The 121,896-nt window shown below is 38.9% G+C and overlaps 1 protein-coding gene across 4 annotated transcripts; it reads right to left on the reverse strand.

The window, feature by feature from the left end:
- Positions 1-22,872: 22,872 nt before the first annotated feature.
- On the reverse strand, positions 22,873-116,772 carry DTWD2 (DTW domain containing 2). 4 transcript variants are annotated; one of them, XR_010069144.1, is made up of 7 exons: positions 116,641-116,772; positions 87,458-87,548; positions 81,877-81,971; positions 62,107-62,293; positions 60,629-60,707; positions 55,228-55,452; positions 54,940-54,980 (listed from the first exon to the last, which is right to left on the reverse strand). XR_010069144.1 is itself a non-coding variant. In XM_063320868.1 (6 exons), the coding sequence occupies exons 1-6, from the start codon at positions 116,754-116,756 to the stop codon at positions 24,060-24,062; spliced, it is 789 nt and encodes a 262-aa protein (XP_063176938.1). In that variant the 5' UTR covers positions 116,757-116,772; the 3' UTR covers positions 22,899-24,059. The 4 variants fall into 4 exon arrangements, 3 of the variants coding, with proteins under 3 accessions (XP_063176939.1, XP_063176938.1, XP_063176940.1); XM_063320868.1 differs by lacking the exons at positions 54,940-54,980; positions 55,228-55,452; positions 60,629-60,707 and adding exons at positions 22,899-24,230; positions 27,781-27,909; XM_063320870.1 differs by lacking the exon at positions 54,940-54,980 and having other exon boundaries at positions 54,999-55,452.
- Between the last annotated feature and the right edge of the window lie 5,124 nt (positions 116,773-121,896).

A 121,896-nucleotide genomic window follows, 5' to 3' on the forward strand; every position in this document is an offset into this window, starting at 1 on the left:
AAGTGCAGATTCTACTTCAGACAGCAGGACTTGGGTTTGATTTGTTTTGGTTTTTGCGTTTGGATCTTTTTTGGGTTTTGGGGTTTGTTGGGGTTTTTTTTGTTTGTTGGTTTGGTTTGGGGTTTTTTTTGTAAGTTTGAATTTAATAAGGAATACAAATGTATTTTCACTTGCTGCCCGAGGGAGAAAAATCAACACCTGTCATTTTGGAAATTGTACAATTGAAGGGCTGGCTGATCCAAACATTTAATCAAAAGCTAGGAATCCCTAGCTAGCTGTTCCAGCTTATTAAGGGTGAAAATGTTCTAAACACCTATGATTCCGGCTGTCTGTGTAATTTGTTTTCATAAAAAGATGTCAGGCCAACTGTAGCTTGTTGTTTTCTAACCACTTAACGCAAGTGGCTGAAAGAGCCACCTTCTCCGTAATATTAGTAGCCCAGTCCACAATGCCCTCTACTATACGCTTCTGGTCAGTAAGTGGTAGCATAGTGAGGGGCTACCCATGGAGCCGTGCTTTGATTTCTCCTTACTCATCTTACTTTGTAGACCTGATAGGCATTTTGGGTCTATTTATTTATGTATAGACTAGATTGTTAGTCAGGTGGAAGCTGTGTTGACTGCACTTAAACTCAACTGGCAGCATTAAAATCATTGCCATGATGAAAATGATATTCTGACTGCCTACAGCACTGCAAGTGCAATAAGTTCGGACATGAGCCTCTGGAAAGAACACTCAAAAAAAAGGAACCACAGCAATCAAAAACATGCCTCCCCTGCCGCCCCCCGCCCCCCCAAGAAAAAAAAAAAGCCCAGAATTTATCTAGCAATTTTCAAGTCAGTCAAAAAAGAAAAGGCACAGGCATAAAATGGCAAACAAGCACTTTTTTCCAAGCTTTGAATTAATTCTGAGTACCACTGCACAATAACACCCAGAATTAATTCAAAGGCTGGGATGGATGCTTGAGGTGGTAGGATAAAAGCACACATCCATTACGACTTTGCTTTTTAGCACAGTGTTAACAAAGTATAGCCTTTTCCTTTGCAAGGAGGCAGAATCTGTGTTAGTTAGTTACAGGCTGATTTTTGCTCTTACTGCAATGGAATAATTCAGCTGCCATCTTCTGGATAATCAACCCTACTGCACTGCACAGGGCTTGTTTCCCATCTGCCTTCCTAAATCTTGCAAATACAGACGAAACAGGTTCTCCTTTAAGTGTATTCTTATCCTAGTCCAAACAGGGGCTTTAGTAACTGTATTTTTCACCAGTAGTAAAACGTGACAAACAACACTATTTTCAGCCTTGATCCCAAGTCTGCACACAGCAGACCAGACAAAAATAGGAATTTGGATGCAACACAGAAGTGACAGGTCCAGTGAAGGATGGGACACGTGCCACGGATCCACCTACCCAATAGATGTCAGTACCGAACCAGGGGGGGTCTCTGTTCTGCCCAGATCTGCCAAGTCCTGTCAGGTCTAGTTCTAATATTCATGGGGAAGATCAAGAAGCTAAAAGGAGAAATCCTTGATGATCTATAGCAGTACATCAGAGATTTTGCCAACATGATGGGGTAAAATTGGTCATTAAATAACAAAAAATACAGGTTTGTGGTGAGGAAGGGAAAGATATTTACCCACTTATTTCTTCATTTGATTACTATCATGACATCAGCTACTACGTAAGCCAAGGTAGCTTGGTCATGGGTGATATCTGAGCAGTGGTAAGAATGAAGTCAATGTCTCTGTGTGACCAGTCTGTTACAGCCCAGGAGCTGCAGCCCTTGAAATTCTGCATCTTGTTCAAATGGGGCTATGACCCTAAAGCACATATAAAAGAAGAGGATTTGGGGCCTCTTTGAACAGGAATTTTTAGGCTCACTGCATCTACTGATCTTTTTGCTGCAATGCCCAAATTGAACTACAGAGAAAATAATTATGATAAATAGAGCTATTTCACACTGGGGACTCAGGCTAAAACGAATAATTTTAAGTTTCTACTCAGTAAACTGAAATAAAGAGAAAAAAAACATCCTGGACCTCTTAGACATTATGTCTCAGGGCACCCTTGTACTACAAGTCAACAGAAACTGTGAGAACAAGACAACAGACCTCCCTACTCATCAACCCCATTTGACTCTGTTGGACAAGGCATGGGTCATAGTTGAACATTTGACTTGAACAAAGCATCACAGTTGGTTAAAAACAGGCCTATAGAGAGTGGAAAGTCACGGGTACAACTAACCCTATAACCACAGCCATCTGCAGCGTCCAGTTTCTCTCATCACAGGCTAACTCGCTTCCAGTGGTGTTCCACAGCCCCTGTTGGCTTTATCTTCTTAGTACGAGTCTTCAGCAGCTCAGGGTCTTTGGACACTATGAAACAAGTATATCACACTCCCAGGAAATGTGAGTTCTTCAGGAAAGGCCATAGCTGGATGCTCTATTCAAAACCTCTGGTCATGGATGAGAAGGTCAGAGAAGCAGAGCAGTAGACTTAATCCCCAGGTTTTTAAAGCAGCAGCACTATTTCATTGTACCATAACACATCATATTTACTTCCAGCCAAGCAAGACAACACCTACATAAAAAAAACGTCCACTACAACAAAAACTGCTTGTATATTTGAAGTTTGCCTTTTACTCTTATGATCTCCGTGCACATTTTCTGTTGTTGGGCTTTTTCCTTTTCCGAAGTATGGTATTGACTCATCCAGTGCTCTGCGTCAGTGTTTGTCCCCATGTAAAAGAGCGGGGATCTCTGACCTAAAAGCATAAAGATTATTAAAATACTAATTCTCTCCTGAAATTCCTAATATCCTAGACAACGAGAAAAGATGGGGAAATCAGCAAATCAACACAATGAGGGTCAAAAAAGTGGTCTTAGGAGGTTTATCAGTTTTGTGATTCCTCTCTAATGGAATCTAGCAGCCTAATTATCAGGTACTTTGAATAAGCCAGTTTTTGCCCTTTTACCTCTAAATCTCAGAGGGATTCTCCATTAACCTGCTAACACAGTTTCCCACTTCTTTTTCATCCCATAATGCAGGACAGTGACTTCTCTTCTAGTATTTAACAGCCCTGTTCACATGAGAGGAGCTCAGTCACTTACATTAACATCACATCCTCTGAGGTTTTTATCATTAAATATCAGCCGTTTGTTCCTGATCAGTATTTCTTACCCACTAGTCTGCACTCACAGACTTCTTCCTCCTAGTCCCGATGCCAGTCTCTCAAGAACCTCCTGATTCCCAATTTCCAGCTGAGCTTTTCCCCCGTCCACTGCCACCTTTGCCCCACGATCTAATAAAGGCAATTTTGCTTATCAGCAATTTCAAAGTAATTTTCTAAGGTAGGCATTACACTCTTCTGGCCTCTGCCGTCCACTGCACAAGTTCATATATAAGCCATAGTCCTTTGCAAAGCATTTTGAAATTATACTGCACAAATAATGTATTATTTATTTACCATCTGTATCTATGTTGTACCCAGAAATACTGTACACAGTATTTCACAAGTTTAGGGGGCTGTGACAATTTTTTTACAAGCTGTAATTAAGCTTTTTTTAAAAATTAAACAAAGCAGAACAAAACAGCAAACCAAGTCCCCTCAAATTATTTAGTCAGTCTGATCAAATCTTGGAAATATAGGCCAAATTGAATTAACCCAATTACCCCTCTCTCTCTGCTTCTCTCTGTGTTTCAGTCACTTGTGACTAAGATGAAGCATGGTTTAAAGGAAAAAAGCTTTCCCTTCTGTCTGGGAATAAAGGGCTTGTTGAAACAGAATGCTTTTTCATTTTGGAGCTGACCCTGCCTTCATTTCCTTTCACTCTTCATCTGCATGTCGCTACAGCAGTGTAACTAAGGCAGGGAGATAGATGTCAGCATGGCTGTTGCAGGAAAATAACATCCAAGGAAGTACATGCAATCTATATGCAATTGTCAGGGCACAAAATTTTGAGGATTTTCCTTTTTCCCACTAGCTGTATAAGGAATTTACAACATCCTTCACGGCTGATCTTACCCCCATCTCCTCAGCTCACAGAGAACTGTGAGATGTTTGCTTTCTTTTAGAACTCTTATAATGTGCAAATTTGGCACAGGATTCTATTTTACAGCAGTTTCCCAAGGGCATCAATTAGTTTCCTTTCTTTCATCTACACTTTCCTAGTAGGCAGGAGTGACGCTTCATCACTCTGAAGAAGAGATAACCACCATTAGGGCTCTCAAATACACAAACAGCTCTGTTCTTCTCAAGAAAGCAATATAAGGAATAAAAATGAGCTTTAGCTCAAGGAAATGCAGTGTAACACAGCTGCGGGGTTAAATATGTACACAGGATATTTTTCTGCTTCGTCATCCAGATCTGCAAGTAAACCAGCTCAGAACTGATGTTGCGTCACCTTGAGGAATTCACAGCTACACAACATCAGTCAGAGCCAGATCAAAGATCCACTGCTCGAGGCAATAACTTTTTGGTCTCATCTTGCTGTGCTTCAGAAATGTGTTTTCTCTGCAAAAGCCAGACTACTGAACTAGAAAATTCATCAAGCTGTTTCTTTCAATTAGTCATCATGACGTGCAGAATGAGTTGTAGCACTTCTCAGCATTCTGTACAGGTTAGCACTGGTTTCTGAAGATCATTTTGAAGTAGCAAGGCTGGAGGGAGGATGAGGTAGGTCACTGTCATTAAAAACACTTTCATTGACTTCTGCCAAAGTGAAACTGATGATCGTCCATTAATGCACTCACCATCTTTCCACACATTCAAGACTGCTTTAAAACCAGACCTTGAAGCACCTATTCCCAGTGTTTTTGTACTTCTTACTCAAACTGGAGTAAGAGAAAACACACTTATTTAGTATTCCCATTCACAAACTTCAGTAGGAAGAACAGTTCTCAATTTTATTCCTGATTGATACCATGTCAATAGGGGTTATGAACGTATACATGTATTGTTTCGAAAACAAGAAAGCTTTGGAATACAAACAAAATACATTGCAAATCAACCTGAAAAAAGTCAAACTAGAACCTCTGCATGCAAAACAGTACACAATACTGATACTTAAATGAAGCTGATTATTAATTGGGAGAGCTCATTAGGATATAAAGCAGGGAAGTAAAAACTTGTGTTTGGGTCCTCCATGTCATTACAGGACTGAGAAGAAGCAGCCATTTGCTAGCAAAGTGATAGCACCAAGACTTCGCGGTATTCTAGACAACTTAAGGAAAAGCTTCAGGCTAAGCAATATCAGCATAAGAGTCTAGAGGACAATTTTGGAAAAACTCTTAAAAGACTATCATGTATGCCAGTTTAGCCAATGTAAAGTAAGAGGGAAATAAAGTAAGTGAATGCAAATATCCGAAGGGAAGAAACATCAAAGGAAGAAGAATCATTTGCTGAAATAGAAAGCTTGCTACATTGAACAAAGAGATGAAATTAAAATAAGAGCATTTAATTTGGTTATTGCCAAAAATAGTTTGTGCTAAAACACACCAGGCTATGGGAAATATCACAAACAGAATTGAAACTTAAGTACTAAAAAAAGAAAAAAAAAGCAATATTTTTATATACAATCATTCTGCAACAGAAATGAGATGATACAGAAACTACCAAACAACAGGGATCCTACAGCGTTTTTGTCACAATGTTTCTAACTGATAGGACTGCCAATGTGTTCAAAACCCAGAGATGTTTAAATGCTGCATTGGTAATAACACTAAATAACCGTTGTCTTAAAAAGCTGGAATCTTGACAGGTCCTTGTAAACATTGCCACATTTTTCCACTTCATGTAGACATACCCAAAACATTGAGAAGTACAACTCCAGGGTATTTATGCAACCTCTCGGAGTAGAAGTTTCGGGCAGTTTTCTCTCGGTTTCAGCCTCCGCACTGATAAGCCAAAGGGAGAGAGTCCCACAGCAACCACAGTAACAGGACGTATGCCCTTTGTGATACACCACCATACCCCATATGCATACCCCACACATTGAAACTGAGCCGCTTCCCAGGCGATGCCGCCCCACTGCAGCTCTGTGGCAGCACGGGGACTGTACCAGAAGAAACTCTGGAGGTTTTTAAATGATCCATAGCTACTTTCATTATTCATTTCATTATTATTAAAACAGTGACAGTGTGACAAAGACTGCAGATTTTCAGATAGATCTGCGGAACCAAATGACAGAAAGCCTGCAGCCTGGCTGTATGCACAATTAAAATGAACAGGCTACAGAGACAGATGCAGTCCCCCCTGACCTTAACGATGTTGGTGTTTACATATGAACCTCCCCACTCGGCTGCAGATAAGGAATGACAGACAATACTACAAATTAGTGAAGGTCAATAGAGCAGGAGGCAGCAGTTAGTCAATTACAAAAGCAAACTCTCTGCTAAAGCACCAAGTCCTGTGTTTTCTCAGTATAATCAACTGCCTGAGTCATGGAGTCTAATAAAATTGACCTGTTTTTCCTTTGTCTAATTGACTGATGCCTGGAATTGCATGAACTTTAGGTGTGCTAGAATTTAAGTCTTAATATCATGTAGCAAAAGGCAGACATCTAATTAGTCTGTCTTCAGGTCTAATGGCTGCTACTGCGATGTGCAATTCCATCCAACCATGACAAAATCTTTGCCTCGAAAGTGTTTACAAAGACGAAAAAAAATTGTTTACAAGCTATGTTGAACTCTACCGGGTGCTAGTAAAGTTGCTATAGCAAACTGTTCTTGTGTGAAGAAAAAGGATTGGATTATAAACAAAAGCAAAGGAAAAAAAAAAAACCAAACCACTTTCCTCAGATGAGATGTGTTCTTTCTGGCAGAGAGATGAAGAAAATCATGAAGTTAGTTTTCTTGAAATAGCAAGGTGTAAAAATTTTCCTGATTCGTTCCCCAGAACAAGAAGTCACTCAAAATCCCAAATAGCCGTACAGATCTGTTTTTTTTCCTTAGCTCTGTGGGTCATCTACATAACTATTCAAGCCTTTTAAGAAGCTTTATATAGCTTCAAGATTTTCAAGGGTTTTTTTCCACATGACTCCTACATATGTATTGAACTTAACTTAAAATGGTCTTCATATTCGAAGTCTCAAAGCTTGTTCCCTCGTGATAAATAGTGGCAACTGTTGTTGCTGCCTCACGGCTCCTCCTTTAGCCAAGACATTTTTGTGGGTACTTGAGCTTAAACACCATTGCTGAGCTTTAACAGAAATAAAGTTGGACACCCGTCTCAAGTAGTATTTGACCCTTAGATTTTCAAAGAAATCCAAGGACATCTAAATCTCATGGCAAGACTTGGTGTCTAACAAAATCTCAACACAAACCAGAAGATACCTTACTGTTTTTTGGCCATGTCTCTGAGCAAAAAAGTAGTTGGACATGGAAAGCCCACTGGATTTACTTTTACTCAAGGCTCTATGACCCTGTTCCCCTCAAACTATACTCATTGAAGTTAGAAATTAGAAAGTAGCTGTAAAACTACACTACTAAATCACTAGCAGTATGAGAAGGCAGGTATCATTAAAAATAATAACTAAAGATAATAAAAATTGAGACAAACTCCACAAATGTACTTTCTCTATGCATTCCCTATGCATTCACAACAATATCATGTAGTTTCTGCTCTGGACAAAGTAATTGCCTAGGGTTATCACCAATAAATTCTGCTTGAAAATACATTATAAATAAAGTTCCTCCAACGGTGCACCGCAGAGCACAGCGCCTGCAAAGGGAGTGTTCTGATATCAGAAACTATAGACTGAGAGGTCGAAAAGAACGTTCTCGAAAACTCAAAGCAAAATTACAGCCTTCATTTACGCAAAGTATACATACTCCATCTAATCACACAAATATTTTATATGTATGTTTACACATTTTTACATATATAAATAAAACATACAATTTGGAAAATCAACTTCCAAAGCCATTCAGTTTCCCATTGTTACATCAGTACTTTCTCTGCTCTACTAAACCTCTAACCACATTTTTAAACAGTCCTCTTTTGACTGGGAAATTTCCTAGTTGTATTCCTTCTCTCCCAGCTACACAGTTACTGATGCCTCAGTAACACATTTCCTGTGAACTGATATTGCTTGTCAACCATCTCTGTCTTACCCAGTGTCATACTGCTATTTCTGTACTAAACAATGTGTTCTATCACACACGAGAGTCATTCCCTAAGAGGCAAATCAATTTATTTGCTATTGCTTATTTCTTTTACCAAGGGGCTACTTAGTTGAAAAATCAAAACTCGTTTTCAACATTCTTAAAAACAGCACACTTAAAATGCACACTGTGACACTCAAGTTTTTTAAACAACATCTTCAGTGCTCACATACGTTCAGAAGTGAGCATCCAATGCTTACAAAAAGTATTAAAACAATACTTCATGTTGCCACATAAGGCTATCTAGATCTGCAATAAAAGGCCAGGGAAAATGGAATCCCCTTAGTCACTGACATGAGCCTATTGCATTCATGAACTGTCATAGATAGAAACATTTTAGAAGCAGATAGAGAAAAAAGGAAAAAAAAAGTAGGCTTTACATCTCCTGTTGGTCAGATTTAGTGCATTGTACAGGTTCATTTCATTCCAGCCAGTTCCGTTGAGAGGTCTTAGAAACCTTTAACAAACTCAAAAGGTTCTCTTGAACTAACTCACACGTAGTTTAAGGGAGTTCACAACAGCCACTGGTCTGACAATATTAGCATTGTCACATGTAGTCAACTTTTACACGAATATTTCCATCCCACTGAAAAATTGCTTATATGATAACATCACCAAAAACTGAGTAAACATCAGAAACCTACACACCTACTACCCACAGCCACAAGTTAAAACACATGACTAGTATTAATGACTTTTAGCAGGATTAGTGCTCAAAAGTATGAGATTCCCTTGTGATCTTTGAGAAATCAGAGCCCAAAGTTTTGTTTTAATGAAAGATAATACTTTTGTACTAGACAGAATGTTAACAAACACTAAGGCAAAATTTGTAAAGGTTAAAAAAAAAATCCAGCTTCATTCATTACTAAATATTATCTGTGTTTAAACTCCTTCCCAAGGAAGGAATAACATCGGTTTTGTGACACTTTGGTCACTTCTGATGCAGCAAAATTTTGTGTCAAATAAAATTATGTTTGAGAGAATGCCTTAACTTCGGCCATCACAGTCTTTGTCTCACTGTCTAAGGAGGCATGGCAAAGATACAGGGGGAGACTTAGTGGAAGAGCAGAAACAAATGTTCTCACACATCAATCATGCCTCGAGGCACCTGGGTCCTGTTGCACATGTCAGCAGGATCAAGTATCTCCTACTCTAGCGGGTACCGGCTGCATGCAGAGCCGACTGAGTCCAGAGAGGCAACACCAGGAGGGCTTTCATTGACTGCACTAAACAGACACAAAAAACTACCTCTGAAAGACAATATCTACACCTCTGTGCCTAAATTGACTAAACACTGTGCATACTAATTGCATCTCTATCACAGTAGACTTGAGCCCCTTTAAAGCGCACTGGTTATGTCCATACTGGAAAAGGGAAGGCTTGTTTCCATTTTGTCTTGAGCTTGTGTCCAGCACTAGAGCGTCTTCACAAAGGGAAGTAGCCACAAACCAAAGACAAGGCCTGATGTGCACCAATATACATATGAACGAGGGACAGGGTTTAAGTGAGAAGACAAAAGAGCACCAATGTGACCTTACAAACTCAACCACATACATCTCCTATAATACAGTTAACAAATCTTGAGCTGGCTCCTGTATTTTATAGCACAATAAGTGCTCTATAGAAAGTTATGATCTGATAAAATGTCGGTTAACACACATGAAGGCCAAAGAGGTCCCAAATGGGAAAATTAGTGAGATCTTCCTGAAGAGCAAATTTAAAACATAACAGCTTATAGAAAACAGATGCCATGGCAGCACACAATTGGATGTTGAAGTTTTAGTTTAAGATACAGCCTTATGAACCATAAAACATTCTAATCTTATATTGAGATATGAGATCTTTGGAGCAAAGAAAATGGATTTTTGAAAGCAACGTTAATAGAAAGTGGTTAGCACAGGAACGCAAATAAAAGAACTAATTTACATGCAATTAAACTCCAGAGACTCAGAGAAGTAATTCTCAAGTCTGTCCAATCAAAAACTAGGCATAGGAAAATAAGAGAAAGGATCTGATAATTTATTCGTTGGGAAAACTGGTACTCTTGTTTTTAGCAACTTGTCAGACAAAAGCCAAAGGAAAGATATTTAAACACGGCCTTCCAGAGAGGTGGGTCAGCATATGCTCTAGTTTGAGAAGAGGGCACGTCAAGGGAGACACCAAGGAGGTTAGAATGTAGTTCCTAGAATAAAGAAGATGTTGAAAATTAAGGAAAAGACAAAGGAATTTGAAAGGCTCAGGAAACCCAAGCAGTACTGAAGGGGTATCTGCAGTATCTCATGCTTTTGTAAAGTGCAAACTCTGTTTGCAATTCATGAGAATTAAAATTTTGCTGTGGATAAATTATGGCGTGAGTGAGAAACCTCTAGCAAGACTACAGACCTGATTTTTGTTTCACAGAGAGACAGAAGTCTGCGGAGAAAACAAGAAAAGGCACCAGTAAAAGTTACATTTTTTTAAGGCTCAAATTATTTTGTTGGGTTTTTTTTCTTCCCTGAGTATTTTTGCAGGGACAAGCTTAATGTCTGGTATGACCTACACTGCTCCACTGAGCACTTGTGGCTAACAGGATAGCTCACCAACTTAAAAAACATGATCACAAGATGCTAACATCATAACCGTGTTTAAAATTAACTACTCTACATTGCAGCTTGTCTGAGGGATGCACAAGCCCAGTTACCACGTCTCACCCATCACGAAACAGTTAGTCTACAACACTACCCGAACTGTTTTTGCTCATATCATTAACTAAAAATCATGCTCAACCATGTACAGTTTGAGACTTAAAGACTAAAATATATTGACACATTTTGGTTTAGCCCATATTTCCTAGGTTTTATTTGCTGAAGTTGAACCTGACCTGTTATCTGGAATTAGTATTTTTAAAGTTAATTTCCTGAAAGGAAATCAAAAGCTATTGGGAGCCTGAATTACTGTTACCCTTGCTAAAACTGTGATTACATTTCACAGAATCACAGAACCACAGAACCACAGAACGGTAGGGTTGGAAGGGACCTCTGGAGATCATCTAGTCCAACCCCCTGCCAGAGCAGGCTCACCCAGAGCAGGTTGCACAGGAACGCGTCCAGGGGGGTTTGGAATGTCTCCTGAGACAGACTCCACCACCCCTCCGGGCAGCCTGTTCCAGTGTGTTTCAATGTGTGCTTCTATGGGATCACATCTACTTTCCTGAAATCATGCCATATGGTTCCCTGCAGCCTTAAGAATCAATGACCTATGTATCACAGCATCATAAATACTGTATCATTTTTTATTAAAACAGACCTTTGTTTCAAGGAACATTGAAATATAAACATGTCATAACAGTTCCATGTGTCAATGTGCTCTAAGTGCTATTAAATGTAAAATCTCTGGCATTACAGAGCATTGTTAAAATATTTCTTGTCAAATTGAGCAGGTTTAGTTAAAACCTATTATATCCTGGAAGGTACACTACAAAAGACAAGGATAGTATGCAAGAGCTATACACAATTATTTCTGTTCGTAACAAAAGTTGCCAAGCAGAAGTTATCAGCTTGTTTAAAAATAGAAAGCTATTAATACTCCCAGTAATAGGGAAAGAGTGTACAGTGGTATTTCAACCAGTTACCTTAGATGTGTAGCAGAATCATAGAATATCTCAAGTTGGAAGGAACCCGTAAGGATCATCAAGTCCAGCTCCCTGCTCCTTGCAGGACTACCTAAAACTAAACCATATGACTAAGAGCGTCATCCAGATGCTCCTTGACAAATCACCCCCTCAATGAAGAATCTTTTCCTAATTTCCAATCTGAACTTCCTTCAGTGCAGCTTCATTCCATTTTCTGGTGTCCTTTCACTGGTTACCAGAGAGGAGATCAGCACCTCCCCCTCCACTGCTCCCTTTGAGGAAGTTGTAGACTGCAATGGGGTCACCCCTCAGCCTTGTCTTCTCCCAGCAAGATGTCACCTGTGCCCTGGGTCTGGGGTCAGGGATGCATGCATTAAAAGCTGCCTCCAGCACCTGGTGCTCTACAGGCCTCCACGTTTCTTCCCATCCAGGTCTGCTTAGGCACTTGTGTGATGCACCAAGCTGGGTGCACAAAGCCCTGCTTCACATCATGTACCTGCCCCACTTTCTCCTCCACACTCCCAGCTCTGCCCTGAGATGCTCCCCCGCTGTGCCACTTGCAGCTTACAGAGGTGTAGAGAGCGAAACAAGAAGGAGGCCTCCCCATGACTTCTCCATCTTGGAGCACTCCAGATGGTGTTTGTGCAGTGGGGACAAGGGAAAGCCCCAATGAAAATGAGCCTGACACCATCTTTGCAGCTCAGCACAAGATGGGAGCTGGCAAAGGGGCTAGCCTGCCTTCTCAGGCTGGCTTTTCTTCTCAAGGACCAAGGTGTCACCTGTGTCCACAACCTGAAGTTCAGTGCAGGGGCACATGCCACGGTCTGTGACTTGAAGCGTTGCACTGAAGTCTAGCAGCCCTCCACATGCTGCCCTCTCCCGCAGAAGCCCAGACCATGGCCATTCCTTGGGAAGGTGCCTCTGCAGACGTGCGAGGCAGGACAGCGTGTTTCCCACACTCCCAGCCACTGAGCTTTCTGAATAGGACAAGCAGAGCAGGAGATGACTGCAAGGACTTCATGTCACAGCAAGACTTTGGATGATGTCCTGTGGTCACACAAAGAGCTCTCAGCCCTGGGGAGGGTGTGTGGCTTGCAGAAGGACCGCACGAGACCTGTGCTGAACAGGGGTCTCCTGAGGTCCTAGGGGGGAAGGGCTCTGCTGGAATCCTCCAGGCTTGGAGCACAGGCAACGTTGCCTTCAGCTAACGAGCTACCTGGCTGCTTGTGGCACAGCAGGAGAAGCCCCTGGCCAGAGCCAGACTGTGACCAGAATGTTGGCCCTGCCATGGTGACACCGAGAGCTGCTGCACGGGGAGGGAGCCCAGGAGGCTGTCGTGGCTGTGCCCACCCCCATGTCACAGTGCCACAAGACAGCAATGCAAGGTCACTGTGCCCAGGCAGGATTAAAAGGGGATCCCCCCAAGCCGCACCGCCAGCCTGCGAGGCCGTGCCATCAGGACAGACCTGGCTGGAGGCTGCCCCGTGGCATGGGAGAGGATGTCTTTGAGGGGCCAGGAGGATTAATCGGAGGGACTGAGGGGAGAAGGCTCAAGGGTGGACAAGGCTGCTGGAGGTTCTCTGCTGTAATCCCAGCTCCTAGTAGGGCCATGTTCAAAGCTGTGTCTACTGGATGGAAATCCTCCTTCATCCTTCCTTCAGGGAATGCAGACAAGCTCCTGGGGAGACAAGAAGCACCACAAACACCTGGAGGTGTCCACGGCTGTCAGGCCTTTTCAGCTGGATGTCAGTGGCAAAGATTGACTTGGGAGCCTGCCATGACCATGGGAATGCGTTCTTGGTGCTTGAGGAAGAACTGCAGAGCTCGTAGTCCTCATCCCCTGCAGAGCCAGTGGCAGCAGCACTAAGGAATGGGCTCCAAAGATGTTGCAAGGGGTATCAGAGCCAGCAGCTTTCCCCAGTGGTTTGGGGCACCCACTGGTGTCCTGACAGGCATGGGAAGGATTCTCGCCCCAAGGTCAATCTTTCTCAGGGCTTTTTACTACTCTCAGAAACTCCTGAGACGGATCTGGGCTGCAGGAGGGAAGGGGTCGGGCAGTGGTGGCCTCCCTGGTAGATGTGACCAACCTGTGGGGCCGGGAGGTAGGTCTTGCTCACACGCTCAGGGAACGGCCGATCGCCAGGTCTGGGGTCAGGAAGGAATTTTTCTCCCCAGGGCGGACTGGCACTGGTCCCCGGGGGTTTTTCACCTTCCCTGCAGCATTGAGCACGGCCCCTTCACAGGGCTCCTCTGGGCCACTTTGGGTGAGTGACTGTGGCTGCTCTTGCAGCACCAAGACACCACTGGTGGCCTGGGTCTGCGGTCAGGAAGGAATTATTTCCCCCCGGGGCAGACTGGTACTGGTCCCCAGGAGGGATTTTGCTTTATTTGGCCACATTGAGCACAGCCCCTAGCCAGGGCTTCTCCGGGCCATTTTGGCTAATTAACTACATGTTGCTCTTGCAGTATGAAGGTGCCACTTATGCCCTGGGTCTAGGGTCAGAAAGGACGTTTTTTCCTGTGGGTTTTACACCTTCCTTGGCCATGCTGAGCAGAGCTCCTTGCCAGGGCTCCTCTGGGCCATGTTGGATAAGTTCCTGTCTGATGCTCTTGCAGTAAATAGACACTCATCTTGCAGTGTGAAGATGCCACTGGTGCCCTGGTCTGGGGTTAGGAAGAAATTTCCCCTCCCAGGGAGATTGGCACTGGTCCCCAGGAGTTTTTCGTCTTGCTTGGCCACACTGAGCACAGCCCCTTGCTTAGGCTTCTCTGGGTCATTTTGGCTAAGTGCCTGCCTGCTGTTCTTGCAGCATGAAGATACCATGGGTGCCCTGGATCCCACAGGATCTGCCTCTTTTCAGCTGTCCCAGCATTCAATAGAAGTGCTGTTTTGTCCTTGATTTGCTGTTGTCATGTGTGTGCTGGATTTGGCCTGGGAACCTTGTCCTGCAGCTGTGCTGTCAGCGATGCATGCATGCTGTACTGGGTTTACGTGGCAAATTTTGGGAGTAGGAGGGGGGCAAGGCTGCAGGGGTAGCTTCTGCGAGAAGATGCCAGAAGCTTCCCCCATGGAAGCCATGGAAGCTCTATGGCTACCCCCATAGAGCCAAGTTCAGACGGCTCCAAGACGGACCTGACATCGGCCAAAGCTTAGCCCCCCAGCAACAGTGGTAAAGCCTCTGGGATAACGTGTAAGAAGGGGAAAAAACTCCTGCAGTAGCTATCCAGCTATTGCATGGAGCTTTTAAATGCCACTGCCCATTAGAACACATTTTCAGCTCTGGGATGTTGAAACAAACTTTACATGCTGCTGTGAAGTCCTTATGCCAGCGCACAAACCCATGAGATGATGGTAAGGGAGACGCAAAAGGAGCAGTATCCAGCCGTACTTAATAGAGGGCTTCAATAGCCACAATCACCGCAGGATGAATTCTAGCCTTACCAAACAGCACTAATGAAACAGATAAATAGGAATGGCACAATTGACCCATTAACTTTTCAAAAACTCAGTTCACACTTAAACCAAGCATGTTAGCAGGTTTTGGCACCACAACGAAAATACAGAAATTAAGCAACCTCTTTAAACTCCTCAAAGATTCTCAGATAACAGTCATTATCCTTTGTATAACTCAAGCATCTACAGGCTGCATTCACGACTGCGGTATATTTGTAAAACAAATACATTTGTTTAATAAATATGGAAATTAAAATACAACAGTTGGTATTTACTATGCATTTCTTACATGAGCTACCATAGTTCATTTTTAAAAGCTATTGGATTTCTATTAAAGCTTGTTTGTGTTCCTGCTTAGGTTATTTACACAAAGAAGTTTAACTCTTCAGGAAGCAGAGCAACATAGAGTGGAGTGCGTGCTTTTTCCCTATAGTTACTTTTTCCCTATAGTTATTCCATACCCATCTGCAAAATTTTGTCACTATGGACTCTTTTAAAAGCCAGATCAGCTTGCCTCAGAACTGGGGCCTGGTGCTACTTCAGGCAACAGTGACCATCCACTTTGTTCCATTTTAAAACAGAGCATTTGTGACAGCTTTAGAAGTGATATACACAGATCCTGTTTGGGGTTCAACCCTACTGCAGCTCTGGCTATCCTACAGGAAAAAACTTATTAATACTTAAACGTCAGCATTAAGATTATCATGCATTTTACATAGGATGCTTTGGTTCCAACATGATTTCTTCATTGAGTCATTGGCCAGCCAGGCACTTGCTTCCATCTCACCCGAATTATTCATGAGGCATTCCCCTGCAGAAATCATCAACTTAACTGGAAGAATCATTCAACAGAACACTCCTGTCATATTTGATTTTTTCCCCTTTATTAAGTTCCAATGTTAATCAAATGCATTGCATTTTTTTTGCCCAAAAAATAAATACTGTGTGAAGCATTTACTCATGAATGTCTATTACCTGCCACACATCAGAAACAGCACCTTGGACTAAAAGGTGGGAAAGCTGTTGTGCAGATGACAAAGTTCCTAAAAATTACTGAATAAATACAAATAGGTAGATATGGATAACATTTTGATATAAATACAATTTGATATAAATAACTACTTGTCAAACATCTACTTCTAGAAACTAATAATTTTCTCAAAATAAAGGAACTAGTATGATTGTAACTTTAGACGTACTTATAAAGGGGATGAAAATCAGCTGTTGCCATTGAATAGACACAACATACAATTATTTCAGGAGGACGATGTTGCATCATGAAAGCTTAAGATATACACAAGGTGCAACTAGGTTTCCATCTTCTATGGTTGCTTCAGAAATTTTAAAGGTGGAATTTTACAGGCAAAAAAATCAAAGCTAACCATAAAACTTGAAGCGAATTCGATCCAAATCAGCAAAATTTAATCCAAAGGTTGTCAAAGGCAAACTTCATACCTCTGCAAACAGCAGCACAGGACCTTTTTTTATTATTTCAACAGAATATAAAGATGTAGACTGAGTTAGTTCTCTGAAAGCTTATAGCATTCAGATTATGATTTTTCTCACTTGCAAATTACAGGGTCTAAACTCTCCAATTTGATAACTCATACTTCTCTCCACATCCAGTACAGTTCCTCCAACAATTTCTCCCACACTCCTGGATTTTAGAGTTACCTTAAAAAACCAAATGAAACCAGAAGCACCCAATTCCCTGTCCCCAAACTTTGTTATCACTATGAATTGGGTATCACTTTCTCATATACACACTGTGAAAACAACAACAGTAATTCAGATCAGTTTATGTCTGAGGTGAACAATACTGCCACGTAAGTTAATGTTTCTCGTTTGATTTTTAAAGATGCTTAACTTCCTCTTGATGTAAAGCCCTTAAAAACTTACAAGAGGACACAACCTAAAGAAGAGGTTGCATCCATCCACAGATTCCCTTTTATTGAGGTAAGGTACAGTGTTACAACAGTTCTGAGCTACACAATAGTCATGCCCCTTTCCCTCTGTCTTTGAAGTAATACATGCCTCTAGAAATAGAAAGAAGGAACTGTTCTATTCCCTTGAACAGAAGAGTTGTGATTTTCCTTGCATCTCGCGAAGGGCACTTAAGTGAGGACCTCCTGCTACCTAGGCAAGGTGTAAAATCTGGTCCTTAAAAGTTCGCTTCCATATTTTGGCCTTTATCATTGGACAAATATTGACTTTTCATTTTTTCCATTTCAGATAAATCCCTAGTAAACAGTAGCTGCAACAGAAACTGACGTTCACACAGTGTTCTCCTTCCTCATATCAAAAGAACGTAATGCCCCAGCAGTGCCAGAACAGCTCTGCAAAATATCCGTGACTCCACAGTGACGATGGGGTGGAAAAGGAGACATGACTGCTGTCTAAACAGAGAGAAGGGATGAATTAGTTTTGCAGGCAGAGGTGTAAGTTCAGCCTGCGCGGCTGAAGAACATGAAACCCTCACTGATCACAAGGAGACCAGCAGCAGGAATCCCTGAGAGGAGCACTGATGTCTGTCCGGGGGGAGACAGGTGAACAAAGCCAAGCAGAACACGAATCTCAAAACTGTTTCAAGATCAGCTGAAGCACATATTTTGTCTACTACAAAGGCCTGCTCAAAGAAAAAGAGAAAGAGAATGTCTTTGAATAAGGCAAGGTCACAAATTGTAAGTGTCCAATCTTTTTTGGCTAATGCCCGACTACCAGCACTTTCCATTAACAAATCCATTATTGATACAATCCAGAATGAAACAAAATGACCAGTAAGATTCCAGTTCTGTGTAACTCTATTACACTCAAATGGAAAAAAATACAGACACTGTTCCATAGACAGTCTCAGTGAAAAATAAAATCCACACAGCCTTTCTAGGGGAAATTATATACACTAACTTTTCATCTAAACTTAGTATTCCTCACAATACTGATTCCACATTTGGCATCAACCAGCACATCTAACGCTGACTCAAGAAATCCTACCTAATCCCTGAAAAGAATTGGGAACTTCATTTTGTATAAAGTTAAAATCCCTTAGAGGACTACTTCAAGTATAATAAAGTACTGTAAGTTGATAAATTAATATTCTACAGTATCACTTTTTCCTCATTACCTTCTGCTAGTAATTATGGAAAAGATTCAAATGTAACGTAAATGACCTCAATTCTGCAAAAGCTTAATCACAATCAGTACATGACCCATTTCTCAACACATCCATTTAAAAATTTATAAAAAAAGTACATAAAAAAAAACCACTAGAAATTTACTATTACTTATATCTACACATCTGCTCTCTATACATATGACCCCTTCAGCAACAAAAGGAAAACAAGGAACTAGAACCACTGACTTTTTTTCCAACAGAAATTGACTTTTACTTTTAAAACCTATCTAATAATTACTTATGTATTTTGTAAACACATGATCTATATTTACGTGCATGTATATATGCAAATGGCTTATATATTATTGATTTGCCAAATATTCTATGTCGCGCTGTTTCACTAATACAGAGTAGATATGTCTTAACGTGCTTTAAATCTTTTGTATATACTCTTTGATACACCTCTTTATTGAGAAAATCCTAGTATTCAAGCTGAAAAGAATCTTTCATATGCCAGATAAAGTCCCAGCTTCAGTTCAGCTATAAAAGCTAAAATATGCTACCTGTCCTTACAGACACAGCAGGCCACAGCATAGCATATGGTCTGTTACAGCTACTGAGGTTTTTAATTATTACTTAGATGGGCAAAGCTACTTCCAACTGAGCATCTGCTGCCTCTTACCTCCATGACAGAAGATGGGCAGTATGTGCGGTCCAACCAGATCAAGTTAAGCTGTAAGTGTGTGGCAAGCATTGCTGCCTCCTAGGTATAGCAATTTTTCTGTTGCTTAATGATAAAAGTACCGTTGCACACAGAAAACTAGTTATCATCTTTTAGGAAATACAAAGGGATCCAAAGAAACATTTAGTGAATCTTAAATCAGTAAAATAAAGGAGCTGCCCCAGGATATACTCCACAAACAAGCCAAACTGTTAGGACAGTCCTGGTAAGCGAACACCAAGCCACTGTCATGACTATCAAGCTTTACAGCAGCCATACCCTAGCAACAGAAGCAACTGTTATCTAAGCCTTTTATTCATCTCCTTAAAACACAGACCTTTCTCTCCCTCTCCACTCTTTACTCCCCTCTGTCATCTGCCCCCCACCACAAAAGCAGCAGCTCTCAGGACTTGAAGTGTTGGGGATTTGGAGGCACTGTGAAAAGCGACAGAGCGAACAAACCTGTATGGAAGTCCCTAAAGCACAAGTTTCATAGCAGGGAGATGAGGAATGGCTGCATCAGAACAGACCAGCTTTTTTTTTTTTTAACTTGAGTACAACAATTTGGGGAATTTAAAAATGTGGGTGAGATACAGGATGTTCAGATCACTACTCCTTGTAGGGCATGGAGCTCGAGATGCAGCTCGTGGGGGATGCTAGAGTGTGGGAAGATGTGCGTTTGGGGAGTAGCAAAGAGGAGTCAGCCACTACTGCAGCAAGCAAGGAGAGAGCTCTGAAACTGAAATGCTGGAGGAATTGCCACAGCAATTTAGTCTTTGTGCAGGTTTCAATGGATAACAAAGGAACCTTTCTCTTCAAATGGCACAGGAAAAGTCGCATCTCTTCACTGACTGACTGAATGGTGTTAAAAAGGCACAAAAAAAGGACCTCTTTGTAATACCAGCACATGTGAACACATCCAGTTCCGTAGAGACGAAGTGGCACATGATCACAGCGAATTAGATCTTTTATTGCTTCGAAGCAGAAACAAATATATAATTTATGTGCATTCACATATGCAGGCATAATAAATACAAACCTCAGGAGGAAAGGGGTAACGGGCACAAGCTGGAACATAGGAAGTTCCCATCAAATATCAGAAAAAACTTCTTTCCAGTGAGGGTGACAGAGCACTGGAAGAGGCTGCCCAGGGAGGTTGTGGAGTCCCCTTCTGTGGAGACTTTCAAGACCCGTCTGGATGCAGCCCTGAGTAATGTGCTCTGGGCAATCCTGCTTTAGCAGGGGAGCTGGACTAGATGATGTCTAGAGGTCCCTTCCAACTCTGAAATTCCATGATTCTGTGAAAGCATGAACCACTATCCCTTTTAAAAAGTTAGTATTTTTTTATTCAATTTCAAAGCAAGCAGGGAAGTTGTAGAAAATAATGCAGCATAACCAATTTTTTATCCAGTGTAACAGTTGAGAAGAAAACACTTGGTCTTAAAAAAAATTTTGCCCCTTTTGAAGTCAGTTGAAAAGTTTTCATTTAAAGAAAAACTAATCAAAAAGTAATTTCTTGGTAGTATGGCAACACCATCTTCCAGCTGTAATTCCAATGGGGTTATGAGGCAATGAAAACAAAATCTTGAAGAAAAATAAATTTATGTTTTTCCTGAGGGAGGAGGGGGTTAGATTAGATATTAGGAAAAATTTCTTCACTGAGAGGGTTGTGAAGCACTGGAACAGGCTGCCCAGGGAAGTGGTTGAGTCACCATCCCTGGAGGTATTTAAAAGACATGTAGACGTGGAGCTTAGGGACATGGTTTAGTGCTAACTTGGGAGTGTGAGGTTTACAGTTGGACTTGATGATCTTAAAGATCTCTTCCAACCAAAACGATTCTATGATTCTACTTTTAATTTGAAAGTTTCTAAACAAATGTATGTGGGGGTTGTATTCTTACTTTGAAAAATTTCTAGCTTTGTCTTTTTTGTTAAACTTTGTCTTACAGATTATGAAAATATGGAGACTTAACAATGTCCACCTTTGTAAAATTGTTACATGTGTTCATGTGTTCAAAACCATGCTATCCATGTCACCAGTTCCCCAAAGCATGACATAGTGGCACACAGAAGGCAGATTTCATTTTGACAGCAATATTTGGAAGTACAAAGTGGACAAGGACAAAGGACCAAACATTAGAAGCAAACACATTCCTTTCTATTTAATCAATACCTTGTTAGAGTGGTGGGTTTCACTCATTAATCTTTTGGTAAGTGAAAAATGAAACAGATTAACCATTACAACAAAAAATAAAATTGCAAATTAAACTAATTCTAATGAAATTGCTTGCAAAGAAGGCTACTTCATCACGCATAACTTCCATCAAAAGACTTTGGACTTTGCAGTACCCATTTCTTTGAGGCAATGTATTTAGAGGTAAATTCTGAATCCAAAAGACCTGAAAACAAACTTTCTAAACTCTTCCTCTTACATTGCGTATATTTTTAAAGCCATGCAACTTCCACCAAAAAAAGGTTAAAAAAAAGTATGTGTTTTGTGTTTAATAGCTTCAAACAAATCTGAAATTGAACTTCATGTGACTGCTATATTGCATCTAAATGATCACTATATTATAGCTGGGATGGGACATACAAAAAAGCTCAAAACCCAAAATGCTCAGATGTTTGCAATGAATTGTTTTTCATTTCTTCAGCAACTGTTGTATAGTGATTGATCTAGTATTGTACAACAAGGGAAATTAGCAATGAAAGGCTTTCATTCATCCAGCATTAGATCCCACAAATCCTGTTAACCACAAGAAGTAAAATCAGAAGAACACGAGGAATGAACAAAACTAAAAAGTGCTTATTGTAAGCTGTGTGGAATTTGTCCTTTGCTGAAAAACATGAAAACTCAGCACAGATTGCATGCACAAGAGTATTTAATGTAGGATTATAACTCAATTAAGACAACTATTTCTCTGATCCTGTAATTCTAAGGCATTTTGCAGATGTCTGTGAATCCCAGGCTGTAATACAAATTTCCTTCTGTTCTCCATAATATAAACTCATATTTTATGAAAAGACACATTTAGTCTTCTGTTTAGGAAAATAATCTTCACAACCTAGGTCAAAAGATACACTACTGTTCTGGATTAATCTAAAATAAGGTAAACTAAATTAACATACGCAACATTAAATGTGAACATCATCCATATATGTAAACAGGGCATTAATATTAAAGCCTAATTGATGCCCTTGTTTCCTTAAGGAATGCTTGGACCATGTCCCAGAGCACAGGGGAAACAGACTCCCAGCCCAGCACAAGCCATGCCAACCCCAGAACCGGAGGCGGCGTCACACACAAGGCTGCGCACACAAGTTGCACAAGACTCCAGCTTCAGACTCCAAGCTGGCCTGGAGATTGCTGCGCTGTGCTTCGCTACAGGAATAAACATGCCCTTTCTCTGTTCCAACACGAACAAAAGTGCATCTACACTATCATTAATCATATGAGACTGTTTCGCTTCAGATTTGTCAAAACTAATTCAGGTTTGCTGAATTTAGTGACAGATACAGGATTTATCTAGACCAGGGGAAGAGAAAAGGGTTATGCAAACTTTGCTAATATAGCCAGACAATTAAATTGTTAATCCATGCCTAAACAAAAGGCCACTATTAGCTTGGGGTTAACTAAAACTTCTTAGCTAATCTCTGACCTAATTTTGACCTCTCTTGTCAAGTGTAGAAATGCTCTCAGTTAATATATTGGTTAGCTGAGTTTACACCCACCACTTCTGTAGTTTCTTGCCTTGCAGGTCATAAATTAAAGACAAAGTATCTTTTTCTAAGACTAATTAGTACCCAATTAGCTCCATGTTGTTACCTAGAGTAGAACCTATAATAAAAACAAACGTTAAGCATTTTAATCTGTTTCATGAAGGAGGCAATTATGAACACGAAGAAAGGAACATCAAAACCTTTATTTCTTTTTTTTTTCCCCTCCAGATCATAAAACATTACTTCACAAAGCTTGTAAAAATATCCAATTCTTCTGCTTCTAGTGATTTCCATTAGAAAGAGGTACAGTTATAACACTGCTAGAAGAGAAGAACTCATTAAAGAACACCAGTAGATGTAAAAAATCTGCAATCACGTTAGTAGGTTGTATCCAGACATAGTAATTTGTCATTGCATCATACTTCTTACAGAGCTGTTTACATTGGGCTCGTTTAATTTCTGTTTTATCATAACCATTGTATCTCAGGGTATAGGTATGACGTATCCATATCCATAAAATGTTCCCTTCTGCGGAAGAGTAGTTTTCGCTTAAGTAAAAGAAAAGCACCTGAGTTATAATTCCAAAAATCATTTCTCTACATTCACTTTTTTTTTTAAGTCAGAGTGTTCTGGTTCTGGTAAAAACATATGCGGGCTTAGTTTAAAAATTAAGTCTGAGAGACAAACTAAACCTGACTGCATTGTAAAATGTATATAAATTTATGAAAAGGAATTCTAATAATGTAAGAAATAAAAATCTCAAAGTTAAAAAGAACTATACAAATAGCATGCCTTATGTTCATCTGAGCTAAGTAATATAGGAATTACAGTTTGAAAACCTACTGTAATTAGATACTAAAGTCAAAATGCTCAGCAGAAATTCAATATACTTCTAAATGGTGAAGTCTTACCGTTCCATCACATTCATATTCTTTTTTTTCATACTGATAAAAGCTTCTCCGAAGTAAATTTATCCAGTCATATTGAGGATCATAGTTGCCACTGAAGAGATAACATAACTCTAAATTATGCTCAGAATTTTCTTCTTTTCTATAGGAAATGAGAATGGTCTTCTGTCATCTGAACAAAGGCACCTGGCCTACTGCAAAAATGAAAAAGCTTGTCCATTACTGTTTGTAACATTGGTAGATAAACTCTTGCCTATGAAGGGCCTAAAAGTTGTTTTATTACAGTACAGTCAGCTGTTTGGATCAAATCCAGATTCATATTCATTTGCTAGCTGCAAATAAATCCCACTGTACTGTCAGTACAGTTTTCTTATATTTTAACATTATTAACCAAAAGCTCCATTCTTCTGAGTTTGCGCTTATTCTTTGGCATTGGCTTGTCATATAAGCCATTTTTGAGAAGATGCTCCTTGCTGTGATGGATCTGGGCACCATGCTGAAGCTGGAAAGAGCACAAAGCTTGAAGTGGACGGAGTATAGTCTGCAGAGAGATGAAGGGGTGGGGGGAGACAAAAACGCAACCTTTTAGTAAGCTATGTTAGACACATAAATTATTCCAGGGTTTGTATTCAAGGTCTACTTAAAAATGCTGATAAACTATAATTTGGATGATAAATGCTGATAAAATACAACCTTTGGAGACACAGAGGGCACAGATGAATAAGAAATATACTAAAAAGAAGCCACATAGCAGACATAACCTCATAGCACATAGCCACACATACACCCACCTGCCTGCTGTTGTCTCTTACTCCGTCCTTGGACCTACTCAATCCTGACTTCACCCCCAGCTACATTACTGTAAGTTACAGCTTTAACTTGACCTTAGCAATGGAGTACAATTAGTTACTGTGGCTCAGTCAACAAGCTATAATAAAATAAGTAAAAATAGCTAAACTATTTGCGCTTGCATGAAAATACCTCGAGGCAGGATTTTAGAAAGAGAGGAAGGACTCATGATCACGGCAGCTGGACTGCTATCCTGGAGACTGGACTGTATCCCTATTTCTGCCCAGTGATATTATGTAGGACTAATAAAGCCACACAAACCAAATTTATCTCAAATGGCTCCTAATTGTAGGTTCTTCATTTTCTGGCTGCCTGACTCAGTATCACAGGCCTTACGTGCAGATGTGTAAAGCAATCACGGATGTAACTGCAGTCAGCAGGAGATGAGTTTCTACCAAGTGAAATGTGACTCTTCTGAGCACACAGGAAAATCAAGTGACTTCTACTGGACATCAAACTAAGTGCCCATTTTTAATTTCCATGACTCTCAACTTCTATTCACCATTTTATACGCTGGACATAGCACTCACTTAATTCAGAGATGGTATAAAAAAATGCACAAATGTTTATGAAGCTCTTGGCTATTGCAACGTTTGAGAAACTGGTAATTTTTTTCTTTGTAAAGTAGGCTGGGCCAATTCTGAGTGGTAGAGATGAAACAGAATACAGGTCTGGGAATTGTAGATGCTAACAAAACACTTACCCTGGACTTGAATAAGACAGAAATCCTAAAGAAAGAAAAATACACTAATGTTCTCCTAGCACACCAAAGGTAAAAGTAAATATACAAACCCCACTTTAATTTCAGTTTTTCTAATTTTTCATGGGATTAACTTCTATAATAAATAAGTACCTTCTTTTAACATAAAAGTGTATGACAGCTGCACTGTCATAAAAGATACACAAGTTTCTAGAAAAGTTTCTTTACGCAGAGTTCCTTTCTGAGCCATGTTTTCATGTTTGGCCACACACTTTGTCCCATTCTGGTTCAAAATGCAATTGATTTCATGTCTAGTGTCACAGAAGCAGACACAGGGGTGACTCTACACTACGCCAACTGCAGAAGGAATTTTTAACCTGGGAACTGTTTTTAGTAGGTGGAGGTCAGACGCCAAAATATTCATTATCTGATGGAGAGGGATATGAGCACCCCAGGGTAGACACTAGAATGTAGTGAATACATGGATGAGCTTTAAATCTCTTTTCACAAACCCTTCTGTACTACATTCTGGGCACCCAACCAGATTGCAGACCTGGGTCTATGGTGCAAAGCTACTCCTAGGTCTTTTTCGAAAGGCTTATTAAATTGGTATCACTAATGTCAGCAACAAAAGATTAAGAACGACATTATCTTAATAACCTCTTCCATCACAGACTACTGGGATCACAACTTGCAAGGAAAAGGCTAATGCCCAATTAGTATTCTTTGACCTGGGATAAACTTAAATTCAAGAACTCTTAAGTCCCAAATTCCTCCAATGACACGTAAGAGTTGTGAGCTGGCTGGCAGGAAGACATAACCCAGAGGGTCGCATTCCACGGCTGCACGAGTGCGGGAGGTCAGTGGGACAGGCTTACAAAAGCATTTTATCTTCAAGCTAGCTGTAAGGAGGTATTCAGATAATCTCTGCCATCTACTTTTTGCAGAAAGCAACTCGCTACTTTCCATCCAGTAGTATATGCAATTGCTTGTCTCAAACTGGATCAACTTTGGAGTTTTTGAGAGTCAAGGTGACCTTGCTGTGCTTTCACTTCAGAGGAACATTTAAAAATGCTGATCTATTAATGGTTATTTGACTCTAGTAAACATTCCAAGATCAATACATGCTAAAAAGGAAATTAATTCTACCTAACTGCTAACTAAATGAAAGTTTTTAGAGTCTAGGACCAGTTATTTTCAATGACATTTTCAGGACCAGTTATTTTAAATACAGATTTTAACTGAAGAAGTTAACCATAAATTTAAAGGTAGTTAGAAACACTTTGTACAATTTAGTATAATTCATGTCCCTGGTACACAGACTATGTTTTGAAGATTTGCAATAAGAAATGTCAAGTGAACTTAGAATAACATCACAGGAAGAGATAACTACAACAGTGCAACTCTGCACTATTTGCCCAGCAATATACACAGTTGTACTTCTATTTATTTTGGGCTAAATCCACAACTGTCATCTCTACAGATTTTTATTCCACGTTGTGGCAAGCACAGCATGTATTTGGTGCCTTATGAACCAACTTTTAAAAAAAAAAATTAATGTACAGGTGAAGAGAATCTGAGTCACTCATATTTAGAATTACAGAGAGAAGCGTACAAGAAAGTAGTACAGGATGAAAGAATGTGATGGGAAAGAAGAATGAGGTAGGATGAAAGAAGAAACTGGAAGACACTAGGACTGCTGAGTTAAAATGCATAAAAAGTACAAGAGAGAAATAGTGAACAGAAAAGACAAATGGAAAAAAGAGGGAAGAAAAGCTAGATTGAGTACAGCAAAAATCTCAAATCCTGAGGCAAATGAACCTGAAGACTGTACAGTGAAAAATTGTAAAAGTGCAAGAAAACACTACAGAACTAAAGAAAAGGAAGAGGGAAAAAAAAAAAAAAGAAAAATTGAGGACATGGGTTAGGAAGGTAGCAGTTGGCTTCAATAACCAATCTATTACCTCATACACAAATGGGCTACCACAGTAAAACACTCTGTAAGATAAGTAGTCTGTATTCAGCCTTGACAGACATTGCAGCACCAAAAGTACTAACTGATACTTTAAACGTCATCAAAGCAAGATTTTTGACCCTGAATTTTACCCAGGTTTATCCTCAGACAAGTCTTTGTGGCAAAAGAGCCAATCTAATTCCATTATGGGGTAGAACAAAAAATACCATACTAGAATTTAACACACTGAAAAGAGGACAGCAAAACAATTATTCAAGATCTTTGTAATGTAACAAGTACCTTCAGCAATCTGACAGCAATGTTGAATAAAGAATAGGAAAACTATAGAGACTTTGGGAACATGACAAGAAAGAGTCACAGTAGTTTGGACATACTAGAGATAATAAATACCTGAAGAAAAAGAGTTTCTATTGGTACATTCCTGTTTTAGCTTGCTATGCAGCAAAACCAGTACAATGTCATTAAGATTTTGACTGTCAAATGTGACGTTAATAGCTAAGTACCTTTGCTGCACCTCTACTATTCACTATTCCTAAAAGAAAAACTCAGGTGTTTAAAGTTACGTACCTCTTGTATACTCTTATTTTTTTCCATGATAGTAAGAGCAACAGCTGCACATTCAAGTGTAGACAGACAGGTGTTTGTTGGCTGTGTACGAATTACATATTGACTTGAAATGTTGGTTTTTAACTGCACCTGAAAAATAGCACACTCTACTAAAATAAACAATAGCAAACAAGATACTTCTTTCCTACACTAACCAAAACACAGCCCCTTCCCCTCTGTGGTCAGTTGCCTTTTAACCTTTCTGGTGTTTTGTCTCCCAGTAGCCAAAGACTTTATGCTACTGTTAAGCATAATACTATCATACTCCTTGAGTCACCATCAGAGGTAAGAACCGCACATTAGTTACTGTACAAACACATAAAGAAAATACAATTGTTTGTAAGAGAAAGACTGAGTGAAATTTTAGCAAGCAATTTCAGTTGCCGTAGACATCCTACAACAAAAATAAAATTATTCACCTATGCTTGTTTTATTGCACACTCTAAACACACTCATGATCGTATACAATGTAAAATGACTGTATAATCACTGACATTATTCATCTTGGTTAAATATTATTTGTTAAATTCTGAATGAAAGGCTTAGAAACTACATTTATTCACATAATGTATTAGGTCACTGATTAGAAATATTTGCTTACCTAAATCATGTTTGAAAATGATTTATTGCCTCTGTATCAAGTGATAACCACTCTATACTATCTCACAAATTAAAGGTTTTTAAGAAAAATAAATTTGATTCAACCACTACACCGCCTGTTTTACCAGCTCCAGAAGTTTTTACTGAGTTTATAAAAAGCAGTTGAAACATCACAGAATTTACATTAGACTTTGTGTGAAAATTCAGATTTTATTCCTTTATTCCTAAAATTTTCATCTCTACATATGTTTAAAATACAATTTGCCAAACAAGTTAATGTTTTAGCAACATTGTCATTATCCTTAACCAAAAATTGTCAGTTCCTTTTCCAAAAAATTGTAGTACAGTACAGTAAACCCTAAGGAATTATTATAAAAGAGCAAGTCAATTTCCTTTTTTTTTTTTAATCTCATCCCAACAATTGTCTTTTGTTTTTTCTTCTTCTCAAAAAAATAAGTGATTGTTCCCCATGGCCATCATAATATTGCTCCCATTCTGCTTGCCAGTGGTTTTTCAGTATTCCTCACTTCAGTATTTTCCTTCTTCACTTTTCCCATTTTTGCTTTTATTTGTAATGCTTCATTTTCCTTCATCTCTTTTACATGTAATCACCCACTCTTAAATGTTCCAGAGACCTCATAAAAGGGAAGCTGCAAGCTGCTGAAGAAATGTGAATGAATAAGGTCAGATTCCAATGCTTTCTCTGACCCCAATGTAATGGGAATTAAAAATAAACAAATAAAAAGAAGAAGCACAAAAGATGAAGAAAGCCACTCTGGAAAGGACAAAGAAGTTAGCTATAAAAGCTCAATATACTCAAATAAAGAAAAGGAAAGAAAAGTGTACCTTTGTGACAGAAGGTCCTAGCTTGTTTATCAAAGGAAACCTTTTTTTTTTTTAAATGCTGGTTTTGTTATTGGGTAGGTTTGAAGGACCAAAACATGCACATTTCAGAATGTTTTAAAAGTTTCCAGGAAGGATTGTTTAGATAGTTTGGAGAGATCACTTTGAACAGCCAAAGAATACATCCTTGGGTTAAGAAATTGAGAAGATGAATGCATGTTAGTTATGTAAAGAATACAGCATACTAGCATTATCATTTTTTCATTATACAAAAGTACATTTGTATTCTTTCCACAACTGTAATACTGGAGGTGTCATTTTAATTAAATCATTTTAAAATCACATCTTCCAAAATCCATTTTGCCCCCTTCAGTGAAGATCAATGCTTTTGTTATTTTAAGGCTGCTTACCATAATAACTACCTGGAATGCAATGTATTTTTAAACAGGTTATAAAATTACCAACTGTTAATTAAACTGAAAACACACTAGTGGTCTCAAAGCCCATATATATGTGTCTTTCCTAAACATACTTACTATTCTTAGATATTTGAAAGTAATGGTTACAGGTGATGGTAACAGAGTTATTTCCTGCAACTTCAATGGTCATCTCCACTTCAAACTCATTTTCCTTTTCTGTGGCTATTCAGCATATTTCTGTAAATTAATTGGCACAATGTATGACAAATTACTCAATGAATGCCTTTTACTTACTATTACTATAAAGTTGAACCTGATATTTTATATTTAAAGCCAAAATAGTTGAAGTAGTTGGTTACTCCAAGTCTGCAAACTGAGGGTCCTTAGTCTCTAGCTCTGTACTCTGACTGTCAAAAGAAAAGAATTTATACCTCACACCTCATTAGCAGATTATGCTTGCTATTACACTATACTGGAAGCCTATCATACAATCTTGAATTTTTAGTCATACTGTAGAATTTTTTATCTACTGAAGGATGTTAACAGTTACTCGGATACTCAACAGCAAATTCAGTCCACGTGCTGGGGAACAGATCCAGGGCAGATTCAAGAATGAAGCTAGCAGATACATACTAGCCTTTATCAACTACCTTTTTCAATTTGGTATTGAAAAATCAAAAAAGAATAAATTGATTTAGGAGAGAAAATGTAGAATTTGGACATCAGTGTATGTAATGAACTGCAAAAGAAAACTAAAAGGAAATTAGCATTTTCATTTGTTGTTCCTCAAGGTTTGCTCTGGTTTTACGCTCCCTTTACTGGGACCATGTATAGATCTCCATCACGACACAGTAGGAAGGCTAGAGCTTTTAGTTCCTACTTAGAAATTCCTAGATAGGTATTCAAAAACAGGGTAAACTCAGTCCACTGTTTCTGCAGCATGTACCCTGAGCAGCAGAGCAGGCACATACCCACACCCCTCAACAGCTGACAGCCACATTCTTCACAGAATCTCCCTACAGAGGCTGGAAGAAACCACCTCATGGACTACCTGCACTGCACTTGGCTTCCCCTTCCTTGGACATAGACACCAGCGCCTTAAGGCTTTATTTTTTTTTTTGGTAGGAGTTGGGAATAATTCTATCTGCTGGTTTCTATACTTCAATTCTTGGGGCTCATGCGGATAAGCTTTTAAGATCATCAGCATTCCAGAGCAAAGAAAATTATTCATGATTGCAAGACAACTCCTATGGAAGAAAAGCTGCCTGCACTATGTCTTACACTAGAGGCAAAGAGACTGTAAGTGCAGCTCTCAAACAGCTGACAATGTATAAAAGGGAAACTTTCTAACAGCTACAACAGCAGCAACCAAATGTCTTCTTCCCCGGGAAGAGTTAGAGAGGATGGAAACAAGTGGTCCCTATCCATTTTTCTGGCACAATGACACATTTACTGGGATAAGATGAAAACACTACAGACAGACAGTGCAGTGGTGGAGATCAGAGGAAGAATACCTGACCAGCACAACTCCCTGCCACAGTTTGTCTCTCAGGCTCCTTTCAACAAACATGCATTTCACCCTACTCTTTACTCCAGAGTGGCACAGTATCTAAATAAGCGATCCTTAGTCACCTGAAATACCGTCAGGGTAGCCTTCGTCTAGCACAAATTGGGTAGACTCACCAAATGACTGATCAGAAAATAGGTATGCTCACTGAATGAATAAAACACAAAATGAGGAGCTCCACCACCTTAGAGCATAAACTGAATAGTAAAACAAAGCCAAAACAATATAGAAACCAAAACAAATTAATATAGTTAATACATATTTCAGACATGCGAAGAACACCTTGAAAAGAAATTGCCTAGATATATGAAATATTTACTGTTCTCAAACATGATTGGGCAGAAGGACAACTTCTTTCATTTTCAGCCAACAGGTCTAAAACTTGCCTTGACTTTTGTGGAGTTAATAGTTTCAGGTAGGGTATTGCACCAGTCTCATCAAAGCTTCTGCACTACCTAAATGGATTAATTCTTCTGTCATCTGCATATCTCAAATCCAGCTGAACAAGCTTAATTCAAAATTAAGGAAATGTTCCTCCACAGTTAATGTAAACAAAATCAGATCACACAACCCTTACATTACACTTCAAAAACTCAGAACAAGTATATATAAATATCCTATTTAAGTACATTTCAAAACAACAATCATGGTATTTTATAAACACTTCTCCATAAAATGGTAAAGATACCATGTTACAACTACTTACTTTTTTAGCTGTCAATTTGCAAATCATATGCACACTTCAGAATAATTTCAGTTACTAACAAAACACAGCAATGTCAAGCTGAAAAACAGCAGCCTATTTAACACCACTCACCAAAATAAACAATAGCATAAGACAGAAGACGGAAACTACCTCAACCAATTCAAACTAGAGAGGAACTTAGATAAGCTGAATGCAATTACTCCCTGGAATTTAGCCAAGAGACTGAAACTAGCGTATCTATTCTCTTTATAAGTGCAAGGGAGTTTGGGGGCTTAGTTTCCAAGCCATCAGAAGCATGAAGCAACACATACAACCAAGTTTCATTTCCATGTGTAACTCAAGACACAGGGTTTCCAAAAACCTGAATGCCAGCAATTCTATAAAACAGTTACATTAACAAATAAACGCCGACTTCTCTGTCAGCGCACCACCCTTTGAGCCTTTAGCATTTACAAATTATTTGAACCACAGTGAAAATAGTGAGCATTCTTCAGTATTTCTCAGGGCTGAGTTCTTTGGAGATGCCCCAGGTAAGTGATGACCTGACCTCGCGGATCCTGTTCAGCTGCTCAGAACTAATGGAAGCAAAAGTGTTGCCTTGATGGGGTCAAAGACCTGCTGTTTGAAATTTTAAAAATTTAAGTCAGTAAAGACAGGCAAGTATATTCTGCTCTTATTTTAAATAATAGGGCTGGAGCTCTTGCAGGAAGCTCTAAGTGCCATCCTCAGTCCTCTCCTTAATGTCAATATCCTCGTCATTTCACCTTTTCTTTGCCGATTTCTTGAACATTACTTTTACTAGCTTTACTCTCCAAATAGAATCCACAATTCAGAAAACAGTGCATCCCCCAGAACACAGAAAGCCTATAAAGTTAGTACACCAGTCTCTCAGGGCACACTCAACAATGCTTGGTTTTGACTGTCCTGTTTTTTGCAGTTAGACTACAGGCACCTCAAAACAGGCAGAGAAACAACATATCCTTCAGTGGCTTTTATGAAAAACCTAGTATTTATTTTAAGATCCCCTTCTCTTTTACTTACGTTGATAGTGTCCTTATAAAATCTGAATTTCTGTTTGGGAATTAATTTGCTCAACTCTGGGAGAATGAAGTAAGCAGGTATCATCCATCATCCTGCTTAACACAGGCAGTTGTTATTGTTCATACATACTGCTACTTTAATAAATATCTTCCAGAAAAAATACCATACGCCATTTTTTTAGAGGAACTCAAAAAGCAGAAGAAAACCCAGAAACAGTACAACCACATCCTGCCACCTTATCCATCATTCTAGAAACTAAGAGGCAATTGCTTTTAAAGTGCTGAAGAGGAAGAGCATTCCGTCTGCTACTGTACAAACAATCTCAGACAGAAAAGGGTGTAAGCATGGGAAAGCTCTTTCACTCAGTACCAGTTGGCACAAGCACCTTTTACCTGTAAGCCAAAACAAACTATTTTCCATCTCTTATAGAAATTTCATGCCATTAAATAAAATCACCGTTGTGACAGAGAAGATAGTGTGAGTAAATTAGTCTCAGCATGCTACTGAAATTTAAATCAAGAATATAAATAAGTTATTTTGTTCAAAATCTTCGCTTTAATTTAAAGTGACATCTTAAGAGCACTCTGTTTCTAAATACTGGAGGGAATAACTGCCATGCAACTGTCACAAATGGATTGCCTGAAAAAGTACATAGATGTCAAAACAACCCCTGTCCAGTTTGCATGGCTTTTGACTGAATATTTAAGCATATCCATGACATTCCTGTGTATGTTCCATGTAAAATGGTGAAACAAATCACAGATTTTATTGTGATTTTCAGGTAGAATTCAAGAAATTTGTTCAATTTCTACAAAATGACAGGGCAGTTTGCACATTGTCTTTGACAATTTCCAATGAACCCAAAGAGAAAGTCTTTGGGTATCCCACAAACCCTTCCACTCAGGCAATTCATGGCATCAGGTGAGACTCCAGTCTTATCCCTACAACAATCCTCAGGGTATCTCATTGCTGCTGCGATGGTTACTGTGGTAAACATGTAATGCTCTGTCTTTGCAAGAGAAGCACAATTACTTCTGCTGAACAGCGGCTGTGTGCAGGTCCTCCCCACTCACACTCCTTTCAGACTGTGCAGAAGAACCTGTATTTGGAGCTGCAACTCAGATTAGCCCTTTCACAGGTCAAAACCAGAATCCTTCTTACACCCTTATAAAATGCAACTGTGTAAGAGCAGTACCCAAAATTTCTTTCATCAAATACAGCCTTAATGTATGAAAATACATTAAACTTCTATGCACTTTCAAGAATGCCTTTTCTTTGCTTCTGGAACCAAAACAATTTAAGAACCAGAATTTATTGCTGTGGGGTATTACATGCTAAAGATAAATGGTCCAGAAGAAATCAGTAGAGCTACTCGCTGAACAACTTAATGCTCATCATCTGAATATAATCCTACGCAATGTCTCTTTGTTCCATGACTATGTCAAATGACACCTCTTTTCATTACGCCACCTCTGTATTTCATAACGTCTCTTTCCTGCTACAGTATAAACAAGTTTGAAAGAAAATAAATATCCTGTAATTTGATATATAGAAAAATATTTGAGAATGCTACAAGTACATTCTGGGAAAAAAATATTGTTTAGTGTTTCACAATATTCTGACCTTTCTTTTAAAATATCTTTTTAATAAGGATGATTCAGATTGTACAGAGTATTTCTCTACTGTGACTGTGTTCCTTGCTTTTATTTTTAGACGTAGTTGATTGACAAAAAGAGAAATTAAATTGCAAAAGGAATGTGACCTTCACAGACAGAGATTCTTACATCACATTCCTACAGAAATATTTTTTGGGGGGAAAAAAAGAAAAGAAAAAAAGAAGAAATTTGGTAAAAAACACCCACAAGTATATGCAGCACTTTCTCCATCCTAGATGTTACAAACGTAGGTTTTAGAGTGCTCCTACAGTGCTTCACCCGAATTTTTCAATAGACATTCCTTCCCAAGAGCTGGGCAAAGAAGCGATAAACATAAAATGAAATACTGCATTTAAAGAGTAAATCAGAATAAACACAAAGCTCTTACGATCATACAAGATACCTTTACATTTTCACATGTAAAGAACCGTGGTAAATGAATCAGGGCAGAAAAAACACTGTAAACAAAAAACATTTCCGACAGCATCATTTATCTGCGGAAGGCAAGTTTCTCACACAGCAGCCTTCCCACATTGTAATTGTAGATTGTGTAAAGACTGAATAATTTCATACTTAAACATGAAACTTCCATTTAAGAAACAGTCAAAAAAATTGCAAGCTAAATACCTACTAAAATTAAAAAATAGCAACCAAAATAGATACTTCACTTTTCTAAATATATCTGTAATCTAATCTATACGTCTGTATTGATCACCTTTACATTATACTGTATGAAGTTAAGGCAAAATTCAGGTTCCAAAACACAATTTTTCTTGCAGGAGAACCTGTTAATTCAAAATACTTAGTAAGAGTATGCAGATTCTTTTGAGAAAGTCCAACAACTACATAATAATTCCTTAGGCTATGCATTTCTCTCTTTAATGTACTATGAAATCAAAGATCCACACAAAAAACATGGAATAGTTTGCAGTGGCCTCCCTAGCACTTCATTTGTTTTATAAAACTATTTACAACAGGTCCTTCTTCTGCCTATGCAATCATTTCTGAAGTGTTACCAGGAACCTATTGTCAAAATTTTTGTAAGAACTCAAATTTCTAGCATCTTCTCAAAGATGCTAAGAGAATTCAACAGTTTAGCACTTGTCACAACTTCCAAAGTCAAATAAAATTGTCTCCTCTTTAGATTGTCAGATAAGGTAACAGAAACACCTGCAAACTTTAGTAGTTTAGAAGTATCACCAAAGTAAACGCTGTTTTTGAAAGTTTCAGATGCTTATGCACATCTGCATATTTTGAATCCTTAATGTTACATTCAATACGGAAGGTGCAAAATTACAGAATCACAATATTTCAAACCACTTCCTATGACCTTTGTCATCACTTACACCACACACAGAAAATGTACAGTATGAAATAAGTGTACACCCCAAAAGAAGTTTGGAAAATAAATCTATGCCTACCTTAGAACCTCTTTTTCAAAGAAGAAAACAGGATATTCTTAAACAAATGAGGTGTAAACAGAAGTAAATATTAAAAAAGTAAGTAATCTCTTCAGTATTGCTGAAGATTATTTCTGCAGAAAGTATCTAACTTACTAGCTAAGTAACATGAGCTTTTACATTAATGAAAATCTTCATCAGTAGAAATTATCTAAAACTGCACTTTATCGGGTGTGGAGACCAGGCTGCTGACAGTGACAGATAAGTATCAGCCTCCAGTGCTGGAAGGAGATTGAAGGAAGTTTGTATGCACACCTGCTGCTTCCCTGGAAGACAAGACATTGGACTTGATGTCAGGAAATAACCTGAGCTCACTAAATCACAGTGCAACTTTAGGCAAGCCACCTTCCTTCTCTGAGCTCCAAGGTCTCTATCTGTAAGATAGTACTTACCCAAGGCTGTAAAGCACTTTGAAGGCTGAGAGAATGGATAATAGAGAAGTCAGAGACAAACCAGAAACAGTAAGTGCTGTTACTGGAGATAAGAAGAAGAGCACCTTCCTTCTGATATTTCTGTGAGATAGATTTCGTAAAAAAAAAGCTACGGCTATGGCCAAGAAGAAAAAAAACAAACAAGAATTATGCCAATCTTCCTTACATATAGGGATAAAAGAAAATCAAGGTTCCCTTCACTATGTCCCCTGTGTTTCTTGTATGACTATTTACAAGCATGAGAAGCACTACAAAAAAAAACCCCAGAAGACCTTGCTATCCTTAAAGAAAAATAGTATAGGCTTCAGTTAAAACAGATAACTGAAATAAAGTCCAAGTGCAGGCAAGCTGCAGTTCTAATCTAAAAATAATAGTTCAAATTCCTGTAAAAGAAGGCAGCCTGAGGCTGACCCAAATAGCTTACATAAAATTAAGAGCTAACAGACAGTGACACTGTAAAGAAAGGCAAGTCCTCACAGCTGAGGCAAAACAGAAGACAGGACTGACCTAGTAATACTTGGACTACATATTTTGCACAAATAATTGGAATACCATCTGGTTATGGTCTCAGGTTCTGAAACTGCAGGTTTTTACCAATAAACAAGGAATAAAATAATTTAATACTGCCATTATGTTATGTAAAAATAATTATATTTAAGTACAAAGCATACAGGGCATGCCTGGCACTTCAGAAAATGACAAAGCATTTTTAGTTAATTTCCATGCACTGCAATTTCTTGTTTTTAGAGAAAGAAAGATCCAGAAATTATTTCTGTTAATATCTCTCTTTTTCTGCTTATACTTAAAAAATTAATGTCAGGCAACAGATCAATATTTTATGCAGCACTATTCTTTTAATAATTAATACAACAGGAAAGTGCTGCAAGTAAATTCAGTCAGTGAGCAGAGTACGGATGTAGAGAATGGGGTCATGAAACGAAGGAAGAAAATGTAATTACGTGTATTGTCACAGCCATTTAACTTTAATTACCTGCAAATATCAGAAAACTGAAAAGAAAGATTAACTACCTCAGTGTCGAAAAGTTGCATCAACACAATGACACTGTTCTTTGGAATGTACCGATTACTTTTACTTTCTCCGATTTCTTTTTTTCTTATTATATGTGAATAGTAGTAAGCATTTCCTTGTATAGGGAAAAAGCAACGAATGGAGATCCTAAGAACAACTTTGGAAAGGGCACAAGGAAACACGTAAAGAAAGACTAAAAGAGGGAAAAAAAGCCTTCAATTAATCTAGTTATTTGAAAGCAAGCTCAATCAAAACAAAAAAATATTTCTAGTTTCCTTTTCACAAAGTGTTTGTATCCCATGAGTACTTCAGCGTGGGTACAATGGTACAAAATCTGCGATTGCTCCTGAATTGTTCTAGCAGCAGGATATTCAGATATTCGGTTAAGAGTTTGAAAATAATTGTGAAAGAAATGGCAAAGAAATAAATTAAAAGCAAAGTTTCTAACCAAGAGTGAAAATAGCATACAGTTCTGACACCTGGAAAATTACCTGAGACCTTTCAGTCACAAAGAAAATGTCACTGTATTGAGAGGTAATAAATACATACTTATGACCAGAAAAATGTCAAAGTGGACGAATGTCATTCAAATTAACGTAAATGTCAGAAGGACAGACTCCTGTTGATTGCTCAACATCGTATCTGAACTGTGCATGAAGTCTTGACCCAAAGTAATTCCCAATTCCCTCCTTCTGATCTCAGGTCTTCTCAAACAACAAGCTTCTCTTCTGCCAGTCCAAGCATAAAACATTTTGTTCTTTAAGGTCCAAAATATTTTTCTGAATGTTTCAATTGTAATGAGACAGCAGCTAAAACCTGAACACATCAAACATTTCAGAATATGTAAAAGATTTTAATGATTATCTTTTATCTTTGAAGACATCATCCAGCAGAAGATACAAGCTACTTACTTTACGAAAACAAGTTTTCTTGCTACATCAAAAATTGCAGAATTTAAAAACACCAACATAACTCACAAACAAAACTTTACTATCAGAGCTCGCAAAGACTTCTACAGTCCACAGATAACTGAGCTCTACCGTGGGATTATTAGTAAAATCACAGTGTCACACAAATATATATATAAAAAATGTTTATAAGACAAGTCAGTGAAAACAAGGTATTTTTCTTCCATTAGTATGAGGATGCAGAGTTGAACACATACCACTTTCTGGGACCGACATTACTACAGTTTTCCCCACTGCAACCATTGTTGGCTGGCCTTTGTTGCCTTGGGTTCTATCTGCCTCCTGCACCTGCATCCTTTATTCATCACCGCACCTCTTTCCCTTGCAGAATTAAATTGGGCATTGTCCCTTTACTTACGCTCTATGGCAAAATCTGGTATTCAATATCTCTGTCTTGTGCAAATTGGAAAGTGTCACAAATGAAAACAGAGATAGGAAAATGGAAAAATAAAATGGAGGATAAAGGGGGACTATAATAAAATTTATTTACTACCTGGCACTATTTATTTTTTGGTCCTCATATATTCACCTAACTGTGTAGGTGACTATGTATTCACCCCTAACTGTGTAGGATGAAAGAACATATTTTTCTCTGCATCTCCTCAGCTCACTGAATAGGAGATGTTATAAAAATATTTCAGAGAGCAAACATCATAAAAGGAAAAAACTAAGACACAGCCAGATGACAACAGTTATTCTTGCTATTTTGCTTGCTCTTTTGAGTGTTTTGTGTGCACAGAGGAATTGATGTTCTTATATTTCTATTTTTACATTAAATGTAATCCTCTCTCAAGGTTCCTATACATCTTAAACTGTATTACACTCGTGGCTGTGAGCACTAGCTATATTAGACAGAATTTTTTAACACCCTCTACAAAGAATTTACCTAAATCACAGATTACATTTTAGAATAGCTGCTTGAGCCAAAGACAAATTCTTCTGATTTTTGGACATGCTTTCTGAAACAAACTGTTAGTCCTTCTTTAATTCTCTAGGCTTGAATATAGCAAATCCCCAAATAAAGTTTTATTATCTAAACATACCAGAGGACTAGACCACAAAATCCACTTTCTGTTAAAAAGCGTCTCAATATACCTGTTCACACACTTTTAATCATTACGCTTTGTCTATCAACTCATTCGTGACTTTACCCATCATTACTGGAAAAATCACAGAATTAATTTCAGCTTTTGCTCAACCGTGCATACTGCCAATTTTGATAATTCTGGCACTGCTGCAAGTGGAACTGCTGGCAGAAGACTCTACCGCCAACTACAATTCAATGTCCTACACCTGTTGACACTTCTGCATTTTATTCTATCTGCCATACACTTTGCCTTAAACCAGATGGCATTTTATCACTTCCTGTCCAGCAGTCCAGCATTTGATTCTCATTTTTCCGCATGGGCTTCTGCTATCTAGTAACTTCAGTGGCACCACTAGAATTGAAAAGCAGGTGGATCCCTAAAGGAAAAGCTTTTTTAACTTTTTCTTTTCTTTTAAACAAAAAGAGCATCAAGAGTGTTTTGAGACAGCTTATTTGAACAAAGATCCCTTACCTTGCTTTCCAAGTTCCAAGACACTTTCCATACTCCAAGTGTCTTCATTTCTTACTGCTGATACAGTGCTCAGTGAGGTCCTGCCTCACTTTGAGCATCCCTTCACTGACTCCTACAGAAGAGGGATGAGAATGCTTTTCTGAAGAGTCCCTAGGATGAGAGTATTTCAAGCAAGCTGCTTGGTAAGACTTACTCTCAGGCACCCCTAAGCACCTGTGAACCCATGCTCACGCAGCAGAGGCAGGAACCATTAAGTCAATCCATTACGTGCTATTCACTTTCCGCAGCATGAAGTTTTGATGTGACCAACAGGTAAACTGGCAAAGACTTCATAAAGCAGATGTTGATGTGACTGACTTTGGTGAAAGACCAAAACCCTGGCACCTCAGGCAGCAGGCATATCACAAGATGGTCAGTGAACAGGGAAGAAGCAGAAATGCACAAGTGTTTAATAAATATTTCATCACATTATCTTCCAAATTGTAACATACTGATGTAGGCCGCGTTTCTCAGAAGCCAAGAATAAGGAAAAGTTCCCTTTACCTGATACATTACCAAAATTGTCCTTCATTGACCAGAGTTCAAGACAGCATATAACCTCGATGCTGCAAATTTCTAGGGCATTTTTAGAAGAGAGCGCATCAACTATGAACTGGTAGCAACACTTTTAATTAACCAGTTTATGAGGTCAAAGACCATAGCTTCCTGCCATCAGTAACACCTTTGGTAAACCCTTCCTTCCTATTGAAGACAGTGAAGTATTTTGAGGTTTTTTTTAGAGTACTATAGTATTTTAAATTACCAATAACCATTCTTAACAACCTGATTATATTGTTTGCAAATTGAAGGATGTTTAGCGGACTGTGCCCATCTTATGCAAAGAGTGAGAATATTACACAAAGATGGACAGAAGGCAGTAAATAAACGCAGTACTGACTAAGAATATTTGTGTGGCACCTTGAAAATTTGCAACTTCTTGGCAAAAACAAGTTCCTAAACAAATCGCCCTGAAGGTCTTAGCTCAAAACCATTATGTTTACCTGCAAATGTGCAACCTATTTTAATAGCTTGATGATGATGCATTTTACCACAGGATTCCTAAGATCTCATATGAGTAACTGGCTGTAAAAAAAAAAAAAGGTGTAAAAAACAAAGCATATGGTAGCATTTACTTCACCTTCTAGTAGGCCACTTTTTTTTCCAGTTCATTTAACAGTTCATTTCAAGCCCATAAAGCTATGTAACAAAGAACACTTAATTCAATTGGAAAAATGGAGGAAATTGAATTAAAGAGAATGTTTAATTACTCTGGGAAGAATTTGGCTAGAATGCCTGAGCTAACAGCCCATCACTCATGGGAAGACATCATAAAATCTGCAGAGTTTTTTTTTGTTTTGTTTAAATGAGTTGAAAGCACTTCAGCAAAACAGCATTTTCAGCAACAAGGGCTCCCTAAACTCGTCTTCCCTTGTACAGAAGTAAGAATATGTGCCTGGAACTAAAAACCTGGATTATTTGACAGCAACCTGCTGACTGTTCTGTGCAGTCAGCACTGGCCGTTTGGAACAACCTGTCCCAAAGGGAAAACCTTATGCCCCACAGCTTGCCACCTATCACATGCATCTCCTCAGTCATTCCCACCTTGGTTGTCTGGAGCAGTCAATGGAGTCACACTTTGCCCAGGGGACAGGACACCCTTGCACTGCTCCCTGGGCCTTTCTGAGCTTGTCTGGGAGTCATTACAAGGTGAGGTCCCAGCATGGAGATGAAGACTTGTGAAGACTCGTGAAGAACTTGTGCATTGTGCATTAATTGCCAGGGTTTTGGCAGCAGGGGACAGCAGGGCAGACCTCGGTGGAAGGAGGTGCCCTGGTGCCACAGACAATTCCACACAGCTGCACAATGGACTGGTCCTGCTCCAAGCCCATATCCTGGTGGTGGCCTGAAGTCTGGACCACCACTATGGGAAAGCAGGCCCATTTAGCAGGCCTGGGGAGTCCAACCACCAGTCTATGTTAGAATAGCAGGGCACTAGCAGTGCTCAGCTCAGAAGGGAAGCAGCAGCCAGACAGTGCTGAGGTGCCCACGTGGGAAGGTGCTGCCCAGGCTGCAGAGGGAGGGAGGGAGGGAGAGCGCTGCCAGAGTGGGGAGTGACTGTCCCAGACGGGCACCTCCACATCTGGGACAGGAAACCAGCGGAGCCTGATGGTGAGTTAACAACACAGACTGTTCAGACCATTCCAGTTACAGTTCTTCCCTCAGAAGCATGGAATTATCTAAATGAGGGAGGACCGCAGTCACTGCCCCAGGGAGATGCCTCTGCAATGGTGTATTGGGTTTATGAGGCAAAGGCTTTTTTGGGGGAGGAGAGGGCTGCAGGGGAGGCTTCTCTGAGAAGATACCAGGAGTTGCCCCATGTTGGACGGAGCCAGTTTCAGCCAGCTTCAAGACGCATTCACTGCCGGCCAAAGCTGAGCCTGCCAGTGATGTTGGCAGCACCTGTGGGATAATGTATTTAAGAAGGGGTAAAAAAACCTGCGCAACAGCAGCTGGGAGAGTGCAGTGAGAATATGTGAGAGAAACAGCCCTGCAGACACCAAGGTCAGTGAAGAAGGAGGGGGAGGAGACACTCCAAGTGCAGGAGAAGGGATTCCCCTGCAGCCTGTGCTGAAGACCATGGTGATGTAGGCTGTCACCATGCAGCCCACGGAGAACCACGGTGGAGCAGATCTCCACCCTGCAGTCTATGGAGGACATGGTGTATGTGCCCTGAAGGAAGCTGTGACCCTGTGGAGAACCCACACAGGAGCAGGTTCCTGGCAGGAACGGAAACCCGTGGAGAAGAACCCACGCAAGATTAGGTCTTCTGGCAGGACCTGTGGCCCCATGGGGGACCGACGCTTGAGCAGTCTGTTCCTGAAGGACTGTGCCCTGTGGAAAGAATGCATGCTGGAGCAGTTGGTGAAGAAATGCAGCTTGTGGGAAGGACCCATATTGGAGCTGCACCCCTTGGGTAGGACCCCACACTGGAGCAGGGGAACAGTGTGAGGAGGACAGGGCGGCAGGGATAAAGTGTTAGGAACTGACCACAACCCCCATTCCCCATCACCCTGCACCACTCAGGGGGAGGAGGTAGAAGAATTGAGAAGTGAAGTTGGGCCTGGGAAGGAGGCATGGGGGCAAGGTGTTTTTTAGTTTTGTCCTTATTTCTCTTTATCCTGGTCTGTTTGACTGGCAGTAAATTAAATTAACATCCCCAGGTCAAGTCTGTTTACCATGAAGGTAATTGCTAAGTGACCTCCATGTCCTTATTTTGACCCACAAGCTTTTCATTGTATTTTCTTCCTCTGTCCTGTTTTGGGGGGGGGGGGGGCACAGTGGCAGAACAGCTTGGTGGGTACCTGGCAGATAGCAAAGGTCAACCCACCACAAAAGGCTACAGCAATGTGGGGAAACTGGAGCTGGGGAGACGCCACTGATGGTTCCAGGGAGAAGAGTCCTTGGATGTCTGGTCCTATGTCACTTGTAAATTATGTCCTCTGTAGGGGAAAAAGCCTTTGGGACGTGCTGATGGAGGGATATGTGGAACAATAGGTCAATACTGTTGTTTCCCAAAAGGAGATGACCCCCAAAGGAATAAAGTTTGGTAGCCACAACAGATGAATATTCAAACAGCTATGATGGCAGGGACGCATGTTTTGTAGAGACAAGGGGTGGAAGTTGTTGAAATGTTGAACCTGGACCAGGACCTATATCCTGGCGGACACAGGGGTGGAGACTGCAATGCATAGAGATGTTGAAACCATTGTAATGCTCTTGATTTTGGGGCTTTGCAGGAGCGAGGAGTGGAGTTTCACTGAGCACACGTAGACATTGCTACCACGTTAATTCCTTTTGACTGGTAGGAAAGGCAGAGTTTGTAAGACTTATCTACTAAGGTTATGGTGACACTAAAAGCAGAGCTTGTAACAAATGCAAAATTTTGCTAAGGAGAAGGATGGAATGTAATGGGCATAACTGTCACCATTTTGGTAGGGGAAGGGCAGCAGGAGAGACCACTGCAAGCAGAGGCCAAGGGCTCCCTACTCCTCAACAGACCCACCACAAGTCACATCTGAGCCCATCAGCCAAGTGCGGTGTCTCTGACACAACCAGAAGAGTTTGCAATACAAAAACATTCAAGAAAGAATGGGGGGAAAAAAAGAAAAAAAAAAAAAAAACAAAACTAAAAAAAAAACCACCAAAAAGAAAAAAGAAACAAGGCCAGAGCAAGAGAAGAGAGGAGGCAGACAAAAAGAAAAAGACCACACCAGACCAGGACGGGGAGAAGGCAGACAGAAGCCAAACTAGCAGGAAACTGAGCAGAGGCCGCAGCTGAAGCAGCAGCCGCACACGCAGTGGTTGAGCATTGGGATGCTGAGGGGACTGCCACCTGCACTGTCCCCAGCCGCCTGGGCCACTTCTCCCCTCAAGGGAGACCAAGTGTACTGTGCAGCAAAGAACCTGGAGAATAAATAGGGGGTGAAGAGGTTTCACAGAGACAAGGGAAACCTTCCCTAAGTGTGTGTGTTTTTTTCTTTCTATTACCAGAACCAGTAATTAGAAGTTTGTTTACTGACAATCAATTAAATTTATTGAAACTACACCAAAATCAGTAGAACAGTTTTGCCCACAACAAACCTGGCAATAAAATCATACTGTAAGCAAACGAGAAGTGACAAAAGAAAAGGAAGTAATGCAAACGGGCTGAAATGCTGTGATATGAGCATTTCAATGAGAAAGAGGGAAACCAGACCTGTGGAATTCTGGCAGGATAGTATTCAAACCTGAAAAACTAACAAAGTAATGCTACAAATAAGGTAAGCCCACCCGTGTATTCCCAGCTGTAACGAAACGGCACAGCAGGGTTCTGCTTCCTGCAGCTGTGTTTTTCTCAAAACTTGTTTAATGGCATTAGCTAACAGTGCGGCTCCAGCTCACTCTTAATGACTATTTTAAAGGAAATTTGTCTCCCCTCCTTAATTTAGCCACAAACCGCAGCACCAAAAGAATGAGAGCGATTCTGCTGTGAACAGATCATCAAGCATTGCACAAAAGATCCAACCTTGCATTAGAAAGTAAGACTACACCGTATTCCCTATAATACTTGTAATAACCACTGCCTCCCACCTAATCCCCAGTTTAACAATTTTGCAAAAGCTAAAGCACGCATGGCTCTGTATTACTAGAACCTGTGATGAGGAGGATTTTATTCCTCTTCAGCCTCGTAAGAAAATCCAATTAATTGGATTTTACCAGTTATTTACATGGCATAATTTAAAAAAAAAATATAGATATTAATACAAAAAAACTTCTATGTAGATGTAGAACAATTATCTAAAAATAAATCCATGGCAATCCACCTGCAGTTCATATCAGGGTCATTGAAATTAAGTTGGAAACTATTTTAAAATCCATTGTATTTTTTCTGAGATTAAATTATCAGAAATTCCTTTTGTTAGTTGGATGGTTCTGTATTTAGTGAATCTGTATTAAGAAAAGTTGAAATTACTTTTCTGAGACAACAAAACCTAGACAACCCCAGACCATAGAATAAAGAGTGTTTTGCTTTTACTCCCATATGCACCTGTCTATTAGGACTTGTGAAAATCTGCTGTAATAAAAATAAAATTCCCCATACATAATTTTGTGTATAAAGAAAGAAGATACCAGTGAGTCACCTATGCCCTTTTTGACAACCATAAGCACTTCTTGTCCAATGGACTTCAGCATTTCAACTCCCAATTTATTTTTCACTCACAGTTATGCGTATATCTAACCATAATAATTGCTGCTATAAAAATACAAATGCTTAACTAATTGCAAACCATGAAACGGAGAGATGTATGAATTGACAGATGGATAAAGCATGAGATTTACAAGGTTCTTCAGAACTCTTTTTATTAACTCTTCTCCCTTCTTCTAACTTTGCTGAAGTCCCTTATGTTCCATATAATTCTTTCTCCCATTCTACGAAGTGACGCTGTCTGCCTCCCACTTTGAAACAAAGAGCTGTTTGGACAGAAAGCAATCTCTGGAAGCTCACAGGCGATGTAGGAACTGATCCTCTGTTTTTAGGTAACAAGAATTTTGTCTTACGGTTCAGCAGTTAATCACATCTTCTCCCACTGCCTTTGGCACAACAAACTAGGGGCTGTTGCTGCCTCCGAACTCATGCCTCATCACAAAAAAAAAAAAAAAATCATATTTCAGGATTTGCAAGACAAATTTTTGTATACATTGTAGAAGACCTGGAACTAGTCGCCAAGTCTGTAAAATACAAACAGGTAAGATTCATAGCTGAGCAGGATAAAGAGATCACTCAGCTGGAATAGAGTCAAGTACAAATTAATGCTGGATGGGGTATTACATTACGTGTCATGGTAGTAGGTCTACAAAGACTGCATGTTGATAGTCTTGCATAAAGTTCACCTATCATCGCATTTAATTGCTACTACTTAACAAAATGTCAACTAATTGAAATACCACTTCTAATTAACTTCAAAAAGTGTAAAATCTAGGATTTTGCACTGGACCTATTTTATTATATTTTTTTAAAATTTGTAGTAAAGCAGTGTTCCATGTGTCTTTGGTGGAGATTTCAAAGCAGAAAGTACCTCATTCACAATGGTATCGTCTAGGGACATGCACATTTAACAATTCCAGATCTGGTCCTGAATTTGAAATATTGTCTTGGCGTGTATGTAAAGTCCAAAACATACTCAGATAATGTACTTAGATACTTGGGTTCTGCCCTTAAAAGAAAATATATTTTTAAGTAAATGCAAAGACTACTATCAAATGCCCAAGTTCACAGGCTTAAGGAATGCAAGAAAGCCACAACTTACACTATTGAGCAGTTTCTTACATGAATATTTACTAATCGTTCAGTGGTATGAGAAAGACTGTGGAATGAAATTTTAAAACTAAGGACCAAATTCTGCTATCCTTTACCTGCACAATAAAATACTAAGTATACTCAAATAAATGTAACTGATTTATCATATGAATAAGAGAAGCAAACACTGCTCCTAATTTTTTTTCTTAAATACTAAAATTTTTTAAAAATTCACTTTTAAAATAAAGCACATCTAGTTTTCCCCTCGATTTATAATTAACCCTGCAGAACCACCACTCCTTCAGAATGGCTGCAAAATGTCTTTATCAATAGCAGTAACTTTCATGAAAAAATCTGAAACAAAAAAATTTCTGTGAAAGATTCTGGCTTTAGGAATTTTCATGTGGTGAGGTCAAAAAAAGTTTGCTTCAGCTTTCTCATGAGCTGAAGATAAACGACTGTAATAAAAGTTACTAAAAATAAAGTGATGTGGGGAGAGCTGGTGAATCATAGCTTGCACTGGAGTGAAAATCTGAAATAAAAAGAGGAATGTGATCACGTACGAAATTTGGAAAATCACAGAAGTGACTTTTAAAGTCAAATAGTCTAGCACCCAAAACAAAAAAAAATAATCCAGGGGATCAAGTAAGACAAAAGACCATTGAGAAGGCTAAACAAAAAGAAAGCCTGATTAAGAAAAGTCAGAAGCAGCTGTACAGATAGGAAACAAGAGAGAGCAAAATATAGGCTGTTTCCTGTCTTCTTAGAAATAGTTTATACCAAACGTATAAAGACAACAATAATACGGAAAGATGACAGTAGCTGCAAGTAAATTAGTGAATCTACACAAGAGAAGTGAGCATTACTCTGCAGAAAATACCTCAAGAAAACAAACAAAAAAAGACAACATACTGTCAATTCTAACAACTTTTAATAGTGAAGGAGTCATTGTATCACCATGACAAAATGATGTGATTGAAGGCTCTTGGAAAAATTACTTATTTTCTCTCTTCTCTCTTGAGGCTTGGGCTGTACTGTTCTCACCATCAGTTGCTGCTTCTTATTTACATAGCCACCACTCACTTAAGGCCTTATCAAGTTTCAGGGCCTTGGTGTCAGTCTCCTCCTGGCTTATTGTCCCTGGCATTATTTCATCTTTTTACCAAATTTATTTTTTCTACTTTCTCTTTTGGGGGAGGGATGGGGCAACAGAATATTTAATTTGCCAAGTATGGGTTTACATCTGTCCCTAATGGGAAAAGAACAACACAAACAGCAGAAGCCTATAATAAAGTACACATAGAAATACTTCCTCTGAATGTTTTTCTAGCCTCCCACAACTCAGCGAGCTCACAGGCTGGAAGTGATGCCTTGGCATTTAATAACAATTTAAACCTTAATGGATTTTTCTTCTGTGGTTTTGTCCGGTTACTTTCTGAACTTCAAAAATATACAAATTCCAACTGTACAGAATTCCACTGCTTTGACACGTGTGAAGAACTACCATTTTTTCATCCGAATTTATCACTCTTATTTCTTTTGATGCCTTTTATTTCATATATTGGCAAGAATAGTCAACAATTAGTCCATATTTACCCTTTGTGTGCAACTTATGCATTTAGAAATCTTTATCATGCCGGACCAGTTGTCTTTCCAGCTAAAGAATAGCCCACTTTGCTGTTTCTTATATGCAACCCATCTCACATTTTATCACTTGTTAGCATTTTTTTGAACAACTTCTAGGTGTTTGTGAATTTTTAAATATGAGGGCTGTGGGCCTGGAAGAGACAGAATGCTGAAAGCAAGCAGACGTGCATGTAACACTAAACTTAATTTTTAAATGCTCTTGGGCACTGAACTGAGGTTTTCATGGAAGTTGTTGTTATAATCCCAAAATGTCACTGCTGATGAGTAAAGCACCCAGTTAAGAACTTTTTTTTTTTTAAAGTAAAAATAGGATAATTTTTGGTGTACGTTTTCACTAGCATTTATCTATAGTGTATTTCCTGTGCTATGTTAATGTCCACTTACTGAGCTTCATAGTCTTTCTACAACTCTTCACAGCTGGCCTTTCTCATTACCACTCTAAAGTTAATATCATGATGAAATTTTATCAATTAACTAGTAAACTCTCCTTTGTATTACTTCAGAATATGCTGTATAACATGGATTCACTGGGGGTCCACCGATGACATCTCTACAAACCATAAAACAAAAGAACAATCACCAGGAAAACAGGCCCGTTACTGCTAACCCTGTTTAATATTTTTTACGTGAGACAGTTTTTTTTCTTATGACACACAGTTTTATTGAGGGTATTTGGTGAGGGCACCTGCCAAAAGTGACCTCCATACGCTGCCTCAGTCATATTGCTTCTGAAGGAGCCATGAAGTAGGTGGGTAAAGAGCTCCAGTAACTTGTGAGATATGTCATCCGTTTTCAACAGCTGCATTGGGCTAGCCCAATACTGCATATTTATCCATGGATCTTCTAATTCTATTCTTTATCAACTCTTCCATTAATTTATTTGGTACAGATATTACTGCAGCCTCCCTAGATATGTGGAAGGATAAGCAGAAACACAGCCAATAACAAGCAGTAATAGAGGGATAATCAGGGACTGTAATAACTTTAGACTATGGAGACGTTCAGACCTCCTGATGCCCACACTCTCCAAGTCTTCACTGTCAACTGGGTGCGATGGTAATGAGGCACGACTGTACTCAGAAAATTAATGATTGCAGAGCTGAACATAAATTTTGTGGCCAAAAGATCGTTCTGGGATACTCTATCCTTCTTTTGAGAACTTCCTTTGCACTAGAAGTCTCCTGGAAATTTAAAGCATCAGCTGGAATAACTTTGACTCCTTAGAAGTGTCTGCATGTCCTTCTATCCCACAGGGGAGATTAGCACCTTTTCTGACACAGACATTTTATTTGTGTGCCAAATATTGATACGTGTATAGATCAATGAAATTGTAATCAGGATTTTAAGTTACATTGGCCCTCAACAAAAACGCTCATATAGAGAGTCTGTTTTGTGTCAGTGGAAATAACTTCTCACTATTAAGTGTTGTTCTTCTCCAAGCGTTACTGCAGATACTCTCACGGCTGACCAAAAACTCTATCCTCCAAAATCTCTATAAATATTCACTAAAATTACTGTAAACAGTGTTTGCCAAAACCTCTGAATAACAATCAAAGTCCATATACATACACTCATCATTTCTGGGCGATCCTGACATATATTCTCAAACTGGTGTTTGGTACTCTCACTCCTCTTGCAGGAGAATACATACATAAATCATTTTCAACTGCTAAAATACTAGTTACAATAAGTCAGATTTACCGATGATTCCCTGACCTCAAAGCAATCTCTCATTTCTCAAAAGCTCAAGCAAGACTGCCTGCAGATCTGTTAAAAGTCTTTAAAAGTCACATCCTGGGCTCCGACGAAGCTGGTTGGGAAAATAAATTCCATCTCAGGGATGGAAGGGTGAGGAGGGGGAGAGAGGAACAGCAAGAGAGATGACAAGCATAATCTTAACTCAGATGTCATAACATAAACTCACTTGAGGACTAGCACTCGGATCAAAAAGCATATGCTCACAAATGCTAGTCAAGCAGATTTAAGCATACAGTGCAAACTGTATTGAACAGTAAACCTCAAGGGTTAAAAATCTGCTGTAAGAAACCAGATTTTAGCTGATGATAAACAATTTTCATATAACAAAGGAAGCATAAGGAAAACAAAATGGATGTGTCAGAAATTGTGAAGGCATGATAGGAAAAGAAAATGAGGTGTTGAATATCTGAATAACAGCAATGCTATGATGAATGTATAAAAAGACAGGATGATTTGTTGGCATTATGCAGCTGACATTATTATGCCCATTAAGTAGCAGAGGAGTGCATCAACAAAGAATTATAGAGTCAAAGTGAGGATGAAACTACCCCCAGCCTCAAACTGTGCCCATTCATGCACAAGCAGGCACACCATTCAGATTTACAGTGTTTTAAGCTAGAAACAAAAAGTTACACAACCTGTGCAAATGGGAATGTTACAAGTGGAATACTCTAACTTCAAGAAAACACACTGTGCTCTTCTGAGATGTTTAGAAGTATTATGTGACTATAAAATGTCAAGGAATTACAGATTATTAAGCATAAATGTTACGCATAACACCACAGTAAGAAAAAGCAAAATAATTAAAAGTGAACTACACTTCACACCCCTTTCCTGACTATCTGAAATCGTTATTTCTCTTGACTGTTGGCTAGATTGATGTCTTAAAACTACAGGGAAACTTTCACAGTTTTTGTACATCGTTGTACATTCAGTTTAAATTATTTTTTGATACCTGAAAACCAGTATATGAATTCCTCCCCCACCCCAATCCTCAAAATCAAGTCTGTAGCACTTTTCAACATTTTTAACACATGTGTATTTATTTTTTTTTTCTACAACTATACAACATAAGTATAACAGTCCCAAAGAGATTTTCACTGGATGTTTAAAAAAGGAAAACAAGATATCAGGTGACAGAAATAATCCATTCAGGTTCTGTATAGCAGATGCTTGGATTTACAACAGTGGCCTAGAAACACTTAGACATAAATAAAACTGATTCACGTTTTACCTACAAGACAGTAAGTACTTGGGATAGCCTGCCTACATTTTTATATGTATGCTTGTCACTAGGTTAATTTTTCAACCTTTTTTTGGTGCTGGAGAAGAAGAAGGTCAAGTGTATTTCTAGCCATCTGTTCCCACTATGCTATGCTTATCTCCTCATAAACAGAAGCAGCCTCACCCACAGTGCTCTGTGATTGCTTTGTACAATATACCACCAGCCTAACTGTGCCAAGCATGCCTGCTGTGCAAACCAGCTCGTTCGTCCCTCTGAACTAATTGCATCCACTGCTCCAAGTTAACAGAATATTTTTTCTGTACCACCTTTGCAAACCACAACAGCTGTTGCAAGAAAGCCTGCAGTGCGTATTCTAATGCTTGTGGCCTCTTCCTCAGCTGTGGCTATGCAAAACATCCTGGGATAATGTGCTTCTCTAGAGGGTGCCAGCTCACGGAGTACAAGACTAAACAATGTAATCATATTAAAACTATAAAAGTCACCTTAAGCCATGCATCTTGTAAGTTCCTGATACAAAGTTTGTCCAAGCTCATGCTTTCTCATTTGTAAAAATTCCAGACAATACGAATGATTCTGAATCAAGACATAAATTTAAATTTTTCTGATGAAGTTAAATATGTTAGATTCATAAATATATTTCCTCTGGGACTTTCTGGAAGAGCTCAATTGAAATTTATTCACAGATTCTTTTCAAAAAAAAAAAAAAAGTTCTGCTGACTGAGCTGTTGATTAGAAGAGCTTGTTATTGAAGATCTTAAGATTTTAGTACTGATTTAAAACAACAAAAAAGTTTATTAAAATATCCTACAGTAGCTTTAAAATCATTTAATATAGCAATTCGTATTACCCAAAATCAGTGAAGCTGTGAAGGCACACAATTAAATGTAATCTTCTAATGTCTCCAATACATTGTGAGACATTACAAAATCAGTGAAGCTGTGAAGGAACACAATTAAATGTAATCTTCTAATGTCTCCAATATATTGTTGTTGTAGCATAACTTGCCATTAAGAATGGCTAATCTCTTCCATTACCAAAATATATCTTTCCCACCTACAGAACATTGATTAAAAGCTTAAATCACCATTTGTTGAAGAATTTTCGTTGTAACAGTTTCTTTCTTTATTTGCAGATGATGCCTGCAGGAATCATAACCTCTTTAATAACCCCTTTCTTTAGATATTGTCATATCTACCTCATTCTGGGACAAAAACCTGCCTTCCAAATATAATGATATTCTACTCATTTTAATCTTGCAAAACTGCATTATAAACCCCAGGTTCCAAAACATAAAACAAAACCTCCTTATTCAGATAGAGAACCATTTACAGAGCATATAAATATCATAGAATGGTTAGAGTTGGAAGGGACTTTGAATATCACCTAGTTCCAACCCTACTGCCACAGCCAGGGACACCTCCCACTAGACCAGATTACTAAAAGCCCCATCCAGCCTGGCCTTGAACACTTCCAGGGATGGGGCATCCACAACTTCTCTGGGTAGCCTGTGTCAGTGCCCCACCACCCCCACAGTAATGAATTTCTTCCTAATATCCAATCTAAATCTCCCCTCTTTCAGCTTAAAACTGTTACACCCCTCATCCTATCACTACACTTTCTCATAAAGAGCCCCTCCCCATCTTTCCTGTAGGCCCCCTTTAGGTACTGGAAGGCGCTATAAGGTCTCCTTGGAGCCTTCTCTTTTTCAGGCTGAATAACCCCAACTCTCTCACTCTGCTCTCATAGAAGAGGTGCTCCAGCCCTCTGATCGTCTTCGTGGCCCTCCGCTGGACTCACTCCAACAGGTCCACGTCCTTCTTATGTTGGGGGCCCCAGAGCTGGACACAGTGCTCCAGGTGGGGTCTCACCAGAGCGGAGTAGAAGGCGAGAATCGCCTCCCTCGACCTCCTGGTCACGCTTGTTTTGATGCAGCCCAGGATGCGGTTGGCTTTCTGGGCTGTGAGCGCCCATTGCCGGCTCATGTTGAGCTTCTCATCCACCAACACCCCCAAGTCCTTCTCGGCAGGCCTGCTCTCAAGCCATTCTCCGCCCAGCCTGCATTTGTGCTGGGAATTGCCCCAACCCATGTGCAGGACCTTTTACTTGGCCTGGCTGAATTTCATGAAGCTTTCCCAGGCCCACCTCTCAAGCCTGTCCAGGTCCCTCGGGATGGAATCCCTTCCCTCCAGCACATCAATGGCACCACACAGCTTGGTGTCGTTGGCAAACTTACTGAAGGTGTACTCAGTCCTGCTGTCTGTGTCACCAACAAAGATGTTAAACAGCACTGGTCCCAGTATTGACTCCTGAGGAGCTCCACTCGTAACTGGTCACCACTTGGCCATCGATCCACTGAACGCAATTCTCTGGGTGCGGCCATCCAGCCAATTCCTTATCCACTGAGTGGTCCATCCCTCAAATCCACGTTTCTCTGATTTATAGACAAGAATGTTGTGAGGGATAGTGTCAAACGGTTTGCACAAGTTCAGGTTGATGACATCAGTGGCTCTTCCCCTACTTTTCCATAATGTAGGAAAACAGGCAATAATTTATAAATACGAAAAAGCCAGAAAAACCCTACAGGGTTGTCCATGGTGTCTAGCTCAATGAGAAAGACAAAACAGAACACAGCCACAGGGTGAACAAAATTTAATCTATAAGAGTGCTGGTGTTTGCTTACAGACAGTTTTATTATAATATTTTACCACCTCACTGTTAATTTTAGCTATTTAGAAGTTATAGCGGATTGCACAAGTACCTCTAGTTCACTCTAGCACAAAATGCCCAAACTTAGTTTAACACACACTTGTATACACAATGCTTAAATGTAGCCTTTCCACTGCTCCATGCTCAACTGTTGTCTTCACTGAGCACCACCTGTGTTAAAGATGACTGCTTGCAGTTAGAGCACAAGTTCTGACTTAGCACTAGGAGTAGTACCAGGACAGCACAAGCAAAGCTGAAATAACACTCAAACCACTGAATATAACCTTTAAACCTGACCTAAGAGACTAAAGCCATTTAGGTCACATTTCAACATGGGAAAACTTTTTTTTTTCCCCTGCAGGAAGCTACTTCTGCAGTTGAGAACCCCAATAATGCCACTGAAACAGTTCCACATGATTTGAATACTAGCAAGTATCAACTAGAATATAAAATAAAAATCAGCCCAAATATTGATTTTATCTCTGGTATATTTAATAACAACCAAACTATCCATCATAGTTCAAAAAAAAAATATTTTAATACACTTTGTAACTTACTACTTCAAGAGCTCTGTATTTTTCATTTTCACTAAGAATTTAATTGCAATTCCAATGAGAGGCAGCGTAGGGACAGCAGAATACTCTTTTCCTTTAAAAAAAGATCAGATATAAAGTACAGAGTGTTAATTTAGACAGTCTGTAACTGCAACTGTTAAAGGCTGTAATCCATGCAATTTAGAATTGAAGCATGCACAAAGAAGCAAATCTGCTAGGAACATTTTTGATATTCCTGCTATTTGCTCATATTTTTTCCCAAGAGCTTAAGCATGACCATTTGCATCACTGCTTCATAACTCAATGACTCAGAACTTTCTCAGAAAGAAAGTCTGACTCACCCCAGTGACAGAACATATCCAACAGTTTACTTCTGCAAAGTCTTAAACCTTCTATATAGGTGCACACTGTAAGGGAGTGAAGGTACACAGTACCCTGTTAACAATTAGCATCTGGAAGACTGATTTGTGAACTTTCAGGGCTATCATGTGGTTACATGTTTTTATCCATGTTCAGGTACAGAGGGCTCCAGATTAGCATAGCCACACTCGCCTTTGCTCCTACATCTGTAAGATTTTGTAAAAAAATAAAACATATTAAAATTCAGAAAACTGTTATGGCCAAATTAAGTTTCTACAAAGTCACACGTAGATGTGATTTATACCTAGTCTTTCTGGTGTAATAACCTCCTACAGTAAGAGCAGATTTGTTTGTAAACAGCCAATGCTTTTTCATTTAATGTAGTCCACAAATACATTTTAATATCTTGGTGAAATCTAAAGTAATAGTAAAGTAAATCTAAAGCAAAGTAATAAACTGGTTTTTACTGGATTTTTTTTTAATACTTATTAAATATCAGTCATTCTTATGAAATTATGAATGTTTTGGAAAAACACATTTCAATCAAAATCACAGAATCAAAGAAGAAAGCTTAAGAAGAATATCAATTCTAACTGGACTTTTTCAGAATATCAATTCTAAGCATGTAAAACACTAACAGTCTCTCTCTTGCCTGCCATTTTATCATTAGTATCATTCCACCCTTAAAAAGCTTAAAAAGTTAGTAGTATTTAACGAAGAAATACTATTACGTTCGATCATTCTTTTAGAAAAAAATATGTATCCAGACAGATTTATAGGGACAAGTATAAGTATCAATCGCAGTGGAAATAATCAGAATATCCAGCAAATGTTTAATATTTCAGGTTTGCATACTGAACCTCATCTCTATCACCATTTAGTGGCACCATCTCAAAAAAGAAAAAAACGTTTTGTGCAGCATAGTCAATACTACTGCTCACTTTTCCAAGAGTTTCTTGGCATAGCATCTTACTTTACTTTCATTACGTTATTTTTACTTGTCCTACCACTTCAAAGTCTTTTTCAGTTCCATTTTACGTTAGGCAGGACTTCAGAATTTTAAAATAATCATTTCTATCTTAAGTAATCTATAATTTTTCTGTCCATTATTTTCATAAAGCAAACACTTTAACAGCCTCAGGAATACTAATTACATTTTACTCACCACTACAGAAAAATTTAGGCCAGTAAAAAGCCAAAATACAGCTGTATTTAGCCCACATCCTTTTGACTTTCTGTAAATTCTCAGACCGTATGAGTATTCATATAGCTAGGTTCAATTCAGTTAGTACTTAACAGCATTGGCTTCAGCCACTGTTTACCAGGATCATAACCACGCTTATATAGCACACACTGTGACCACATACTGCTGTGGTGAGATTGCTACTGAGATTTATATAAAACAGACTAGTTTAAACCAATCGCTTCAAAGCTATCTCAAGGACATAGGCACAACCAGGAAAACAACCCTCTCAAGTGTAATGCAGACATAATTTTGAGACTCAAAGTGTCAACACTTGAAAATGGAATTTAAACACTGGAGTCTCTTCAGACTTGAAGGGTGCATCATCTTCAATACTTGACAATTATCTCATCCAGTGCTGCAATACTTCTCTTTTCTCCCTGGAGAAGAGGAGGCTCAGGGGGACCTCATCACAGTATTCCAGTACTTAAAGGGCAGCTACAAAGAGGACAGAGGCCCTCTCTTCACAAGGAGACACACGGAAAAGACAAGGAGCAACAGGTACAAGTTGCACTGGGAGGGTTTTCATCTCGATATAAGAAAATTTTTTACAGTGAGAACAATCAGTCACTGGAACAACCTCCCCAGGGACATGGTGAAGTCCCCATCATTAGAGGTTTTCAAGATGTGACCTGACTAGGTGCTGGATAATCTCATCCAGGCTTCCTTTCCCACAAAGGGTAGACCAGATGACCTTTGGAGATTCCTTCCAACCCCGGCTGTTCTGTGATTCTGGTCCAGTAGACTTCTGCAGGGGGTCTCGTGTGAAAGAGCAAAAGCCATAGCATGAAAGTTGTTCCACAAGGAGAACTGAAGTTAATTATAAAACATAAGAGAAAGTCTGAAAGGAACACAGTAAGTTCTCAAATGTATGGCAAGGCCTGGGTACTAGAGACCTAGTAGTTTTCAGAGTCTCTGTGGACCTCTACTCTGAATAATTATCTTTCATGACCCCTAAAATTTCACCCATAGATTCTTTCATTCTTGCCATAAGATCAAATCACTCAGATAACCCAAAAGGCCTAATAGAACACTATGTACTTCTAACAAAACCCAAAAAAGTTGAAACCACTTGGATTTTGAAAATAAAAGAATTTTAAGGAATCCATTTTTCACATTGAGTTCTTCCATAATGATAATATACACACCAGATAAACAGCTTCACTTCTGTCCTCTCAGACACTTGCTGCAATCAGACATAGATGAGGCAGAATCTGGATGACTACTAAGCCAGCGGCGTGTATTTTTTCCACAGATATGTTTCTTCTCAGGTGTTTCTGACAGGCACCTCAGATGATGTTCTAGTTACATCAGTGTGACCAAATTAATTTATTTGTAATACAGAAGGTTAAGTAAAAGGAGAACTTATCCTGAGGTATTATTAATTTTCTGCACCTTATTTACTCAATGATATGCTTGGCAGGTTAAAACAAATATTTTAGTTCTACACAGATTCTATACAGATTATTTTTATGCCCTTGCATTTATATTATGAATACATAAAATTCTGCTCTTTGGAACAGTGCAGTTTTGACCTTAAAGAACCTTTCAACTATTGGACAAAACTGGATCTCACTTTTCGTTTTTTTACTACTCAATGAATTCTGCTGGCTTATGCATAACTATCTTTTTTACACTCATTTAAATAAGAGTATGGTTCACAGGCAAAAAACTAACACAGGGAAAAAAATTTCAGCATGAAGTTGGAAGTCAAAGAAGGTATCTAGAAAATACTTTATATCCAGTATCGTTCCCATATGGAGACAGGACTTCACCCCACGTTACTTAATTCCCTTGGTTATTCTCAAGAGTTATCTGCTCTAATCAACCATTGTTTCACTAGCTGATTAACGCCTGATTAATTTTTCTCAGCAATAATGCGCAAGAGTGAAGCAGAAAGAAATGTGTTAATGAGGAATACAGAGAAATGAGACAAACACCATTACCAAAAAGATCCAGGTACCATAGTAAAATTATATGCAAAATACTAGCTTTTTTCTAAACAAAGAAATACTGTCAATTCCTTTCAGGTTCAGGTATTTTTATTTTAACAGGTCATTAGAATCTAAATTTAGCTTACATGTTAACAACTGATTAGAGAAAAAGCAAATTTTATAGTTTACAATACAGGATAAAAAATAGGTTCTACCCACAGCAATTACTATTAGGAAACAGCGGTAATCTAAGATGAGTAAATAGCAGCCCAGAAGCTACTCTCAACATCACAATGAAAGAAATCGAAGATGATGCTATCTAGAAGAGACAGATAACAAAATGCATTATCTACACACAGTCCTCTCTCATATCATAATACTCCTACTGATTTGATCTGCCAAAAACACTGGCTATGGGCAGAGAGAGGTAGTAGTTAAGTACCATAAAGCAGCAATCACCTAGAATATGCTCAAATAACTGATCTTCCAAAAATCAAAATCCACTACCCATGACAGCCTGCAGAACTGTCAGCAGAAAGTAAACCCAACCTAAAGCAATGATCAGGTTTTAGCTTTATAGAGGAAGATGTCATGAACTTCAAACAAAGTTGAACTACACTCAACAGAAATAAATAACTTAAGTCAGTTTTAAATTGACTGGACAAAAAAAACACCTTTAGAAAACATGCAATACACTTCTGTTTGTTCCAGGTTTTGCAGAGACTACCTGTCTTACATGTGCCCACATAGAGGAATTTCTATTGGCAGCAAGTACGTAAGAGAAGGGAAGAAAAAAGGAAGGCCATCTAAAACACTTAAGCTACTTCCCAAGCTAATTTTAAAGAAAGGGACACTAATTACAGTATAAATTAATAGAAAAGGGTTGCTGTGGAATCGTAGGCTGGAGTTTAGCTGCAACCACTGGATCTTATCTTTTAAGATATTAAACTGTTTCTTCCCGCCAAAAAACCAAACCAAAACAAAACAAAAACATAAAAAGGAAGTTGCAAAAGAACAGGAATAATTAGTGACTTTGGCTAACAAAGCTAAAACTGTTTTTGCAAGTTTTAGAAGGAACAGGAATGACAACCAATTTTTTTCCTTTATCTACCCCTCCCTCCAAGTATAGTAGATTAGGAAAAAGTGTTTTCTTCTTCTTTTTCTATCTCGGGAATACACTCTACAATTGAGAATAGCCAGTTCACAGAATTTGTGATTTTTTACTTTTGCTGGCAAATTTGGTAGGGCCCAACTAAAGAGATTACGAATGGAAACACTTTTTCACTTAAAGGCAAGTAATGTATCTGTGGTCACATGTCTCAGCATATGACAAGTGTTCTGCAGAATTTGAAATGGATTGCAGTGAAATAAATTCCATAAAATCTATTCAGAAAGTTGCAGTTAAATTGAAATACACTGAAATGAATCCCATAAGTTCCTAGATGTAAATTCCATCTGTTTCACTCTCTTCCTCTGAAGGCCAAAATAATTTGACTAAAACCTAAAATCTACTCTTCCATTTCACTTACACCAATATAACCTAATTGCTATACTACAGTAAGTGCCTAGAAGCAGCTCCCAGATTTGATATAAAACAGATTTCATCCCCTAAAGTAAATTACTTACAAGACTTACAGTAGCTCTTTTTTTGAGCTAGCAGCATGTCGCTTAACAGTACTCCATTTAAACTATTCTAACATCATAGTCATAAGGCTTTGGTTTTTAACTTTGCAAATCACCACCTCCTCTCCCCTCCTGAAGGGACAGTCATCTTTCACTGATTAAAAGGTGATCCAATGATGAAAAGAATTTTTTTCTGTTAGTAAAACTGTTGGTACTAATGCTTTCCCTGCCATATACTTTCAATAATGCCCCTGAATGAAAATGTCAGCTTTGACAACAAATTACGCATGAACAAATAATCCTAGTCTTATGGAAATACTTAAGGAATAGAAATAAAATCCTTGTTTATACTACCCAGCACGCAGTATTTTGTAAAACATGCTGAAAAACATCCCTCTAAGACACACTATTGTAACACTATCTGGACAGAAATATCTTACAGGCATCATGCCATCTACAAGAACGCAAGTGATCAGGACAAAATTGTATCCCATTTTGGTCTGTAGCAAAACTGCTCCTGTATGTGATTTTGGACATCAAAATTGACCTAGTTGATAAAACCAAATATTTCAGAACACTTACATATTTGTGATTTCACACCAAAGCGCCTGCAGTCCTCAGAAGTTTCAAAAAAGCGCAATAGAGGAGAACTAGTCATAAACTAGAACAAAGACTGCAGTTAGGACAGCTACTTACACAAGAGCCACGTTCATTGCATTTGATATTTCAAGGAGGTGTGCACAAGAGCCAGAGGCCCTTCACCTCTCCAGGAGCTGTGTGCTCTGCCACACAGCAGCTCCCTACCAGTATGACCATAGGGGAAACTGGTCAGGAGCAAAATCAAGAACCTCCTTGTAAAAATCAACACAACAAACCTAAAGCAATGGCTGTGCCAAACTTTAGACAGCAATTTGACTTTCAAGCATACGACAAAACTACAAAAACAAAAAGTTTGTTTCCACTGAAGACTTATAAAGAACCCATCTGGCAACATTTTCCAGCTTCAGGATTTAGGAAGAGTGGGTTATGAATCATGAATAATTAAGATACAGAACTGCAGTGTGCGAAATTAGAGCCTTTCCTAGAAAATCTGTAATTTGAGCATTTAACTCAGACACACCATTGTAGTACATAAAGAAATACCACTTGGTGTGTTTATATGACAAATATAAATGAGTTCAATCTAATAACAGGAGAAAAACTTACTTAATAACAGCAACTGAGTCACACAAGATTAAGTTTTACCTGCCAAACTTACATTCAAGACTCCTGTGCCAAAGCAACATTCAATTATCCACTAACAAATTCCTTGAAAAGTAGTAGTGTACCATTCACAATCCAGCAACAGGAACTTAAGTCCACTAACATTATTAACATTGTATTACAATCTAGGGTATTTTCATTAGGCAGGGACAACTGTAGTAATTGTATAACCACAGCTTAAGCCTTACTGGCAGCTGATGTTCCTAAGGAAAACAAAACCAAACAAAAACACACACACACACACACAACACGCCCAAATCACACATGGCCAGTATTTGTTCTGCTTAAATTCTACGGAGCAATTGTTAAAAGTCAAAAAGTTTTTAATATGCTGGAGACCAATATGCAGGAAAGAGTGTGACACTTTCACAAGAGGCTGCAAAATTCTACTTGCAGCCTGCCTATTACTGCAATACAAAATACTTATGTAGGGGGAAAAAAAAGCTAATTTCATTGTACATGTTCTAACATATGCAAAAATTTTCTATGCAAACGAGTTTTCAGTTTTGGGAAACAATGATTCTCTGTGAAGTCAGATGCATTAATTCAAAACAAACAAAAACAAATTTCAAGTGACAAAATGAACCCCCCAATGTTTACAGTCATATTTCTCACAATCTTATAGGTCATTTTATTTAATTGTTCAAGTTTTCCTTATCTTGTCAGCTGGTTACAACTGAGAAGGAAAAAAGATTTTCACGACTTTCATCCTCACAAAAACACTCCATTCTGGCTGGTCAGAAAGTAAGCGTCTATTAGACACACTTAAGATTTTTCTTTTACTTATTATAACTCACCTGCTTGGGAAGCCGGAAAAGAGAATTTTTGTAAAATATATCTTTAGCTTGACTCCATGTTCCATCAATGATGATCATGACAGATGGACTAGCAGACACAGCAACTTCTTCCAAATTGGTTGCTTCAGCTCCAGGATACAAAATTAGAGTATTGGGACTTCTGCACATGGTTGCTAATTCAGGGTACCTTCAATGCACAGACACACAAAATTAAAATAATCATTACAAGTTTTCATGACAAATACATACTTCCAGATATTCCAAATTACTGCCTCCCACTCATCTTCCCCAAATTTTACTTCAGCTTCAAAAAAAGTCTATCGCTTAGCTACCACTTTTTCTTTCCAGCACCTCTAAATTTGTTCTCCCTCACCTCCTAAAGGGGGAGGAAAAAGCTACCCACAAAAGTAATCAATGAAAGCTTGATACAGCAATATATTAAGAATATTTTATGATGCTTTAATCATTAAGTCTCTAATACCTATTTGAACCAAACATGTTTTGAATTGTTTACCAAAATTTAAAAAACGTATTCTAGCAAAATTTGTTCAAGCATTTGGCACAAAAATACTACAATCATCCCATTTTGAACCTTGTCTATATAAAGAACATCAGCAATTCATGGTCCACATCTACAAGACATTTTTGAAATATTTTACCACCTCCATTAATCTTTTTTTTGTTTTTTAGTTACTACTTTTACAGTTAGAGTTCCCCAATTTGTACATTCTCCTCTTCCTTCCTGTTGGCTTCTACATTTGATAATGGTACCAGAGGAATAACCACTGCCTATTATGTGTTCGCTTAATGTACACAGAAATTCCTAAAGTTTTTGCAGGACACCACTGTAAGTTAGTTAAAATAAAGATAAAAGACAAAAAAAATCTCTGAAAGGCATTGCCATTTAAGTAGTATTAGAAGCCTCAAAAACCACCTGGTCAAGTAGGCTGGTAAGCGAGAACCTGAGAAAAAACTGGCCTTGTAACAAAGACTGCATTATTTGTCTTGAATCAGTTTCAGCAGTCTCCCCATGTAGTCTTTAGAACTGCCTCAATCAGAAAGCAGGAAGAAATAAAAAGGAAAGGCTGTCTGAAGCATGTGACAAAGAATAAGAGATTAATTCTGCATTGTACCTCACAGGTTATAAAGAGTAACTGATGTGGTAGGAGGAGAAAAGCAATATGTAGTTGAAATAGCACATGACTATTGATGGCCTGAAGTGTAAAGGGAAGCCAGTACAGCTTATCAGAGAAAATAAGGTGTATCAGAACATGGTTAACCATAGCCAGCACACATAGTGGGCTCTCCATGCTACCTATCAAGAACCACTAGGTGCTAGAGCATGGATACCAACACAGGCAGGATGTAGATACAGAAGTTCACACAAGGAAATTCCTAGTGACACTGTGACCTCACAGCTTTTTAGCCCCTGGATTTGGGCACCTGCACTACTCCTCCAAAAATCAAGCAAGAACCTCCTTTCTTAAAGTGGGGGAGGGAGGGAAAGGGGTGGGGGGAGAAGATTAGGAAAGACAATGGTTAATACTGGCGTTTGAGCTGATATATGCTAGGCGTTCTTCAAATCTGTGCACTCCGTTATCTCTCTCCGGGGATATATGTGAAAACACAACTTTATCAGTGTTAGGTTCAAGCAGAACAGCAGTGCCCAAGACATTGAGATCCTGAGCTTAAGGCTCATACAGGACCATATGGGAACCATTTGAAATGAAAAAGGAACTTAATTCAGTGTACCAATAAGCCCAGAGCTAGTACTCCAATATTTGAGCATCCTCACCCCCCCAAGCAAACAGTCCAGACGGATTTAACACTATGTGGTTCATTACTCTCAAAATAATTTACTAAAAAAAGAGTCATGATCTTTCCTTCCAAAAGGAACAGTAAAAGACGTGTAAATACAGACAGGAAATCTGTAAGATAAGTACGTAGCACAGAGAAGTACATGGAAACTTCTCTGCCCACTATTTTTTTAAACCTTACTTACGTTATGGTAATTTGGTATCACTTTATTTTAAGGAAGAATCATCCAAAACAAAAGCAAGGAGGTATCTCACTACAGGCTACCTGGCACTCAAGGTTTAAATCTAGAAAATTGGTCATTATTTTCAGATTTTTGTCTTAAGAACCTAGTTCCTCAAGGAGCAAAGTATCTGAGTTGTGGGTAGCAGAGCTTTCATATCATTAACATCTCTTAGATGATTAAAAAAAAGAATTCTTAAAACTAAGCCAAAACCATAATGATTATGAAGCACTACAAATTCATATTACAACCACTACAACTGAAGTCTTAGCCTTCGAAATATGATTCAGCTGAAAACAATGGTTTTCAATGCATACTCATCCAAGAATTCCAGTCATTTCAGTTTACAACAATTTATATGCAAAAGCAAAGGCAGGGGGTGGTTCAAACAAATTTTGTAAGTTTGTCCCACAAATTTAGCCTAGGATTTGAGGGCCGATTATGCATATACTGCCCTAAGAACTCTTTACAAACTAGTAGGAGTTGGTGCTATCTTCAAAAAGTTTACTATCCACACACTTAATCCTAGAGCAACACTAAGCACATCCGGAGAGATATTTAGTACTCCCTATTTTCCCTTCATAGGAACAGGTTCTCGGAAATATATGCTGCACAACTTCTTCTAGGTTGTTGTTCACACTGACAGTCACAGTCTATGTCAGTAGATTTATTAAAACATGTGTCTTCCATTCATAAAACATGCATGTTCTTGCTTCCTTAGAACAGCACAGGAGGAATCAGCTAAACATAAATATCTAAGGATTTGCTTAGAAAGGGATATAGTTTATACAAAACAAGTTCAAAAAATTTTTGGTACGTTTTTCTATATGAGAACATCCTGTTAATTCCACTACAGGTTTTGTATTTGCTGGGTTTCCTCCTGTTAGTTTGTTGCTAATACATAGTACAATTGGACTTTTTCTACTCACATAGTACCACCATTAAGATTTTGTCCCTCAAAACAGTTTTTATGTACATCCTTCATCTGCATTTAATTAGATCTGAGAAAGAAATGAAAAGTCTCAGTCAAAGACTAAATTTCTATTTAGTAAATAAAAATCAATTTGCTAACTGAACAAACTGATAGGGAATTCCAAAGGCAAGTACATAACAACAATATCACTCTTCACAGCCACTTTGCAAGAATATGCTTCTGACATGGTTGCTCTGGGTAAATACTGTAATACGGTGCATTTAACCACAATCTACTTCTGAGATACTGCTATAGGGCAGGATTTTCTCTACAAGTGTCAGACGTTTTTAAAGGAAATTTATAGGAAACAATTGTGAAAAATTAGCCATTTCACTATAATGGTGAGACGGCGCTGTTGCCAGCTAAGCTCCTTTGACACACCGTACGGTACAACCTTTTTTTTTTTCCCATACAAGCTTTCACTTTGATGCTTAAGCTTACTACAGCACGTAAGTAAAAGGACTAGAAACCAGATGTCATCTTCACAGAGCTTGACTTCTAAAAGTAAGTGCATACAATCCTACTATAAAAACACATTCAAACAATGGAAATATTTTTTTTAACACCAATAATTTATTCCATTGTTTAAGTACAAGAGTGATTTGAGACAAATAGTACAGCTTATTAAAAAATACAGAAGACAATTTCATTAAGGCTGGTATTTATATTTATGATGACTTATGCATTATTAAGGGATAAACACCAGTTTTGAAACTCTCCTCGGAGCCACAGCAGAAGCTCCTTGCTTAGCCATGCGCTCCCCAGGAAAATGTATTTTTGCTTTTTGTCCCTGCCTAAATTTCCTCTGCAAAACAATGGGTGGAGTCAAAAACTCAGTATCAGGTCAGTTGGCAGTCCAGACTGCCTTGTTTAGATTGACTAGCCAGAAATAGCAGTCCACACATTAGATCACTGCACTGGGAGGTAGAAAAGCAACTTCTTAGAAAGACAAATGTCTAATCCCAAGTCCTCCAACTGCTAAAAGCTGAAAAGGGACTTGGCTAGCCAAGTCTCACCAGTCTTGCAGCCACTCTTCTGTAAGCTCTTTATCCTTTGGGCATTGTTTTTGTTTGCTTGTTTCTTAAATTTAAAAGACTTACAGTACCATGGGATAAAGCCCTGGAGGGAAGAGGGGCCTAATATAGCTGGCTAGTATTCAATGATCACCTCCTCCAAGCTCAGGAGTGATGCATACCAACAAAGAGGAAGGTGGGCGAAAACGCCAGAGGCCTGCATGCATGAGAAAGGAGCTCCTGGACAAACCCAAACACAAAAAGGAAGCCTACAGAGGGTGGAAGCAATGACAGGTAGCTTGGGACAAATATGGAGAAATTGCCTGAGCAGCCAGGGATCAGGTCAGGTAAAAGCCTAGATAAGAGTAAAATCTGGCCAGGGACATCAAAGGCAAGAAGAAAAGCTTCTATAGGTATGTCAGTGATAAAAGGAAGACTAGGGAAAATGTGGGCCCTCTCTGGAAGGAAAAAGGAGATCTGGTCACCCGGGATATGGAGAAGGCTGAGATACTCAACGACTTTTTTGCCTCAGCCTTCACCGGCAAGGGCTCTAGCCACACAGCAGAAGTAGCGGAAGGCAAAGACAGGGACTGGGAATATGAGCCCACTGTAGGAGAAGACCAGGTTCAAGACCATCTAAGGAACCTGAAGGTGTACAAGTCGATGGGACCTGATGAGATGCATCTGCTGGTTCCGAGAGAACTGGTGGATGAAGGTGCTAGGCCACTATCCATCATATTTGATAAGTCAAGGCAGTGCAGTGAACTTCCCACTGACTGGAAAAGGGGAAACGTAGCCCCCCATTTTTAAAAAGGCAAAAAAGGAAGATTCAAGGAACTACAGGCTGATCAGTCTCACCTCTGTGCCTGGCAAGATCATGGAACAGATCCTCCTGGAAACTATGCTAAGGCACGTGGAAAATAAAGAGGTGACTGGTGACGGGCAACATGGCTTCAGTAAGAATAAATTGTGCCTGACAAATCTGGTGGCCTTCTACAACAGCACTACAGCATTGATAGATAGGGGAAGAGCAACTGATGTCATCAACCTGAACTTGTGCAAACCGTTTGACGCTATCCCTCACAACATTCTTGTCTATAAATCAGAGAAACGTGGATTTGAGGGATGGACCACTCAGTGGATAAGGAATTGGCTGGATGGCCGCACCCAGAGAATTGCGTTCAGTGGATCGATGGCCAAGTGGTGACCAGTTACGAGTGGAGCTCCTCAGGAGTCAATACTGGGACCAGTGCTGTTTAACATCTTTGTTGGTGACAGACAGCAGGACTGAGTACACCTTCAGTAAGTTTGCCAATGACACCAAGCTGTGTGGTGCCATTGATGTGCTGGAGGGAAGGGATTCCATCCCGAGGGACCTGGACAGGCTTGAGAGGTGGGCCTGGGAAAGCTTCATGAAATTCAGCCAGGCCAAGTAAAAGGTCCTGCACATGGGTTGGGGCAATTCCCAGCACAAATGCAGGCTGGGCGGAGAATGGCTTGAGAGCAGGCCTGCCGAGAAGGACTTGGGGGTGTTGGTGGATGAGAAGCTCAACATGAGCCGGCAATGGGCGCTCACAGCCCAGAAAGCCAACCGCATCCTGGGCTGCATCAAAACAAGCGTGACCAGGAGGTCGAGGGAGGCGATTCTCGCCTTCTACTCCGCTCTGGTGAGACCCCACCTGGAGCACTGTGTCCAGCTCTGGGGCCCCCAACATAAGAAGGACGTGGACCTGTTGGAGTGAGTCCAGCGGAGGGCCACGAAGACAATCAGAGGGCTGGAGCACCTCTTCTATGAGAGCAGAGTGAGAGAGTTGGGGTTATTCAGCCTGAAAAAAAGAAGGCTCCAAGGAGACCTTATAGCGCCTTCCAGTACCTAAAGGGGGCCTACAGGAAAGATGGGGAGGGGCTCTGGTCTAGTGGGAGGTGTCCCTGGCTGTGGCAGTAGGGTTGGAACTAGGTGATGTTCAAGGTCCCTTCCGACTCTAACCATTCTATGATTCTAACATTCTATGAAATTCAAGCTGCTTTTATTTAAATTTAGTAACACAATATTGTAGTCCAGCTAAACTTTTTTATGTGGGGAAATTAAACCAAACTGAAACATAGAGGTAACTTAGGAGCAGAAGGCTGAGTTAAGATAAGCACAAAGATGAGCTAGGAGCATAAGCACAAGCAGTCACACCAGAATAAGCTAGTCCAAGCTACAGAAGAGTTGATTATTATGATGGATGAATTACACACAGTAGCTGCCCACAGTCAGAAATATGGTCTTCTTGCTTTTCTTGCCATCTTTTGACATACCGTTGTACACATTTTCGCAACATTTGTGACTTCTAACATGGCAAAATACAACATGCCTGTCATCAACACATGTAGCTTTGGTAGCACAGATGCAGAATGAGGGGGAATGTTTGTGCTGGGGGCAGCAGTTGCTCCAGAGACGATAGCTGGGCCACATGCCTCACAACAAAGTTCTGTTTATGAAATATCTCCACAACTGAATCTGCCCACGATTTTATGACAACTTGGACTCAGGAACAATTCAGTGAAAGAAGCTCCTCCTTTAATTGTATCTCCTCTCACCAGTGTTCAGAACATCAAGATTTCTTGCTGTCTTCAAAACCTCAGCCTCATCTGCAAATGCTTGAACGTGACTGTGGCCCACTACCACCAGACATGTCAAAGACAATGTCAAGGCTGGGCATGGTAAAGGGGCACAGCAGTAGGCCCAAGAGGCTCAACTGTGAGGGGAAGACAGTGTAGAGCAGGGTGGTTGCTGGTCAGTGTTAGAGACTACTTTAAGTTACAACTTATTCCACATCATAGTTCTAGATTTTTACAAAGTGCTTTTAGAATCATAGAACTGTCTAGGTTGGAAGCACTTTGTAAAGATCTAGAACTATGATGAAGTGCTTTTAGAATCATAGATCATTGAGTTTGAACATTAACCTAACACTGCCAAAACCACCACTAAACCATGTCCCTAAGCACCAGATCTACAAGTCTTTCAAATACCTCCAGGGATGGGGATTCAACCACTTCCCTGGGCAGCCTGTTGCAATATTTGATAACCCCTTCTGTGAAGAAATTTTTCCTAATATCCATCCTAAACTTCCTCTGGTGCAACTTGAGGCCATTTCCTCTTGTTCTTTTTGTAGAAGCCTTTCTTTGTGTGAAGCGTGACTAACTTCAGAGCATGAATGGGGAATTTAATTTTACCTTCCCTTTCAGTCAGAAGAGACACACTGATGGCAGACTCTTTGAAGCTATAAATTTCAAGAGGAGACTGAGCAGCTGAATTTGAAAACAAGAAGCACTTTTCTTCCTACGGATCAGAGGTTGACTTCTAAAGAACTCAAAACACTGTCAGTGAGAGCAAAAAAGAAAGGTAACAAAGCTACATATGAAAAAAATCTCTGATTCTATGATTTTCCTATGAACATTCATTCCTGGTGCTGCACCTGCTGTATTTGTATATATTACTAGCTTTGAGTTTCCATTAGCAGTTTGTGGACTTTAAAAAATGCTGTATTATTTACAATTGCAGTATTCCATTTCAATCCACGTAACATTTTATTGCAATAATTAAAAATAAGATCAATCTGAAGATAAACACTTTCTCTTTCTATAAATGAACCAATACAAAATTTCTTATCTGTTACCCATCTTTCCATGACCAACAGCTAATGTAAAACTCAAAAAGATGATGAGACTTAAAAGATCTATTTTAAGGTGCAACTATGGCCTTGAACTCTGTAAAAGAAATACTTGCACTACTTGTTTCTCATACAAACCACTGTTCAGCCTTAGTTTTGGTACGCAGCAGGCATTACAGGGCTATATAATCTATTTAGTCTGACAACAATCTCCGCTAAGCAGAACTACTCAGATGTTTCATTCAAGCCTGAACTGTATCCAACCACTTCGTCATAGCAGATTTATGCATCCTCATGATCATACTTAAAACAAGTAGCATTTCATTATTTCTGGGATGCATGCTCTTGAGATGTGTAATTTAAACACTATCTTATCTCATTATAATCCAGTTTTTGTATCATAAACATTTTTATTACCTATCTATATCCATGTTCTCTCAAACTCTCTAAGTGGTTTTAATTCAACAGGGATGTATTGAACTTTGTCAGTGCGAAAGGCAAGTGTTAAAATTTTAAAAATCCAACATTGCCATTTAATAGCAAACAGTATTAATATTGTAGAACAGATGCTAATTTATTATCTGTGGAAACCCATCAGATTAATGGGGACTTCTCAGTTTTTCTCATAATTTTTACTATTTCACCTTGGTCATAACCAGGTGCCTTTGCCTCTTCGAATACTCCCACGCTTGGAAGATTGTAGGAATACTGATCCCCATAATTCCCAGAAGGTAATAAAATGAATTTTTAAAAAAAGGCAACAAACCTCTGTCATCTCCACACTCAGAAATAGTCCCTTAGGGTCAGGACTGAAGCATAAGAGATACCCAGAAAGAGAACAAACTAAGTTTTCATATTAGATAACTCTACTTTTTTGTAGATAAATGACATTTAATCTCTAATACAATATGGATTTTTTTTCTTCCCTTTTAAACAGATTTGTGTAAACAAATTATCTTCTCAAATAACGAGAAATACTTTAAGGTTTGTAAAATTACAGGTTTCCAATGAAATACTTTACTATTCACTAGGGAAAAAGGTCATAAATACAGCTTGTTAAATAACCCTTTTTAATCTATGAAAACCTGTACATAAAATACTTTGTTAACAAAAACTCTGCAAAGTTCCACAGTGAAAAAACATCATTACCAATGCTCCAAGTAACACTAGCTTTTACAGCATAGACAAGCAAATAAAACAAAGGTTTGTTTGTCTGTACTGGGACCCTAGTACGTGATACCAAGTTTCTTATTACTGTCCTAAGTGGAGCTGGACTGCAACATTTAATAAACTAGAATAAAAAAGGAATAACGGGTAATAATGGGTTGTTTTTATTTTGTCTTCTATTATTTCAATTTTAATTTACTTCTCTTTTCTCATGTACTGTGCTTAAAATAAAAACACATGCTAATAATTAAACATGAACACATGCTAGTAATAAAAGGAAAATTACTTCCTGTCTCTGCTATTAGAGTACTAACAGTTTTTTCTAGTAAAATGGTTTTCAACAAATCTCAACATTTAAAAACATTACTAACTAATATGCCAACAGTAATATTTGGTAACATACGCAGATTAGTTTTGAAAATTAATGCAATGGCCGCCAGAAGTACAGTCCTATCAAGAAATGAAATGCAGAGACATTATTTTGGCAAGTTTTTGCTTTGTTAGTGGACCTCAATACCAATTCCCTCAAATATTTAATGAGTCCCTTGATGACAAGACTTTATGGTAAACCTCTCCACCCCACTGCCAAAAATAAATTTAAAAAAAAAACCAACAAAAAACCAAAACAAAACCAACCCAACCCAACAACAACGGATTCTTCTGCATCAAAACCCAATTCTGCACATTCTACTGAAGGAGCCTTTTTCCCTTTACACTACATTCGGTAGCCTCTTCCTGTCTACCGCTCATACAATGCAAAACTTACTTAAAACATTTTATGGCTTACCTAGCATCATGCAAAAAAGTAAGAAAACCAACACACATTTTTCTTATGAAGAAAATGAATATTCTTTCTACAGAAGAGCAGCAGCAATCATTTGATTAAGGTATAACCAGTTTCTTTAAGCAACTGACTGCAGAGAAACTCAGAGAAACTTAGCAACACCCAGAATCCATAATCATAGGCTAAACCACTTCTCCACTACAGAACAAAAACACCCCGACTAACTAGTCTAATCCTCTCTCAAGCTGCATGTAGGAGTTGTACAGAAAGGCAGCCAGAGAACCTGCAGTAATTCTAACAGACTTTTATAGATGTTATTACTGAGGTTTAAGATGCCTTTTATGTAACAAAAGCTAGCCACTCATTAACATCTCTAAACATCTTAAAACCTTACTTTCAATAACAAGATTCCTTTTGCCCCCCTGCAAAGCCTGTAAAACTTCAATTAAACATTTGTTTTCTGTATCGCAGAATATCTGTATTGCATTATACTTGTTTGCTATCATTTAAGATGTTAACCACATACCTTCTAAAAGCCAGAACTTCTTCAAAGTGCTTGTTTTGGAGAGAAGGGGGACAAAATTGAAATTGAAACCAGGAAACTGATGGAGAATTCTTGAAGTGTCACCACCAGAGACAAAAATAATCTTTCTACTAGAGGAAAAAATTCTCCAAACATACCCTAAACCCAACCAGGAAGGGTGGAGGGGAAAGAATTTCTAAAGCTACAGTCCCAGAATAGTAGGAAAAGGTCATATCATACTTCAAGGTATAACAAGAAAACAAAGCACAGAATTGTACAGAGAAAAGACTTCAGAAGAAAATTTCTAAACACGGTAAAAATATCCAAGCAAATTAGAAACTGAAGCCCAGGAAATAAAGCACATATTTGAAATGGTAGCAGCAATTAGTACACCTAGAAACGCCACATTCCTTTAAAATAAATTACATCCATTACTGTTTCTTTAAAAAAGTTGCAAGTTTTGCTTCAAGAAAGTAATGCACCTGTTTCTGACGTGTAACTTGGGCTAATGCAATTAATTGCACTACTAACATGAAGTATTCACAACAAACGATTTCCAAGTGAAAGAAAGAGAATAAATTACCAATGCCAGATAACTTCTACTTTTTACTTGATGTAAAAAATGATGAAAGTTCAGTGCAAGTTTGGCCACTCATTCACAAAGCTGTTGCTGGAGATGGGCCCAGAAGTGGCATCCTGCTAAGGCAAATCCAGACCACTGCATTATTCTTACCAGCTGGTGAACCGTGGTTGCTGCTGACTAAATTCACTTGCGCAGTTCCTTCCCTGCATGAAGCAACAGTACGCCTTTGCAGGTTAAAAAAAAAAAAACAAGAAGACCCCAAACCATAATATCAAATCTTTCTCATTTGCTACCATGAAGCATAATCTTTAAGAACAGAAACATTAGTAGAAGGATCATATGCTGTGTTGGGTTCACGTGGTAAGATTTCAGCAGAGAGGGAGCTGCAGGTGTGTTTTCTGTGCAGACGCCCTGAAGGAGCATGGAGAGGAGCCCGTGGAGAGAAGCCTCACTGGAGCAGGGCAAAAGAGTGAGGAGGAAGGAGTGGCAGAGAGGAACCACTACAGACTGACCACAAAGGTGAAGGCTGCAATATTTGAATCAAAAATAACCAGAAAAAGTGTTATCCAATTTATCCTGAGGAATCTGAAATTTGGTCTGGTAAAGTACAGTTTCAGCTGTAAATGAAAGCATGTTCAGTTAGTCACCATTAATTACTTTCATACACAGAACCAACAAAAGCTGTGACAGGCTGATCTCTGGCTGCATCTACTCCTGGTTGATTGAGATAAGGAGTAAAAAGGTGCAAATTTAGTTTAATAAACTTAATGACACTGAAGCACATGAAAAAAAAAAAAAGGCAACTTAAAGAAAGTTACCTGAATAAACAACCATACCTTGTAAACAGTTTTAAATAATTTGGTAAGTAGCAGGACTCGATCAGTTGCTATTTGATACAGTAAGTATATTTTTTTTTTTTGAGAACAAGCCCTAGAAAAGTGCCATACATACAGAATGTAATTAATGGCTTTATAAAATTAACAGAAGTAAGTTGCTTCAAAACAGGTTGAAGTTACAAATTTTCCCAAGTGCCCCAATTAATTTCTGATCTAAACTACTGAACTGTAGCTCACAACTATACTGTACAGAATGTAATTGAGATTTGTGTAGCTTGATTTCAGAGAGCAATGCAAATAAACTTGTAATTGCCTCCTCACTGTCCTAATAACAGATGCAGAGATATTTGCATTTGTTTTCCTGTTAGTGAACATTCATTAGAGTATATAATCAGTATATCGAGTGCACAGAATTAGCAAACTACGGAAGTGAGAATATTTGTAAAGAGGGAAGGTTTCAGAATAAGATTACCTTTTCAGAAAAAAAAAAAAAAAGGGGCAAAATCATTCCTCCCAAACTGTCACAAAGTATAAAATGAAACTTAAAAGCAATAGTTACAAGGCTGTTTATGTAACTATGATATCAAATTAAAATAATTCAAATTTTTGACACGTTGACATTTGCTATGTCTGTTCAATATATGCCAGAAATTCCTGTTGAGCAGAACAAACAGTACTATTCAAAAATAATTGCCTGCAAAAAGTTTACTAGCAGCCTAAAAAGAACATGAACCTCACAAATTATATTTTATTATTAATATGAGACTATAGTTGTATTTCCTCTATTTCCATAGTGAATAGCAAACCTACTGCTCAAAGAATGTACTGCAATTGTTAGATACAGTCCTATCAACAATGCTAGGAAAAGACATTAGCATACTTTCCCCCTCCTCTCCAATCCCCTTTTTTGAAGTATCATCTCTTTATAAAGAGTATCTTAATAGACATCCTCCAATTTTAAATGCTTCTGTAACTGCAGTTTCAGAAAACCATACCGCACACTGTCTGTCCAGCTATATAAACTACACATTAACTCCATATTCAGGAAAGAATAATTACTTAGAAAAATTGAGACAACAGATGCCCTAGCTATCCTTCTGTCCTCCCCCATGCTTTCCAGTTTTTTAATTGCCCTTGCTCACTGTGTCTTGTGTACTAACAATAACATTTAATTTTTAGTGCAGGGCTTAAATTCTAGATCATATAAAGCAAACTTCTTGTTGAATATGTTTCACCGGGCAGACTTTTGGATTTGATCTTTCTTTCAAATGTGACACTATTTTGACCAAATAGGGATCTTGGTTCCCCTTTATCGCTTTAATCATTGCTACCTGCAACCTTCACAATCCACTGGGTGTTCAGTAAACTTTCTTGCCTGGAGTACTCAGTGCAAACGTAACACACAAGAAACAGGCTCTGTCAAAAAGGGTTGCATACACTTAAACTTACTGCTGGCAATGCCTAAAGTCAGAACTTTGGGATCTAGTTGAAATGCGTAAGTTAACCTTCTCTCATAGGGTATTTAACAAAAAGTTCAGTGAAATATTTTCCAAGTGTCATAGTTTGAATACACTTCATTATTAAATAGTTCAATTTAAAAGCACAAATTTTGCTGGTGGAGTAGGAGGAGGAAGAAAAGGATAGGCATTCAGTGTTCCCATGCCAATGTGATCATGAGCATATTTGATTCAGGCTATGTCTGTTCCTGCAACGTAATCACACACTAATGTGCTCAGAAAGCCTCAAACGTATGATATACTAAAAATACTACCCGCTACATTAGCATAAGAAATACCTACATAATACTACAGCTGCACACGTAAGCTGCCAGTACAAGTTCTAATGCATTAGTTTGTATTATTCAGGCACTGAAGACTCTCACTTTTTGAGACCTGGTATCAGTTCACTAAGGAATTATAAAATGAAACAGAAGTAACTAGTCCCTATCAAGTAATTAACAAACTAGATATAAAACAGATTAAGTAAAGGAATAAGAAACCTATAATAAGAATAATGGGGAGCACAAATCTCAAGTATTTTCTGTATATCGGGTGCCTGACTTATGATTCTGTATACATATATGAAAATTCATGGCAAACTGAGTTTTTCAGATAGATAAAACAGAGCTTAATTACCTCTACAAGCGTTTCCAGGACAATCAACCACGCCTAAACAGCCACATGGAAAAAACCCAACCAATAATCAAAAAGAAACAGGCATCTTTGAGTAACAGGAGGTAAAAGTACACATTTCAAGAGTGAGTGGGATGACAGGACAGCAGGTAAAGAAAAGCTCCAAAACCGACAAACTTATTTTCAGTCTGACAAAAAGAAATAGCGTTCTGACTTGTCAAACAATCAGGACAAAGCAGTTCAAAAGGCTGAGAAAACAATTGTTCAGCAGGATTTTGGATGGACGTTCATAGGACAAAGAGCGTTATGCTTATCAAGGCCAAAGAAAAGCACACTATAATATCTGAAACACATGAACATCAAGGTAAGAACTGTACACTTAAGCTTAACGTTCACCAGAACACATCAGAGTTATTCCAAAAGAGCACAGATTTACAAGTTTTTACCATTTGGGCAAGATAGGACCACGTGTCTGTATACAATCAGTAAAAATCAAATGGAGAGAAAAGTGGACCTCTATGAAACCAATACTCTGAACCAGAGAACAGCAGCATTCTTAAGCCAAAGGGATACAAACTAAATAGTACGAGAATATCAAAATGTAGAAGATATGCCAAGGTTAAAAAAAAGTTTTGAAAAATGGGTAATAGAGGAGATGAGAAATCAGAAGATATAGATGAAATTAGATGAAATTAGATGAAACTAGATGAAATAATTAAGCTAGAAGAAAGAAAGGGATGAGAATAGTATCTTCCCTTTGCCAGTGCAGAGCAGAATAAAGGAAAACCAACAAGGCAAGAACAAAACTCACACTACTACCTTCTGTCAATATTATCCTAGAAAAATCATCAGTATTGAGGAAAGACAGCAATAGAGTTGGAGAAAGATCTGCATGTTTCAAGAAATTAAGTCTTCATGGTGGCAGCGTAGGTTGCAAAATACACTGGATTAAATGAAAATTTAGAATTGCTTAGCCACTAAGATAGGAGAACTGAAGAAGGAGAGAATAAGGTGAGCACAGAAAGTTCTGTCATGGACAGGAAGGTCAGTCGTATTAATGGAGAACAGGAAGCAGCTTTGGGGCTGATAACCTCAGCAATGAACACTGGTAAACTGTAAAACATCTGACAACTGAGTAAAAGCAGAAAGGAGGAATCTGCTGGAAATCACTGAGAGGGAGGTGGGAGTATTTAGAAATCTAAGAGGACATTACATTTGAAGAACTATATATGCCTTTGATAAGCAGAAGCACTGAACCAGAGCTACTGATTTAATAAAAATAATAAAATATTTAATAAATACAATAAAAAACATGAAACAGAGGTTATCCTAACTAATGCTACGGAATTTCAGATATCACCAACTAAGGAAGAGCTTGAAATCTTAAGTCCAATGTGAAGGGCTTGGATAGGAGGTAGCTAATGAAAACAGTAAGGGATTTGCAAAATAATCAGATGAAATAATACCATAAAAGGAGGAAAATTAAAAAATGCTATCTGGATTTGTGCTGCTAGAAGACTTAATCAAAGAATGGAAAAAAGACAAGAGACATCTGTAATTTCCAACATGTGAACATACCAAAGGCGTCAGGGTAAAAGGGAAAGGAAATTATGGATAGATTATACATATGTGAATGCTGATAGACAGAAAAGGAGTATTATGAATGGCACGGTCGTCAGTACAAAAAAACACTATTAAAAAAAAAGAAAAAAGACATAAATCAAACAACAACTATAGTCACGAGAAAAGCAATGTTTCTAAGTGAAAGAGGAACAAAAGGAAATGGATACAATGGTTAAAAAAAAATATGCATATAAACATTTTCCTACCGTTCCTAATGAAGGTGATTAAGTTACACACATCACAATTATTACAAACAGTTAAAAATCCATTTGTTTCACAAATACAGGATAAAAATATTCTGAGATATCAATACAAACTAACTTCCGCCATCTTCCTTTCTACAGTGTTCAAAAATCTAAGGTACAGGCTGTTGGAAGAGTCTCTAGTCAAATTTATTGGAAGAACATACTTTGTCAAGGTTTTAATCATTCTATATACTCCTGTGTTTTGCAGCATCAACACCACAAAAACAATAGCCTTATAACAGAAATCAGTAGAAATAACTGAAACTACTGCCAATTTAGAAATTAAGCAGAGTCCTACCACATTGTTTTGGTAGGTCTGCCTAATCCTTTTTCAGTGTCTGCTACATGATACTTGGTCACTTCACAAAGTCAGAAGTGAAAACTTCAGTTACCGCCGAATCAGCCTTACCGCGTGCAAGTAAGGAAGCTTGCTCTGCATAAAAGGTTTGCAAATTTCAGCACAAGTGATTTGAGCCCTCTGCTCACGTATCCTGTCCTTCCAGCCGATGTCTAAAAGATGCCTAATATTTAACAGGCTCAGCATCTATACTGGTAAAGTATGTCAGACACACAAAGAAGTATTTTACACTTTTACATAAAATTCAATCTCCAATCTGGCAGTGATGCTAACCCCCCCTCACACACCCCTGCCTGCCATAGTACTATGATACTGGGTTCATTGTAAATCTATAAAAAGAATTGAACAAAAAATATTAACAACTCAAAAAAGTCCTATTTTTACAATACTATTGTTCAGTAACTCCTCATGCCAAACTGTTCACTTTTAGCTTGATCATTTTAGCACATAAAAGATTAACCCTAATATCTGACAATAATGTAATCAATACAAAAAAGGTCAGAAGTTTAAGTTTTTTTGAGTACTTGGGGGGAAAAAAAACCCACAGATAACCAACAGAATCAGTCTTTTAATTCAGAAATGCCATCTGATGAGTCAAGTCACCACATAAACATAACGTACTTTCAGTAGAATTAAAGTGCCAGATTGCAAGAAGAATGGACAAGACTGGGAAAAATCAGAAATTAGCACTTAAAAACAATTGGATTGATCACTTCTCATTTTTACCATTACTGTGTTAATTATATGTTGAAGATATCAACTTCAAAAAGCTTTGATTAGCTGTTTACTTCCAAAAATTGGTTCTTTAGCATTTCTTCAATATACGTCAATCAAGAATAAGGTAAATGTAATATACATAATTTGTCTATCAGTTTTCAACCACAAGGAAGGGTGATCTGAGAAGGTGCAACTGGGTAGAGGAAATGCTAAAAAAATGTGCTTTATGTTTACTCTTTCACTTAAACACAAGTGAAAAAAAAAAAAAAATTCTGATTTTTAGTCTTACTGTCATAAATATCAGAGGCCTAAATGGTAATCTTTCAAGTCATCCCAGTTACTTTCCAGTACCCAATTCTATGTGTAGTTCCTTAAGAAATCCCTCTGTGCTCTCCATTAGTTTGGGATGCTGATTACAGAACATAGGAAAAATGTAATTTTGTAGCGCTAGGACAAATGAGGAAAAATAACCTATAAACACTACGGTAACAAACTCACCTTCCCCTTCAAGAAGGTGACAGTGAAGACTGAAAGAGCTTCCCAGCTCAGATGGGATGTTCATTCTCATCTGAAAGGAGATGTCTTCCGACAGCTACAGATTAACAACTGTCAGTTTGCTGGTTAGTAAACCACTGCTAAAGCAAGCTGTAGCGATAGAGATTTTAAACAACAAATAAATCAGCTGCTGTGTATGGCTTAGTTCTCCCTCAAATTCATAATGACAATTATTTATGCTCTGTAAGGGTACCTTGAAGTGTTCTAAGTTTTCAGAGCCATTGCCAGGAGCTGCTGGATCCTGTGATAATACAAATATGACCACTGCCATTCTATTCTGATAATCTACAAATGTACAGTCAACCATCAAGGACATCACTTTCGAGGTCTGACACACGGCAGGGCTCCTATATGCATGCAGAAAAAGAACATGTGCACCATATTACCCCCCCCCCCCCCCCCGCAGGCACTGTTCACATGCAAGGCCAGTGCAAGCACAGATTTAGAGGTATATTGTTTCTATTCCCTTTCAACCCATGCACTTCTCCTGGAAGCTGCAAAGGACGTAAATAATAACACTCAACTTCAAAAAAATGATACTTATAGAATGTATCAACAAGCATTCTTTTAACAATTTTTTTCTTCAAAGTAACAACAGCAGAAGTCTTCCCCCGACATGGGGCAAGGTTGATTAAGTTGCTTGTGCAGCAGCTACCAAATTGCTTACAGACAGTGTGGCTTCTAAGAAAACCAGAAAAAAGGCAAAGCCCTGTTTAGTTTAATATGCCATAAAACATGAGCTGAACCACTGCAATTTATGAGGCTTTAAAAGTCCCATTAGCAGAGATTCCCACCCTAAGAGGAGGGCAGGGACCAGTACAGCCCTCCCATTCACAGCAAACACTGAGATCTTTCTACCCCTGACTGCAGATGCCTGTTCCTAGAACATACCACAACAGAGAAGGAACTTAAGTCATTCCAGATGACTAATGTGAGCTCTCTGAACACATCACCTACGCAGTTTATGGCCTGAAAGGATGCTAGAAGTCCCAAATAACACTGATATGATCCTTAACCAGCTATTAAAGTACCAACTGCTAGTTACAAATAAGGAACATAAATTAAAACATTGACAGAATGCATATATAGCTAAGAAAAAAAAAACTATGTAAAAATAACATTTTGCAAAACTGGAAAATAACTTTTCTCCCCTTCTCATCCTTCCTCCTCCCAGGATGGTGGGAATGAACTCCATGACAGAGTACCCCCAATTTCTGCAGTCTCACATCCACAGTACAAACCAGGCATACTGCAGATACTTAGAGTGGAAACATGACCACTACCTAATTGCTTTTAGCCCTCCATCCAGGTAAGTCAGATCACCAAAATTCATATTAACCTAAGGAAAACTTTTGTCTCTTTCACCACCTCCAGCATGTTTTATGTCAAAAAGCCTCACAGGAACTAGGTAATCATGAATCTATTTAAACTATTTTGAGGCTGAGACGTTCCACAACTGGTTTTGACCTAAAGAGGATCCTCCTTTAGGTTAGAGAAATATCTCTGGATTCAAACTTGAAGAAGCGTTAATAGTGTAATCATTGCTTCTAAAAAAAATTTTAAGGAGATTTAATAGAAGCAGACCATATTGATAGTGTTCCACCCTGTGCACATCAGTAAGAAAAGTTGCTTCATTTTCAGGTTTAATGGGAAGACAGTACAATTTCCCTGAAGCCTGGAACTTCTTAGGTAATTATTATAGTTATTATCATAGAGGACTAATAGAAAAGCAATGTATTTCTAATGGGCTTTAGTTTCTATACAGGCAGCACAAAGGTGTGGGAGCACCATTCTGAATCACCTTCTGACATTTTTGTTCACTGAACACTACAAAAAGTTTTCTCCAAAGATTAAACTCGATTTTAGAATTAATTCCCTTCATCAGTGTTCATGATTTTTATCTGCGCTTATTGAAAACGTATGTAGTAAAGTTTCACTGGCATTTGTACCAAGAACTGGTTTCTAAGACTTAGCTTCATCTAATGAAGCTTAAAGACATTACGTGGGAGGCCAAGATTGTCTAAGGTCCCATAATAATAAAAAGATAATTAAAAAAAATTCTGAAAGCTATGCTTTCTTGTAATTAATTTTAAGAGACAGAGGAAAGGATTTGAAAAAAATACTTTCTCCAACAGTTTTTCACCGCTCAACTTCCTTCTCAAGTACAATCTCCCACACTAGAGTAAAAATTATTACTTATATTTCAGTAACACCAAATGATTTGTCAGACAAAACAAGTATGAAAAGAACCGTAGAAAATAGCACAAAAAACCTAGTACCAGCTAAGAACAGAACTGCAAAAAGCTAAGAATTGCAGAGTAACAACCTGAACTTTCCAAGAGCATAAAACTGACACAGCAAAAGCTACAACCTAAAGGCAGAGATATCAAGTGTTTCTGACTACTATATGCTATTTATGTTTCCTGGAAATCAGAAGCTTGCATCAAAAGCAAACGTGCACACTTGAAATAAAAATTAAGAATACTATTGGCTGTTAATAAGGACACTGAAAAAAATACATCCATAATTTACAGAGGACCAGAAAGTGCACAGGCAATCCCGCTCACCTGTCTTCACTAAAACGTCGACCAACCAAAATTTTACATTTGTCTGGAGGGAGACAAGCTGCTAGCAAAGGCACTGTCCTTAACACTCGACTTTCCTGTAAAAAAGAAAAGTTACTTTTGAATAAAATCAAGGAGGGCTTCTAAGAATTGTTAATGCTTCCATTTACTTTCAAATTCTTTTGACTACAGACACAGAAAAGATCTCACCAGATAACAGGAAAAAAAAAATCTACATGAAAAATACCCAATTTTGATGCATTCAAATCATATTTTTTTGATTGACAGTGTTAAACTTAGTCTTAACTAAACTATGATCATCACCATAAATTTGAACTAGACTCTGTATCAGAAACAACAATGAAACTTCACAGAATAACAAACAGTTGTCAAAAACCAGCATTAGCATTAATGCAATAGGCTGGGGAGCTAATGTCTCTATAATGGAAAATGAGGGAATGGCTTGATTTCCACAAACAGGTGCTAAAAATAAAAGGACTGGGTGTTACCAGAACAGAACAGAAATACAAACATCTTCACTCTGCTGTCACTTCACGGTAACCAGGACGATGACACCAAGGCTGACACAAGTGCTCCATCTCATAGCATTCAGGCTGTGTTGACCAGGCATTTGCCTAGTCTTTGTGCCACAGATGTGGAAGGTAACTGCCATGCCTGGGTGGGGAGCAGGGGGTCTTCAGATCTCAAAAAGCATTAAAGAGAGCCGTGTTGGAGCAGGTCTTCAGAAAGTGAAGGAAGAGGGAAGTATGGCCAGCTGAAGCAAACCATCTACTTACCAAACAGAGCAATTTGTTTCTGTCCCCTGTTTAACACAGCTGGGAACACACTTATTTTTGTCTAGACAAAGAATATTGCAAACTGAACTTGAATATATAGGATGTCGATTTTTGTTTTCCCATCAAGGAAGAGGGAGCATAGGTTTATCTTGCATTTAATGAAGACAGCAAGCCAACACTGAAAACTGAATGAAAGTTTCAGTTTATTTATTTATCACAAGAGGAACAAAGGTTATTAGCTGAATCTAGCAGAAGGCAAGACACTAGAAGTCAGGTGAGGATTACCAAAGCCGTAAACTCAGTAAGAAATGAGTTCTTACAATATTCTCAACCTGAATGTCTCATGATTCAGACAATGAAAATCCAAAGATCAGTCCCTAAACCACAGGACTAATTAATGAAAACCCAGGGGGCGGTTTGGTCTGTCTTTTGATTTATGAGCTATATATCAACAATTCAGTATTTGTGAACACGTAAGGCCTTGATTAGCTCTCTCTGGGCAGCTGTTACCCTCCACAAGTAACAATGTGCAGCTGCCTGCAGCTCTCCCATTGTCTTGCTACCAAACCGCTGTTAAATTAGTTCTGTGAAGACTTTTATCACTGTTGCCTAAAACCTTTATTAATTTTCTTCTTTCTGATCCGTATCTACTGATCTAAATAAAGTATCAAGGAGTTAAAGGAATAAGTTGTACTGCTATATCCCCACCACTTTGCAAGGCAGCAGCAGCAGCATGATGTCTCTCCTAGGGATAGATGAAGATCAAAGTACCTGGGGAGTGAAGTGCTAGCAAGGGGAGAGAGAAATATCCTTCAAATTACCATTGATTTCTTCTATCTCAGCAAAGCGGAGTAAGCCATCAATGGTGGTACAGTATTATTTGTCTTTATTTCACCATAATTAAATAACACTCCAATTCACTAGTCAGAAGACTCCCTTCTTTATAAGAATGTAAGAAGTGGCAATAGAGGAACTGGAAGAAAATCAATTACTTGCCTCTGATAAGCAAACCCAAAAGAGCTATCATCAGTCAAGGCAAAGTCATTCAGTTGTTCCCTCCAATGCCATATCATTACTCTAAAATTACCTTTCATATCAAACAAATACATTCTCTTACAAAAGGGAAAATAGAATTTTCCAATCTAAAAAACAATCCATGTTTACAGGAAGATAAAACATAAAATTAGAACTGAAAGGAATCATTTGAGAAGAGAAGCTTAAGAACAGCTAAGTCAAACTAACATTAAAAAAGGTTTCATTTGTTTATAATTTTATTCATTAAAAGCCAATTGTATTTAACTAGACTATATATAATCTATTTGTTATTGTATTGGCTATTTTCCATTTACTGGTTTGAAAGCCAGCAGTTCCTCTCTCCTTTGTTCTTCTCAGTGAATAAACAACTCCTTGTTTATTCATTATTTGACCACTGAAGTACTTGAATAGAAATAGGATTGGAGGACTCATATACTGGGTTGACTTTGGTTGGCCTCCAGGTGCTGCTCTATCACTCCCCCACCTCAGCAGGACAGGGAGGAGAGAATAAGATGAAAATGAACTTGTGGGTCGAGATAAAGGCAGTTTAATAAAGAAAAGCAAAGTGTGTGCACAGAAGCAAAGGGAAACAAGAAGATTTATTCTCTACTTCCCATCAGTAGGCAATGTCCAGCCACTTCCTAGGGAGTAGGGCCTCAGCACGTGCAGTGGGTCCTCCAGAAGACAAACCCCTTAATAATAAATGCTGCCCTCTGTTCCACAGCTTTTACTGCATCATATGGTATGGAATATCCCTTTCAGTGTGGGTCTGCTGTCCTGGCTATGTCCCCTCCCAATCTCTTGCCCACACCCAGCCTACTGGCTTTTGAGGGGTGGTTGTTTGGAGGGACAGCCCTGATGCTGTGCGAGCACTGCTCAGCAGCAGCCAAAACACCAGTGTGTTACTAACATTGCTCTAGCCACAAATACAAAGCACAGCACTATGAGGGCTGCTACAGGGAAAGTTAACTCCATCCCAGCCAGCCCCAATACAACTTAATTTCACATTTGGGTTTTTTTTTCTTTTATGGGAATTAGTGGTACCTTTGGTTAGCATAGCATTATCCATCTACAATGAACAGGACAATTCTAACTAACAAAAATATTTATTAAAGCCAGCAGTTATATATTTCCTCCATTTTTGTTTATGAATTGTTAGGACAATTAGCAAAAAAATTTCCCCTTATATTTGATTCTTACTGTTCAATAATGAATACTATACAGAAAGGTATTATAATGAGCAACTCAAAGCTAATTACTGGCATTAGATCAGTATATAAACTCATTAAATACACACAATCTAAGTTTTCTTCTCAGATGCTTAACATTGAAAATTCTTACACTTATAGAAAGAAAGAAGGCAGGGAAACAGAAAAACCTAAACAGATACCCTCTGCTATGCTTCACAGGTTCTGTCCTGAGTGATATCTATCACACAGGTTTTGAAAAGAACATAATGGCCCGTACTCTGCTGGAGATCACTCCAAGGATGATAAAAGGCAAAGGTAAGACAGATGCCACCTGCATCATGCTCAGTGTAAAAGCTGGGGGATCAAAGGGATCAGCCTCTCTCTTCAGTGGCTGGCATCCAAGGAGGACTGTCCGTTCGTCTGCCTTTGATCCCAATCCATGTGTTCCTGCATCCAAATCTGGGACCCAGTTCCCGTCCATTGCTGAATCCAGTCTGGGACTTTCCCAGTGCCTCCCAGTAACGCAATCACCATCCTGGGAGCTTGATACTGGTTTTGTATATATTGTGTATATTATATTATTTTATTACTAATATTATTATCTGTTCATTATTAATATTTCATTAAAGTAGTTTAGTTTCTTTTCAACCCGTAAGTCTCTCTCTCTCTTATTCTCTCTCCATTCTCTTCTGGGAAGGCAGAGAGACGTTAAAGAGAACACCTGTTGTTTGTCTAGTGGCCAGTCCACCCTAAACCACGATACACTCTCTTTCACAGTATCTGATACCAGCACAGGTCTATCTGGCAGCATGGCCTCTGGATAGTAAGAATGTGGAGACATAGTCACATTAATCAGAGCACAGGAAATGTTGCTCCTGACTTCCTACCTTACTATCTTGCCTGAATACAAGCCTCGATAGCATAATTTGACCATAGCTGGTCTCTTTCTTCACTGCACTGTGAACTTCCAAAGCCAATAAATAATGAAGCACATGGAGGATGACAGTTGTCACTGATGTGCAGTAGGGGAAAGACATTCACTATCTGGTTTGTTAAATGAGATAATTTTGAAACAGACTCTTATAGAGTGTATCTGTAATGAAATGGCAGACTGAAGGATCAGATACAGTCCGGAAGACTTATCTGCCATCAAGACTGTTTGTATTTTTAGTATGAGCAGCTACAGCAAAGGGAACCTGTCTTTTGTCAGGTATGCCTCTCTTGTTCTGGAGTCCATAGCATCACCTGTGGTCATCTAAGACAAACATTCCCAAAGATCCACTGTAAGATATTCTTAGCTTTCATCATTCTGTTCAGATTTATCTCTGATAAGCCAAGTGCCCTTGTATAGTCAGATAGTTACATCTTTCCTTTCAGATGGATTCTCTTAAAACACAGTGGTCTTCCAATACTAGTTTATCATGTGAATTATCATTACGTAACATATACTAATGGAAAAGTTGCATCCCATTGTAACAGATGGCTGTTGTGATTGCTGATTAATAAAAACGTAGATAGCCTTTCAGAAGGACACAGGAATGGTGTATGAAATCCAAAAAGAATCTGCAAACTTTTTCTAATACCTTGCACCATAAGTAAGAAATTCAACACAATTCAAATGGCAGTTCAAAGTTTCCTGGCAAGTTTTTAAACCCCTTTTTTGGAGCAAGTGACTTAAGCATATATTTAAGTATTTTTGAAATAAGAAGTAACACAAAACACTATTCTTATTATAAGCAGCCAATTAAAAATAACAGCTTTCCTGCTGAGGGACTAAATACGTTGTGGTTTCTGTTTTGTTTCTCTGAGAGAACACTTTTATCTAAATTGGTCTTTTACGTTCTGCTTAAGTTCCTTCAGGCAAAGACTTGCTGCAGTGCTGCCTATAATGCTAAGTAAACAGCTGGAGCAGAAGAGTACTGGTTTCTGAACTTCACAGTCTACTTTGTTGACCCAACTGTATCTGTATCCAGATCTGTTTAACTTCAGTCCAACTTCTAAATCCCATATGATCCACCACCATACTCCATTGTTAACAGACAAGGAAACATCAACATAAATTCTCCTATTAGGTAAACCAAAACATACTGTTCTGAAGCTAAACTATAGTTTTTCATCGGCTAAAGATAATTAGTCATCACTAAGATGAATTGCTTAATTCATATTTTTAACAGAGCACTAAAACCAATAAAACACTACTTCTATAATCAAAACACATTCCTTCCTGGATCAACTCTGAGCACCTCTGTGAGACACGATGTCATGCTTAAGTCTTGCAATTTGCACCAAGGTAAGAAAACTTCAGATTCTAGCAGTACTATTCAGACAAGAAAAGATGTCTGGCACGCATGGAAGTTGCAGAAATAAGGTGTGATTTCAGAAGACAAAATAATTCAGAACCGAATAAAAGATACAATAACTCAGGTAAACTGGCATTTCAACCATCAGGTTTAAAAGGAAAGATCATTATATGATGTTAACAGCATAACTGTTTCCTCTTGGCTATCATTTACTGCATTAAGATTCTAGCTGAACTCCAACAATTACCACAGCCTTACTCACCTCTGCTGGATGCTGAATTATATACAAGCAGGTGGAGACCTTTAGCGGCTGTATTGGCAGGAATGGACATAAGCACACCTTCTGAGGACGGCTATATGACAGAAAGGAGTGAGAGAACAATAAAAGTAATCAGCAATTAATGAAAGATGGCACGTTGCACAAATACATACCACACTCCAAAAGGCATACTAAGAACTTCCCCTTATGACAGATTGTATTAAACCCAATGTAATTTTCTGTTTGAAACTCCCTCTGTTTCTAAAAATAAAGCAGCAAGTTTTTCATTGAAATAGAGTTTTGAGAACAGTGTTCAGACCCCTCCTAGGGTCTGGTTAGGATTAAAACATTCTAACAATTCTTTCATCATCTTCAAGAGGAGCAATTTATTAGTATCCATACCCCAATCAGAGAAGTCTGTTACTGTTTTTCATACCAAGTAGTGTTTCAACAATTTGATAAAGTATTATATAAGAATATATATTTATGATGGATATAATATTTATAATAGATTAATTACCATAGAAAATTTTAGAAGTATACACACACAAAACCTCAGACGTTATATTTATGATTGGGTTCATTTTTTATAATCCCATCTATGATGAAATATGTAGTAGACATGTAGTATGAAAACAAAAAATCCTTTTCAGGAACTTCTAATTTAAGTCTGAAAAAAGAAAATAAAAATTATTTGAAATTATTTGGTATACTGCATATAGCTGTTAAGACAACTAGCAGAAGAACTCTATCTAAAGAAGTGAACTTAAACATTGCTTGGCATGAAACTAGTATACTGAATGATCAAGAATAAACAGAAGCAAAAAATTAAGCTTGAATTTATACATCAAGTAATTGAAGGTGTTACACCAAAAAGACATATTCACACACACGTGCACGCACAGAAGTCACTATAGCTACTCACATATGTTATTGAATAACTTCAGAAAAATGAAGGATTTCCTTAACATGAAGCTATTACCACAAGTTCATGGTGAGCCCAGCTAACACTGCATTTGCTTTTCCACAAGAGCAAACATCCAGCCAAACGTATTAAGTAATGTCACAGTAATCCAAGTCAGTATAACTGTTCCCTAGTCAAACATTAGTACCTACCAGTGAGTGGTGGAATTATAAAAAGGCAATAACAATAGATAAGCTCCCCTTTAACAGCTGACAGGTTGTGTTAATTTAACCCCCCTACTTATAGCCCCAACTACTGAGACACAGAGAGCATTCCCTTCTCCATAGGGTATACAGTTAAAAGTTGCCCAACAACAGTCTAAATGTAAAGCAGTGGGGGAGAGTGTTGACCCAAAGTAAGGAATTGGTACTGATCAAAATAAGCACTGGAAAAATATTTAAAAATATCTAGACCAAAAGGTCTACAGCCAAGAAATCAGCCTAATAATAAAATGGAAATTATTTTCATAGAATCTTCTGGTATACTCTTCCAGGGGCCTGCTGTCTGTCTTTCCTTCACACTTCTAGTGCTGGCATTTTCCTGTTGCTAATCCTGCATAAATTTGGCATACTCTGTTGTATTCAAGGACAGGCTTTGAGCCTAAAATTAAGCACCCATTAATTTCACTATTCAGTGGGCTATTCTGGGCAACTTCACTGTGAATGAACTGAATCCAACCAGACGCTTCCAGGTCTGGTGGGTCTAATTTCAGAAATTCTCCAGCACTGTACCACTGCCTTTTTTCCAGAATTTTCTCATGCGTAATCAATTTCTGAAAACAGTTTTGTTAACAACGTGGAAGCAGCAAATACCCCTGGAGGCTGTTTGTTGCCTGTGCCCTGATTGTTAAGTTACTTATCCTCTTTTGATCATCAGATTTAGTGGAAACTCAATTTTGTACTAAATGCAACTCCTTAGTTTCCCCTCGTTATTAAATGGCTGGTTTCACTAACAAGAGAAGGTGCTAAAGATCTCCCCAATATAACATTTTCTACTGAGGAGAGATTAAGGCATCAAAATCTACTACACAAACTGTCCCAGAACAGTTAGCTGGTGACTCTAATCCAAAGAGCTGCATTGTTCACTAGCTTTTATAAGCAGACGAAAGAGTTTCTAGTGATTTCTGACCTCAGGGTGTTTAACTATAACAAAGTTGGCTGGATACAAAGTTACTTATTTTCAAGTCTCCCCTTTGCATATGCTTTGTGTATTTTCCACACTGGCTTGGATTTTTCACCAGCAGTTTTTTTTAAGCTTTGTTAACCTTACGAACAAAAAAAAAAACAAAACAACAAAACAAACAAACAAAAAAAACCCCACCAAACAAACCCCAAACTCAAAAATGGAAGTTACCCAGAAAGCAAGCATTTTCAAATAGTTACAGAATAAACTACTTATAATTTGATTTGTAGGGAGCAGAGCACAAACGATGACAAATAAAATACTTTCCAATATAATTTAATTACTTACATATGTATATACATTATTTAACTTTAAGCACCCAATTAGGTACCTAATTATGTTGAATACATACTTTTACAACCCCATCTTGGGGGCACTAGACTTATTTCCGTACGTTCACTTTGGCATCTAGCAGTTACTGTGCCGAGACAAGAAAAACACTATTCCTATGAAACTGACATTACCAGCCTCTATCAGTCAGGTAGGAAGCAGTTCTGTTCCACCACCACAAAAGCTGCCTCTGCTCTGAGAAAGGCCACCTAGGCAGAAAAGACACTCTGTCTTTTTCTTTTGTTTAAAGTTTCTGCTACAGCCTTGCCCTACATAAGCAGCTGATGCTACCGAAGACTAGGGGCAGCACCAGGGGACTTACTTAATGATGAACATCAGTTCTCTCCCATTTGAAATTAAAGTAGCAATCTGCACCAGGGAGGAACAGTAGCATTCAGGATATTAAGAAACAGGTTTGTGCATGGGGATTAGGATTTGAAGGAGGATAATTTTTATAGTAATATTCACCTTGTGCAATTTCACTACAGATGAAAGTTATCCAGCAGGTTCTTAACTGTTTCTCAATACAGCATTTCTAGTTTAAAAACTTATGATACAGTAACCTGTTACACTCGTGGGATTAAAACAAACAAACAAACAAACCCCTTCTGTGTCTTCCAAAAGCGCTCCGTATGCAAAAGACAGCCATGCATATGCACAGACTTCTCATAGCTTTCCTTCCATTATTTACATCTAAATTAATGATGTTCAGATTAAGAATAGGACTAAGAATAACGTTTTGTCTGTTTTCCCAGCAGAACTGAATCTGGACAGTGGTCTGTGCAGTACTGTGGTGTCAGGTTTAGTGTGATTACCAGTTTCTGGGCAGAAAGACTCTAAAATCTAAAAGTTCATATGCAGCAGCCTGGAAAACAGTGAGATAATTCTGAAACTCTTTCCAAGGCTCTATATTATTTTCCTACAAATACAAATGTCCTCATTTGCTTCATGACTAACTGTTACCTTGCTACACATCCAAAGGGCTTCTGAAAACAGACATCATTCTGGGAATGCAAGTGAGTCTACTCTTACACCTAGATGCAGACAACTAAAGGTAGGTAATTCAAAGATTTAAACCCAGAGTAAGCAAAGAATAACAACGTTACAATTTTATGCTAAGCATTCCTGACTTTCTAGGGAAAAATAAAAAGGGATTAAGTGTGCCAAACGCATGTTCTAGAAGCAAAGCTTGCAATAGTAAAATAAAAAGGGAGTTAATGTTTTTAAACTGTGACTCATGGCAACATTCTCACGTTCCAACACATATTGCCAAGGTCAGGCCCCAAACTCTCTATTTTCAGACAAAAATCCCTGCCCAAACAGAAATGGCTGCTTCAAGTAAATTAGATTTCTCTACTGTTCAGGTCAAAACAGCGAGGGTTCCAAGGTCAAAACCCACCTGAGAAGTCTGGAGAAAAGCCACAAAGTTACCACACGTTTGTTTTATACTGATGTTTTGTACACCTTTTGCACTAACACAAGTCCATTACATGCATTAAAACAACATTCAGCAGTTTTACAAAGCTGTGTTAGAAGCTTGAAGGCACAATCCCATACATTTTATAAAATTTGAGAGCAAATGTTATTTCTGCTGTTCTTATGTTAGAGGACAAGCACAAATTAAAAATGGTTTTGCATCCTCCACCTTAACCACTACAGCTGTAAAGGGCCTTAAAAGAATGAGTGGATTAAGTTAAACATAGAAAAACATAAAATGATGCACTTAGGAAGAAACAATCCTAACCCAAATTAAAGAAAAACCCCAGGGTCTGAGGTCAACATGGCATGACATTCAGGCGTAAGACCTTATGATAAACAGTTCTGTGAAAATGGCAGTTTAATGCTTGGCAGTTCTTGAAAATGCAAATCAGATGTTAAGTGTTACTTAGAAAGGATGAAAGAACTAAACAGGGAACATTATGCCCCTAAATAAACCTCTGGTTTAGCCCCGTCTTCACTCCGAGTGCAAAAAAAACGCTGGAGAAGCCAGGTCAAAAACAAACGCAAGGTGTAATTCCTCATGCCAAGGCCACAGATCTCCTTGCTGACCAATGCTATGGATACAACAACTTTACAGGGGTTCAAGGGAAACTAGAAAAATCTGTGAAATAAAAATCTATCAGATGTGGAAGCACCACCACTGTACAAAGCCACTGCCAACTTGGAAAGTCCCCTGAGATAAAGGCAGCTGGAGAAAGGAAAGAAGTACCAGCCAATGCTTACCCTTTCTTCTTTAGATATATGTATATACTCATTACTACATTTGTTCATGGCTGGTGACAGCATGCTGTGCAAATGGACCTTTGATATGCTCTAGTATGGCCATTCCTCTACACTCAGTCATTCTGCACCATTTAAAATGAATATATACAATGCCATTGCAGTGTCTTGACATTACTTAGCTGTAATTTTTTACTTCTTGTATTTTAGCTCTAAAATTTGTCTCTATATACTTCAGCATTTCTCTCGGCAAAATCGTACAGCTCTTTGGGGTAGCCTTCTGTAATTGACAGGTCTCACTGCCATCTTAAAAAGAATCTACCAAGTATATTATGTTTCTGCTTTTCCTCACCCTATGGCTACAGAGTACATGACCTGATGCAATTGCCACAACTTTCATGAAAGATAAAAAGCCATCCCTATTAATGAAAACCTCTCTCTCTTCTGCTGATCAGAAATGAAATAATGGATTATCTCGTCCTCTACATGGCCGAGGCCCATCTGGCAAACCCAGGACCAGTGTAGCCAGGAGGAGGATTTGGTATTCCCTGTAGCTCTGCTGATAATAAGCATAGATCCTGAAAGAAGAGCTGAACTGCCATGGTCGCTAGCTGAACTGTACATTAAAGACAAGCCTAAAGTCCACTCTAGCTAAGTCTACATGGTAGAGTTGAGAGTTCTGAAAACCTTCCTATCCTCTGATCCTAATAAATATGAGCCAGATTTAAACCAGATGCTCCATCACTGATGTCCCAAACATCCAAGCTCTGCTGTTCTGCTTTGTTAACTGAAGTTCACACATGCTCTTAGACTCCTGAGCAAGAGGAAAACTGATCTGTAATACTGAAATAATAAATTAAGGACTTACTTTGAGTTCTCCCTCTTTTTTTGTTTTAAAATTGAACAGGATAAGCCAATTCCATCAGTACCACTACTTCAATTATTATGAGTGGCCCTTATTTTCTCAGTAGCAGGCAGTTTGTAGGTGATGTGGGTGGGCAATTTTAAGGCACTGCAAGAGGGCTGTGTAACATTACCATGTAAATATCTCTCACGTTTGCAGTGCTAGTAGTAGTCCTTCAATCTCATATACAGTTACCCTAGACCACAGAAATAGCGAAATGTCAACTCTGCCATACTTCAAATTTAATTCTGAAATTCATGATCATCATATTTTGTTGTTTTAATGCTACCACTTGCATTACTGTACTTTTAAGATGTCTGCTACTATCCTCACAAGCCTTCAAATCAACTGGCCTACAGAACACTGACACCCACAGAAAAGATCAAGAAATAAAAACTTATCAGAAGTAAAATGCAATTTTAGCCTCAGTTTTCTAACTACATGCCTACCAGCTCTTCAATTTCTCTTTAAATTAAGTTCTGGAAAGCCATCTTTCTGAGAAGTGCTCCAGCTTTCGTGAAATGCAGAGAAACTCAAGGAGCCATCAGCACTGTTTAGGTTTTTTCTAGGCTTATTTTGAACATTGTCTACTCAAGCAAAATTTCTAAGCCTTAGTTTAATGGTGTTTCCTGAGACAAATCAGGCATAGAAGATTATTCTGACTTCATCGTGTTCCAACTTCCATCCTTTCCTCCCGTCTCTTTCAAAAGACATTGGAACTCACTGGTCACGAAGCATAAAAATTAAAAAATTCTTACCAACTTCATTAAGAGTCAACAGCCACATAAATTAAAATCACTGTATCAGAAACACAGGTGGAGAGAGTATTGGAAAAAAAAAAAAAAACAACAAAGCATTTCCTTTTCCATTTGGTAACCTGCATAGCACCAGCTTCCTGACAAGAAAAAACAAAAAGGGAAAAAAAGGAGGCATACTGCTGAGGTTTTGCTTCCCACAAGAAGTTAAAAATAAATAAAACAGGTGTGTGGTTTTGGTTTGTTTTGTGGGGTTTTTTTGTTTGTTTGTTTGGGTTTGTTTTTTTTTTTTTAAATGGTGCAGCCAGTGAGTTTAATGGAACATATTCCAGTTTCCCATTTAAATGGAGAAGCATCTAATTCAAATTGCATTGAAAATTATTTCTGCCTTTTGAATTTCAAATTTACAGCTTAAAGGGTGATTAACTATATATGTATATTAATTAATAAAACACGTCTTTCAAAACTGATGATGATATCTACTGATTAGTCAACCTGCATTCCTGGACAAATTGCACAAATACTCCTTCTCATCCCCAGCTCCTGAACCTCTTCGTCAGCTCCAGAAGCATTTAAAGAGCACAAGATCAATTATTCTGCTAACCTCCTCTGTAAGAACATGCACTGAAAAGATATTCTATCCAAAGAAAATACCACATACAATAGGAAAAAACCTTATTACCATGCATCAACTACTTTGCCAACAAACTGTCTTTAGGTGTAAAGGGGTAACTATTTAAAGAAATTTTACAGTTATCCTATACAAAGGTTTTTGTACCCTTTTCAACATAATTAGGGACAGGAACTTCAAGCAATCTGACACAGCAATAAATTAACTCAGCCGATCAGAAATCTGGAATACTTGTTCTAATTCATATAAAAGCTTTACCTCTATACCATGAGAGAGCTATGAAGTCATTTGGTGTCTGTACACTTTGTGGAAGATCATTTGCTGATGCATAAGGAATGTGAACTCTGCTAATGAGCCAGAGGCACTGAGTTTGAATGTCAGGACTCTCTATAACAAGTCTACAAATATCAGCCTCCTCCCTTCATTTCTCTGGAGTGCCAGGCAGAAACAGAGAAGCATCCTCCTAGAAATATACATTTAGGGTATTACCAGATTGGATCGATTTGAACCTGCAATGTATTCTGTTACAAGTTTCAAAACTTTTCCATTTAGTTTCAGGAAAAGCCACTGCAGCACTACATTTTAATTTCCTTAAAATACACTAACTTAAGTTTAGCATTTTGTACCAGAAGAGATTTAAGGCGCTCCCACAAATTTACAAACCAACATGACCATAAAAGTGACCAATTAAATCCAGGTTACCATTGTATTTGACAAGTTAAGTTTCCAGAAGACATCTCTGATAGTTGTACAGTTGACACAACATAGCATCTGTTCTTCTTGCCACAAGACACTACCAACACAGCAAGCTTCATCACAGTATAAAGACGTGTGATATAAAACAGAGGTACCCAAAAAGCAATACAATATTTTTAGACAAAATCTGCCTTTTAACCAACCTAGTATTCTAACCACTAGACCTATCAGGGGTAGGGGATGCAGGAATTGAAGAAGGCAATGGGATGGGGTCAGAGATACATCAGAGAAGAGGTACTGAAAGAGGTTTAAAAAGGAGGACAGGGAGACAGAGCCATCTCCCTGCCTCTCAACAAGGCATGCATTACTAGTGAGGAGCAAAGAGATCACAGCACTATTTCCTAGCATTTAGATTCCCTTGGCACCAACACTCAGCAGTTCTCCTGCTCCTACATGCTATGATGAGAAGATATATTCCCCACTTCTTTCCATTTTCAACTCTACTCTCAGCAATACGGGCTACAACCTTTCTGACCAAAATTCAGATCATGTTTTCCATCATATTCAAATCCAGATTTCTCCATCAATTCGAACACTACTGCTCTCTTGCAAATTCAAAACAATCCTGGGCCTTTGCCCAGAGACACAGGTTTCAGACAACCCAAAGAAAGAATAAGGCAGTTAGTTGACAGAGGCATCAAGCAGAGAGTAAATTCAAAGGAAGCACCTACTTGCATGCTTCATGAATGGCTACGTTGTACATCTTATCACATGATCAAGGGAACAAAAACTTTACAGCAGGAAAAATAGTATCCATCATCAAGTGTTATTAAAGTATGAAGATATGTTTTTTCATTCAGAAAACCCCAGAACGACTATTCCTATCAGCCATGAAATATCACTCTACAGTTGCCCTGTACTCATACTGATCACAGGCACCTGTTGTGCACCGCTGTTCAACTATCCACCACAGGAACCTCGGGTCTGACCCATTTGTCCTGAGTATGGCTTACTAGCACAAATCAGTATTTAAAAGAACACAGCTGCAAGGCCATGTGCAAGCAGCTCTCAGGTCTTTCAGTCTTCATCAGCATGCTAAGCATGAGTGCATGTCTTACTGTTACTGAACAACAATGCAAACAAGTTATTGAGACATAGATCTCAAAATTGAGGCAATAGACCATATCCATCTCCTACAGCCAACAGAAGAAAATAAAGTTCAGCAAAATAAGTGTTCAGAACAAGAGCACAAACTATATGTGGTCCCATTTTAACATTTACTTTCAGAGTAACCCAGTACATTTCAGGAACTACGTCCTGAGCTCTTGCTGAAAAAAAAAGGGAAATCATCAAAACTGTCCTCAATGTAAATCTTGAAGAAGCTGTTCTGTTAGTGCTGATTTTGAGCTTGGAGTTTTCTGCTGTTGACACCCAGCCACTGGAAACACCAACTCATTTCTATTTCAGCACCAAATAACTATCAGTTTGTAATGATTTTCATTCAAAGCTCAACTGGTCTGGATGTGAACAACTGTAGCAAAACATTTGGAAAGCCTTACTTACAAAGATTACAAGATGTCTTTCTTCCTAGATTTACAACTAAAATTGGACAAAAAACCAAAAGCAACTCTCCAGAGGTAAGGTATGGAAGCAGTCATTTAATTCATAAAAAGCTCAGAGTTCTCATGGAGGATAACATTCCTGTCTTTTGGAAAGTTACATCAGCTAGTGCGTTTCTTGAAAAATTAGGCAAATAAGTAAAGATACATACATAGATATATATTTATATATTTCTCGCCAGAAAATGTGTATTTGTAAAAATATCTGAAATTAGTAAAGAAAAAAAACCTTCCCTTTCAAGTGTTTGGTAGTCTATATATAACTTCAAACTTACCTTCTATTTTGCATTGTCATATGTTTTGCAGTGGTTTTGAACACTAAGTAATTAGTATATTTTTAATAATAATAATAAATAACAATTATTATTACTATGTATTGAAGAGATAGTTGTATCTAGAAAATTACCACTTAATGGCAAAGTGGCTCTTACATAGAAGTTTATAATGCTCCAATGGCAGGCAATTACATTAGAAGTATTTTAGATTAATTTGGACATTTCCTTTAAACTTTGACTTTACAATATAAGGTAATAGGCTACCCAACAAAATTAGTAGCTTCATTAGTACAGCATCTGTATGAGTGCTACATTAAGTGTAAGCTGTCCTCAAGGAGTGTTCTTTTACATATTTTCATGTTGAAGGTATACAGGCAAAAATCAAAATATTTCAGAAATGTGGACAAGGTCCATGCTGCCTTTATTAAAAGCTCTGAGTTGTGCAGAGCACTCCTGTGACCATTTCCCAAGGCAAATACCCTTTTTGCCTGACCAATTAAATCATAACTTAAGGACAAACAAGTAAGTTTTAGGAGGTTTTAGCTTAGAATGTTCATGGCAGCTTTACAAGGCTAAAGTGAACATATAAAACAACAAATATCTTCCAATGCTATAAAAAAGAAAAGATACAAAGAAGAAAAGAACAAAATATCCACCCTGTATATTTTCATAACTTAATATATGGAAGCAGACGTTGGCAGGCAGCTTTCCTTGCAAATAACTGAAATTAACAAATCAATAAGAGAACACTTTCAACTGTTTCAACTGTTTACATTAAAGTTGGCTGCGGTTTCCACTGTAACTAATATGAGTAAATAAAAAAAATAGCATTTAGCTTATGCAGAACTGCAGTCATTACAGAAAGGCCAGGAAAGCCAAAAACTAATGAGCCTGAGATTGTTGACATTTTCAAGCATCTTGGCTCTACATTCTGGCAAAATAGCTGGCACTCTGACAAGCTTGATGCCAGACAGCTAGCGGAGCTCTAAATTTGTTGAAGAAGGTGAAGCAGTAATAGCATTTAAAGCGAGCCACTGAGACATTAAGATTAAGAAGTTAAAATGAAGTTTTATGTTGCCAGCTTTATCACTCCCAAACTGTCTCAGAAGTTTAGAGGCTGTCACAAGAGAAGACAAACCAGACAAATTCTGTAACCAAAAAAGTCTTGTGCAAAAGCTCAGAATTGCCTGGGCAACAGAGGAACCAACCAACCCAAGAAAGAAAAATTAAAAAAAAATTCCAACAATACAGAATCAGCATTTTGATTCTTTCACCCATTTGTATATATGCAGAGAACATTTCAGTTAATGCACAGAAGTACGTTTTTAAAGAGATATGAAGTTCCTAAATTAATGTTTCTTAAGTTAAATGATGTCTGTGGATATCATTACCTGAAGATAACTTTTTTTGCAACACTACAGAAGTACATTTGTTTGAATGTTTGCTTCAAACTGAAGAGTTGTGTTTCCCCAAATCCTTGTCACTATTTTAGTCTTTGAAATAATAATTATAAAATGAGAAACTGTGCTGTTGGCTTGATATGATAAAGTTCAGTCCAGCTATGGTTTATTTAACTTGACATGCAGCTTGTTTAAAAGATGCTTAAGAAGAGCCTACATCTGAAAATGCTGCATCAAACCATTTCCAACATAAGAATGCAAAATGCTTATAAAAACACAGACTGTCAAAAGAGACGCTCTTGAAGTTTTCATTTCTAATCCATCCTTAGTGTATGTCTCTCCATCAAGTTTAACTGAAGAGACACAAAATCTGAACTTTGTGTAGACAGAATTTTAGAGGCACAAAATCTGAACTTTGTGTGGACAGAATTTTATGAAATCTGGTCATACAATCTGACCTATTCCCCTTTCTAAAGGCTTATACATGAAAAAGGAGAAAAGGTGTGAGTAGTTACTTGACTAGAATTAGAGTAATTGCCTATTTACCTGCAAGAACATCATGTATTATGAACGTCTGTCCTAACCCGGCCCAAAATATTTCCATTATTTTATTTTATTGACCGGAACTAAAAATAAAAAGCTGAAAACTATCTTACAGGCATGGACTGGAACAGGGCACTAGAACAGACCACTAACCTACAAAACAGTCCAGAGAAGCAAAAATGGTCGTAACATTGAAAGTACCTGCTATGTGGCTTCCCTAAGGCAAAACCCAAACACAGCTGCTCCTGGCATGCAGTGGGTGCCCTCACCAGGCAGCACCCAGCCATCCGCCACCACTGCCAGGCTGTACCGCGCCGTGGCCCCCCACTGCTAAACCTGCTCCTCAGCCACTCTGACTTCAGCAAGCTTCAAAGTAAAAAATTCCATTTAATATTGAATTTTATTTAATATTGTGGAATAGCGTTTTAGCAAGCAATTTTACACTCACCAGCAATTAGTATTTTTAGCAGTATTTCAGTTTAGATTGGCAACAAAAAAATTATTTAGGCTTTAGATGTTCATAATTACTCACAAATTTTATTACGTATTTATACAATTTGCAACACAAATCAGTGCATTGCTAACCTCTGTATCTCCACACACAAGAACATACAAAACTGATAAATTTAGAGAAGCGTTAACACAGCCTTAGGGAAGTTTGCTTCTCTCCTACTCAGACTGTTTTCAGCAGAACGACACGGTTTTTCCAAAGAAAAAAAAGCCACCAGACACAGAACTCAATGCTGATTCTCTGCTAGCACAAAGTAGAGAAATCCTTTTAATCCAGAAGCAAATGAAAAATATATTACACATGGAATTTGGACTTCTGTACAGCAGATGACATCTTCCGACCTGCCAGGACCAGCGGGCAGGGTCCTCTCTTTAGCCTCGGGTCTGGTAGGCTTGCTACCCCCTGCATGCCTGCCCAAAGCACCTCCCCCCACGGAGGGCTCTCAGAAATTGCGTCTAACTAGCCCTTCTCCCCCTCTCCTTCTCAGTCTGGTACCTCGGCATGAGGGAACACAGGCTCTTTTGCACACCGTGTGGAATATAGTGAACATTGCAGAGAGCCAGGGGAAAGGCAGTTTAAAAAACTGAAGGATTAAAACACTCCTAGCTGGAGCTAGTGACAGTACAAGTCAGCATTCAGTGGTTCAAACAGCAACTGAAGCTGTGTAAAGGAAGCCTACAAATCTGAAATTAAATTACCCAAAAGCTTCACGCATTGTTGTTTTGTTATGGTTCGTTTCTTGATTACAAAAGGAGAACTGCAACTTGTCATTAAGGGTTACCTTGCAAGAATCTATGCAAGAATAAAAACTTCTAACACTAACTTTCCATGTCACAGTTTATGAATTTTTTCAGTTCTGATTTGAAGATAGTTTAAGTTACATCCACAGCATTCTCTTGCTCCAAAAACACAGACCAAGTATTAACAAAACTGGCATTTCTATCCCCACATAAGCAATAGGTCTTTTAATACTTGAAATTTAGATCTACCTATGCAATGTTACCTTATTTAATACAGTATTTTAAAGACAGAACATACTGGCATGTATACTTTATTTGCTAAGCAAAACAAGTCTGAATCCTAGTTTGTGACAAGTAGAAGATAAAGAGTTAAAAGTTAAATTCTGCACCAAATGAAGTCAGAAGTGAATTCTGCCATTGATTTTTAATGAAAGCAGGCTCAATACCCACACATCTTTCAGAAGTTAAAAGAGCAAAGTTTTTGTATCTCTTAATCCATGCAACAATGCCATATCCTGTCACTTAGAGATATGAATTTAAGCTTTCTTCCTTTTACAAATAACAAAAAAAAAAATGCAATGAAATTAATGCATTGCTATTCTTTATTTTGGTAAGATCAATACACAATAGAAAGCCCATTCTAATCTATATTTAGCATTAACATAAAAAGTGGATGCCTTCTGTCAGACAAAACTTCTTTAAAGAGCACATACTCCTGCTAAAAGGAAAATCTACCATTCTGTGCAGTTTACCTTCAGCTGAATGTAAGCAAAAAACACAGTTAACAGAGCTTCACATGATGAACAATCAGTGCTAGGAAAATGGTTAAATATTAAAGAGCATCTTCAATTAAAGTATTCTAACATACTCTTCACTTCTTCTGCCATAGACGGTAAAAGAATGGAGTTGTATTTATACATACGGAGAACTTCAGTATAACTCAACATTATAACACCATATGAAAAAAAGGCAGCGTGCAAGCAATTTTCTGTTCAGACTTCCTGATACGCCTGAGGTCCCAGAGTACTACAAATGCTACACTACACTCTAGCGTCCTTTTTCTGAGTAGCAGGCACTTCTGTTGAACATACTTTCTCTTTGATTTTGATCTAGCATCAATCTTATTAAAAAGCAGTCAACCAGTTTCCTGGTACAATGCAATCAAATAATGTATTTTATAATAGTATACCTGTTATTAAACAGTAAACAGTTATTATATTTCATTAAAACGTGTTCATTTTTACTGAATACAGAATATTTTATTTATTTAACCAGGCATCAAGTTTCTTAAGTTATTCCAAAGCCCCCCAAAAGGGGGATATTGCAAGATGCTGCTTTTAGGGCTTATAACCAATCAAGCACAAGTGCTTTTAAATGCTGAATACAGCAGTCACCACATCAAATCCCAGAATCATTGATTTGTATCTAATGACCACTCAAGGTGCTTGGCAGGCAGCATTTTTTAGGAAAAATACCTTACAATAATACTTTCTTTTGAATAAGAAAGTTAGAAGCCCGTTGCATAGATGAACCTTTCCTGTGTAACTTGGAAACTCTAGTTTTATAACTAATGTAGTATACTTGGCAAGCATGCTCATAAAAGTTAACAAAAACAAGGTTAGACTGCACCTGGGTACGTCATTAAGAGACTGACAGGAATGAGATGGACCACAACAGTAAGATTTTTTGCTGAGAAAATTAGCATTGCCTGGTCTGAGAGGCCACTGGTATTAACTCAGACAGTGCACAACAGTACAAAGCTACAAACAGACTCATAAAATAATTCAGATTGGAAGGGACCCCTGGAGGTCACCTACGCCAGCTTTCCACTCAAAGCAGGAATAATTTCAAAGGCCTTGCACAACCTGATTGAGCACTTCCAAGGACGAAGACTCCAGTCTTACTAGGCAACCAGCTCTAGCATTTAACCACTCTCACAAACAGTAATTTGTTTTTTCTTAAGTTGAAACACAGATACACTCCCATTAAAACAGCCAGGATACACTGGACCTCTTCTGCCACCAGGGCACACTCCTGGCCCCAACGCATCCTGCTGCTCACCTTGGTGCCCTGGTTCTTTGCTGCAGAGCGGTCCGCTCGCCAGTCAGTACACAGGCTTGCAACGCTGCCAGGGCTTGTTCAGCTCTGGGTGCAGGGCTTTGAATTTGCTGAATTTTGTGAGGTCCCTAATGACAAAGCAGTTTGTCAACATGTCTCTGAATGGCAGCTCTATCCTCCTGCAGTATAGCAACTGCCTCCCTCACGTTGGAGCCACCTGCAAGCTTGTTATACATGCCCTCTACCCCACCAACCTGGTCACTAGGAACATGCTCATGAGCTTTTCATGCAGCATAAACCCACACGAAAACCTCTCCTAAGCAACTGTCTCATAGACTTGGAACTGTCAATCACTTGAGCTCAACGGTTCAGCCAGCTCTTCATTCATTTTGTAGCCCCATTCATCTAGTCCATATCTTGACTACCAGGATACTGTGGAAAACTGTCAAATGCCTCCCTAGTATTTTTATCCACTCAGACGAATGTAACCACCAGTATTTCAAAACATGTCATCATGGTTAGACATTATTAAATCCATTAACCAGAAGCTGAGCATGCTGTTTTTCTTTCTCTCTCCTACCTTCAGTTATTTTTGTGGTACATGATTTCATTAGTCCTCTGATAGTTCTGTTATTAAAATTCTCCCCTGACCCTCCTCAAAACTGCTATATAATCTATATTTGCAAACATTAACAGAATATGAAACCAAAGCAGTAGCTCGTAACAGAATGATATTAAAAGATAACTGACTTAATAGGGTTTGATGGATTATATCCACTGTACTGTTCTAAATGTCAAAGACATTAACAAAGTAGTTTTAGAGACTGACACTTTAAGATATTAAGGTGTCTAGCTCCCTTTGAAACTACTTAAGTTTAAAACACGTACATACACGTCAGAATCTCTGCTTCAGTTTCATAAAGTATGAAGGGGCTGTACATATAAGAAAGTTTGTTGTACTCAACGTTTTGGGGTTTTTTTAATCTGCTTGGAGATGACATGTTCTAAAAGGCACTTAAAACCAACTTAATGCACTGCATTGGCTGCCTGCTTTTTCATACATTAGCGTTTTCAAAAGACTTAGATGTTCATGGAGAATTAGATGTAGGTCTCCAAGAGAAACAGCCCATCTGGATTTAGTTGCTCATCTCTTTGGTATTTTAATGAAGAAATTCCCTATTAGAGGCTACAATTAACAAGGCCTTCTATTAAAAATAGCAAAACACATTTAAATCCTACAAAACACATTTAAATCCTAATTATTTTACAAGCTGAAAACTCTATTCAATGAAAACTCCAATAAAGATAGAGAAGTTATCAAGTTTCTAAATCAAATCCTAATAGACACTGAGGAAAATATTAAAGAGATTATTCTCAAATTGCATAAGTATAATACTGAATTCAGAACTATCAGGAAAAACAAGTTCTATACATTATAATACTGAAATGGACCATTCCTGTTGTCTCATACAAGTAACAACAAATCACTCTTTTTGAGCACCCCTTTTTACAAAATACCACTCTCCTGATTTACCATTTTCTAGCAGTTAGAAATATAAACCAGTGTTAACAAAACTAGCCATTGTTAGTCGCTGTCCCCTCACAACAGTCTGACCTTATCTGTGATTAACTTCTCTGGCAGTGGATTTCTCCAGACTGCTTTGCTTCCTTAATAAATCCACAAACTGCAGGTGCTTTATTTAAAGCATTTTCTTTCCACTATCTGAGGTGAGCATCAAAATGCATAATTCCTGAACATTTCATATTCATTCCAATTTGCTCCATTTATTCTCTCCCTAGTGTACGATTCACCTATTTTCAATTTCATTAAACTGGACTTTTGAAATAAATAGAAATGTTGAACTGCTAGTACTAAACCGAAATATAGGGAAGAACGCCTATTCCATGACACCATAAGAAAATGAAAATATTTTATAACAAACATTGTAAGATTGTATAAGTAGATACTGTCAATTCATACAAAAAGTGTCCTTTCTAAGGTGCTCCTTCTAAAACCTAAGGAGCATGCACACGCAGTTTTCTTTAAAATCTCTTGCATTCATATGATAGTTGATTGGCTGCTTAAAAAAAAACCCAACAAACTCAGAAAACTGTACTACCGATCACTAATATAGACACAATTGAGAAAAACATATAGAAAGAAAGGTCAGCCACAGCAAGTATTTGGCTACTCCTTAGGTAAGGAAAAATTCCAGTTAAATTTACAACATAAATCATCTACACTTTACTAGTGTTGTACCGGAAGAGCCATAGGATGTGGCCTCCAGGACTCATTTTGTCTGTTTTCTTTACACACTGCCCAGCAAGACAAAAATTAAGTACTGCAAGGACACATTCTCCTTTATGTGATAAAGCCAATACAGCTGGGCATTCACGAGAAGACAAACTTGAGATTAAACAAAACCCATCTGTTACAGACAGTTTGCAGGTCTTCAATATTGTCATAGCAGTTTAATAGCTTTAGGAACCAAGGATGAGAATTTAAAAAGAAGCTCTTATCAGAAATAATAGGCATAATTGGTATAACTCAGAAGTCGTAAGTAGAAACCTGGAGGAAAAAACAGCTGAGGACTTAGAAGCCTTCCAAGGTCTTAGAAGCCAAAGGAGAACTGCGCTTCCAGTAACAACACAGGCAACTACCAGGCTGACATATGCAGGAGGCTGAAGTTGGATTATTTGTTCCAAGCAGAAAACATTACAAACTTTAACAACAAAAAAAAAAAAATTCAGCAGAGCTCGTGGAGCAAAAGTACAACCCTGGTAAAGCTACAAAAGAGCCAAGAGAAAACTGAATCTAGTGCTCACAGAACAGTATTTAACTTAGAAAATGACAAAGTGACACAGAGGTGCATTACAGGGGATAAATCTGGATGGGGGATCAGATGGTGGTATGAAATACAGATACTAAAAGGAGAAGACTGCAACAACCACCTTACACAACTGAAATGGGAGACAAAAAGGAAATATTCATAAATCAAAGGCAGACCAAAAAAAACTACAGGTGGAAATTCTAGGCATACAGGTGACTGGAAGAATTGGAGTGAAGTAAGACTACATCAGACACAGGACGTTCAAACAAGCTCTACAGTACTTGAATGTCATAAGCAACTCCGGGATCTCTCAGGGCTGCACTTCCTCAAAAGGAAATACTGTTCTGTTTCATAGCACCACATTCCAGAAGAAATTCACCTATGCCTATCTCAGATTCCATCCTCAGAAATTACAAGAAAAATCACAGAATCTGCTGCACTTAAACTCTTATTTGGGTATACAGATAATAGTCTTCAGCTAACAGCTACTTTTGTAACCATCACAGCATGAAAAGTAAAATTTTTTTTAGGTTTTTGCTTTGTGTTATGTTTATTAAAATCAATAGCAATTCTTGTAAAGGAACCATTGGCATTTTTAGTATTCCTTATGATTAAATTGGGAAGGCTTGATCAACGTGGAAACATCTTTGGCTTCTCTTACAATAAACTACCATTCCCAAGGCAAAGTTGTGCTTTGTGTAATTACAGAAAAGCAGATCAAAAGGTACCAGAGTTGCTTTAATTAACAAACTTATTCTCTGCTGCAGTTCTCGTCTCTAGTTGTGCTCCTACTAGCCTATAGTTATTCTTAGTCAAAAGAATGTGGCCAGCCTGACGTACCTTTTTTTTTAATTTTTATTTCAATGTCAGCAGATCACAATGGATGCTAACCAAGTCGGCCAAACACAAAATAAGTGGCCTAAAAAGGTCACTATTCATTAATTTGATCACAATATAATAGGAAATTAATAAATGCTAGCAAAACTTAGCCCAGCAAAAAGCAGTAACATTCAAGTCACTAAAATTTTTAATTAATCAACAGTTCTGGCACCATTCATTACTGGTGATACAGGCGAAACAACAACATGAGAAGTTACTCTCAATATAGTAACTGCTAAATGCAAAATAAAAATAAACTGAAACCCACTGACCAATGTTTAGCTTGATATTTATAATTCTAACCAACAGAAGCCCCAGACTTTAGTGTATAAACTACAATAATTTATAGTAATATTAATAAACATGTGTTAAGATTATATGAAGCACTGAACTTGAGAACTCTTCTAATGCTTCATAATTTTTCCACTTACCTTTAGCTTCTCTTCCTAAAACGTGGTACAGATCGCATACATCTTAGTTCACCAACTTCAAACAAGTTACAGCTTCATCTGTAATTGGTAAATCCTACATCTATTATACTATTAAGTATATAATTTCAACAGTCCCTTCTAAAATTCTTTAAAACTCCTTGAGAATCTTCTACTGAAAGTAAATTAAAAACTCAGAAGACATATATATCTACGAAGAAAGCAAGCTAATTCTTGAATGGTAGAGACTTTCAGGCTTGTGTACTCCTGGTTTCCACACTCCCAGCTCAATTAAAATCTCTCAGCCTCTTCAGAAAACCTGATATATTAGTGCATAAATATTGCTGCTACTCTAATGACAGGAAAATCTACATAACTACTTAATACTGAAATTTCGCAGGTTGTAAAATAACTTTTTGCAGCTGCAAAATTAAGCATTTATTGATAAATAGTTCTGCATTAGGCTGTAAAATCTTTAACAGAAGTTTTCCCCTTGATGCACATGTGTTTAAATATAAAACTCACAACAGTAATGTGTTGTGTGGTCTTGCGGCTGGATTCTCTGCTGGCCAGTAAAGTACAATCAACTCAAAGTCTGGGGGCAGGCAGGCTGCCAGCACCTCCTTGCTTAAGAACCTTACTCACCTGCTGGCTTTCTAATGGCACTGCTTCAGACCTCTGTATGTGACTATTCAGATACCCAAGGTGGCTATGACTGCATAACTCAGGTATCAAAAAGAATACAGTCATAGCAACAGAGCTCTTCTACATGCCACTCATGTTTGCTATAGGGTTGACAAAGCCCCAAAACAGGGTCAGGCACCTAATTTACACCAAGGTCTCTCCTACCCTCTCAGTTGTCTATACGCTTACGGTTATTGAACCTGAAATATACGTACATCTCTGTACACTTCTGTATTAAACTACACACATATTTCAAATTATTTATGTAAGAATCACTAAATGTCAGGAATAAACACTTATTTTATGCTCACAGTAAGGCAATGAGAAATTACCTCTAGTAATTTTTTTGAAGAAATGCAACATAGAGGTGACATGACCTACAACTATTTTATCAGGCTCATATGTGTTGAAACTAGCTTACAAAAGTCTCATCAATTCACCAGTTCAGGGAATTCTGTCCCCATGACTGGATTACACTTCGAAAAACCTATGCATGCAATTACTAGGCCAAGACAAAGGTACAACAGAATTGAAAACGCACCGTGGTTTTTGAAAAGTAATAAATGAAAAAAGTTACAAGAAATAAAATTCAGTTCCATAGGCCAGAAAATCCATGAAGAGATAAATCATTTCTGATTCCTTCAGCTATACTGCATCACACAGAACAATTTAACCAGTTCATTATTAACAGCAACAGCTGAAGACAACTCTTTTAAAAAAACATAATTTCTCTCCCCAGTGTTTCCCTGCTAGGTCCTCCCCTCCTCTCCAGCTGTCCTGGTTTCATCTGAGACAGAGTTATTTTTCTTTCTAGTGCTTTCTGTGATTCAGATTTGGTATGAAAGCAATGCCAATAATACACATTGTTTTAAGTTGTTACCATGCGATGTTTATAGTTTTCAAGGACTTTTTTTCAACTTCTCATAGAACCTGAGAAGAAGCCTAGACAGAACGATGGAACGGACAATGGAATATTCCATACCACAGACATTATGCTCAGTATATAAATGGGGTTAGCTGGGGGGTGGGTACTCACAATCACTGCTTGGGACAGTGCCAATTCACCAGGTGGTAAGAGTAACTTGTGTGATTATTATTACTACTGCTATTTTCCTTTTCTAATATTGATCTATTAAATTGTCTTTATCTCAACCCACGAGGTTTACTTCCTTTCCATTCCTTTTCTCCCTCTTTTCCCTACCCTTCTGAGGTGGAGAAAGGGGGAATGAGTGCGCAGCTGCATGGTGCTAACTGCTGGCTAGGGTTAAACCATGATGCCAGCCTAAAACTAGAGTCGTCCTTCCAGGCAAACCAAAGGGCACGATTTAATTTCTTCAACATAAACACTCTTCATACATGCTCTGTTAGACATATCTGTAAAATACTGAAAACCACCTATCCAAATATCTTCCTCATCAAATGCTGATGCTGCAGACACTCCTGAGGTAGTCATGCAAAGTACAATATGTAGCGTCTTCATAATGCAACTTTTCACTGCAAGTAAGAACTGGAAAGCCAGTTTCGTGTTTCCAAAAGGTGACCGTTTCTAGTTTTTGCCTCATCTGGGAATTAAATTTTATTTACAGGTACTTGTGCTCTTCTGGAAGATCTCAAATCTGCCATGGACTCATTAGTATCCTATAAATTGGCCGAGATCAACTCCTCCATTGAAGGCACTACTTCTTTCTGCCAGATTTTGTTCAAAGGGCCAGGAATGACAGCATTAATTTAACTTCATCATCAGTGGTTACATTATTATCTTTTGTAACTGACAAGACATACATACATAATTAATTTTAATTTATTTTGAATGAGGGTACTTTTGATTTAGTAGTGTTAAGTTATACCAGCGCCCTTTCATAGCATTTTAAACTTATCTAAGTCAAGCTTCCACAGTTCCAACTTCTACCTCCAGTCCAATAACTCCACCCACAGCACACAGAAAGCTGGTCCAGCAGAAAACCCACTCAGCAAAACAGCTAATTAACCTACATTGGATTAAAGCATTGCTCTCAGCAATGGTGCTCGCAGGGCACAGTTCTCAGGCACTGCTGGAGCAACCATCCCTTTATTAGACTCTACAACACAAATGGAGCTTCAGAAGGAGGACACAGCTCTGCAAGTCTCAGGCCCGGGAGCTATTGCTGGGGCATGTGGCCTTCTAGCCTGCAGGAGGTTTGCAGTTGTCCAAGAGCTGTCCCACAAGGTGAAAAAGCTGTGGGAGGAGGTCACCTTGCACAGCGTCAAAAAGGATACGAGAGATCAGCTGTATCTCTTCTGAGACCCTGAACCTTCAGCTGCACCACAGGGGCACAAAGAATCTGTGCCCATGATGTTGGTAAGACAGAACTATTATAAAGAAGCATGGAAGCTGGTGACCTCACGCACAGAGGGAAAGCTCCTGCCCCACCCACTGATTTGCAGTTACACAATAGGTTCACTGTCTTCATAGCTAATGAGAAGCTGGGAGCGCTGTCCAATGGAGCATCGCTAATGGCTTGGCCTGACCCACTCAGGACCACTAGATGGAAGCAGCAAGTGATAGTGGTAGGAGAATCCCTGCTGCAGGGGATGGAGGACCTCCATGATCTGTCTTCTATGGAAGCTTGCTGCGAGCTCACAGCCAGGATATTGTGGAAAAGTGATCAAGGCTTATCTGGCCCTCTGACTACTACCCTCTGCTGCTCTTCCATGTAGGCACCAATGATGTTGTCGGGGTAACCTGAGAAGTATCAAGCATAACCACAGGGCTCTGGAGGTGGCAGTCTAGGGAACAGGCAGCGTTCTTGTCAGTCATGCTGATGAGGGGGAAGGGTCTCAGAAGGACTCAATGGACCCTGCAGGTTAAAAACTGGTTGTGCAGCTGGTGTCAGCAGCAGGGATTTGGTTTCTACATCCACAGGATCCTCTCTAAGGGTCAAAAGCTACTTGAAAGAAGTGGTATGCATTTACTAAATGGTGTAAAATTACCTCTGCTAACAGGTTGGTCAACCAGCCTGGTTTTTAGGGAAAGCTTTAAACTAGAAATTATGCAGAAGGGACAATTAAGGAAGTTGGGTAGGCAAGCCTCACAGGGATGGGAACAGAAGGGATAGAGCAACCAAAAAAAAAAAGATGAAGTGAGGACAGGCATGTGAAGAAGAACGTGCCTGAAGAACATCCTCATGGGGAAAGCTCTCAAGCCTGTACTGCGGAATTGGCACACTCGGGTGCCTCTATGAAATGCAGAAGTCTGTATGCAGTTACAGAGAGCTACAACCTCAATGGGATTGTGGAGACATGGTGGGATATCTTACATAACTGACATGCTGTCACGGAGGAACACAGGGCTTTTAGGAAAGACGGGCTGGGAAAGTGAGGAGGGCAAATTGTGCTTTATGTGAGACACCAGCTGAAATGCCTGGAGCTCAGCCTTGGTACATGTCAGGAGTCAGTCGAGAGCTTATGGGTCAAGATAAGCAGGCAGACCAATACAGGTGTTTTCTAGTGGATACCTACTCCAAACCTCCTAATCTGGTAGGAATAGATGAGGCATTCCTCAGAACACTGTAAGAAGCCCTGTGTTCATAGGCCTTGGTCTTCATGGGCAGCTTTAACCACCCTAGTATCTGCTGGAAGGAAAATACAGCAGGGCTCAAGCAATCTAGGAGATCTGATTACACGGATGACAAATTCCTGGCACAGCTTATCGAGGAACCCACAAGGGAAGTTGCTCTGCTGAATTTGATACTTATGAACAAGGGAGTGACAGCCTTGTCATGACCATGAGATGGTAGAGTTCAGGATCCCAAGAAGAGAGAGCAGAGCAAAAAGTAGGGCCATTGCTCTGCATTTCTGGAGAAGAGACTTCAATCTCTTCAGGGATCTGCTTGGAAGAAGCCCATGGGGTGTGGTCATGAAGAGAAAAGTGGTCCAGGAGAGATGGCTGATATTCAAGGATCACCTCCCTCAAGCTCAGGAAAGGTCCATCCCAACAAGCATAAAGTTAGCAGAGATGGCAGAACGCCTGCATGGATGAGCCAGGAGCTCCTGACTAAACTCAGACATAAAAAAGAAACATACAAGAGATGGAAGCAGGGACAGGTGACCCAGGAGGAATACAGAGTTGCTGTCCAAGCATGTGGCGATGGCCGTGGCTGTTTAATCCGGCAAGGGATGTGAAGGGCAACAAGAAAGACTTCTACAAGTACATAAACAGGGAAAAAGGAGGCCAAGCAACACAAGAAAAACTGCTGAATGGAGCAAGGGAACTGATGACACAGGACAGGGAGAAGGCCAAGGTGCTCAACTCTTCTTGGCCTCTGCCTTTACCAATAAAACCAGCCTTTGGGAATCCAAGGCCCCTGAAACCAGAGAAGAAAGTCTGGAACAATAAAGACAGCCTTGGTGCAGGAGGACAAGGTTATGGAGCACTTAAAGAAACCAGATGTTCAAAAGGCCACAGGGCCTGATGGGTTGCATCCATGCATGCTGAGGGAGCTGGATGATGCTACTGTAAGGCCAATTTTTATTTTCTCTGGATAGTGGGAGAGGTTGCTGAAAACTGAAAGAAAGCAAATGTCACTCCTGTCTGCAGTAAGGGCAAGAAGATTCAGGAAACTACGGGTCAGTCAACCTCATACCAATCTCTGGGAAAGTGATGAAGAAAATCCTCATGGAAACCGTTTCCAAACATACGAAGGACAAAAAGGATATTGGGAGTAGTCAGCATGGATCTACAAAGGGGAAATCATGCTTGCCCAACCTGACGGCCTTTTACGGTGAGGTGACTAGCTTGGTGGATGAGTGGAAGGCGGTGTATGTTGTTTACCTCAACTTCGGTAAGACTTCTGATAGCGTTTCAGCCTCCCATAACATCCTTCTAGATAAGCTGACAAAGTACCACTGAGATAAGCCAACAGTAAGGAGGAGTGAGAACTGGCTGAACACCAGATGCAGAGAGTTGTGACCAGTGGGACAAAGTCCAGTTGGAGGCAAGTTGCTGGTGTAGTATTCTAGGTGTTGATATTAGCGCCAATACCATCTAATGTCTTCACTGGATAATGGCACAGAGTTAACCCTTTGCAAGTTCACAGATGATACGCTGGGAGGAGTGGCGGTTACATGGCTGTGGTGCCATCCAAAGTTGTGACCGATAGATGAACTCTTTCAAGAAAAGGAGGCTCAGAAAAGAATGTGGGAAGTCACCACAGCTATTATAAAGGAAGCTGGACTTACTTCAACACAAAGGGAACTGGAGGGTGGCCTTTGCTTTAGATAGGCTGCTCTATTAGTTGAGTGGGTCAACTGTTTGTGCAAATGGCCTCCCCTCAGATAATCAATAGAGGGTATTATTTTCCCATCCCAGCCAGACCAGCATGAGGGAAGTATTTATGTGTCTCAACTCAGCACAGTACAAAAGCTGAACAAACACTAAATGAACTTGAAGAAAGCAATGGGCTTGAGCTGGGTTAAACCCATGCATTCCTTCTTGGCAAGTGAGGATGCACAGTGTAGTGATGGCTAGCGTATAGAGACGGGTAATCACATTTTTATTGTGATCCAATGTCCACTGTAGATTGCAATTGCTATATTGTGCTTCTGTTGTGATTTCATATCACTCCACTAAATCAAAATTTCTGTAACGTCAGATTTGTCCAAATAAGTAAACCTGCTATTAAACTTTCAGCCTTTCCCTGTGTGGAATATCTAGAATCTCATCAGGGAATACTGGACTCTGACAAGAGGGACTTTGACAGCTTGACAGGAACCTCAGTTTCAGCCGCATAGTAAGTTTATTTAAGCAGTGATAAGGAATCAATACCTTTTAGAAGTGAAAAATTGTAATAAACTTAGAACAGTGAAAATAAATGTCTAGAGTTCACTTTTAAGAACATCAAAGAAACCAAAGGCTATGAAGCTATCTTCTTGCAGCAGGCACTGCTAAAAGAATCCATGCATGCTTATTTTTCTCTGATATTGCTAATTAAACTTTAAAATTCACATTTATATTTACCATATGTGTAATACTGTAACAATGTGCTATAAAGCAACTGCATATATTTATGGCATATAAGAAAGATCACATTGCTTCTTCACACTTTATATGACTTAACAGGGTTATTAACAAGTATGGGATGCTTATGTAAGAACATTCTATTTTTTCTCAAAATATGAAGCAGCACTATGTTATCACATGTCATTATCAATCTATGAACCTTAACAAATTAAGAGCATGCACACAGTACCCAGATTAAGTAAAATATCTGTAATTTTTTAGATATAGGCAAAGGGAGCATTTGTATTAAAGGATTAGAGTTATTTCTTCTCCTTTTTTTTTTTTCTTGTCTTGAAATACAAATACTGTGTAACAGCATATATCATAGCAGAACTTGAGGAAACACCAGTGGTTGTAATCCTAACTCAACAACATCAGTTACTCCTGCAAAAGTAGAGGACTCTTTCTAGGAAGGATTTGTGATCACTCACAAAAAGACACCTAGCAATGCCCATAGATCATAAATGATTCTCACAGTTAAAAAAAAAAAATCTTACAGTTTTTCCTGAAAACATTCCTCAGAAGTTCTTCTACTATAGCAAAATTCTGCACAGGCACAGTCAAGATACGTGGCAACAAGTCACTGCGCATTTATTGCTTCTGCGCTACCAAAAGACTTTTTCCCTAACAGCACAGCAGGCATCTAGAAAAAAGACCACACTCTGACCCTCACAAGGACACAAATTCAAAAGGTTATACTGCTGTCAGAGTGTTACAACACAAAGTCAAATTCATGTCCTATACGGCTTCAACTGTAGGCCTTGCTTTTGTTTTACATGCTAATAGCAACTTGCAAACTATATTACGCTTATTCTCCAATGTAAATGTTTGGGTATGGGGCTTGAACTTCTGATAGCAAGTTGAACATTACATCAGCTGAGAAAGCCTTTAGAAGTGATCAAATAACCAACAGAGATTCAAAGTTTATCATCACTCACCTTTTGGTTTTGGCAGAATATCTATTGAGTTGTAGCCTCAAGAATAAGACAGCATAAAGTCAACTTCATTTGCACCCGCCATTTGCTATCTTGAACACCGACTATGAGTAGGATCATTTCCCACAATTTTTTCTTTTAAAAAAACATGGCACTTAAACACACAAAAAAACACTATAAAAAGTAAAATTTCATCACATTACTTAATTCTAATTCTTCACCACAAGCTACCACAAATCCTAGCATTTTTTTCACACCATAGGCAATAGAAGGCCTCAAACCCTTAACACTTGGAAACATTCTGTTCCTTCAGGATGCTCAAGCCATTCACGTTATCCAAAATAAAAACTTATCTACCTTACTCCTACATTTCCTTTTCACATCTTGACTGATTGAGTACTTGTTAGAAAGCTGCAATCAGCTGTCAATCAGCTGTCATGCCATATAAAATAAAAAAGCTGCAATCAGCTGTCATGCCATATAAAATAAAATGCCTAAACCTTAAGTCAGTCCCCATAAGGAATCACCAGATGATGCTAAAGAGAAAGCATCCTTCTGTGCTTTTGTACTGAATTCAGACCATCACCACTATAAACACGGATTCCAAATTCTCCTAAATCACATTCATTAAGGTGCTTTACAGGAAAAACCTACTCTATAGTTTAGAAAATTGCAGGATTCAGTTAAAAATACCGGCCCCCAACCACCACCATCATGATAATGGTACGGGTAGTAACCAGGTTTCATGATACTCCTTCCCAAGATGTACCCTAAGTCACCGGCTTATTCACTTTTACTCCAACTCACGCTGCAGAATGCTGTGCTCAATGACAAGACAAGCATAATTTAGTTACATTCCTGAGGAAGAGGATGGAGATAAAGTGCAAAAATAGACTGAGTACACAATTCACTCTTGCATCATAATCTCCATCAAAACTTTAGTTTTTAAAAAATTGCTACTGTCCTTATTTTTTAAAAAGCAAGCAGCTCTCTAAAATCTGCAACAAATCAAACTGTTAATGTGAGCTGCATCTCTATTTAAGAATATAGTTTGTGAACACTTACAAAAATACATGATTTACATGAGAAGAACTGGCATGGCTTTTGCAAAAGAAAACTCTGCTTTTCAAAACTATCTTTCAAAGTTCAAAACAGATCTTTCAAAGATTCAACAAACATGTGGGTGAGGGTGCCGTAGTTGTCAAAAATCAACTTGGGCTTTCCAAGAGGCTTTTAACAAAGTCCCTTACCAAAAGCTTACTAGGAAACTAAGCAGCCATAGCACAAGGAGGGGTTCGTATAAAAATAAGCAGAAACACATCACCGAAGGTATAAATCTCTGGCTTGCTCACACTTTGAATACTGTGTCCAAAAGAGGAAGGTAGAAACCAGAACAAAAATAAATTAAAAGATGATATTGCCACCCAGAGTTTGTAGGCCTGAGGTGTCTTCTTGTGAGCCACATATTGTGGATACAAGAACTGTACATGGGTTCAAGAAGGACTGGAGAGATTCACAGAAGGAAAAAAAAAAAAAAAACAACACAACCCACACCCTACTGGGGCATATTAAATAAACACAAAACGACACCTGGCTCAAGAAGTCCCCTAAGCTAAAATTCTGGAAAAAAAAAAAAGAGAGAGCAGCAAAAGGCAGTGCCATGCTTCTGCTCAGTTTTCATCTTTGGGCTTTAACTATTGCCCTTGTTTTGCTTTTTTATAGTATACATCTACAGATACTATGACTTACACAATATGTATTTTTTATGATGAAGTCGAACTTGGATATCAGAATTTTTACACAACCACTGCTAGTAAACCTCATCAACTTTTTAGAAAGAGTATTTAAAAGACTTTACAGGAACCTCACCCAAAAAAAGCTCCTGAACTCTGAAGCTTTAAAGAGACTACAACTACATTGTTATCAAAATTACATGCCTTTCTACTTGTTTTACCAATCAACAGAAACGTGAAATCAATACAGCTAATGCAATTGTTTTTCTTTGGCGGCTTTGCATGAACTTTTCAGTTCAGGAGCAACCGAGATACTGCCAGCTCACTCCATTAGAAGGACACAACACAGGCAGAAACAGAATCAGGCTACAAGGCGCTCCCACAGATTCCAGGGAATATTGTCCACCTTGTCCAGGTGTCACGGAGGCACCCTGTGCTGGGACAGGGAGGTTGGGAGCTAACCTGGTACAGACAAATTTACACGCCTAGTGAGAACCAAAGACTTCTTAAAAAATAAATGAATAAATAAATAAATTTAAGAGCGTTTACACCAGCCTGCCTGCAGCCCCCCGGTGCAGGCGTGGAGGGCCTGCCCGCAGGGAAGGTGGTCTCCTGAGGTGAAAGGGCCTCCGGGTGCACCAAAACTCCCGTCCTGGCCCCTTGCTCAGTAACCAGACCCCGCCTGTCCCGAGCTCCCCTTCGCCCGCCCCGCCACCACGGGGACGCGCCGCCCCGGGCCCTCAGCGCAGCCTCCCGAAGCGCGGGACGGGGCGAATGCCGCCAGGGCCCGCCGAGCCCACGGCTCTTCCACCACCCGGCCCCGCGCGTCACCTGCAGCGCCCGCACTCCGGCCGCCTCTCGCAGCACTCCACCGGCAGCTCCCACAGGCCCGCGCAGCCCTCGCCGTCCTCGGCCGGGGCCGGGGCCGCCGCGCTGCCCCGCTCCATGCCCGGCGCAGCGGGAGGCGCCGGCCACCACTAGGGGGCGCCGGCGGACAGAAAAGGCCACTCGTCCGTGCTCACATGAGGCCCCTCCACCCCCTCGCGAGGGGCTCGTCCAATCGGAGCGCGAGAAGCCCGTCGCCCGCACCGTTGGGGACCGGTGCGGCCGGCAGGGGGCGCCGTTGTTGCGCGGCGCTGCTGCGGGTCGCATCGTCCAGCCCGCCGCCGCCCCGCAGCGAGGGGCCCGGCCCGGCTGGGGACGGACCCCGGAGGCCCCGGGAGCGCGGAGCTGCCCCTGCCCTTACACGGAAGGGTGTCGGCGGCTGTAGGCGGCGTGGGCGGCTGCTAGCAGGCCGCCTGTCATAGCAACGGAGCTGGCGGGGCCAGGCCTAGCACTTCTCGGCAGGCCTCGGCCTTGCCCACCGCACGGCCCGGGTTCGGCGAGAGGTGCTGGCAGCTCCGGCCTCTCCTTCGGCGCGAATTGCAGCCGGGCCTGTGCCGCTGGGCCCGCCCGAGCAGCACCAGTACCGGCTGTGGGACGGCGGGCCCGGCCGGAGCCTGGCGCGGGGCCTGCATGGGCATCGGCTGCTCTGGAAAGTGCCAGGTGTGAGAAAACCCAGACAAGGCCCTGGGGCTCTCGGCCTGTGTACATGTAGGAAACAGTCCTCTGGTGCTAGTGGCAGTGATGCTGGAGATCGATACTATTTAAAAAAACAAAAAAACAAAAAAAAAAACCTCGTCCTTAAATACATTTCTGACCATTTTAATGGGCATTTTATTGGGAAGTGCTTCAGCGTAGATGTTTGGGCCATCCTGAGTTCAGAACTCTAGGAGAGAGGCTGCAGCACAAGCTGGGCTAGTAGGAGGGTGGGAAAGTAACAGATAAGTTCTGACTATCTTCCAACCTCAGAAGCACCTGCTCTTACAAAATAAAAGAAACTGTAGATATAGACGTGGATTTAGGTGCAAGTTATGCTGTGCTCATTAAGTCAGATATGATAATAAACAGACTATATTGGAGTCTTATACAGTAAAATTAAATTCAAGGTTGTTGCAGTTTGCTTTAGAAATCAACTGAAATACAGTAACTAGTGAATCTCCACATGAGAGATCCTTTCCTGAAATTAGCAACTGCAGATGAGTTGGCTGGTTGCGTTACTTCCTGTTTTCTGTTCCGCATCCAAAATGAAATGTATTGTGTTTACATACTTAGAATCTTTAGAGCCATTGGATGTCATTTAGGCCTGCTAGTATACATGCACAATATTAAGTTGGTTTTGCTTTTAGGTTTTGTATTTTTGTACTGTAGTTTTGTATTTGTAGTTCAAGCTGCAAATTAATTAATTTCTTTGCGTAGCTGCTAGAACGCATTTTATTCACAAGATCAAAAAAACCCAGACACCAGTGATTCTGAAGCTGGCTGTAAAATTGCACAGTGTAATTAAAAAAAAAAAAAAGGTAAGGAAAAGGGAAATGGCACTATGCAAATTTTAAATTATGAAGTTATTTGTTGCTAGTATTATATGTCACCAAATTTAGGACAGGGGGACCAATATGAGAGGGGAAGCTTCTGTTAAACTGAAAGTCTTGTCACAAAATGATTTGGTACAAACTACAAAGATTTTATTTAGGCTGATAATTAGGAGTAACAAAGTTGTAGTAGGCAGGAGAAGGAGTACTGATGACTTAGTCCCGGATCACCTTCCTGCTTCCACCTTACAGAAAAGAGTTCCCATGCAGTCCTACTGCCAGGAACCTGGATGTGCATTCACAGCTGCCCATGAGAGCTCTCGAAGAGTGAGGCTTTATCTGGTCTGGTAAGAATAATCAGCTTAAGTCATGAGCTTAAAAGTAAACCATTGTAAACTGCTCTGATCTGGCTATACAGAAGAAGAAAATTGATCTGCTGATAGGTGCCTAAAATAAATGTAATAATAAAATGACATCAAGTAATTTTATTGTCAAGGGAAGAGGTAAATGTAGCAGGGAATAGATAGCTAGAGGCTAAATAAAGAGACAGTGTTATAGCTTTTCTCTGTATAGATATATATATCTGAAAAGCAAAGTGAGCAGTTTAAACTGAAGGAAGATATTGGCATGAGATCAGGTTACAATAAACTGCCTGTGACAAAAAATCTAGGCCTGAAGATAGAGGGTTGCTGTTATCAGAACATTGCTGGTCTGGACTACCAACAAAAGCAGAAGGGATTAAAAGCTGGCTCAACCCTAGCGTTGTTTGGAACAGAGCTAGTGTTTGCTATATGCATGTTTTGCTAGAGCTTAACCAGACCAGCAACTTCTCTCACCACAGGCCAGCAAACTACAAATCTGACACTAAATACTCGTTTTAAATTGGAAGCATGATTTCTAGGCCCAAAAGTCTTAAACAACAGAACAAGTTTAAGAGAAGAAATGCCTGAGTATTGAAGATTGAGGCAAAAAGTAAAATAGTTTTTATAGCAGATCTTGATGATCAGGCTTTTGCAGGCTAATAGATAGATATGTCCACACTACCTATTTAATCCATGACTACATTGATTATTTGGTATCCATACTTAAATCCAAATTAACACCTCCACCGTTGTATTAGAAACCTGAGGAACTCACAGACTGTCTTTGGACCAATGTTTGCAGTTTGTAAATTTACGGACCTAAATGATGGCATGGCTGGGAGCTTCGTATTTCATTTAATACTCTGTGATGTAATTCACTGTTCCGTTTTTGGGATCACAAATGATCACATGTTTAGTGACTAGCTGTAGACTCAACTGTAGTATGGAAAGTCCATTCAGTGTTATGGGAAGTACCGTTGCTCTGCACGTCCAATCTCTTCTGCATTCTCACATAAACGCTTTCTGTTTTATTCTAGGGTTAGCCCTTATTAAATAAAAACAAGTTACATTTCTTGCTGTTACAAGTGGTCTACCCAGAAAAGTGTATGTGTACCGTGGCCTGAAAAGTTAAAATTTAATATGTATTTGTTTCAAGAGATGTGAAGAAGCTGTCAGGATTGCAGTTCTCAAACAAGCATATTCAAATGGCAGGTGTAGTTCCCCAGCAGTTTTAGACAGTTTAATTCAAAGTGCTGTGTTTCTACTCCCTGGCTTGGGCATAGCTCATGGTTTCAAATACGAACATAAGTAATCTGAAATCCTGCTGGATTTATGATCTTTTTTGCAAAAGTTGTAGCCTCATACAGAATGCGCTTTCATGGCAACTCACAGATGTTGAATTCAGGCCTGTTGTGGTTCTTCTTTCCTGTCCACCCCCATGCTTGTCCATACATTCAGGGCATTAATCCAAAAGCTGGCAGTTAAGCTGGATGAACTGCCTGGACAGGCTCATTGCACAGTCACTGGTGTCGGCATGAGGCGTAGGCTGCCTAAGTGGAGTTGGAGCTGGGAGCTTGGGAGCCACAGGCTTAAGCTGCTGTCTCAGTGCTTAGGTGAGCCTGGGGAACTGACTCACACTGCCGCCTGTGAGCCAAGGGGAGACAAGGTTGGAGAGAGGTGACCTGGGAGATGCTCATACAATGCAATGAAGAAGAAGGAATAATGATTTTGTTCTCCTTTTCTGCCTCAATTCCTCACAATGGAAGACAGGAGTCTTGCTGTTTGTGCAGAAGAATGGTATTAAGAAAGCACCTTCTAAGCTGGCAACGTGTGTGAAGAGAAGCCTAAGTGCACATATAGAAGTCAGTATATTAGATAAGGGGGTTCATGAGAAATATTGGTAAATATCACTATGGGTGGCAATAGAGGTCTGCTGCTGAACCCTGCAGCTGGGGTGTCTGAACTCAAAACCAGGAACTGGTGAATTTTGGGGACGGGCTTGCTTTCTCTTTGGCGCAAGCATGCACTGACCTGGTTTGCCAGCCCACTGGTTTCCTGAGGTTTAGTGAGACAAGGGAGCTGGCCAGAATAATACAACTCCAGCCTCCCACCAAGGACTTGGTGACTACTGCTGGAGGTACTGTATTTTTCCACATGCACAGAGATGCTCTGAGGCTTAAGGGCAAAAGCTGTCTGTGACTGTCCCTGTTCTAGAAGGTGCCATGCTAAAATTGATTTACAACACAAAAGCTGTGAGTAAAACATCCTGTCTTACTTGTTTGCCTGGGCAGCTAATGATTGCAGATAAGAAAAAAATAACAATTGGAAAAAAACCCAAACCACCCAAAAAGCAGTGAAAAGGATTTAGCCATCCAGTAGTGAAAATTGATTGCATGGTAAGAACAGTGTAACGACGAAGTACAGTGCATAATGTTGTCTCCTGATCTGTTGAACTTGTGGGCTTCAGACATTACCCGTTCTATTTAAAGTCTCTGGATTTGTCTGTCATTCATGATAGCTCATTGCTTTGTAAAAACTGACAGCAACTGACTTGAAAAACACAGAATCGATTTCAGATATTTTAGTCACTACTGGGTGGTTGGAAATGTCCTTTACATAAACTGGAGAAAAAACAGCAGCAGCAGAAACATCCTGTTGTTGCTTAATCTTCATCTGCATTTTTTTCTGTTCACATAAGAACTAAAATTTGTGCAGTCAGGTCCAAAATGCTTTGCAGCAGTGATTCTGCCTCTGTTCTGTCTGATGAAAGTTCTTCTGCAGAGCTGACTGCTCTTTAATGCCTCTCTTGTGCAGTGTTTGCTGAAAGAGAGGTGCTTTCCACAACATCGTTTCCTTCTCAGAATCACGGGATTTAGGGAATAATAACATTCATCCATTAAAACTCTTTTTATCTCCACAGCCTGGACATACCCTGTAAGGAAGTACTCTTAAGAACTATTTCCATGTGAGGAAGTAGCTCAAAATAACTGTTCCATCCTTGTTTCATACTAACTCCTGTATATACACTTTTCTTTTTGGTTGTAACTACACAAATGAGTTATCATGAAATAATAAAGGTGTGACTTCGCAAAGGAATTATTACATCACAAAACTCTCAGTGTGCATGTTTTCACATGCTGTTAATACCAGGAACTGCTCTTCCTCTCTCTTCCTTTCACTTAGGGATAATTACCTGCCATTTTGAAGAAGTAATAGTGTAGACAATGGTACATATTATGAGTAAAACCATCTTTTTTTACTCAGTCTTACAACACTGAAACTTTTTGGGGAATCTGGATTGGAACTAATTTCAA

Source organism: Chroicocephalus ridibundus, chromosome Z, assembly GCF_963924245.1.
Source record: "Chroicocephalus ridibundus chromosome Z, bChrRid1.1, whole genome shotgun sequence".
NCBI lineage: Eukaryota > Metazoa > Chordata > Aves > Charadriiformes > Laridae > Chroicocephalus > Chroicocephalus ridibundus.

What these genes read in the sequence shown, in the direction of transcription:
- DTWD2 (XM_063320868.1), bottom strand. Translation starts at nt 116,756, where the DNA reads ATGGAGCGGGGCAGCGCGGCGGCCCCGGCCCCGGCCGAGGACGGCGAG. An exon ending in TAATTCAGCATCCAGCAGAG is followed by an intron (nt 81,972 to 87,457) that starts GTGAGTAAGGCT and finishes TCTTTTTTACAG; the next exon opens with GAAAGTCGAGTGTTAAGGAC. An exon ending in AAAATAAGAGTATACAAGAG is followed by an intron (nt 24,231 to 27,780) that starts GTACGTAACTTT and finishes ATCTCTCTGCAG; the next exon opens with ACTATACTCCGTCCACTTCA.